A 142,778-nucleotide genomic window follows, 5' to 3' on the forward strand; every position below is an offset into this window, starting at 1 on the left:
TCTAATGTGTCTAATAGTGTCTAATGTGTCTAATAGTGTCTAATAGAGTACAATGTGTCTAATAGTGTCTAATAGTGTCTAATAGTGCCCAATGTGTCTAATAGTGTCTAATAGTGTCTAATAGTGTCCAATGTGTCTAATAGTGTCTAATAGTGTCCAATGTGTCTCATAGTGTCTAATAGTGTCTAATGTGTCTAATAGTGTCTAATAGTGTCTAATGTGTCTAATAGTGTCTAATAGTGTCTAATGTGTCTAATAGTGTCTAATGTGTCTAATAGTGTCCAATGTGTTTAATAGTGTCTAATAGTGTCTAATGTGTCTAATAGTGTCCAATGTGTCTAATAGTGTCTAATAGTGTCTAACACTGTATAAAAGTGTCTAATAGTGTCCAATGTGTCTAATAGTGTCTAATAGTGTCCAATGTGTCTCATAGTGTCTAATAGTGTCTAATGTGTCTAATAGTGTCTAATAGTGTTTAATGTGTCTAATAGTGTCTAATAGTGTCCAATGTGTCTAATAGTGTCTAATGTGTCTAATAGTGTCTGATGTGTCTAATAGTGTCTAATGTGTCTAATAGTGTATAATAGTGTCTCATAGTGTCTAATGTGTCTAATAGTGTCTAAGTGTCTAATAGTGTCTAATAGTGTCCAATGTGTCTAATGTGTCCAATGTGTCTAATAGTGTTCAATGTGTCTAATAGTGTCTAATAGTGTCTAACAGTGTCTAATAGTGTCTAATAGAGTCCAATGTGTCTAATAGTGTCTAATGTGTCTAATGTGTCAAATAGTGTCTAATAGTGTCGAATAGTGTCTAATAGTGTCTCATAGTGTCTAATGTGTCTAATAGTGTCTAATAGTGTCTAATAGTGTCCAATGTGTCTAATAGTGTCTAATAGTGTCTAATCGTTTCGATTTAAAGCTTTCGTGACTGCAATGATTAATCTTCTTTGGTTCTTTCGGTAACGTCACGTAGAATGAGAATAAAATAATAAATTGATAAAATAAAATAACACAATAATATTCTCACGACGTTTCGGCCACAACACAAGCGGCCTTCATCAGGTGAAGGGACGAGACTGTGTGGTAGGACAGCGCTGGAGTGAAAGAGCCACGTTCAGATCACGGCCTTTAAGCTTAGAGTCGCGGCATCTCTTCAGAAAGGTGAGAGACTCGATTAGTTGAGCCTTCTTATCCCGAAGTCTGTTGAATGATCTTAAGGATGTGTGGAATCCCTCCCCGTAGAGGCGGTTAAATTTCGATTTAAAGCTTTCGTGACTGCAATGATTCATCTTCTTTGGTTCTTTCGGTAAAGTCACGTAGAATGAGAATAAAATAATAAATTGATAAAATAAAATAACACAATAATATTCTCACGACGTTTCGGCCACAACACAAGCAGCCTTCATCAGGTGAAGGGACGAGACTGTGTGGTAGGACAGCGCTGGAGTGAAAGAGCCACGTTCAGATCACGGCCTTTAAGCTTAGAGTCGCGGAATCTCTTCAGAAAGGTGAGAGACTCGATTAGTTGAGCCTTCTTATCCCGAAGTCTGTTGAATGATCTTAAGGATGTGTGGAATCCCTCCCCGTAGAGGCGGTTAAATTTCGATTTAAAGCTTTCGTGACTGCAATGATTCATCTTCTTTGGTTCTTTCGGTAAAGTCACGTAGAATGAGAATAAAATAATAAATTGATCAAATAAAATAACACAATAATATTCTCACGACGTTTCGGCCACAACACAAGCGGCCTTCATCAGGTGAAGGGACGAGACTGTCTGGTAGGACAGCGCTGGAGTGAAAGAGCCACGTTCAGATCACGGCCTTTAAGCTTAGAGTCGCGGAATCTCTTCAGAAAGGTGAGAGACTCGATTAGTTGAGCCTTCTTATCCCGAAGTCTGTTGAATGATCTTAAGGATGTGTGGAATCCCTCCCCGTAGAGGCGGTTAAATTTCGATTTAAAGCTTTCGTGACTGCAATGATTCATCTTCTTTGGTTCTTTCGGTAAAGTCACGTAGAATGAGAATAAAATAATAAATTGATCAAATAAAATAACACAATAATATTCTCACGACGTTTCGGCCACAACACAAGCGGCCTTCATCAGGTGAAGGGACGAGACTGTGTGGTAGGACAGCGCTGGAGTGAAAGAGCCACGTTCAGATCACGGCCTTTAAGCTTAGAGTCGCGGAATCTCTTCAGAAAGGTGAGAGACTCGATTAGTTGAGCCTTCTTATCCCGAAGTCTGTTGAATGATCTTAAGGATGTGTGGAATCCCTCCCCGTAGAGGCGGTTAAATTTCGATTTAAAGCTTTCGTGACTGCAATGATTCATCTTCTTTGGTTCTTTCGGTAAAGTCACGTAGAATGAGAATAAAATAATAAATTGATAAAATAAAATAACACAATAATATTCTCACGACGTTTCGGCCACAACACAAGCGGCCTTCATCAGGTGAAGGGACGAGACTGTGTGGTAGGACAGCGCTGGAGTGAAAGAGCCACGTTCAGATCATAGCCTTTAAGCTTAGAGTCGCGGCATCTCTTCAGAAAGGTGAGAGACTCGATTAGTTGAGCCTTCTTATCCCGAAGTCTGTTGAATGATCTTAAGGATGTGTGGAATCCCTCCCCGTAGAGGCGGTTAAATTTCGATTTAAAGCTTTCGTGACTGCAATGATTCATCTTCTTTGGTTCTTTCAGTAAAGTCACGTAGAATGAGAATAAAATAATAAATTGATAAAATAAAATTACACAATAATATTCTCACGACGTTTCGGCCACAACACAAGCGGCCTTCATCAGGTGAAGGGACGAGACTGTCTGGTAGGACAGCGCTGGAGTGAAAGAGCCACGTTCAGATCACGGCCTTTAAGCTTAGAGTCGCGGCATCTCTTCATAAAGGTGAGAGACTCGATTAGTTGAGCCTTCTTATCCCGAAGTCTGTTGAATGATCTTAAGGATGTGTGGAATCCCTCCCCGTAGAGGCGGTTAAATTTCGATTTAAAGCTTTCGTGACTGCAATGATTAATCTTCTTTGGTTCTTTCGGTAAAGTCACGTAGAATGAGAATAAAATAATAAATTGATAAAATAAAATAACACAATAATATTCTCACGACGTTTCGGCCACAACACAAGCGGCCTTCATCAGGTGAAGGGACGAGACTGTCTGGTAGGACAGCGCTGGAGTGAAAGAGCCACGTTCAGATCACGGCCTTTAAGCTTAGAGTCGCGGCATCTCTTCAGAAAGGTGAGAGACTCGATTAGTTGAGCCTTCTTATCCCGAAGTCTGTTGAATGATCTTAAGGATGTGTGGAATCCCTCCCCGTAGAGGCGGTTAAATTTCGATTTAAAGCTTTCGTGTCTGCAATGATTCATCTTCTTTGGTTCTTTCGGTAAAGTCACGTAGAATGACAATAAAATAATAAATTGATAAAATAAAATAACACAATAATATTCTCACGACGTTTCGGCCACAACACAAGCGGCCTTCATCAGGTGAAGGGACGAGACTGTCTGGTAGGACAGCGCTGGAGTGAAAGAGCCACGTTCAGATCACGGCCTTTAAGCTTAGAGTCGCGGCATCTCTTCAGAAAGGTGAGAGACTCGATTAGTTGAGCCTTCTTATCCCGAAGTCTGTTGAATGATCTTAAGGATGTGTGGAATCCCTCCCCGTAGAGGCGGTTAAATTTCGATTTAAAGCTTTCGTGACTGCAATGATTCATCTTCTTTGGTTCTTTCGGTAAAGTCACGTAGAATGAGAATAAAATAATAAATTGATAAAATAAAATAACACAATAATATTCTCACGACGTTTCGGCCACAACACAAGCGGCCTTCATCAGGTGAAGGGACGAGACTGTGTGGTAGGACAGCGCTGGAGTGAAAGAGCCACGTTCAGATCATAGCCTTTAAGCTTAGAGTCGCGGCATCTCTTCAGAAAGGTGAGAGACTCGATTAGTTGAGCCTTCTTATCCCGAAGTCTGTTGAATGATTTTAAGGATGTGTGGAATCCCTCCCCGTAGAGGCGGTTAAATTTCGATTTAAAGCTTTCGTGACTGCAATGATTCATCTTCTTTGGTTCTTTCAGTAAAGTCACGTAGAATGAGAATAAAATAATAAATTGATAAAATAAAATTACACAATAATATTCTCACGACGTTTCGGCCACAACACAAGCGGCCTTCATCAGGTGAAGGGACGAGACTGTGTGGTAGGACAGCGCTGGAGTGAAAGAGCCACGTTCAGATCACGGCCTTTAAGCTTAGAGTCGCGGCATCTCTTCAGAAAGGTGAGAGACTCGATTAGTTGAGCCTTCTTATCCCGAAGTCTGTTGAATGATCTTAAGGATGTGTGGAATCCCTCCCCGTAGAGGCGGTTAAATTTCGATTTAAAGCTTTCGTGACTGCAATGATTCATCTTCTTTGGTTCTTTCAGTAAAGTCACGTAGAATGAGAATAAAATAATAAATTGATAAAATAAAATTACACAATAATATTCTCACGACGTTTCGGCCACAACACAAGCGGCCTTCATCAGGTGAAGGGACGAGACTGTCTGGTAGGACAGCGCTGGAGTGAAAGAGCCACGTTCAGATCACGGCCTTTAAGCTTAGAGTCGCGGCATCTCTTCATAAAGGTGAGAGACTCGATTAGTTGAGCCTTCTTATCCCGAAGTCTGTTGAATGATCTTAAGGATGTGTGGAATCCCTCCCCGTAGAGGCGGTTAAATTTCGATTTAAAGCTTTCGTGACTGCAATGATTAATCTTCTTTGGTTCTTTCGGTAAAGTCACGTAGAATGAGAATAAAATAATAAATTGATAAAATAAAATAACACAATAATATTCTCACGACGTTTCGGCCACAACACAAGCGGCCTTCATCAGGTGAAGGGACGAGACTGTCTGGTAGGACAGCGCTGGAGTGAAAGAGCCACGTTCAGATCACGGCCTTTAAGCTTAGAGTCGCGGCATCTCTTCAGAAAGGTGAGAGACTCGATTAGTTGAGCCTTCTTATCCCGAAGTCTGTTGAATGATCTTAAGGATGTGTGGAATCCCTCCCCGTAGAGGCGGTTAAATTTCGATTTAAAGCTTTCGTGTCTGCAATGATTCATCTTCTTTGGTTCTTTCGGTAAAGTCACGTAGAATGACAATAAAATAATAAATTGATAAAATAAAATAACACAATAATATTCTCACGACGTTTCGGCCACAACACAAGCGGCCTTCATCAGGTGAAGGGACGAGACTGTCTGGTAGGACAGCGCTGGAGTGAAAGAGCCACGTTCAGATCACGGCCTTTAAGCTTAGAGTCGCGGCATCTCTTCAGAAAGGTGAGAGACTCGATTAGTTGAGCCTTCTTATCCCGAAGTCTGTTGAATGATCTTAAGGATGTGTGGAATCCCTCCCCGTAGAGGCGGTTAAATTTCGATTTAAAGCTTTCGTGACTGCAATGATTCATCTTCTTTGGTTCTTTCGGTAAAGTCACGTAGAATGAGAATAAAATAATAAATTGATAAAATAAAATAACACAATAATATTCTCACGACGTTTCGGCCACAACACAAGCGGCCTTCATCAGGTGAAGGGACGAGACTGTGTGGTAGGACAGCGCTGGAGTGAAAGAGCCACGTTCAGATCATAGCCTTTAAGCTTAGAGTCGCGGCATCTCTTCAGAAAGGTGAGAGACTCGATTAGTTGAGCCTTCTTATCCCGAAGTCTGTTGAATGATTTTAAGGATGTGTGGAATCCCTCCCCGTAGAGGCGGTTAAATTTCGATTTAAAGCTTTCGTGACTGCAATGATTCATCTTCTTTGGTTCTTTCAGTAAAGTCACGTAGAATGAGAATAAAATAATAAATTGATAAAATAAAATTACACAATAATATTCTCACGACGTTTCGGCCACAACACAAGCGGCCTTCATCAGGTGAAGGGACGAGACTGTGTGGTAGGACAGCGCTGGAGTGAAAGAGCCACGTTCAGATCACGGCCTTTAAGCTTAGAGTCGCGGCATCTCTTCAGAAAGGTGAGAGACTCGATTAGTTGAGCCTTCTTATCCCGAAGTCTGTTGAATGATCTTAAGGATGTGTGGAATCCCTCCCCGTAGAGGCGGTTAAATTTCGATTTAAAGCTTTCGTGACTGCAATGATTCATCTTCTTTGGTTCTTTCGGTAAAGTCACGTAGAATGAGAATAAAATAATAAATTGATAAAATAAAATAACACAATAATATTCTCACGACGTTTCGGCCACAACACAAGTGGCCTTCATCAGGTGAAGGGACGAGACTGTCTGGTAGGACAGCGCTGGAGTGAAAGAGCCACGTTCAGATCACGGCCTTTAAGCTTAGAGTCGCGGCATCTCTTCAGAAAGGTGAGAGACTCGATTAGTTGAGCCTTCTTATCCCGAAGTCTGTTGAATGATCTTAAGGATGTGTGGAATCCCTCCCCGTAGAGGCAGTTAAATTTCGATTTAAAGCTTTCGTGACTGCAATGATTCATCTTCTTTGGTTCTTTCGGTAAAGTCACGTAGAATGACAATAAAATAATAAATTGATAAAATAAAATAACACAATAATATTCTCACGACGTTTCGGCCACAACACAAGCGGCCTTCATCAGGTGAAGGGACGAGACTGTGTGGTAGGACAGCGCTGGAGTGAAAGAGCCACGTTCAGATCATAGCCTTTAAGCTAAGAGTCGCAGCATCTCTTCAGAAAGGTGAGAGACTCGATTAGTTGAGCCTTCTTATCCCGAAGTCTGTTGAATGATCTTAAGGATGTGTGGAATCCCTCCCCGTAGAGGCGGTTAAATTTCGATTTAAAGCTTTCGTTACTGCAATGATTCATCTTCTTTGGTTCTTTCAGTAAAGTCACGTAGAATGAGAATAAAATAATAAATTGATAAAATAAAATAACACAATAATATTCTCACGACGTTTCGGCCACAACACAAGCGGCCTTCATCAGGTGAAGGGACGAGACTGTCTGGTAGGACAGCGCTGGAGTGAAAGAGCCACGTTCAGATCACGGCCTTTAAGCTTAGAGTCGCGGAATCTCTTCAGAAAGGTGAGAGACTCGATTAGTTGAGCCTTCTTATCCCGAAGTCTGTTGAATGATCTTAAGGATGTGTGGAATCCTTCCCCGTAGAGGCGGTTAAATTTCGATTTAAAGCTTTCGTGACTGCAATGATTAATCTTCTTTGGTTCTTTCGGTAAAGTCACGTAGAATGAGAATAAAATAATAAATTGATAAAATAAAATAACACAATAATATTCTCACGACGTTTCGGCCACAACACAAGCGGCCTTCATCAGGTGAAGGGACGAGACTGTGTGGTAGGACAGCGCTGGAGTGAAAGAGCCACGTTCAGATCACGGCCTTTAAGCTTAGAGTCGTGGCATCTCTTCAGAAAGGTGAGAGACTCGATTAGTTGAGCCTTCTTATCCCGAAGTCTGTTGAATGATCTTAAGGATGTGTGGAATCCCTCCCCGTAGAGGCGGTTAAATTTCGATTTAAAGCTTTCGTGACTGCAATGATTCATCTTCTTTGGTTCTTTCGGTAAAGTCACGTAGAATGAGAATAAAATAATAAATTAATCAAATAAAATAACACAATAATATTCTCACGACGTTTTGGCCACAACACAAGCGGCCTTCATCAGGTGAAGGGACGAGACTGTCTGGTAGGACAGCGCTGGAGTGAAAGAGCTACGTTCAGATCACGGCCTTTAAGCTTAGAGTCGCGGCATCTCTTCAGAAAGGTGAGAGACTCGATTAGTTGAGCCTTCTTATCCCGAAGTCTGTTGAATGATCTTAAGGATGTGTGGAATCCCTCCCCGTAGAGGCGGTTAAATTTCGATTTAAAGCTTTCGTGACTGCAATGATTCATCTTCTTTTGTTCTTTCGGTAAAGTCACGTAGAATGAGAATAAAATAATACATTGATAAAATAAAATAACACAATAATATTCTCACGACGTTTCGGCCACAACACAAGCGGCCTTCATCAGGTGAAGGGACGAGACTGTGTGGTAGGACAGCGCTGGAGTGAAAGAGCCACGTTCAGATCACGGCCTTTAAGCTTAGAGTCGCGGCATCTCTTCAGAAAGGTGAGAGACTCGATTAGTTGAGCCTTCTTATCCCGAAGTCTGTTGAATGATCTTAAGGATGTGTGGAATCCCTCCCCGTAGAGGCGGTTAAATTTCGATTTAAAGCTTTCGTGACTGCAATGATTCATCTTCTTTGGTTCTTTCGGTAAAGTCACGTAGAATGAGAATAAAATAATAAATTGATCAAATAAAATAACACAATAATATTCTCACGACGTTTCGGCCACAACACAAGCGGCCTTCATCAGGTGAAGGGACGAGACTGTGTGGTAGGACAGCGCTGGAGTGAAAGAGCCACGTTCAGATCACGGCCTTTAAGCTTAGAGTCGCGGCATCTCTTCAGAAAGGTGAGAGACTCGATTAGTTGAGCCTTCTTATCCCGAAGTCTGTTGAATGATCTTAAGGATGTGTGGAATCCCTCCCCGTAGAGGCGGTTAAATTTCGATTTAAAGCTTTCGTGACTGCAATGATTCATCTTCTTTGGTTCTTTCGGTAAAGTCACGTAGAATGAGAATAAAATAATAAATTGATAAAATAAAATAACACAATAATATTCTCACGACGTTTCGGCCACAACACAAGCGGCCTTCATCAGGTGAAGGGACGAGACTGTGTGGTAGGACAGCGCTGGAGTGAAAGAGCCACGTTCAGATCATAGCCTTTAAGCTTAGAGTCGCGGCATCTCTTCAGAAAGGTGAGAGACTCGATTAGTTGAGCCTTCTTATCCCGAAGTCTGTTGAATGATTTTAAGGATGTGTGGAATCCCTCCCCGTAGAGGCGGTTAAATTTCGATTTAAAGCTTTCGTGACTGCAATGATTCATCTTCTTTGGTTCTTTCAGTAAAGTCACGTAGAATGAGAATAAAATAATAAATTGATAAAATAAAATTACACAATAATATTCTCACGACGTTTCGGCCACAACACAAGCGGCCTTCATCAGGTGAAGGGACGAGACTGTCTGGTAGGACAGCGCTGGAGTGAAAGAGCCACGTTCAGATCACGGCCTTTAAGCTTAGAGTCGCGGCATCTCTTCAGAAAGGTGAGAGACTCGATTAGTTGAGCCTTCTTATCCCGAAGTCTGTTGAATGATCTTAAGGATGTGTGGAATCCCTCCCCGTAGAGGCGGTTAAATTTCGATTTAAAGCTTTCGTGACTGCAATGATTCATCTTCTTTGGTTCTTTCGGTAAAGTCACGTAGAATGAGAATAAAATAATAAATTGATAAAATAAAATAACACAATAATATTCTCACGACGTTTCGGCCACAACACAAGCGGCCTTCATCAGGTGAAGGGACGAGACTGTCTGGTAGGACAGCGCTGGAGTGAAAGAGCCACGTTCAGATCACGGCCTTTAAGCTTAGAGTCGCGGCATCTCTTCAGAAAGGTGAGAGACTCGATTAGTTGAGCCTTCTTATCCCGAAGTCTGTTGAATGATCTTAAGGATGTGTGGAATCCCTCCCCGTAGAGGCAGTTAAATTTCGATTTAAAGCTTTCGTGACTGCAATGATTCATCTTCTTTGGTTCTTTCGGTAAAGTCACGTAGAATGACAATAAAATAATAAATTGATAAAATAAAATAACACAATAATATTCTCACGACGTTTCGGCCACAACACAAGCGGCCTTCATCAGGTGAAGGGACGAGACTGTGTGGTAGGACAGCGCTGGAGTGAAAGAGCCACGTTCAGATCATAGCCTTTAAGCTAAGAGTCGCAGCATCTCTTCAGAAAGGTGAGAGACTCGATTAGTTGAGCCTTCTTATCCCGAAGTCTGTTGAATGATCTTAAGGATGTGTGGAATCCCTCCCCGTAGAGGCGGTTAAATTTCGATTTAAAGCTTTCGTTACTGCAATGATTCATCTTCTTTGGTTATTTCAGTAAAGTCACGTAGAATGAGAATAAAATAATAAATTGATAAAATAAAATAACACAATAATATTCTCACGACGTTTCGGCCACAACACAAGCGGCCTTCATCAGGTGAAGGGACGAGACTGTCTGGTAGGACAGCGCTGGAGTGAAAGAGCCACGTTCAGATCACGGCCTTTAAGCTTAGAGTCGCGGAATCTCTTCAGAAAGGTGAGAGACTCGATTAGTTGAGCCTTCTTATCCCGAAGTCTGTTGAATGATCTTAAGGATGTGTGGAATCCTTCCCCGTAGAGGCGGTTAAATTTCGATTTAAAGCTTTCGTGACTGCAATGATTAATCTTCTTTGGTTCTTTCGGTAAAGTCACGTAGAATGAGAATAAAATAATAAATTGATAAAATAAAATAACACAATAATATTCTCACGACGTTTCGGCCACAACACAAGCGGCCTTCATCAGGTGAAGGGACGAGACTGTGTGGTAGGACAGCGCTGGAGTGAAAGAGCCACGTTCAGATCACGGCCTTTAAGCTTAGAGTCGTGGCATCTCTTCAGAAAGGTGAGAGACTCGATTAGTTGAGCCTTCTTATCCCGAAGTCTGTTGAATGATCTTAAGGATGTGTGGAATCCCTCCCCGTAGAGGCGGTTAAATTTCGATTTAAAGCTTTCGTGACTGCAATGATTCATCTTCTTTGGTTCTTTCGGTAAAGTCACGTAGAATGAGAATAAAATAATAAATTGATAAAATAAAATAACACAATAATATTCTCACGACGTTTCGGCCACAACACAAGCGGCCTTCATCAGGTGAAGGGACGAGACTGTCTGGTAGGACAGCGCTGGAGTGAAAGAGCTACGTTCAGATCACGGCCTTTAAGCTTAGAGTCGCGGCATCTCTTCAGAAAGGTGAGAGACTCGATTAGTTGAGCCTTCTTATCCCGAAGTCTGTTGAATGATCTTAAGGATGTGTGGAATCCCTCCCCGTAGAGGCGGTTAAATTTCGATTTAAAGCTTTCGTGACTGCAATGATTCATCTTCTTTTGTTCTTTCGGTAAAGTCACGTAGAATGAGAATAAAATAATACATTGATAAAATAAAATAACACAATAATATTCTCACGACGTTTCGGCCACAACACAAGCGGCCTTCATCAGGTGAAGGGACGAGACTGTGTGGTAGGACAGCGCTGGAGTGAAAGAGCCACGTTCAGATCACGGCCTTTAAGCTTAGAGTCGCGGCATCTCTTCAGAAAGGTGAGAGACTCGATTAGTTGAGCCTTCTTATCCCGAAGTCTGTTGAATGATCTTAAGGATGTGTGGAATCCCTCCCCGTAGAGGCGGTTAAATTTCGATTTAAAGCTTTCGTGACTGCAATGATTCATCTTCTTTGGTTCTTTCGGTAAAGTCACGTAGAATGAGAATAAAATAATAAATTGATCAAATAAAATAACACAATAATATTCTCACGACGTTTCGGCCACAACACAAGCGGCCTTCATCAGGTGAAGGGACGAGACTGTGTGGTAGGACAGCGCTGGAGTGAAAGAGCCACGTTCAGATCACGGCCTTTAAGCTTAGAGTCGCGGCATCTCTTCAGAAAGGTGAGAGACTCGATTAGTTGAGCCTTCTTATCCCGAAGTCTGTTGAATGATCTTAAGGATGTGTGGAATCCCTCCCCGTAGAGGCGGTTAAATTTCGATTTAAAGCTTTCGTGACTGCAATGATTCATCTTCTTTGGTTCTTTCGGTAAAGTCACGTAGAATGAGAATAAAATAATAAATTGATAAAATAAAATAACACAATAATATTCTCACGACGTTTCGGCCACAACACAAGCGGCCTTCATCAGGTGAAGGGACGAGACTGTGTGGTAGGACAGCGCTGGAGTGAAAGAGCCACGTTCAGATCATAGCCTTTAAGCTTAGAGTCGCGGCATCTCTTCAGAAAGGTGAGAGACTCGATTAGTTGAGCCTTCTTATCCCGAAGTCTGTTGAATGATTTTAAGGATGTGTGGAATCCCTCCCCGTAGAGGCGGTTAAATTTCGATTTAAAGCTTTCGTGACTGCAATGATTCATCTTCTTTGGTTCTTTCAGTAAAGTCACGTAGAATGAGAATAAAATAATAAATTGATAAAATAAAATTACACAATAATATTCTCACGACGTTTCGGCCACAACACAAGCGGCCTTCATCAGGTGAAGGGACGAGAATGTCTGTTAGGACAGCGCTGGAGTGAAAGAACCACGTTCAGATCACGGCCTTTAAGCTTAGAGTCGCGGAATCTCTTCAGAAAGGTGAGAGACTCGATTAGTTGAGCCTTCTTATCCCGAAGTCTGTTGAATGATCTTAAGGATGTGTGGAATCCCTCCCCGTAGAGGCGGTTAAATTTCGATTTAAAGCTTTTGTGACTGCAATGATTCATCTTCTTTGGTTCTTTCGGTAAAGTCACGTAGAATGAGAATAAAATAATAAATTGATAAAATAAAATAACACAATAATATTCTCACGACGTTTCGGCCACAACACAAGCGGCCTTCATCAGGTGAAGGGACGAGACTGTCTGGTAGGACAGCGCTGGAGTGAAAGAGCCACGTTCAGATCACGGCCTTTAAGCTTAGAGTCGCGGAATCTCTTCAGAAAGGTGAGAGACTCGATTAGTTGAGCCTTCTTATCCCGAAGTCTGTTGAATGATCTTAAGGATGTGTGGAATCCTTCCCCGTAGAGGCGGTTAAATTTCGATTTAAAGCTTTCGTGACTGCAATGATTCATCTTCTTTGGTTCTTTCGGTAAAGTCACGTAGAATGAGAATAAAATAATAAATTGATAAAATAAAATAACACAATAATATTCTCACGACGTTTCGGCCACAACACAAGCGGCCTTCATCAGGTGAAGGGACGAGACTGTGTGGTAGGACAGCGCTGGAGTGAAAGAGCCACGTTCAGATCATAGCCTTTAAGCTTAGAGTCGCGGCATCTCTTCAGAAAGGTGAGAGACTCGATTAGTTGAGCCTTCTTATCCCGAAGTCTGTTGAATGATCTTAAGGATGTGTGGAATCCCTCCCCGTAGAGGCGGTTAAATTTCGATTTAAAGCTTTCGTGACTGCAATGATTCATCTTCTTTGGTTCTTTCAGTAAAGTCACGTAGAATGAAAATAAAATAATAAATTGATAAAATAAAATTACACAATAATATTCTCACGACGTTTCGGCCACAACACAAGCGGCCTTCATCAGGTGAAGGGACGAGACTGTCTGGTAGGACAGCGCTGGAGTGAAAGAGCCACGTTCAGATCACGGCCTTTAAGCTTAGAGTCGCGGCATCTCTTCAGAAAGGTGAGAGACTCGATTAGTTGAGCCTTCTTATCCCGAAGTCTGTTGAATGATCTTAAGGATGTGTGGAATCCCTCCCCGTAGAGGCGGTTAAATTTCGATTTAAAGCTTTCGTGACTGCAATGATTCATCTTCTTTGGTTCTTTCAGTAAAGTCACGTAGAATGAGAATAAAATAATAAATTGATAAAATAAAATTACACAATAATATTCTCACGACGTTTCGGCCACAACACAAGCGGCCTTCATCAGGTGAAGGGACGAGACTGTCTGGTAGGACAGCGCTGGAGTGAAAGAGCCACGTTCAGATCACGGCCTTTAAGCTTAGAGTCGCGGCATCTCTTCAGAAAGGTGAGAGACTCGATTAGTTGAGCCTTCTTATCCCGAAGTCTGTTGAATGATCTTAAGGATGTGTGGAATCCCTCCCCGTAGAGGCGGTTAAATTTCGATTTAAAGCTTTCGTGACTGCAATGATTCATCTTCTTTGTTTCTTTCGGTAAAGTCACGTAGAATGAGAATAAAATAATAAATTGATAAAATAAAATAACACAATAATATTCTCACGACGTTTCGACCACAACACAAGCGGCCTTCATCAGGTGAAGGGATGAGACTGTGTGGTAGGACAGCGCTGGAGTGAAAGAGCCACGTTCAGATCACGGCCTTTAAGCTTAGAGTCGCGGCATCTCTTCAGAAAGGTGAGAGACTCGATTAGTTGAGCCTTCTTATCCCGAAGTCTGTTGAATGATCTTAAAGATGTGTGGAATCCCTCCCCGTAGAGGTGGTTAAATTTCGATTTAAAGCTTTCGTGACTGCAATGATTCATCTTCTTTGGTTCTTTCAGTAAAGTCACATAGAATGAGAATAAAATAATAAATTGATAAAATAAAATAACACAATAATATTCTCACGACGTTTCGGCCACAACACAAGCGGCCTTCATCAGGTGAAGGGACGAGACTGTCTGGTAGGACAGCGCTGGAGTGAAAGAACCACGTTCAGATCACGGCCTTTAAGCTTAGAGTCGCGGAATCTCTTCAGAAAGGTGAGAGACTCGATTAGTTGAGCCTTCTTATCCCGAAGTCTGTTGAATGATCTTAAGGATGTGTGGAATCCCTCCCCGTAGAGGCGGTTAAATTTCGATTTATAGCTTTCGTGACTGCAATGATTCATCTTCTTTGGTTCTTTCGGTAAAGTCACCTAGAATGAGAATAAAATAATAAATTGATAAAATAAAATAACACAATAATATTCTCACGACGTTTCGGCCACAACACAAGCGGCCTTCATCAGGTGAAGGGACGAGACTGTCTGGTAGGACAGCGCTGGAGTGAAAGAGCCACGTTCAGATCACGGCCTTTAAGCTTAGAGTCGCGGAATCTCTTCAGAAAGGTGAGAGACTCGATTAGTTGAGCCTTCTTATCCCGAAGTCTGTTGAATGATCTTAAGGATGTGTGGAATCCTTCCCCGTAGAGGCGGTTAAATTTCGATTTAAAGCTTTCGTGACTGCAATGATTCATCTTCTTTGGTTCTTTCGGTAAAGTCACGTAGAATGAGAATAAAATAATAAATTGATAAAATAAAATAACACAATAATATTCTCACGACGTTTCGGCCACAACACAAGCGGCCTTCATCAGGTGAAGGGACGAGACTGTGTGGTAGGACAGCGCTGGAGTGAAAGAGCCACGTTCAGATCATAGCCTTTAAGCTTAGAGTCGCGGCATCTCTTCAGAAAGGTGAGAGACTCGATTAGTTGAGCCTTCTTATCCCGAAGTCTGTTGAATGATCTTAAGGATGTGTGGAATCCCTCCCCGTAGAGGCGGTTAAATTTCGATTTAAAGCTTTCGTGACTGCAATGATTCATCTTCTTTGGTTCTTTCGGTAAAGTCACGTAGAATGAAAATAAAATAATAAATTGATAAAATAAAATTACACAATAATATTCTCACGACGTTTCGGCCACAACACAAGCGGCCTTCATCAGGTGAAGGGACGAGACTGTCTGGTAGGACAGCGCTGGAGTGAAAGAGCCACGTTCAGATCACGGCCTTTAAGCTTAGAGTCGCGGCATCTCTTCAGAAAGGTGAGAGACTCGATTAGTTGAGCCTTCTTATCCCGAAGTCTGTTGAATGATCTTAAGGATGTGTGGAATCCCTCCCCGTAGAGGCGGTTAAATTTCGATTTAAAGCTTTCGTGACTGCAATGATTAATCTTCTTTGGTTCTTTCAGTAAAGTCACGTAGAATGAGAATAAAATAATAAATTGATAAAATAAAATTACACAATAATATTCTCACGACGTTTGGGCCACAACACAAGCGGCCTTCATCAGGTGAAGGGACGAGACTGTCTGGTAGGACAGCGCTGGAGTGAAAGAGCCACGTTCAGATCACGGCCTTTAAGCTTAGAGTCGCGGCATCTCTTCAGAAAGGTGAGAGACTCGATTAGTTGAGCCTTCTTATCCCGAAGTCTGTTGAATGATCTTAAGGATGTGTGGAATCCCTCCCCGTAGAGGCGGTTAAATTTCGATTTAAAGCTTTCGTGACTGCAATGATTCATCTTCTTTGTTTCTTTCGGTAAAGTCACGTAGAATGAGAATAAAATAATAAATTGATAAAATAAAATAACACAATAATATTCTCACGACGTTTCGACCACAACACAAGCGGCCTTCATCAGGTGAAGGGATGAGACTGTGTGGTAGGACAGCGCTGGAGTGAAAGAGCCACGTTCAGATCACGGCCTTTAAGCTTAGAGTCGCGGCATCTCTTCAGAAAGGTGAGAGACTCGATTAGTTGAGCCTTCTTATCCCGAAGTCTGTTGAATGATCTTAAAGATGTGTGGAATCCCTCCCCGTAGAGGTGGTTAAATTTCGATTTAAAGCTTTCGTGACTGCAATGATTCATCTTCTTTGGTTCTTTCAGTAAAGTCACATAGAATGAGAATAAAATAATAAATTGATAAAATAAAATAACACAATAATATTCTCACGACGTTTCGGCCACAACACAAGCGGCCTTCATCAGGTGAAGGGACGAGACTGTCTGGTAGGACAGCGCTGGAGTGAAAGAGCCACGTTCAGATCACGGCCTTTAAGCTTAGAGTCGCGGCATCTCTTCAGAAAGGTGAGAGACTCGATTAGTTGAGCCTTCTTATCCCGAAGTCTGTTGAATGATCTTAAGGATGTGTGGAATCCTTCCCCGTAAAGGCAGTTAAATTTCGATTTAAAGCTTTCGTGACTGCAATGATTCATCTTCTTTGGTTCTTTCGGTAAAGTCACGTAGAATGAGAATAAAATAATAAATTGATAAAATAAAATAACACAATAATATTCTCACGACGTTTCGACCACAACACAAGCGGCCTTCATCAGGTGAAGGGACGAGACTGTGTGGTAGGACAGCGCTGGAGTGAAAGAGCCACGTTCAGATCACGGCCTTTAAGCTTAGAGTCGCGGCATCTCTTCAGAAAGGTGAGAGACTCGATTAGTTGAGCCTTCTTATCCCGAAGTCTGTTGAATGATCTTAAAGATGTGTGGAATCCCTCCCCGTAGAGGCGGTTAAATTTCGATTTAAAGCTTTCGTGACTGCAATGATTCATCTTCTTTGGTTCTTTCAGTAAAGTCACGTAGAATGAGAATAAAATAATAAATTGATAAAATAAAATAACACAATAATATTCTCACGACGTTTCGGCCACAACACAAGCGGCCTTCATCAGGTGAAGGGACGAGACTGTCTGGTAGGACAGCGCTGGAGTTAAAGAGCCACGTTCAGATCACGGCCTTTAAGCTTAGAGTCGCGGCATCTCTTCAGAAAGGTGAGAGACTCGATTAGTTGAGCCTTCTTATCCCGAAGTCTGTTGAATGATCTTAAGGATGTGTGGAATCCCTCCCCGTAGAGGCGGTTAAATTTCGATTTAAAGCTTTCGTGACTGCAATGATTCATCTTCTTTGGTTCTTTCGGTAAAGTCACGTAGAATGAGAATAAAATAATAAATTGATCAAATAAAATAACACAATAATATTCTCACGACGTTTCGGCCACAACACAAGCGGCCTTCATCAGGTGAAGGGACGAGACTGTGTGGTAGGACAGCGCTGGAGTGAAAGAGCCACGTTCAGATCATAGCCTTTAAGCTTAGAGTCGCGGCATCTCTTCAGAAAGGTGAGAGACTCGATTAGTTGAGCCTTCTTATCCCGAAGTCTGTTGAATGATCTTAAGGATGTGTGGAATCCCTCCCCGTAGAGGCGGTTAAATTTCGATTTAAAGCTTTCGTGACTGCAATGATTCATCTTCTTTGGTTCTTTCAGTAAAGTCATGTAGAATGAGAATAAAATAATAAATTGATAAAATAAAATAACACAATAATATTCTCACGACGTTTCGACCACAACACAAGCGGCCTTCATCAGGTGAAGGGACGAGACTGTGTGGTAGGACAGCGCTGGAGTGAAAGAGCCACGTTCAGATCACGGCCTTTAAGCTTAGAGTCGCGGCATCTCTTCAGAAAGGTGAGAGACTCGATTAGTTGAGCCTTCTTATCCCGAAGTCTGTTGAATGATCTTAAAGATGTGTGGAATCCCTCCCCGTAGAGGCGGTTAAATTTCGATTTAAAGCTTTCGTGACTGCAATGATTCATCTTCTTTGGTTCTTTCAGTAAAGTCACGTAGAATGAGAATAAAATAATAAATTGATAAAATAAAATAACACAATAATATTCTCACGACGTTTCGGCCACAACACAAGCGGCCTTCATCAGGTGAAGGGACGAGACTGTCTGGTAGGACAGCGCTGGAGTGAAAGAGCCACGTTCAGATCACGGCCTTTAAGCTTAGAGTCGCGGCATCTCTTCAGAAAGGTGAGAGACTCGATTAGTTGAGCCTTCTTATCCCGAAGTCTGTTGAATGATCTTAAGGATGTGTGGAATCCCTCCCCGTAGAGGCGGTTAAATTTCGATTAAAAGCTTTCGTGACTGCAATGATTCATCTTCTTTGGTTCTTTCGGTAAAGTCACGTAGAATGAGAATAAAATAATAAATTGATAAAATAAAATAACACAATAATATTCTCACGATGTTTCGGCCACAACACAAGCGGCCTTCATCAGGTGAAGGGACGAGACTGTGTGGTAGGACAGCGCTGGAGTGAAAGAGCCACGTTCAGATCACGGCCTTTAAGCTTAGAGTCGTGGCATCTCTTCAGAAAGGTGAGAGACTCGATTAGTTGAGCCTTCTTATCCCGAAGTCTGTTGAATGATCTTAAGGATGTGTGGAATCCCTCCCCGTAGAGGCGGTTAAATTTCGATTTTAAGCTTTCGTGACTGCAATGATTCATCTTCTTTGGTTCTTTCAGTAAAGTCACGTAGAATGAGAATAAAATAATAAATTGATAAAATAAAATAACACAATAATATTCTCACGACGTTTCGGCCACAACACAAGCGGCCTTCATCAGGTGAAGGGACGAGACTGTCTGGTAGGACAGCGCTGGAGTTAAAGAGCCACGTTCAGATCACGGCCTTTAAGCTTAGAGTCGCGGCATCTCTTCAGAAAGGTGAGAGACTCGATTAGTTGAGCCTTCTTATCCCGAAGTCTGTTGAATGATCTTAAGGATGTGTGGAATCCCTCCCCGTAGAGGCGGTTAAATTTCGATTTAAAGCTTTCGTGACTGCAATGATTAATCTTCTTTGGTTCTTTCAGTAAAGTCATGTAGAATGAGAATAAAATAATAAATTGATAAAATAAAATAACACAATAATATTCTCACGACGTTTCGGCCACAACACAAGCGGCCTTCATCAGGTGAAGGGACGAGACTGTCTGGTAGGACAGCGCTGGAGTGAAAGAGCCACGTTCAGATCACGGCCTTTAAGCTTAGAGTCGCGGCATCTCTTCAGAAAGGTGAGAGACTCGATTAGTTGAGCCTTCTTATCCCGAAGTCTGTTGAATGATCTTAAGGATTTGTGGAATCCCTCCCCGTAGAGGCGGTTAAATTTCGATTTAAAGCTTTCGTGACTGCAATGATTAATCTTCTCTGGTTCTTTCGGTAAAGTCACGTAGAATGAGAATAAAATAATAAATTGATAAAATAAAATAACACAATAATATTCTCACGACGTTTCGGCCACAACACAAGCGGCCTTCATCAGGTGAAGGGACGAGACTGTCTGGTAGGACAGCGCTGGAGTGAAAGAGCTACGTTCAGATCACGGCCTTTAAGCTTAGAGTCGCGGCATCTCTTCAGAAAGGTGAGAGACTCGATTAGTTGAGCCTTCTTATCCCGAAGTCTGTTGAATGATCTTAAGGATGTGTGGAATCCCTCCCTGTAGAGGCGGTTAAATTTCGATTTAAAGCTTTCGTGACTGCAATGATTCATCTTCTTTGGTTCTTTCGGTAAAGTCACGAAACGTCGTGAGAATATTATTGGGTTATTTTATTTTATCAATTTATTATTTTATTCTCATTCTACGTGACTTTACCGAAAGAACCAAAAAAGTGTCTAATAGTGTCCAATGTGTCTTATATTGTCAAATGTGTCTAATGCGTCTAATAATGTCTAATAGTGTCTAATGTGTCTAATAGTGTCCAATGTGCCTAATAGTGTCTAATAGTGTCTAATAGTGTCCAAAGTGTCTAATAGTGTCTAATAGTGTCTAATAGTGTCCAATGTTTCTCATAGTGTCTAATGTGTCTAATGCGTCTAATAGTGTCTAATAGTGTCTAATGTGTCTAATAGTGTCCAATGTGGCTAATAGTGTCTAATAGTGTCTCAGTGTCTAATAGTGTCTAATAGTGTATCATAGTGTCTAATAGTGTCTAATAGTGTCTAATGTGTCTAATGTGTCTAATAGTGTCTAATAGGGTATACTGTGTCTAATGTGCCTAATAGTGTCTAATAGTGTCTAATAGTGTCTAATGTGTCTAATAGTGTCTAATAGTGTCTAATAGTGTCCAATGTGTGTAATAGTGTCTAATAGTGTCCAATGTGTCTCATAGTGTCTAATAGTGTCTAATAGTGTCTAATAGGGTCCAATGTGTGTAATAGTGTCTCATAGTGTCTAATGTGTCTAATAGTGTCCAATGTGTCTAATAGTGTCTAATAGTGTCCAATGTGTCTCATAGTGTCTAATAGTGTCTAATAGTGTCCAATGTGTCTAATAGTGTCTAATAGTGTCTAATGTGTCTAATAGTGTCTAATGTGTCTAATAGTGTCTAATAGTGTCCAATGTGTCTAAAAGTGTCTAATATGTATAATCGTGTCTAATAGTGTCTAATATTGTCCAATGTGTCTAATAGTGTCAAATAGTGTCCAATGTGTCTCATAGTGTCTAATAGTGTCCAATGTGTCTAATGTGTCTCATAGTGTCTAATAGTGTCTAATAGTGTCTAATGTGTCTAATAGTGTCTAATGTGTCTAATAGTGTCTAATAGTTTCCAATAGTGTCTAATGTGTCTAATAGTGTCTAATGTGTCTAATAGTGTCTAATAGTGTCTAATGTGTATAATAGTGTCTAATAGTGTCTAATATGTCTAATAGTGTCTAATCGTGTCCAATGTGTCTAATAGTGTCTAATACTGTCCAATGTATCTCATAGTGTCTAATAGTGTACAATGTGTCTAATAGTGTCTAATGCGTGGAGAGTGTCTGATAAGGGTCAATCCGGTGAGTGGTGTCTGGTAAGGGTCGGGTGAGTGGTGTCTGGTGAGGGTCAGGTGAGTGGTGTCTGGTGAGGGTCAGGTGAGTGGTGCTTGGTGAGGGTCAGGTGAGTGGTATCTGGTGAGGGTCAGGTGAGTGGTGTCTGGTTAGGGTCAGGTGAGGTGATGTCAGGTGAGGGTCAGGTGCGTGGTGTCTGGTTAGGGTCAGGTGAGTGGTGCTTGGTGAGGGTCGGGTGAGTGGTATCTGGTGAGGGTCAGGTGAGTGGTGTCTGGTGAGGGTCAGGTGAGTGGTGTCTGGTGAGGGTCAGGTGAGGTGCTGTCAGGTGAGGGTCAGGTGCGTGGTGTCCGGTGAGGGTCAGGTGAGGTGCTGTCAGGTGTGTGTTGGTTAGTGCTTAGTCTGGTTAGTGCCATGCCAGGTTCAAGGTGAGTAGTCAGTGTCTGGTGGCTGGGAGTGTCAGGTGAACATCTGATGAGTGTGTCACGTGTCTGATCGATGGCATAAGGTGAGTAGTGCGAGTGGTCAGGTGTGTGTGGTGCATGGTTAGTGGTGAGCAGGGCCCGGTGCGTTGAAGTGTCTGGTGAGTGCTGTCACGTGGGTGGTGTCAGGTGAGCGACCTCACCCAGGGATTTCGTGGTACAAGCAAGACCTGTTTAAGATTAACATCTGCTTCAATACTCACACCTATTTTGAGTCTGACAAAAATAACATTGGGATCATAGGTCCTTTTGAAATGAATTTGCCCATTTTTGTTCAGTTATGTCCTTGCGATTACCACTTCTTTGAGTGAACTTTTGAATCTGTGCCGTGCCAATACAGTTCCGCCTATGGCATTCATCATTGTCCATGCAAGCTTTTTCAATTAATTTTCATGTCAACATTGCAAAGGGCTGTGGTGGTACTGCCACCTTTGCCCAAGCGCAGATAATTGTTTAGGAAATTCCCCCCATTCAAATTTAGTTTTCTAACTCCCAAGTGACATGACACTAGAGAAGCTATGGACACGAAATCAGAGACGTTGCATGCAGGGATAAATGTAGGCGAATGGCGGCTCTCGTGACACGAAAGAAGAGATACAGATGAGATAGATTTACTTCAAGGATGTAGTTGACGAGATAAACGATGGAGTTAGGAGAGATAAGAGTGATGCAGGCATGATCGGGTTCTGAATTCGAGATATTTGAAGCTCCCCGATTTGTTGTGATTCTGGGCCCTCCTTGATTTGATTTGGCACTGGACATCAGTTTTCTTATGCCTAGCGCCACCATTACAATTGGAACCTTGATCACTTTTGTGGTGCCACGGTGGCTATGGGATGTTAACTACCTCGCCAGATATACAGGAAGACGTTGGTTCGATCCCGACCCTGACGACGCCTGCTGTATATTTGGAGTTTGCGTGTCTCTCTCATCATCATCACGGTGGCTAGATGTTAACTACCGCGCTAGGTATACAGGAAGACGTTGGTTCGATCCCGACCCTGACGACGCCTGCTGTATATTTGGAGTTTGCGTGTCTCTGTCTCTCTCATCATCATCACAGTGGCGAGGAGATGTTAACTACCTTGCCTGGTATACAGGAGGTCGTGGGTTCCATCCCGACACTGACGCCTGCTGCTGTATATTTGGAGTTTGCGTGTCTCTCTCATCATCACGGTGGCTAGATGTTGACTACCTCGCCTGGTATACAGGAGGTCGTGGGTTCGATCCCGACCCTGACGACGCCTGCTGCTGCTGTGTAGTTGGAGTTTGGGGCGTCTCTCTCCCCGTGGTCGCGTGGATTTATCTCCGGGTCCTCCGATTTTTTCCCCTCCACATTTAGAATGAACATCACGGCGTTGAGAGTATTTGGCATGCGGTCCATTCCCACTAGGTTGAGCTATCGTTCGTGACGGCCCAGGTCACGATCTGAAGAAAAAGGCCTGCACAGCGCAGCGGGGCCTTACCTGTCAAGGTAAAACAGTTTGGTAAAAAACAAACAACTAATGACGTTGCTGTTGTTGCCGTGGGTGTTGCAGCAAGCGCGGAAATTCCGTGCGCACAACGATGTTGTTATTGCTTGCTAGGCGCCCTCTGTTGGACGAGACTTGGTGGTGATCTTTTCGGGGTTGTGCGAGACGCGTCCCAAACGCGAAACGCACGAAGCCGGCAAAACGAAAGCACACGGACGTCATGGACTCGTTCGCCGTCACTTCTGCGAAAGCCGAAACCACTCCGATGCGTTACTCACCAGCACCTCCCTGAGACCAGCTGATGCCCCCCCCACACACACCATATATACACGAAGCACCGAGGGTTTGGCTAAGTCATTGACAATACTTTCCTTCTGCGTTAGACGCCTATTCGTGACAAGCAACTACAGCAGTACCTTTGGATGTACTCTACTCAAACAAGGTAGGATGCTGCAATGAATGAATAGTACTCGATGTGTGTGTGTAATTGTTCAGGATGTCAAATTGGGGTGTCTTGTTTGAAAACGCAATTGATCGTTAGCGTGTTTAAAAATGAATTCCCGAGTAAATATACCGTAGAGCTTCGCTGTCAAGTGCACATATTGTTTCTGTCATTGTTCTTGCCAAAGTCAGGGTTCACTGTTTTGATGAGCAACGCGTCCATGTCCGCGATCGGTCCGAAGGTGTGCATTCCACGTTACCACGGCAAGGCCCAGTCGGTCCAAAGAACATTCACCACACCCTGTTGGCTTCTGACAAGGCGGTACTTGTTTAATTAACACCGGCGATGAAAAGACTTAAGATGGACTGCTTAAACTGCGAAGCACCAGTTGAGAATGTTTCTTAGAATAAAGAATAATAATAATGATTAAACAGGGCAGGTCGATACACAGCACCAACCGAGTTGGCGAGCGGTGACGAGAGCCGTGTGGGCTCGTGGTTAAAGTCCGTGGATTTATTCCAGCAATTATTTTCGTCTAAGTCATTAAAGATGTCAAGAAAAAAAATTTAGTCGGCTCCTTCGTTATTAAATGTTGGTGTGAAGTGATCGTAACTTCCCGGCCCGGCAATCTGTGATGTGGAAATGCACGCATATCCAATTTGCCGCTGTTACTCTTCAGTAAACTGATGTAAACTGCTGTCTCATAGAACGCAATCTAACTCTGCGTCTTCATGCACACGAGTTCATTTTATTTCGGCAGAGGCATGGATTATGGGTGGGTGGTGTGGGGTGGAAGGTCCGAGTCGACTCCGCCTCAAATGAGTACCTGGTGCGGTGTGTAAACATCGCAACTGGGGAGAGAAAGGCGGCCAGGCGTGGTGCTGGCCACCCACCCTCTCGCGTGCCGTGCTGGCCTGCATAGGTGCGACTCGCTAACAGCACTTGCCCCTACAGTCTGTTAAGGCTATGCGGGGGTATCTTTGTCTTGGTCATTGTCACGTTCAACAATTTTCGTCCACTCAATCACCATCGAGTAGAATGGGGAAAAAAAACCAAAACTGCTTTGTTGACAAATGTAAAAAAAAACACTAACATTGGTGGCACTGTCAGCTGTGAGCATGTAAAATAAACAACTGTCCTTGATGCGTTGCAATCATCGCAATGGCTCAAGTGTGTCAAGACCACATCATTGATTGGCTGGTTGCGTCTTAAAGAGTTGGTTGTTTTTTTTTGTGGACGATTCTTGAACTTACAACACGGAATGCATTTGAAATTCATCGATTACAGAACAATAAAAATGTTTTGGGGTCTCCCCCCCCCCCCAAGGTTCTAACTTGCGCGCTCGGTGTTTTTTGCACACTCAGAGGGGCTGCTGGCAAACGTGAAGACGGAGGAAAGGAGCCAAAGTCAACAACAACAATGGCCAATCGGTAAGTGCATACTGCCCGCATCAAATGGTTCGCTCCCGTGCGTTAAGCTGCGTGTGGGTCGACGTTCTTATCGTCGACGTTGTCAGCGACGTTGTTAGCATCGTTTTTTTCTTTCGATGCATCATCTGCACGACCAAGAAGAATTCTTAACCCGGAGTTAGGAGCAATCATCTCGTACGATGTGTTATTTTTTTACGTCCGCAAAAGCAAATTCGGCGTTACATTTTTTTTGTCGCGTCAACAACAACACTGGTATGGAATCGGCATGCAAAAAAAATATTGTAATGCAATATTTCAACAATTGGCAAATACGAAAATATATCAAGATTTTTAATGTCATTTGTGCTGTTGTTTAATGTGGTGTTTATATTTCATACATTTTGCAGGCAGACGAAGAAAACAAGCGCCTTAATTTGCATCAAAGATTTTAAGGAGTATTTCCGCCGGACCTACACAGGCCTGTTTGTAGAGATGGCGCTCTATGGAAAAGAATCAATTCAACAGGGAAAACTCGAGGGCAGTGATGTTCACAAGTGCCTTGACGAGGTAAGCATCAACGTATTTCGCTTTTTTTCCTAATTGAGAAGCATTTAACACACCTTACTAAAGCAATGTTGGCGAACTTCTGTAAATGCCTCTGTATGGTAAATGCCGTCGTTTTTAAAGACGTCACCGCAGAGAACTGTAGCGACACGACTGCACTCTACGATAGCCGGGTACCAATCTGTGCCACACTCCCTCCCGCACGACCAACAGATGAATGTAAAATGTAAAACCGCATGTACTGTATTTTTCACAGGTTCGGCACTCAATTCTATTCCTTGGACAAATCAACAAACCCCGCATCAACCCTGAAGAGATGCCTATTCTTGAGAAATTCAGAAGCTCGTCAGCAAACCCAGATGCATTCAAAACCCACGTGCCAAGGACAACACCATACTCGATTCTGCTAGAGATGGTGAGTGTGTATACAATTATCTTGTAAAGCTAAAGGTTCTGAAGAGCTGTTGGCAGCACGAGGTGAATGGGTTTCAGAAGATACCACGAAAAGTTTTCCTATCGAAGCATTCACACATATTAAACCTCTGAGCTAACATTAACTGGTTATTTGTTGTACATTGTTCTGAAACTAAACTTGTGGTAACGTTATCAACTCTCTCATCCCTCTCATAATATGTTTTGAACACAGGTCGTGCGTGCTGAAGGTCCTGGAAACAGCGATGCCATCAAGAAGACTCTGGAGGGCCTTGCTGAAAGAATTCTGAAGCCTTATTCCCCAACGCAGCCAAAACTGCCTTTTTTTGCCACTGTAGTATCACAAAGTTGTTTCTGTGATGAAGAGCAAGGTGACGACATTATAAATGCCCCAGCGATGCCTTTCTGGGGCGCCTCCTTGAGCTGTTCAGGAAAAGAAGCGTCAGAAATAATGTTGGCCCTCAACTGCCTGTTTAACTGGCATCCACTCGTAGCACAAGCTGTCACATTCGCCCAAAACAACCCAGATGCAAGTGGCATTTTAAAATTCCCTCCGACGGTGATCTCCAAGGCCTACAAGCACAACGACTTGAATCTGAAACTCGACGAGTGCCCACCGTGTTCTAGATGCGTGACACTCTTCACGAGTTGCACATTCATGCCTTGTCCGGAGAAAATGCCCATAGCAAAATGGAAGTTTGGCAATTGTGCAGAAAATGAAGCAATTAGCAATCTTTTGAAAAGCATTCGACGTGTTACTTCCAGAGTGAAAGCACATTGCTTTCAGGGCACCAATTGCTGGGGCAAAATGCGGATGGAGAGAATTCATGAAGTAAATAAATATTTGAGTAAAAGAAACTGGTCAGGTGAACTGCTGGCATACATTCCGTCTGGCCCACACAGATCTAAAGTTGAATCAACGTTTAGCTAGTTCAAACAACTATGAATTAGACAGTTATCACTCGCATGCCTAACCCTGGGTTCAAGCGCACTTTATTAGACCATTCTGAAGTCCCCTAAATTTGGATGGAAAAACTAAAAAGAAAAATTAACAAAGGTAGAGAATGTGCATTTGCCGCTACTGCCCGGTGATAGTACTGCAGTCTGTAATCCTCTCTTCCTGGAAGAAACATCAAGGCCTCTTCTGGGGTGATGGCCAAGAGAGCGGACCTGCTGGATGATATCTGAAACTGAATTCTGATAAGTTGAAATCATCACACTCGGGAACCTACCATCAGCTCGCCAGGGTCAACTAAGAGTCCATTCCCCTGAACGACTGCGGCATCCCAGTGTCGTATAAAGTAACGCGTCCCCCGCATCCTTGCCAACCTTCGCCACTCACGTCAGGCGCTCAAACGGACGGCGCTTCCATCAGCTTCGACAATTGTGCAGTCCGTGACGCATGGGCCATTGAGACAGCCAGGGTGGTCGTCCACGAGTTCACCGCGCGGAGTAATGCAACGGAAGTTTCGGCTGCGCCACCCCTGTGCATCTGTGTCCGCTCCAGTGTCGAATGCCGTGGCAGGCCTGAGAGTTTAGCCGCAAAATTTGTAATGCGATCGTGACCTCGATACGAGAAGAGCTACAAGCGCAGTCAAACACGGGATTGTTGACAAACTCTGCCTATGTATCTACAAGAGTCCTGCACCATTCCACTCCATCCTATCCAGCCAAGCAATGTGTACCATCATCAAGCAACCCCAACTGACGCCGTTTCACCTGCGTGCAAACCTTGCGCGCTACGGCCAGTGCAGCTTCTGGGTCTCCGGCCTAAAGACCCAGAACCAGTTACCGGTTGATGTTCGCGACCTATAATTGAGCCTGAGCAAGTTTTGCAAAGAACTTAACGGTGTTTTTACGAAGAGATTACTAGGTGTGGTTCGTGCACTCTCGTGATGGAATGGACTCATATGCGCGGTAACAAAAGTTCAGATGTACTAATTCGTGGCATGGCATGGGAACTCTTGACTGTTGCGGGTGCATTGGAGGCAGCTACTTCTCATGCTCCTGCTGCCAAAACCAACCACCTGCAACTTCTGGCACATCAATGGAGCCATAACGAATCTGCATTTTTAAAAGGCCTGGACAGATGGATTCAAAATTGCTGCAGAGTATTGCCCAAGTTAAACGTGTGCTGCTGGACAGCCATGGCGCTGGCAACCCTGTGACCTCAAAGACACTGCCCCTGGGTGGAAGTTTGCATCAAAGTTCCACCACGGGGGGAAGTCTCACACGCTGGTGGCCCCAGATGTTTGCTTTATGTTGCACTTGTATTCAGTATTCATAATTTATCCAAAAAGTGTATTTTATTGCAGTAGAATCATAACATAAAACCTACCATTGTGTTCATAGCATTAACTCTGACACTGGTGCCTTAAACAATCTACATTCGTATCAATTCTAGCAGGTACTGTATTTGGTTAACGGTTTAAAGCAGGGGTCCCCAACCCCCGGGCCACGTACCGGTACCGGTCCTTGGCCTGTTAGGAACCGGACCGTGGCCTGTTAGGAACTGGGCCGCACAGCAGGAGATGAGCGGTGAGTCCGCGCGTGGCCCGCCCCATTATTTAATTATTTACCACTTCCATCCGCGCCTCATTCCCGCACTGCGCACTTGTCTCAGTCACAGTGTTGGTAAGCCCACAAGCTCTAACCCCTAGTAGCCAAAATGAGTAAAAAACAAACGTCGCTGGAGAGCTTCTTTGAAAAGGGGGAAAGACCCAATGATGAACCCATCCCCCCCCCTCCACCGGTCCGTGAAAAAAATTGTCTTCCACGCGAAACCGGTCCCTGGTGCCAAAAAGGTTGGGGGCCGCTGGTTTATAGGATGCTCAACATAGCGATGGCATTGAGTAAAGACGTTGTTTTAATCGTGCTGAAAACATGTTTTAAAGACAAAAACCATGAGAAAAAAGCATGCTGAAAATAAGTGTAGCATTGACAATGTTTTACAAAGGCGGTTCACAATGTTTTAACCCTCGTATATTTTGTATATTTGACATTTATGAAAGTGGAATGTTACGTGCTATTTTAATAAAATGTCATTGCTTTACACGTGTCTTTTTTTGTTGTTGTTACTTTACACGTGACATTTTATCAGGGCAAGTACTTCTCCAAGTCTGGTGGCTTAATTCAAATTGAAATTTTAAGTCGGCGTAGCTCATTAACCATCTAGGATAGAGACAAAAATAGCTACCCCTCCGCTTTGTGGCAAGTCAACAGTGATTGTGCTTTGGGTGCAATCCTTGCACCCACCAGCTGAACGTGGAGTCGCTACTACCGCCTCGGAGCCACCAATTGAGATGAGCAACACCCAACGCGTGTTTGAGCAACGACGCTTTCACTCGAATGCCAAGATTAACGATGGCGATGTCTGTGGCGTAGATTCCCCGCAAAGCTATGTCGGACCACCGACAACACTGAGCTCGGCGAAGATCACCAAGGGTTAATAAAAGGAAACTCCGAATCACTTTGGACAATCCCTCGCATCGTTTACTTCCCCACACGCTTATAGAGCCTTGCCTAGTTCAAGAAACGTATTAACGCTTTACCATTGCACACTTTAATAGTGCTGTTTGTTGCTGGCCAATGGTGTTTTGCGCCACTGATCAGTAACTGTGATAACAATACATCTCCTTATAAATCAGGCCTTCAGGAAATTAAGTTTTCCAACACCACCAGTCTCTCGGCCCAACGATCCGGAAACCACCTCCACATGAACCGATTTCATTGCTCCATCTCTGCGGTGGACGTGTTCTCAGGTACGATTTTCTCCTTGGACTTCCAGTTTGTTAGGTTCGGCCTCCGTCCGTCATCCCTTTTAGAGACATGTCCTTCCCAAGGCCACGTGCATCGAATGCCGTAGTGTGTTGTTATACGACTAATATGTATACATTGTTTACATTGCATGTTTGACAAGCAGTTCTTACACCTTGCAGATTAGGATGGCGCCACTAATTTTATGTTAAGCGTGACAGAGGCTTACTGAAGTGACTTTAGACCACTAGGTCTGAATTGTTTATTCAAGGACCATTCCCCAATACGTATGCAGAACTTCTTTCGCACCGTACGTAGCCAACCGCACTAATCAGAGGTGTGCAAATTACCGACAAAATAACTTCCAGAAAAAATATTTATTTGCCCTCATTACATGACTCCAACGATACTGTCGTGGTGTAATGGCTAGCATGCAATACTTGTAATCCACATTTGTTTTTCCAGCTCGTTCTCCCAGCACAGCAGATCAAACAATGGGCAAGTTTATTCAATTCCGCCACCGTTGTCCACCTAGCAGTATGGATGCGTACATCACAGTCGATTGGCGGGTCGCACGTGGTCGGGCATAGTGTAGAGACGTCCACTTTTTCCAAGACGTCTGGGGCCTGCGTGGAAGAGTAGGCCTAACATACCCTATAAAGGGCCTCTCTTGAGCTCCCTCCAGTCGAGGCCCTTCATTCAGGGTGGCGAGGTGTTAACTACCTTGCCCGGAATACAGGTCCTCAGTTCGATCACGACCCTGACGCCTGTATATTTGGAGTTTGCATGTTCTACCCGTGGTCACGTGGATTTTTCTCCGAGTTCTCCAGTTTTTCCCTCCACATTTAGAAACATGCATTTAGAGTATTTGGCTGCTATAAATGTGCACAGAACAAGCCACTCAATTGAGCGATCATTTGTGGCTTCTGAAAAAAAAAACAAAGCTAGCTCAGTAGGCCTTACCTGCTAAAATAAAACTAGTTTAGTTTGTAAGTTTTAAATTCAGCAGTGGCGTAAGCAACCAATTGCAGCGGCTGCAACCTTTAACCATTTAATCCTTGACACGACTCCCAAAATTGGAAATGCTGGGTTGTACATAACCGGGTGGAAAGGAATCGACGATGGGCAAGGGCTCATTGTTTCGTGCCCTCTTGTCCAGGTGTCCAACTTTCCGGCTGGAAGCCACCGCCGTCCCGTCCTGTAGTCGCCGCTTTACCCCCTCCGCCGGTGTCCGCCCCCTCACCCGGGAGCCACGATCCTGGATGGAACTTGCCGGCAGTGCCGCCGGGCTCGGGCGACGGGCCTAGCGGCGCGCCGTGGGTCAGCGCGGCGTGGCCCGGAGCTCGCGTGGCCGCACGCGCCACCAGTCCCTCCTCGTAGGCGCGCTGCTGGGCCTCCTCATCCTTGATCTCGCTCAGGCGGCCCCGCTCGGCCACCAGGTGGCTCGTTGCCTCCCGGCGAGACACCTCCTGCGGGTGCAGCGGCGACGGCAACAAGGCACAGGCCGTGTCAAGAGATGGCGAGCCGCTGAGTCTACGAGTGCCTCGGCTCTGGGTTTCAGCCACTTTTAATCGATCCGGGTTTTTGAAGCGTAGTGCGTTGATGGTGTCAGCCTGCTGACTCACTCAATCATTAAAGTTACCTCGCCTCTAAAGGCAATCAATTGTGATAAACAAAAGTAAAACTACATGAGGGTAGAAGGGGGTGGCGGTAGCGGTGGCGGTCAGGGCAGAGGAGAGAGCGAAACGGGAGGAAGAAAAGAGAGCAACACTGCGGTCAGAACGAAGCAACTAGGGGGCTCAGCACAACGAGCCCCAGGGAGAGCTGGAGAAACAACCAGGACAGTACCAATGTGTCCTAGCGCATCCTAGAGAGGTGGGGGGGGGGGGGGGCAAAGCTCTTCGAGTCCCAGGTCATTCACAGGGGGCTGGGGCCCATTCATTCACAAGTTCCAGGTTGCTATCAGTGGCTATAACCATACACCTCTAGTCCACAGTGCTGAGAGGTGAAATCGAGGTAAATGGTAATCCCCTATTATCACCGTTTTCACGATGTAATCAGATTACCACATGTAACCATTAACTACCTTCAGGGTCATTGCAGAGGGAATAACTACAGTGTTCTGTCGCAGATTTCATATCAAGTGAAACCTCAACCTACCTACGTGACTTTACCGAAAGAACCAGAGAGTATGGATTCCTGCAGTCACGAAAGCTTCAAATCTAGATTGAAATCTCAATGTAACGTTATTCAGGGCGACTGGGAAAATTGAACGTTGACATTCACGAAATCATTGAGGCAGGAAATCACATTTCCTGGAGGCTCATGATGTTCAACATCAGTGTACTGAGCAGGCAATGCATTGCAACAAACCGAGTGAGACAATGAAAAATGTACATCAAGAAGTGGTAACCAAAATGTGGAATACAGTGGGGAAATGTTAGAGATACGGTGAGGACGATCGTCACAGGCTGGACTGGAACATCTCACTCGTTAAACAGAAAGGCTCGTGTGCCCCGATGACATCATTCACCTGTGAATGTTCTCCAATCCATGTGTTCCCTTTTCCATTTCTCAGTGATATTCCAAGCATGCATCATTCTCAGTACTTTTTTTTTAAGATGTTAGAAATAATTGTACTTTGCAAGTTACTCATCTCCGACCATTCCAATGTGGAATGTCCACCCACTGGCCTAATGAAAACCATCATGGCCAATGCAATGCTCCAACGCTGTCCTCTGGACAATCCTATCCCTTCACCTGATGAAGGCCACTTGTGTTGTGGCCGAAACGTCGTGATTTTTGTTATTTTATTTTTACCTACGTGACTTTACCGAATAGAACCAAAGAGTATGAATGCAATGCTCGTTTGAGGAAGGCGACGCGTTTGCAAATGCTGGACTGTGAAGAAATGTCAGCAATTTGGGATCTAGAAATCATCGGGGGCCAATGTCGTTTTTGCTACTGCCGCGATCTTTCCACCGGATGAGAGTGTGAAAACGCCCATCACCCCCCGTGCGGTGCTGCTCCATCACCAGGCTGTGCCTTGTCACTCACCTCTATGGTCGGGGCACCATCCCTCTTTCCCTGCATCCACGCTGCACAAACAAACACAACCATCGACGTCAACTGGGCAAGCATCAATTGGACTGTTCTGTACGCCGCAAGGAACGAAGCCGTTCCTTTGATAGTCTACACGTTACTCCAGTTATCAGGTCACGCTTCACCCATGCTGGTCAGTGCTGGATGGTGAAGGCAGCGAGCACAGGGAGTTGGAAGCACAGAGCACAGCGGCGCAATGGATTTTGCTGCACTCCTCCCTTGCTGCCAACCACCTAGCCTTTGACCAAATCACCCAGAATGCACCCAATCTAGGAAGTCAACCATTTCCCGTTCCGAGACGTCTGCAAGTTGCAGGCTGGGTTGTCCCGTTTAACGCTGAATCTCGGATTGACAAAAGGGCTGTAGAGGTACATGATTGGATTTTCTAGATGCAGGTTCAATGGATGCATTCAGAGCTACTGAATGAACAACCGATGAAAGTTATTTGGGGGGATTATGCCCGGCTATGTTGTGTACCCTCACGATAAATGTTCATAAGGGGATGCCCTCCATGCAGTGATATTTGTAATATCTATTATAATTGGTATTCATGCCATTCATATAGCGCAGGGCTATCACGAAGGCCGTGTTTTACAGACGCATCTAGTATACCAGTAGAGGCTATGATTGATATCCGTAATGCCAACTGGGTAATTTGTAGGTAATTGATGCGTTTTTTTGTCCGGTTAATACACCGCAGCAATAACCAGGGTGAACTGCCGGTTTCGAACCGTGAACCTCTGCAACAAGCGGCGAGCACGCTACCGCTGGGCCATGTCGCTGCCCGGATGACCACTGCTGCTTTTACGTTAGGCACGTTGGTGTGCTTTTTGGATAGGTCCTACACCCACCCTGCCACTCCATGGGGATGTTGTCGCCGTCGTAGTCGGCCGTGCTGGACTTCGACGCCTCCACCAAACGGCGCGGACGCACAGTGCGACCTGGCCGGGGGCAACACGGGATCGGCAAGCGTGGGTGGCTTAAGAGGGCTCATACTTTGTGGCTGTGTAAGAGACAATGAGCTGCCACCACCGAGATCCCAGGTTGAAAATCTGGCTTTTAGTCGCCCATGGTTAAGCTCGGTCTTCAAGAGTAGCGAGTTGTCATTTCAGCCACATCAACAACGGCTGCACAAAAAAAGACAAATTATCAGGTCAGAGGTCGTTTTTTTTCTATTAAATATTTGATCTCATTTACAGAAATAAAAAAATGACAAGAGTTCAAATGACCAGTTTGTCCAATTTGGACACAGATGCAGTAAAATCAGAATCTTTATGTATCCTGGAGGAATCCCGACGAACTATGAAGCCCTTTTTCACAGATGTCCAGTAGGGGTGGCTCAGCGAGTAACTACAACAAACAGTACAAAAACAAAACGAGTGCAAAACAGAGAAAAGGTAAGCAAGTCCCAAAAAAAAATGTACAAATGTAAACAAAGTAAATACGCACAAACTGCACAAGTGCACACACTCCTGCCGATTTGTCAAAACAAAATGCAAAGCTTGGGCAAGGAGACAAAACAACAACCACACCAAGGCAACAACACCACCCCAGCAAGACAGATGTCGCATTTATCTGGACCAATGCCAACCATTTCTTACGCCGTGTGGTCCTATATTGTGATATTTGTCCAGGCGTGCGTTCGTGTGCGCGTGTGTGTGTGTGCGCGAGATGAAGGTTCCGCCGTTTGAACTGCGGCGTCGCACCCACCAGCCCACGTGCGCTGCTCGGGCACCAGGTAATACTTGTTGCCCAGGTAGTCGGTGCCAATGTGCACTCGCAGCATGCCCAGCTTGCTGCGCAGGAACGTCACCACGCGACTCATCCCAGCTGCGGGAACACCGATACAAAGACACCACCCCCCCCCCCCCCCCCCGTGTGATCAAACCGACGTTTTAATCGGCACGTTAAAATTTGGTTCCGCGCAAACATTTCGGTCAAGTTTTTGCCGAGAATTCAAGCGTTGGTTTGACCGCCATGCGACGGGCATCATTGCAAAAGCGGGTGACAAACTGCTGCCCTCCATTTTGTGGAGCAGAGGTCACTTGAAAGGCATATTGAAGGTAGCTCTGTGATATCTGCTTACGTGAACTGTACCCTTACAAAAAGGGAGGCACTACTTTACAAGGGATACCTCGTCTCACTACATGACACCGATAGCAGAACCGGTAGAGCACTGGGTTAGGGAAAGGACTAAACACTCTCAAAGTCAGTCTGACAAGCTGGGATCACCATTTGCAGTTTAATTGCTTGAGAAGTCATTGAATAGTCAGGATGGACTGAATTACTGCAATCCTAGTGTCCATTTGTGTATGTACAATACAAAGTTGCCACAGACTATTGAAGCAAGTGCTGTTAGCGCGCACCTATGAAGGCTGGCGTGGCACACGAGAGGTTGCGTGGCCAGCACTACGCCCGGCCAGCTTTGTCGCCCTATTGACAATGTCTACACACAGCACCAGGTATTCATTTGAGGCTGAGTCGACGTAGGAGAGGCCGGTTCTGGTTCAGATATTCGTCGCTTGTTTTGGTCATGAGCAGGAATCGAACTCGGGTCGCTGGGTTCATTGGGCAGTGCACTCACCGCGACACTACCACTGCCCACAATGAGCGTCACAAACTGATTTTTATTTCTTCCCGAAAAACTCATTCATTTTCCTTTGCTTACCCCAACTCCCCTTCCCACCTTCATTCCTCACCGTTGACACCATCATCCCCTCTTCCCAACGTCCCTACCCTTTCATCACACTCACTTATCATCATCATAAACCACTCACTGTCACTTTTATCATTCTCATGGATGCACCACCACCCTTATCATCAACTCATCTCATAACACCGCTTCAATGTAAATTTTAAACTTCCCTATTCCGTGCTTTCCTTAAGGCGCTTTATGAATTAAAATAAGATACAAACGGGGCTTAATTCCTCGCAGAATATTTTCCGGGTCGTTGCCTTAGGAATTCGGATTGGCAATTGGGTTTTTAGAGTGTAGGGGTAAGGTTTAATTAAGGTCAGCAAAATATCCAAGTCCTTGCTTTAATGATTGGCAATTGGGTTTTTAGAGTGTAGGGGTAAGGTTTAATTAAGGTCAGCAAAATATCCAAGTCCTTGCTTTAATGAGCACGCTTCTAAGAGAACGGTAGTCTCGAACATGAACTATAAACTATTTTTTTTTATTTTACCAGGTAAGGCTCCATCCACACCGAGCTGTCTAGCTCTTTCACGGGTACCACAAATGCTAGCGCGACTAAGTGCCTTCATCACGTGGCAATGCGTAGCGGCCAAATGCTCCAAAACGTGTGACGCGTCGATTCTAAATGTGGAGGGGAAAAGCCGGAGGACGCGGAGAAAAATCCACCGCAAACTCTAAATCAGAGGTCTGCAACCTGTCAGCCCATACGGTTCACCTGTATTCTTGTACAGGGAAATTTATTTTTCAGGTCCACACGGCATACAGCCGTTTCAATGCGGGCAAATTTTTTGTTGTTGTCTTGTGTGTTTCTCTCCCTTGGGATGGGACTTTGTAGGATGAACGTTGAGATTTAGGTCACGGGTGACCAATAAGGTTTGAATTGGTCTGTAATAAGGTAGGGCACTGATAAGGGGTTGACGGCTATGGGAGCCGCATGCGGCTCTTTAATTATTGCTTCGTGACGTTATTTATTCAGGACCACCGTCTCGTATTTGACTACATTGCGGCTCTTGAAATAGAGGGAGTTTTTTTTAAACCGAATTTGAACAAAAAATTGCCTCTCCTTGTAATTTTTGGTTGCCGACCGCTGCTCCAAATATACAGCAATAGCAGGCGTCAAGGTGGAGATCGAACCCACGACCTCCTGCACACCAGGCGAGGGAGTTAACATCTCCTAGCCACCGTGATTATGATGAGAGGGAGACACGCAAACTCCAAATATACAGCAGCAGGTGTCAGGGTTGGGATCGAACCCACGACTCTCCTGTACACCAGGCGAGGTCGTTAACATCTCATAGCCACTGTGATGATGACAGAGAGACACGCAAACTCCAAATATACAGCAGCAGGTGTCATGGTTGGGATCGAACCCACGACCTTCTGCACACCAGGCGAGGTAGTTAACATCTCCTAGTCACTGTGATAATGATGAAAGAGAGACACGCAAACTCCAAATATACAGCAGCAGGTGTCAGGGTTGGGATCGAACCCACGACCTCCTGCACACCAGGCGAGGTAGTTAACATCTCCTAGCCACTGTGATGATGACAGAGACACGCAAACTCCAAATATACAGCAGCAGGTGTCAGGGTTGGGATCGAACCCACGACCTCCTGGACCCCAGGCGCGGTAGTTAACATCTCCTAGCCACTGTGAATATGATGACAGAAAGACACGCAAACTCCAAATATACAGTAGCAGGCGTCAGGGTTGGGATCGAACCCACGACCTCCTGCACACCAGGCGAGGTAGTTAACATCTCCTAGCCACCGTGATGATGAGAAAGACACGCAAACTCCAAATATACAGCAGCAGGTGTCAGGGTTGGGATCGAACCCACGACCTCCTGCACACCAGGCGAGGTAGTTAACATCTTCTAGCCACTGTGATAATGATGACATAGAGACACGCAAACTCCAAATATACAGCAGCAGGTGTCAGGGTTGGGATCGAACCCACGACCTCCTGCACACCAGGCGAGGTAGTTAACATCTCCTAACCACTCAGGCCCCACGCCCCTGCTGCACGGAAAAAAAACGCACGAAAGCAAACCGAGAGCCACAGACAGCAGTGACCTTGCAGACTGTGACATTCAAACTTGTTTAGTTATCAGTCAATAGCCCTTTAAACAAAACGTGGGTAAAAGCGGTATGTAAAGAACGCGTGGTATGAACTCTAGACAAATACGGTAAAATTATACTGCGTAATACACGCGGTATATAATACACAGTATACAATACACAAGGTAAATAACACACAAGGTATACAATACACAAGGTAAATAACACACAAGGTATACAATACACAAGGTAAATAATACACAAGGTATACAATACACAAGGTAAATAATACACAAGGTATATAATACACAAGGTATACAATACACAAGGTAAATAATACACAAGGTATACAATACACAAGGTAAATAATACACAAGGTATATAATACACAAGGTATACAATACACAAGGTATACAATACACAAGGTAAATAATACACATAGTATACAATACACAAGGTAAATAATACACATAGTATACAATACAAAAGGTAAATAATACATAGTATACAATACACAAGGTAAATAATACATAGTATAAAATACACAAGGTAAATAATACATAGTATACAATACACAAGGTAAATAATACATAGTATACAATACACAAGGTAAATAATACACGCGTCTGCTAAGGGGCATGCTGCCATTAGGGGCTCCCCTAGGCTAAACACTGCGTCGAGTAATATACATTCAATCATTGTTATAATTATTATCGTGTGATGATGATGATGATAATTGCTTTACTAACAATGTAACATTACAGCCACCGTTAGGCCTGAGAGGGTTAACGTCTCATTTGAGCCAGGCTCAGGCACGTTCAGATGTCTTGGCGTTTAAACAGAAAACACCATCGTAACATTCTTCAGCAACAGACCCTAATCCGTAACGCCGATGAACGTCGCGGGCGACTACGTGTTACTTACTTTGTCCCACTAATTGACTTATAAAGACAAACACAAACCCAGAACGCCGAGTCAATCTCCCACAACGCACGCGGCTTTCGGAATCCGCAAGCGACGCGATTGCATTTCATAGACCGCATAGAACGCGCGGCCGCGTCACGCGACGCCGCGGTAGCCAATCGCGACGTCGCGTGACGGAGAAGTTGGGGTAGGGGTCACGCCGCCTATGCGCTGTAGGGAATGTAATCGCCGGGGCGCACGTGTTTCGGGGTGAGAGTTGACCGAGTGGAGGCGTGCGTCTTCAGGTCGCGGCGCTGCTGAAACATTTCAACTTGTGCAGACGTCGTCGTCTGCAAGAGCCCCGTGTCAGCCCACCGTTAGAACTGAGGTGCCGTGCGTGTTACTTGACCTGACCGTACGTCACCGCGCCGGTCGTGCACTGCCTTCCGTACAGTACGCCTGTTGAACTTCTTTCGCACCGTACCAGTCGGGGGTTGCGGCCGAAAACACTCGCGATATTTCTCACGAGGACTCGAGTGCAACGCGTGGAAACGTGCTCGCCTCCGGACAAATATGCGCGTACCTCCCGACTCGGGCGCGGTTCGGCTACGTACGGTGCGAAAGAAGTTTGACACGCAATGGCCCACAATGTCTCTGAAGCTAAAAAGCAGGGCTGGAGTGAGCTTGGTTCGTGATTCCCACACTACCCCACGCCCCCGTGCCGTGCGTGGTCGGCGCTAGAGGCGGTGGGCAGCGGACAAGGTGCATTGTTGTGCTGTACTTCCATGCTCCCCCCGCCTTCACCAATCGCGGTGTGGTGAAGTATGGTCACGCATCTCCCCGTGACCTGAAGAGGGCCCTCATCCAGCAGTGGATTGACAAAGGGTGGGGGTGGGTAGGGGGTAGTTCAGATGTAATGCGCCACTGATGTTAGCCGTGCAAATTGTGGGGGCTGAAGCAAAACAAAGAGTCATCAAGTTCGGAAAATGTATACAGTGCATACTCATGGGTTATGGAACACTCCAACATGTTATAAGGTGGTATGGAAGCCTGCGTTTGGATATTTGCAATTATTTTATTGCTCTGGTTTGGGTCTCCCAAGCTCTGGGCAATGCTTTGATCAAATGTTTCCAGTTATCAGGGCAAATCCCTAATAGCAACGCCACACTATGCTAATGATTTGATCACATTGGAGGATCAAAATCGTTGAAGTCCCTCCACGGTTACAGACAGAAGACAGATGCAGCTCATGCATAAACGCGTTCAGTCTTAGTTCAGAATCAGAAAATTAATACGAGAAGAATCCGATGGGCTATGAAGCTCTTTTTCACAAATGTCCCGTAGACGTCCAGTAGATCGCACCACCAGATTGTGATGCATCGCGTTGTAACCGCCCGATCCGCCTTAGAGCTCACGGCGACCGGCGATGATGACCCCGGGCTTCGCGCGGCACCGCCGAGTTTGGCCATCGGCAGCAGCGGTGGCGGCCGTGCGCGGGTGGAGCGGCTCGCAGCTCCACAGGACCCCGGCGGACGATCGTAACGGACGGGACGGACGGTCGGCCTGGATGGACGACGGACGCCGGAACGGGCGCGGGGACTCCTCCTCCTCCGTGTTCGCGCTGTCGTCCGGCGGATGCCGGGCCGGCGTTGCGGTGCTCAGGGTGTCGGGCCCGCACGCCGCGGCCGCCCTGCTGCGCATGACGGGCGCGAGGGCCCTGCCGCGTCCGCGTCACGCCGCCCTGCGCCGCATCGTTAACCCGCTGTCCGGGGAGGCCCTCGACAGGGGCCTGGTGCTCTGGTTTCCAGGTGATCGGCCCCTCTGAGCTTTGCCAACGTTGCTGTTTGTGTGTACCGTTTGTGTGGGGAGCGGCAGTGCGGCTGGCGGTTAGCGCGCCGCGCTACGAACCCGGCTAACCGAGTTCGATACCTGCTCACGACCACCAACACCGCTGACGATTATCTGAACCGGTCCTGGGCCTCCCCAAGGTCGACTCGGCCTCAAATGAGTACCTGGTGCAGTGTGTCAACATCACCACTGGGGAGACAAAGGCGGTCGGGGCGTGGTGCTGGCCACCCAACCCCTCCTGTGCCATGCCGGCCATAATAGGTGCTGGTCGCTAACAGCACTTGCCCCAACAGTTTTTTAAAGGCTATACAGTGATCTTTGTCCTGCATGTTGAACTTATTTCGCGCCGTACATAGCCCACCGTGCCAATCGGAGGTGCGGGTACACACGTGAACCTAGAGCCTCAGCTCAGCGCTTTACCCCCTGAGCCAAAAGGGTGGTCACAACGTCCTGGTTTTTTTTTTCTTTCATTTATGGACTTGTGGATTTTTTGTTGCAGGACCCAACAGTTTCACCGGCGAGGACTCGTGCGAGTTCCAGGTCCACGGAGGACCTGCGGTGGTGAGCGCTGTCCTTCGAGCTCTAGGTATTCACGCGCTCGGTCGCGCCCGCTCCATTCGTTTGCCTCTTCGCTCGCTGTAAAGGGACGAGCGTCGTCGAGTTGATTTGCTTAACGAGGTGAGAACTCGAGAGACCGGGACGAGTCATGTTTGAGAAGGGAGACCCTGGCTCACAAAAAAAAAGTTAAAAGTACAGCGATGATGCAGATAAACATCAGATATATTGCACAAACGTTTATCGTTGTTTAATGACAACTTCCCTGTAGCGTAAGTTCAGGCAGAATATTTTTAGAGGGATCGTCGTATGATTACAATTGGAGTTACAGAAAATTCTAACAGTTATAGGGTGCATGGGAAAAAATGTAAATGGATACAATATTCACCATCTTACATTGGCTCATGACGGTAATAATTTTTTAAAGGTAATGTGTGTGCGTTTGTGCATGTGCTTGCACGTGTGTGTACATATATGTGCACATGTGTGCATTTGTGTGCTCAGCCACACAACGACAACGATCCCCCCCGTGTAGCTTTTAACAGGCTGCTGGGGCAAGTGCTGTTAGCGAGCAGCACCTATGAAGGCTGACACGGCACACGAGGGGGTGGATGGCCAACACCCATGCCCGACCATCTTTCTGTGCCGATGTTTACTCATTTGAGGCTGAGTCGACCTCCCACTCTGTATAACACCGCTGCAGAATCAGGATCAGAAGATGTATTAATACTGGGGGTATCTGATGAGCTACGAAGCTCTTCACAGATGCCCAACCTAGCGATCTTCTCCATCCTCGTTCCATAGCCGGCCAGCCTCGTCGGTCACTGCCTGTACATTACCAGCCAATAAAAACCCCACAAGCTGCCAGTCGTCTCAACGTGCACCTAGCCTGGCACAAGCACTTGGGCGATGTTACCGGCATTTCATAACGAATGGTGGCTCTTGCTGTCTTTGTTGTGTGCATGTGTGCCTGCACCCTGAGTTCGATTCCCGCTCACAGCTAACATCAGCAACTCATATCCGAACCAGTCCTGGTCCTTCGCAAGGCCTGAAATGAGCACCTGGCATTGTGCGTGAACATTGCCACTGGGCAGACAAATGCGGTCGGCCTTGGTCCAGGCCACACGACGCCCTCGTGCGCCTTTCTGGCTTTCATAGGTGCTCGCAAACGGCACTTTCCTCAAGAGCCTGCAAAGGCTATACGGCGGGATCTTTGTGTTAACGCGTACGCGCTTCAACCGCCGCGGTGAGCAGGAGAGATCGAGGGCCTGCGCCCGGCCGAGGCTGGAGACTTCACGAAGCGCGCGTTCCAGAATGGGCGCCTGGAGCTCACGGAGGTGGAGGGCCTGGGAGACTTGATCCACGCCGAGACCGAGGCCCAGAGGCGGCAGGCCCTGCGGCAGATGGAGGGAGATCTGGGCCGCCTCTACTCGGCCTGGAGTGACCGCCTCAAGCAGGTTGACGCTAGCGCGCTCCCGGCAACTTGCGCGCTCCTTTTTCAGAAGTTTTCAGACGTTGTATTTACCGAGTTGAAGCCCGTTGAACTAAGAAGCTATTTTTTTCAAGGGCAACGTATGTATGTACGTTGAACTTCTTTCGCGCTGTACGTAGCGAACCGTGATAATTGGAGGTACGGGGGAAGGACAACAAGCCAAACACAATAAACGGTTTTAAAGAAGCGAGTTTTCAATCTAGATGATTTAAAAGTGCATAGCTTCCAGTGGCTTCCTAATATCGGAAGAGCGTTCCAGACGGCCGCAGAAGCGCATCCGAAAGCTCACAATGCCGTGACCTGCTGGCGCCGTGGTGGTTACAAAACAATGCATTTGTTCACGTGATCAAAGTAAGGTTAAACATGTGAACTACATCTGTCTTGTCTGTAACCGAGGAGGCACTAATGCTTGTAAAGGTGATCCAATGTGAACAAAGCTTTTAATCCGTAATCCTGACCGCAACCCTTTTCCTTCATAGTTGAAGAAAACAAACCTCTGTATGTGTCAGGAGCAGCCCTTTGTCCATGCACTTCTCGATTGAAGGCTTCCTCATGCTGCTCCCAGTCATGGGGAGTGTTTGACCATACTTCACCAGATGCTGGTCAGCGTGGGTTGGAGAGGCGGGGATGTCCAAAACTTCTTCAGGTATCACTCGCCACGGATGTTAGCCGTCGCCGGAATGCAGACTTGGGTGGCAGGATTCACAGTACAGTGTGCCGCTGCACCCCATAGCCTCAACAGTTCACTAAAGCACTCAAGGCAGCCACACATGCATCTTTTTTATTAATCTCTTTGTCTTTTTCCACAATTTTATCCCGATTTTGCGATCGGGGGTCACATAATGGGATGGAAGTATCCATCTGGATCTTTCCAGATCTTTCCAGATCTTTCCAGATGGATACTTCACTGAAATCCCTTCAACTGACCTCTGGTCAGCAAAGTACGGGGGTAGCCTTGTCCCAACCGCCCTACCACAGAGAGTAAATGTTCGTCGCACAACAGCCAAAACTAATATTTGTATTTATCAGAGCTGGAGTTTAGCTAAATTAAGTGAGAGAACCACATTTAACTTGATGGCTTTTTGGCACACTCCTTGGTGATCGTTCTGAACCCATCGACTCACTGCACTTGCGAAGCCGGTTTAATCACAGGTGACTGTTACCTGGATATGAACTCAGGATCTCAAATGGTGTCTGGTCGGCGCTTTGACCACTAAGCCACGGGCCACGAAATGCACTCATCATCATCCCCTATCAATCCGGTTTGTTTTGATGATAATGACCAGGCGCCCAATTATTTAACCGTGGCTGTTCTTACATTATAATTGACTCAATCCCAGGAGGGTCCTGTGTTAATGTTCGCGTTGTTGCCCTGGCCAACGTCCTTCGACGCATTCACCCGCGTAAACCATCGTAACCGCGGTCGGTGCCAATGCGTTGCCCGTGTCGCCGGCAGTGTCTCGCCCACGTGGAGGCCTACATTGACTTCAGCGAAGACGACAACATTGAGGACGGGGTTCTGCAGCGCGGTGAGAGGACGTTCACGGGCCCGTCTCTCCCAAGTCACTCTCCACGGGTTCACTGCATCAATCGTGTCGCCTGCGTGGGTTACTCTGTACGAGGCCGCCGCAACGGTCGCATCTCACTTATGGAGGAGGGCAGGTGACTGAGACAGGCAACGGAGGGGACATTTTGGCGACCAAGGGAAGGACCTCGGATGTCGGGTTGTTGACTTTTCAACATCTGAGAGGTGGTTATCTGCAACGGGGTCAGAGGGCATTTGGGAACCTCCATGCACTCACTGCACCGGTCATTTCACTTCACCCGTGGAGAAGGGGAAGTCACCAAGACAGGAAATGGAGTGGTACCCAGAGCTCATTGACCTGAAGCTGACGCTTACTACTTGATTAAACAAATGATTATTAAAAAAAACGGTACAATCACACAAACAGCATGGGTTACTAGCAGGCAGTTTACAATACATGCAGAACCGGGGCAGAGCATACAAACTCCACGCAGAAAGGCGCCCGAGTCGGGAATCGAACCCAGGCCCTTCTTGCTGTGAGGCTACGAGTTGTGCCACTGCGCCACCTCCCTGTTGTTGTTAACGCCATCGCCGTCGTTGTCGTGTCTGGCAGTGGAGGCTGAGGTGCTGCGGCTGAGCGCCGAGGTCTCCGCTCACCTGCGCGACGGGCGGCAGGGCGAGCGGCTGCGCAGCGGCCTGCAGGTGGTGATTGCGGGGCCCACCAACGCCGGCAAGAGCAGCCTCCTCAACGCGCTGTGTACGTCACCTCTGTGTGCGTTACCTCTGAGTACGTCACCTCTGCGTGCGTGCGTGAGGTAGTGTAGACACACCCATGTGTGCCGTGCCGGACTTCATAGGTGCTTGCTAACAGCACTTGCCCCAGCAGTCTCTTGCAGGCCATACGGGAGATCTTTGTTTTTGTAGTGATTAGCGCACTGCGCTATGAACCCGGCCACCCACTCACGGCCAACACCAGTGACGATTTTCCGAATCGGTCCTGGGCCTCTCCTAGGTCGACGAGTACCTGGTGCAGTGTGTAAACATCGCCACTGGGGAGACAAAGGCGGCCGGGTGTGGTGCCGGCCACCCACCCCTCCGTGTGCCATACCAACCTTCATAGGTGCTACTCGCAAACAACTCTTGCCCCGACAGTCTGTTAAGGCTATACGGGGGATCTTTCTCTTTGTTTGTATTTGTGTGTGTGTGCATATTTGGGGTCGCGGCACCGCAGGCCAGCGCCCGGCCGCCATCGTGTCTCCGATAGCGGGGACGACGCGCGACGTGGTGGAGACGGCGCTGGACCTGGCCGGCTACCCCATCGTGCTGAGCGACACGGCCGGCCTGCGGCCCTCGCTCGACCCCGTGGAGCAAGAGGGCATCCGCCGAGCACGGCAGAGGTGACGAGGACTCCGGGGACGAGCGGGGAGACGCGCGGGGACGAGCGGGGCGGCACGCGGAGAGACGCAAGAAGACTAGTGTAGCCGTGCGCTCATGATATGAACCGTAACTTGAAAGTCTTTTTTTTTCTTCGCCACCCTCCACCAAACGGCTGCAGCGGAAACGAATCAACGGGTGTCCCTCGTTTGCGCCGCTAATCCCGGTTGCTCGCGAACGACCCCCCACCCCCCAGGCTGCGGCAGGCGGACATCGCGGTGGTGGTGCTGGACGCGACGGAGGTGGCGCGCGGCTCGCGCGACCTCGAGGCCACGCTGCTCGCCCGCGCGCAGTCGATCCTCGACGACGGGGACTTCGCGACCCCCGCGACCCCCGCGCTTGTCCCGCTCCCGCCGGAGGAAGGGGGCCAAGCGTCGGAGCACAGGGAGTGCATCGTGGTGCTGAACAAGGTGGATCTCCTGCAGCGGGACGCGGCAGAGGCGAGGATAGGGCAGCGCGCGATGCCGGGAGTGTGCGCCGTGTCCTGCCAGACGGAGGAGGGGCTCGACGAGTTCCTCCGGCTGCTCAAGGAGAAAGTGGAGAAAATGTACGGCACGGACCGGCGATTTACATCTCCCTCGCTCTCCCTCTATCTCTCTGTCTCCCATGGTTACCGTTGCAATTCATTCCATGAAATATACAGGGTGCTTCAAAAAATGTTTGAACACTCATATGGGACTATCGTTTTTAATGGAAAAAGAACGGATAGTACACTGTAACATGATAACAAATGCATGGTAATAGCTTCAAAAAGTAAAAGAGTCTCCACTTGTTCACCATCATTGTCAACAGATGCTTCCCTCATTGTATCCCCATTGATCCTGTCGGGGTTGTGTCATTAGACAACGATGCCGCATGCAACGGTTAGCGCACTTGCGCTCCGACTCCGGCAACCCGAGTTCAATTCCCGCTCATGGCCGTTACCAGAGACGATTTTATCTGAATGGCTCCTGGGCCTCCTCTAGGTTGACTCTGCCTCAAATGAATACCTAGTGCCGTGTGTAGTGCTGGCCACCCACCCCCTCTTGTGCCGTGCCGACCTTCATAGGTGCTCACTAACAGCACTTGCCCCAACAGTCTGCAAGGCAATGCGGGGGGATATTTGCCCTTCTTTTGTCTTTGGTGACAATGAAGGTGGTGGTCACGGTAGTGGTAATGGTGACGGTGGCGATGACGGTAGTGGTGGTGGTGGTGATGGTGATGGTTGTGGCGATGACTCTGGTGACGGTGGCGCTGACGGTGGCGGTGATCGTGGTGACCGGGCGGGTGGCTGGGGCGCGACAGGTGCGGCGACCCCCTGTCCGGCAACGCCAGCCTCACGCAGGCCCGACACCGCACGCTGCTGGGCGGCTGCGCCGCCGCACTGAGCGACTTCCTGGCGACGTCGGGGCCCGCGATGGATGCGGTGCTGGGAGCCGAGCACCTGCGCTCCGCCATGCGGCAGCTCGGACGCATCACCGGCCGCGTCGGTGCCGAGGACATCCTCGACGTCATCTTCCGGGACTTCTGCATCGGGAAGTGAGTGGCGGGGGGGGTGGGGCGGGTGGCGGGTCGTGGGTCTGCCGCCATCTCGGTGATCGTTCCGCCGCCGATTGTTTGGGAAGTTGGCGGCGGGGACGGTTCGTGCGGCTGCTGCCGTCGACTCGGGAGGCCCTGGGAGCCGATGGTTATTGGCGAAGTTGGGGAAGCGAACGGCAAGGAGAAATCCGCGTTGCGCGATCGGTTTGGCGGGGGAAAAAAAACGACGCAGCCTGCGACGATCGTGGAGATTCTGTGGCCCCATCTCGCAGGTATCAGCGGGAAATGCCTGTCCGCGAAAAAGAAAACAAAAATTAAGCTCAAGAGTCTTGAGTGTCACCTTCATTTTGTATTCCTCTGCATGCCCAAAGCAAGGAACATTCAACGGGCTAATGATGCGCAGCGCGCTGTGGAAGAGTGCAGTTGCGACAAGAAGTGAAGATGCAACGTGGGATTATCTCCACGTCACTCGTAGGTGGCAGATTCTAGTAGAACGTCCGGGTGCGGCTGCGGAGTGTTTCGTGACTGTGCTGTGTACCACGAGTTGAACTTCACTGCTGGAGAAGCTCCCAGCGCTTGGGGCGAAACGCCGGACATGGCGCCTAACAGCCCGCCGTGCTGCCGGAAAAATATTCGGGGAGCTAAACATCTCTGGGTGGCCAATTAGAATAAAAGCCTGACCAGATGAAATGTTTGTAGCAGCTGCTGTTATTGCTCTCCACGGCTGAGCAGCAGAATACCAATGCCAAGGAAAATTCGCTTTAAAAGCCAAATTTTACATATTTCCTGTACACGAACATATTCGGTTTTCGAAAATGTTTTGTAGCGGTTGCGTTTAAATTTTCAAATCGGAAAGTAGTCGGGTTTTATCCCTTGCGCGTATCTGAAACTGGCGCCCGGTACCTCTCACTCTGCCACCGCTGGGTTTTATTTAGTTTCCTGCGTTAGAGAAATCGTCGCCAAAACGCAAACACGCGCGAACAAGTAGCGTGGAATTTTTTATTTTCTTGAAAATTTTACTTTAAAAATATCACGAGCAGTACATCTAAACCCTCAGCCAATGCAGCCCCTTCCAAGTGAGCCACGCCCCCCCCATCGCTCGCAGCTCTCCCATTGGCCACGGCTCCTCCGCCACCGGCTCTCTGCTGCCCCCCTGTGCCGTGGAGCCGTGGACCGGGAGGAGTGTGGTGGGGGGGGCAGCAACGGAGCTCCCGGGGTGAGCAGTCAGCAGAGAGGTGGCGTGAGTTTAAACTATTAAACTATATTCATTTTACCAGCTGAAGGGCCCCCCTGTGTAGCTCTTCAGAAGCGACCTGGCTATCACGAGTGATAGCTGAACCCAAAGCGTGCTTACCATCATCACGTGGAAGTCTATCGCAGCCGCACACTCTAAATGCGTGATGTTGATTCTAAATGTGGAGGGGAGAAAACCGGAGGACCCGGAGAAAAATCCACGTGACCATGGGGGAGAGCAACACGCAAACTGCAAATATACAGCAGGCGTCAGGGGCGGGATCGAACCCACGACCTCCTGTGTACCAGGCAATGTCGTTCACATCTCGCCACCGTGATTGCATTGTTAAACTAAACTATCTTTCTTTTGCCAGGTAAGGCCTACTGAGCTCTATAGCTCCTTTCTCAGAAGCGACCCGGCCACAAATGATAGCTCAACGAAGTGGCTTATCATCATGTGGAACTTTATAGTAGACATACACTCGAAAAGCGTGATGTCGATTCTGAATATGGAGGGGAGAAAACCGGAGGACCCGGAGAAAAATCCATGCGACCACGAGGGAGAGCAACACCCAAACTGCAAATATACAGCAGGCGTCAGGGTCGGGGTCGAACCCACGACCTGCTGTGTGCCAGGCGAGGGAGTTAACATCTCGCCACCATGGCAGCAATTTCAGGGAGGGCGGTGGATGAGCACGCGAGTGTCCAGTTGGGGGAGCTATGCGCCAGGGTTGGGTGTCTTGACGCGTTGAGTCCTGGGTGGATGGGTGGTGGTAGCCAGGAGCCGCGTGCCCTTGGCTCTTGCCTTGACTTTCATGAGTGGACGGAGACGCCGGCTCGTTGCTCATTGCAGATGTGCGTTTGCACGGTGCTGAAGGGTTCTTCCGTAGAAGTAAATAAAATCACCCGGGTTATGAATCGTGAAGGTGTCTCGGGGACGGCTGTGTTCATTCGTCGTGACAGACAAGCGGTAGACCAAGACTCTCACTCGTTGCTGTGCCTCTTATAAGTGCTCCACATGTCCCTCTGAGGGTGTAAATGATACAATGACACCCCCTCAGTCTTCGTTAACAGCAGACACAAAATAGCCGTGAAAGTCCAATTGTAACATTTCCACCAACTTCACAAATTAAACGATGCAACAGGATACATTGGTTCCCATGTTCTGTACCACATGCCGACAGATGAACAATGATGTGAGGAGCTCGGTAATCCGGGCGAGCCTTAGAGTGGAGCCGCTGCTCCTCCGGATCGAGAGGAGCCGGTCGAGGTGGTTCGGGCACCCGGTGAGGATGCCCCCCGGGAGACTCCCCCTGGAACTCTACCGGGCAGCAGCAGCAGCAGCAGCATGGCACACTGGGGCCGGCCCAGGACCACACTGCTGGCGGTGGGACGATGTCGCTCGGCTGGCCTGGGAATTCCCCAGGAAGAGCTAGAGTCTGTGTTTAGTAGTGTAGTCGTGTAGTGTAGTCGTGTAGTAGTGTAGTAGTGTATAGTAGTGTATAGTGTAGTAGTGTGTATAGTGCAGTAGTGTATAGTGTAGTGTATAGTAGTGTATAGTGTAGTGTATAGTAGTGTATAGTGTAGTAGTGTGTATAGTGTAGTAGTGTGTATAGTGCAGTAGTGTATAGTGTAGTGTATAGTAGAGTATAGTGTAGTAGTGTATGGTGTAGTGTATAGTAGTATAGTGTAGTAGTGTAGTGTATAGTAGTATATTGTAGTAGTGTAGTGTATACTAGTGTAGTAGTGTATAGTGTAGTAGTGTATAGTAGTGTAGTGTAGTAGTGTATGTTATAGTGTAGTAGTGGAGTGTGTAGTAGTATAGTGTAGTAGTGTAGAGTATAATAGTGTAGTGTAGTAGTGTATAATAGTGTAGTGTAGTAGTGTATAATAGTGTAGTGTAGTAGTGTATAGTGTAGTGTATAGTAGAGTATAGTGTAGTAGTGTATAGTGTAGTAGTGTATGGTGTAGTGTATAGTAGTATAGTGTAGTGTATAGTAGTATAGTGTAGTAGTGTAGTGTATAGTAGTATATTGTAGTAGTGTAGTGTATAATAGAGTCGTGTAGTAGTGTATAGTGTAGTAGTGTATAGTAGTGTATGTTATAGTGTAGCAGTGTAGTGTATAGTAGTATAGTGTAGTAGTGTAGAGTATAATAGTGTAGTGTAGTAGTGTATAGTGTAGTAGTGTATAGTAGTGTAGTGTATAGTGGTGTATAGTGTAGTAGTGTATGGTGTAGTGTATTGTAGTATAGTGTAGTGTATAATAGTGTAGTAGTGTAGTGTATAATAGTGTAGTGTAGTAGTGTATAGTGTAGTAGTGTATAGTAGTGTAGTGTATAGTGGTGTATAGTGTAGTAGTGTATGGTGTAGTGCATTGTAGTATAGTGTAGTAGTGTAGTGTATAATAGTGTAGTGTAGTAGTGTAGTGTATAATAGTGTAGTGTAGTAGTGTATAGTGTAGTGTATAGTGTAGTAGTGTATGGTGTAGTGTATAGTAGTATAGTGTAGTAGTGTAGTGTATAATAGTGTAGTGTAGTAGTGTAGTGTATAATAGTGTAGTGTAGTAGTGTATAGTGTAGTGTATAGTAGTGTATAGTGTAGTAGTGTATGGTGTAGTGTATAGTAGTATAGTGTAGTAGTGTAGTGTATAGTAGTATAGTGTAGTAGTGTATAGTAGTATATTGTAGTAGTGTAGTGTATAATAGTGTAGTGTATAGTGTAGTAGTGTATAGTAGTGTAGTGTATAGTAGTGTATGTTATAGTGTAGCAGTGTAGTGTATAGTAGTATAGTGTAGTAGTGTAGAGTATAATAGTGTAGTGTAGTAGTGTAGCAGTGTATAGTGTAGTAGTGTATAGTAGTGTAGTGTATAGTAGTGTATGTTATAGTGTAGCAGTGTAGTGTATTGTAGTATAGTGTAGTAGTGTAGTGTATATTAGTGTAGTGTAGTAGTGTAGTGTATAATAGTGTAGTGTAGTAGTGTATAGTGTAGTAGTGTATAGTAGTGTAGTGTATAGTGTAGTAGTGTATGGTGTAGTGCATTGTAGTATTGTTTAGTAGTGTAGTGTATAATAGTGTAGTGTATAATAGTGTAGTGTAGTAGTGTATAGTGTAGTGTATGGTAGTGTATAGTGTAGTAGTGTATGGTGTAGTGTAGTAGTGTAGTGTATAATAGTGTAGTAGTGTAAAGTGTAGTGTATAGTAGTGTAGTGTATAGTGTAGTAGTGTATGGTGTAGTGTATAGTAGTATAGTGTAGTAGTGTAGTGTAGTAGTGTATAGTAGTATAGTGTAGTAGTGTAGTGTATAATAGTGTAGTGTAGTAGTGTATAGTGTAGTAGTGTAAAGTGTAGTGTATAGTAGTGTAGTGTATAGTAGTGTATAGTGTAGTAGTGTATGGTGTAGTGTAGTAGTGTATAGTGTAGTAGTGTATGGTGTAATGTATAGTAGTATAGTGTAGTAGTGTATGGTGTAGTGTATAGTAGTATAGTGTAGTAGTGTATAGTAGTGTAGTGTATAGTAGTGTATAGTGTAGTAGTGTATGGTGTAGTGTATAGTAGTATAGTGTAGTAGCGTGGTGTATAGTAGTATAGTGTAGTAGTTTAGTGTATAATGGTGTAGTAGTGTATAATAGTGTAGTGTAGTAGTGTATAGTGTAGTAGTGTAAAGTATAGTGTATAGTAGTGTATAGTGTAGTAGTGTATGGTGTAGTGTAGTAGTGTATAGTGTAGTAGTGTATGGTGTAATGTATAGTAGTAAAGTGTAGTAGTGTATGGTGTAGTGTATAGTAGTATAGTGTAGTAGTGTAGTGTAGTAGTGTATAGTAGTGTAGTGTATATTAGTGTAGTAGTGTATGGTGTAGTGTATAGTAGTATATTCTAGATTTAAAGCTTTCGTGACTGCTAGGATCCATACTCTTTGGTTCTATTGGGTAAAGTCACGTAGGTAAAAAATAAAATAACAAAAATCACGACGTTTCGGCCACAACACAAGCGGCCTTCCAGCGCTGTCCTCCAGACAGTCTCGTCCCTTCACCTGATGAAAGCCGCTTGTGTTGTGGCCAAAACGTCGTGATTTTTTGTTATTTTATTTTCACCTACGTGACTTTACCCAATAGAACCAAAGAGTATAGTAGTATAGTGTAGTAGTGCAGTGTATAGTAGTATAGTGTAGTAGTGTAGTGTATAATAGTGTAGTAGTGTAGTGTATAGTGTAGTAGTGTATGGTGTAGTGTATAGTAGTATAGTGTAGTAGTGTAGTGTATAATAGTGTAGTAGTGTAGTGTATAGTGTAGTAGTGTATGGTGTAGTGTATAGTAGTATAGTGTAGTAGTGTAGTGTATAGTAGTGTAGAGTGTAGTAGTGTATGGTGTAGTGTATAGTAGTATAGTGTAGTAGTGTAGTGTATAATAGTGTAGTGTAGTAGTGCATAGTGTAGTAGTGAATAGTAGTGTAGTGTATAGTAGTGTATAGTGTAGTAGTGTATGGTGTAGTGTATAGTAGTATAGTGTATAGTAGTATAGTGTAGTGTATAATAGTGTAGTAGTGTAGTGTATAGTGTATGGTGTAGTGTATAGTAGTATGGTGTAGTAGTGTAGTGTATAATAGTGTAGTAGTGTAGTGTATAGTGTATGGTGTAGTGTATAGTAGTATAGTGTAGTAGTGTAGTGTATAATAGTGTAGTGTAGTAGTGCTAGTCTGTCGCCAGGGACCGCCCTACTTAACATGCGACCTCCACGACCTACACCAGGTGGAGCAGATTAAGAAATGAATGAACGAACGAATTCGATAGGCATAAATGTATTTAACAGCCTACATTTCACAGCCTACATGTAAGATAAAAAATGTAGACACGAATGTGAATGAGTGTCCCAATAAATGCTCGCACATTGGAAAATGAACTATCAGGTCAACCTCATGGTACTATGTATATGTTTGAAAAACATGAAACATGTTTTTACCTATGGTTTGAGAAAACGAAAATGTATGAACAATTCAGTACTTGTGAATCGTCAGTTTAACGTATTTTTTCACGACCAATATCCATAATACATGTTTTTTGGGTTATGACACCTCAATATGTGTCGTTAAACCCGCCACCACCGGACAAACCTGGCTATCCGCTGATGAAGCTAGTTGTGATTACTGGCGAAACGTGGTACTCAGATTGTAAATGTTGTGGCTTTGCTTTCGAACACACCGGTGTGCTGCTGTACTAGTGACGAATTGGCCACGTTCTGTTTACATGACAACCCTTACTAGTTGGCTGTGTCGGGTGGTGGCGGGTTTAACGACACGTTTATATATGTTTACGCGATCTAACCCAAAAAAAAACCTGTATTACGTGTGAATGGTGTTGGCCAAAATATTGTCACTGTACTCAGGACAGTACTCATGGCCTCGGCAGAAGGGCTGTCGCGTGGCTCAGCGGCAACGTCGGGCTGACGTCCACTCACAATATAGGGACTCCTCCACTTACGAACATTCCACTTACAAAGTTTCAGAGATACGAAAAAACCTGTTCGTCGTAAGGTCAACCGCCGCGCAATAGATGGTGGTGGTGGCGGCATCTACACCTGCAGAACACGAAGAACCAGTGGCATCTACATCTGCAGAACGTGAGGAACCAGTGGCATCTACATGTAGAACGCGAAGAACCAGTGGCATCGACATCTACACATTATGCAACTTTTAAAGCCATTCCCCGTGTTTATTGTAGACGCCGTACAACATGTTTGGAATCGACAGGAGTAAAGTTGGACTTACGAACAGAGCTCTGGAACCTAACTCGTTCGTAAGTAGAGGAGTCCCTGTAGAACATCGACATACAACATGTATGTATTTAATTACGCTCTAAATGTGTAATCGTCACGTGTAAAAGCATTGGCTACATCAAACAAGCCTGGTGGTCCGTCTTGTTTTTTTCCACAAAGTGTCTCTTATAATCCCTAGAGTACGGTATTATTTAATAATAAAATATAATGTTGCGGTCGTCAATATTAAACTTTGAAAAACTGTGAACAATGCGAGACAGATTACTCGGCAATGAAAGTGAGATACCCCGTGTTCATTTGAAACGTGCCCACATTAACATCCAAATACAATGTCCACGCACACTTATTGTTTACCTGCGTTCACATCCATAACCATATTTACTCTCCCTTCCGATGCTTTCACGTTGACTATTTAACGAAGTCGCATTGAATTCGGTCACGTCCTGCTTATTTAACTCATTTGTAATTAATGCCATGTAATAAAAAGAACTAAAGAAAATGTTTTTTTTATTTTATCAGGTAAGGCCCTACTGAGTTATATCGCTCTTTTTCAGAAGTGACCTGGCCACAAATGATGGCTCAACGATGTGGCTTATCACGTGGACATTTATATCAGCCAAATACTCTAAACGCGTGTTGTTGATTACAATTGTGGAGGGAAAACCCGGAGGACCCGGATAAAAATTAATGCGACCACGGGGAGAAAGAAAGACGCAAACTCCAAATATACAGCAGGCAGTCAGGGTCGGGATCAAACCCACGACCTCCTGTATACCAGGCGAGGGTGTTAACATCTCCCCACCGCTGCGCCTCTGCTCATGTTCAATGGACATGGACTCATTAAAACGCATTGATCCTAACACGTGATATGGCCATCAACACATTTTTTAGCAACGATTATATATTTACCATTACCAGATCATCCGTGATGCGCCCGATCTCGTCAGATCTCAGAAACTCAGCAGACGTTGATCCTTTATTGTGCTCGGATGGGTGATCGCCACCAGCAGTGGGCGTTGTGGGCAGTAGAGGGCAGTGCATGCAGTACGGTCAACTAACCCTCATTCACTCCAAAAAAAAAACCTCTTATGGATAACTCTCACTTGCCCACATCGCCAACCGTGTTCATCGGAGGTGCGGGCGAAGAACAACAAACTAAACGCAAGAAACAAGCAGTTTAAAAGAAATCCGTCTGTCAATCCAGATGATGATTTTAAAGTGACACAGCTCCCGGTCGCTTCCTAATATCGGGAGGGAAGAGCGTTCCAGACGGCCGCAGCTTGAAAGCGCCGCGCGACGACGATGCGGTGACCGTCTTTGTTCGATGGCCAAGCCCAGGGCTCGGCAACCTTGCGGTTCTTTGGCTGCCTCTCTTGCGGGCAGCCGTTTAAAAAAAAGTACGTGATAATGTCAAACGTGAACGTAACGTGAAGATCGTTATTTAAATACGAGCCTTTTGCCCGACCAAGGACGGGCGTATTGCGGCGAATGTGAAACTTGCAGGCGAAAAGCGGACCGTGACGTTGATATTCATTGCATCAATTCGTGTGCGTTTTGTAAGGGCGTGGTGACACAGACCTATTTAATTTTAAGGTTATAATCCCTTGTTCATGATGACGTCCTTTTTACTTGAATGTCTCAGCAGCGTTACGGAGATCACGTGACGTGAGGGTTCTGCCTTTGTAGTGAGGGTTGTCAGTTGACGCAGAGAAGGGGGGGGGGAGGAGCCTCGGCCCTCCATGTGGAGTGACGTCAGCCGCTAATTATTCATGGAGGGGTGTCCATTTGGAGGACGTCACCAGTTCATGATTATTAATGAGGGGGGGCTGTTCGACGTGTAGTGACCTCACGCGCGGGACACACAGACATTCTTGGCTCATTATTAAAGTAGATAACAGGGAATGGGGTCACTGTGGACTGACTGTGTTGGTGGTGACAGCAAAATGCACAACAGTCAACCCGTATTGTTAAAGAGTACTAAGGTGGAACATGACGAAATGGACGCAGTTGATTCCATCACCCTATTTGTTTATTAAGTCAGAATGTATGTTGTTGTTGTCATCTGCTGTATACCCGCTGTGTTTGTGTATGAGCAGCTTTGCGACGTGTGATGTGGCTCTCCAAAGGCAAAAAAACCAAATGCCTCTTCTTCTTCCTCCTCTTCTGCTACCTTGAAAAGCTGCCGACCGACCCCCCCCCCCCTGACCTAGCCAACATCCACCGCCGCCGCTGCTGTTGCTGCGAGGAATGACGGCCGGGGGAGGGGGGGCTCGCGTGACGGCAACGGAGCTCGCGAAGCGTGGGGGGGCCCCTCGCTGTGCCGTGCCCCCCCCCCGCTCCCCACGACGCGTGTCACAAGAAGGTCACGGCACATCCATCGATGGCTGCACGGGAATCACATTCGCGAGCCTCCCTGCCAGTAGGCCTTGGTAAGGTCAAAGGTTAAAACAGCGAGCCTACCTTTACCCTACCTTTTACCCTTACCCCATACAAATTATCCGATTACAGGGTAATTACTGGGTTGCTACTACACATGAACAAGGTTTGTAACAGGTAAATGCTAGGTAGAGCGCTTTATTCATACAGGACACTTTCGATGATTCCAATTTTAAACGGAGGCCACAGACTGCGCCACGGAGGTATTTACCGTATTTACCGTGCTCTTTGGTATTTACCGGCTAATTCTTCCGCGCTACCTTTACCCTGCCCGTTACCTTACCCCTTGGCATGTTGACGCCTTTACCCTTTTACCCGGTAAAAAGGGTAAATGAGGTTACCTTGCCGAGATTTGAAGCTTTTGTGACTGCAAGGATTCATACTCTTTGGTTTGCAAGTCGCTCAATGACGCCCTCTTGCGATTCGGAGCTGCGCGTGTGAATGGCTGGGTCGCTGATTGTGTTATGGGGAGCGGTGGTGCAGCGGTTAGCGCTGCGAAACCTGCCACCCGGGTTCGAGTCCCGCTCACGGCCAACACCGGCGACGATTATCTGAGCTGGTCCTGGGTCTCCTCTAGGTCGACTCAGCCTCAAATGAGTACCTGGTGCGTTGTGTAAACATCGCCACCTGGGAGACAAAGGCGGTCGAGCGTGGTGCTGGCAACCCACCCCCTCGTGTACCGTTCCGGCCTTCATAGGTGCTCGCTAACAGCACTTGCCCCAACAGTCTGTTCAGGCTACACGGGGGATCTTTGTCTTTGTTGATTATACGAATTGTTCGCTGCTGCCGATGATGCGTAGGCATTGGGTGCGCGGGCACGGTTCACGACAAACTCAGAAAGCTTTCGTCGTGAAAACGGTGTGGCCGTAAAAAGACAATATATAAGAGGCGACGTTTCGGGCAATGGCCCTACTTGTATCAATACCACGCCCATCACAATAACTACATTATCATCAGGATTGTGATATCATCATCATTAAAAAAACATACACACTACCAACACAGTATCTCACGAAGACAAGACAAAGATCCTCCGAATAGCCTTTGCAAGTGCTGTTAGCGAGGAGCAGCACCTATGAAGGCCGGAACGGCACAAGAGAGAGGGGGGGGGGGGGTGGCCAACACCACGCCCGACCGCCTTTGTATCCCCAGCGGACCATGTTTACACACCGCACCAGGCACTCATTTGTTTTGACTGAGTCGACCTACGGGGAGGCCCAGGACCAGTTTCAAAAAGAATCGTCGCTGGAAGCGGGAGTCGAACTCGGCTCTTCCCTCCGTGGCATCGCCTCGAGCGAACGCCTTTGCGGGTGAATCCGAGGCGAACATCCATTTCGCTTGTTAACCAAGGCCGTAATTATAATACATATTGGGGGGGGGGGACACATCCCCCCCCTAATATTCAAATATGCTCAAAATGCCCACCCCCCCCCAATATGTTGCTATAAAATAGATTTCTGTTTGTATGATTGTGGTTATGGTTGTACTTTATTAATCCCTAATCTCTGCCATTACATGCAATGAAACAATAAAAGGTAAAAAATAAAAAAACAGAGCAATGTAATACAATAACACTATTAGACATTGTAAAAAAAAATAGATTTGGTCCCCCCCTCCCAATGTTGACTCCATTGCTACGGCCTTGTTGTTAACACGGCAACAGACATCATCGACAACAACATCGACAACAACAACGACGACCACGGTCATCAAACAATCGGCAACTCCAACGACCCAAGAGACAACAACGATCGCCACGTACAGCCCTGAGCAGACTGTTGGGGCAAGTGTGGTTCGCGTGCACCTGTGCAGGACGGTGGCCGCACGCGAGGTGGTGGGTGGTCAGCACCACCAGCACCACCACCACCCCCGGCCGCCTTTGTCTTCCCAGTGACGATGTTTACACGCCGCGCCAGTTATTCATTCGAGGCTGAGTCGACCTAGGGGGGAGGAGGGCGGGGGTGGGGGAGTCCCTGGACCAGTTTCCATAAATCTTCACTGCTGTTGCCCGTGATACGGAAATCGAACCCGGGTAGCCAGGTTCGGAGCGCAGCGCGCTAACCGCTGCGCCACCGCTCCTACACCCCCCCCTACCCCTTCTCTCCCCCCTCCTCCCCTGACCACTCACTCCTCCTACCAAGCCCCCCCCCCCCCCACTCCATCACCACCACCACCGCCACCTCGAGCCAGCTCGCGGCTCAGCGCAGAGCTTTCTCTCTTTGCTCAGCCAACCCTGAATGTCTCAACACTCGTTAATATCGTTAAACCTCAACATTTTACGCGCATTTCTAGCGCATTGTTGTTTTAAGCGGGGGGCGGTGTTTTCTTTTCTTAATCTCCAAAAGCTAATTAAACAGTATTACTATTTCTTCCGATGATAAATAATAATAATAACAACAACAACAATTATTATTTAATTTCATATTTTTAATAGGAAAAAAAATTGAGAGAGAGAGAACCACCAAGCTTCAAGGGAGGGGGGTGGTTGCTCCCATTCCATTGGGGATCACTCTAGCGGCGGTGCCGCGCTGTGCGCAATGCGTCCCAAAGCATTAAATTCTCCGCCACGCTCCCACCGGGTGAGTGGAGGCGAGAGAACGCGGGTGGACCTCACCATGGCACGTATGGCCGGCCCTCTCCTGGGAGGGACACTCCTGGGCCTGTCCGCCTCGCTCTCCGCAGCCCTCAACCTTGCCCTGCTCTTCCAACTGCAAGGGGCATTTCGGCAGCAGAGGTGCGACGAGCAACATCAGCACGCGACTGAAAAACAGCAGCAGCAGCAACAGCAGCAGCAGCCGCCGCCGCATCATCAACAGCAGCAGCAGCAGCACCCACCTCAAACGCCTCAACAACAGCAGTTCCAAGATCTGCTGCACCATCACGAGCAGCTGCAGCAGCAGCATCAATACACGGAGCAGCAGTTGCAGTACCCGGGGTTCCAACCGCAGCAGCAGTTGCAGCAGCAGCAGCAGCAGCCGCAGCCGCAGCAGCAGACGGATGAGAGTGGTAATGCTGCAGGTGCCGCTGCTGCTATCATGAGAACGTCGGCCATGTGTCTTGCCGCTGTGGCGCTGAGTCTGAACCTGTGCTGCGCTTCCATCTGTGTCATCCACGCACTGCTGGCTTCCAGAATGGTGCACGCTCACAGGTGAGTCGGTCTCAGTCGCTCCTCGAATTGCGTTCTCGTTCTGCTCGTCGTCGTCGTCGTCGTCGCGATTATTTCACCGAGGAAGGTGACGCAAAGCACACGTACGAAATTCTGTAACGCCGCGTTCCATAAGCTTGGGGAGTATTTGATTTAGACATTCCGTGCATGCGTGATGACAATGAAGAATAGCGTACTCTTTTGGTTTTTTTTCGGTAAAGTCACGTAGGTAAAATAAAATAAAACAACTAAATTAAATCACGACGTTTCGGAGGCAACACAAGCTTCCGTCTTCAGGTGGAACAGTCACAGCAGAATGGCTGTACCAAGTCACTTGGTACTTTACCGAAAAAAAACAAAGAGCATGAATCCTCGCAGTCACGAAAGCTTCAAATCTAGAATAAGAATAGCGGCAGCGCCTCTGCTAGGCGCACAGGAAAGCATGCAGGGTGTCCAGAGGGCAAGACGGTTAGCGGCTCGGTAGGAGATGGGCGGAGGCGTGGGGGTTCCGGGGAATTATTTGGGTCAATTCGGCCGATTTTCTATCGGGCGAGTCCCCAGTAGCAACGCAACTTTATTGGAAAGTTTCGTTCACAATGCGCCGTGTTTATGAGAGCTTTCGTGACCACCCCCCCCACATCCTCCCGTTACAGACTGCTGGTGCAGTCACGCTTTACATGTAGATGTGGCCCTTGTACTGTACTTCTATGCTTCTACGTCTGGTGCCACCGTCTCCCGTGACTTAGTCAACAACGGCCGTTTGCCACCAAAGCGGTGGTGATGTCACCACGGCGCTTGTGCCAGACTAGGTGCACCTCGAAGCCACGTGACGTGTCGAAGACGAGCATTCGATACTTCACGCGGCCTCCACTGCATGACCAATCGTGGTGAGGTATGGTCAAATATAACCACCAAGGCTAGCGAGGTGATGGCCCAGTAAAGCAGTGTCTGCATGAAACAAAAACCCACCCATCACATTAAAACAGATTAGTTTTTACTTCATTTGGCTAAATTCAGATTTGGAGAGGGGAAAAAAATCAGGTTGACTGTCATGCGACGGAAATTTCTCTGTGCTTGGGTGTGGGAAAGTGCAGCGCCCCTAGTGTGGAATAGAGGTCACGTGAGTGGATTTCAGAAGTAGCTTTGAATGTAACCCGCGATCCACTGGACTGCAGGCGCAGCGTGCTGACCATGCCGCAACATCCCGGCAGCTTCAAGTCAGAAGCGCCAGCATTCACAATGACCGAGCGGGCAATTCAGGAGACCTTTAATACATCACCAGCAGTGTTATATCCACTGCTGGATGAAGCCCCCCCCCCCCTAATCTGCCGCTATCGCTGCCCGTATCGTCTTGGGGCTGGCATTCCGTTGTTGGTCTCGACCACAGGCCGTCACGCCTTGTGTTCTGCCCAAGCCTACTCTTCTTAAAAGCCAATACGACGTCTCAGCGTTTGTTCTCTGACCAATGCGCTCCGATTTCCGTCTTTCAGTGTCATTCCAACCGTGTGGGCGCCACACAGGCGAGATGTTAACAACCTCGCCTGGTATACCGGAGATCGTGGGTTCAATTCCGAGCCTGACGTCTGCTGCTGTTTGTTATATTTGGAGTTTGCGGCGTTTCTCACCCCGTGGTCGAGGGGATTCTTCTTCGAGTCCTCTCGCTTTTCCCTCCTCCACATTTAGAATCAACATCACGTGTTTACAAAGTATTTGGCTGCTATAAATGCCAACGTCACGAAGTCACTTCGTTGACCTATCATTTGTGGCCAGATCGCTTCTGAAAAAAAGCTATACATAGTTCGGTGTGCCTCTCCAGGCTCCTTGCGCATTTTTAAAATCTATTGTCCAATGCACTTTGCTCTGTGTCCATGTTTCCGATCCATTTGTCGTCGCAGGTAATACACACTGACTGAAAACTTGCCTTGATTTTTCTCTATTTGGGCACTCTTTCATAAAATAGAGCGGATGAAATATCGTTCCATATGTGGGGCGCATCAGAGACCAAAGCTCTGATTAGCGGTGTTGGCTCCGTACGCATTAGGCAGCCAATGGAGCTATGCCTTTTTAAATCGTCTAGATTGAAAACTAATTTCTTTCGAACTGCTCTTTCGTTTGTTGTCCTTCCCCCCCCCGCCGCATCTCCGATTAGCGCGGTTGGCTACTACGCACGGTGCGAAAGAAGTTGAACACGCATAACAAAGCTAAATTCACCTGCATGGCTCTGCCGAAGACGTCACGGCACCGACTTAGGGGCCTGCATGAGAAAGCTCTTTCAGGCGAGAGCTGAGCTATTGTTAACCTATGCTGAACTTCTTTCGCACCGTACGTAGCCAACCGTGCCAATCGGAGGCGCGGGAATACAGCTCGCGGTGCTGCGTGTAATCTCCGGCTAATCGTTGCACTAAATTGTTTTTTTTTAATTTGCTCGCCTTTTCAGAATTCTTCTCGATTTGCTGACAAACCAAATCAATAATGCATGGTTGCCCACGCGGCAAACTTCATTTGATTTTGCTGTGTCGTGTGGTGGAGGGGCTATCGTTAAACAATTTACACTCCAGCTGCACGATCTAATCCAACCGAAACTAATTATGAATCACGTTGCATGAAACAAAAATACTTTTCAACACAAGAGCAGCGCTTTTTTGTGTGGGTGGGGGAGTGTGGGTGGGCAGGATTGCATTGGCATGAATGTAAATGTTGTGCATTTGCTCTCCGCCACATCCGGGTGTGCTGTATTGGTAACGAATTGTCATGTTCTGTTTACGTGACAAACCTTACTAAGTGGCTGTGTCGGCTGGTGGCGGGTTTAGTGACACATTTATTTACGCGATCTGACCCAAAACACCTCTATTATGGGATGAGTTTGCTTGCTTGCGAGGTTAGCAAACAAATAAACAACAAAAAATCCCACTCGGTGTTAATGTGCGTCATTCTCTAGTTTGTCAGACGCACATTTCTCCGCGTATTTCGCAGCAAAAGTTGTGGGTGCACTTTGTAATAATCCACAGAGTGCATTGCCTTCCAGAAGATGCGGTTTTTTTTTATCCCGGCAATTCAGAATCGTCACCCGGAAGACGGTCAAACCATAGTGATATGGTACCACCACCAGCCGTTCAAAATAATCTTCCAACAGACGTCTCTTGCCCATTTTCAAGCAGCGCCTTCTTCTGGGAGATGGCTCTTCATCGTTACCGTATTCTCCCGATTGATCACGCACTTTGTTTTGCTTTGTTCAAAATGACCCCAATGTTCGGCATGCGTCTTCCTTGCCACATCACTTTATCATCCAGGGAATGCGGTAAAGTGATTTGAATCTCAGTTTAACACGTAGGCTTTCGCGACCAATATCATCTATGATATAGGTGTGTGTTTGGGTTAGATCACGTAAATATAAATGTGTCGTTAAACCCGCCACCACCCAACACAGCCAATTAGTAAGGTTTGTCACGTAAACCTTACTATATTAATTTGATTTTCCTTTAACACTAGGACCCTGATCCAACAGACAGGTCCCTTGCATTGACAGTACCGTACTGTTCATGTATGTGTGTATGTATGTTGAACTTCTTTCGCACCGTCCCGAGCCAAAGGCTTGACTCGGTTTGCTGTACATTTTCCTGCGGTGGCAGTGAAAGGGCCCGTAATGGGGAGATGGAGCCTGCCGCAATTTGTGCTCTGCGCGCGCGTGGCAATTGGCACCCCCCGCATGGCGCATCCGCGATATTTTTCGGAGCCTGCCCTTGCGTTCTACGATCGTGGTGACGATGGTGATTTTTTTTATTGAGCCGCCCTCCCTCACGCCGGGACGCATCCGGACGCTCGAAACGCGACGAGCGAACTTGCACTGCGTCTCACCTCCACGGAATTCGGAACGGGGTCCCCCCCCCCAGCGACAGCTGTCCCTGTGCGGCACAAGGCGGATCGGGCACCTGTTTTGGAAGGGAGCATTAGTCTGCCAGCAGACCATGACCCCCATGATCGTCTCTAGAACGTATAAGAACCGCCATCGCCACCGTCATCTTCATCATCATCATCGTTACCAATGTTGACGAGTCCAAAATGAAGCTACGCCACTACCGCCACAATCTCCTCCATGTTCGTCATTATTGTGCCACAGCCACAATAATAATAATATTCAAACCACTCCCACAGTTTCTTGCAACATCCATCATTATCTTCATAACCATCATCCGTATCTCCAGATTCATTATCTACAGCACGTATATAAGTTATTGAAGTTTCTTTCCGATTTTAAAAGCCATTGTGTCTCCCCACTAAAATTAACATGAGGCAATGCATTCGTGGTCCTGAGTCAGTGTTGGAAATTCCACATTCCCATGGCTCAGGCCAGTTTCCTTATAGGACCACCATTTTCGACTCGCTGCAAAGTTGACCTCGCATTATGTGACCCCGGGTGGACGAAGAGTTGCACACCTTCCGCTAGGATTGGCATGACGAGTGTTCGCCACGTGTCGGTCAATCCCAACATTTTCCTTTTTCATATTTAAGTAAAAAAACACAAATTTGACGTCATGTTTCTCTTTTTTATTGTGCGCAGTCATTGATGACCATCGCCTCACTACCCTTGAGAACCCCGTTTACTCACGGGCGACCCTGTTGTCCCCTTGTCCACCCTGCCACCTCCTCTGTAATGAACTTTCACGCTTTGCCAGAGCATCGGAGTTTCTAAGCCAGGCAATGGCCTTAATTATATTAACTGATAATATAGGCGTATGATCATATATATTATATTTAGATTTGCTGAACCTCAAGACTTCTTCACCAGGAGGGCCCTGCATTTAAGATGTCTGGCTAATTATCTTCGTGCAATTCGTGTTTGGGTCCGTCTTCTGAATGTTTTTTTTTTCTCCCGATTGTGCCGTCGGAATGATGTATCTGCTTGGCGAATCCGTTCGGATCTCTCACCGAGCCGTGCAAACCTTTGTGTTGGCGGGCGCCCCACGGAAGTGGGTGTCCCAGAGCTACCACTGAGACCCCTTCAATTGATATCTGGTCTACACAGTAGAAAGATAGAACATTCCCAACTGCTCTGCTACGAATAGTGTAGAGCCTGTCACGTGACAGACAGCTGGCATATGCTTTGTAATTTTCCGAGCTGGAATTTGTTGCTAAATTAAAGTGCAGAACCAAATTTAACGTATTGGAGTTTTGTTTGTGCAGTCATTGGTGACCAGGCTGAGACCATCGACTCGATATTCCGAACTCGAACCCAGCTCTGCGCATTTCCACGTGAGGTGAAAAGTTTAGTTGCCAGGGAAACCCCATGGTGCAAAATATGGATGTGTCTTTTGATTTAAAGCTTTCGTGACTGCAGGGATTCATATTCTTGGTTCTTTCGGTAAAGTCACGTAGAAAGGAAACAATAAAATAATAAAAATATAAAACAATAAAATTCTCACGACGTTTCGACTGCAACACAAGCAATCATCATAAGGTGTGAAAACCACAGCAAGAAAATATGAAAATTTTTCACACCTGATGATGATTGCTTGTGTTGCAGTCGAAACGTCGTGAGAATTGTATTGTTTTATATTTTTATTATTTTATTGTTTCCCTTCTACGTGGTGACTTTACCGAAAGAACCAAGAATATGGATGCGTCGTTAAAGACATTCTAATTTGAACACTCCCTGTGTCTCTTTATTTTGACTCCATTGAGAATGCCTCAGTGCTCATTGGACTTGGAAGACATGCAGTGTACTAACTGCGACCTCACAAACAACACATAGAAACACAAAGATCCCCCGTATAGCCTTAACAGACTCTAGAGGCAATTGCTGTTAGCGAGTACCTATGAAGGTCGGTACGGCACACGAGGGGGTGGGTGACCAGCACCACACCGGGCCGCACCAGGTACTCATTTGAGGCTGAGTCGACTAAGGGAGGACAATGACCGGTTCTGATAATCGTCACTGGTGTTGGCCGTGAGCGGGAATCAAACCCGGGTCGTCAGGTTCGTCGCGCAGCGCGCTAACCGCTACACCACCGCTCCCACACAGACACACACGCGCGGGGGAGACAAAGGCGGTCGGGCGTGGTGCTGGCCACCCACCCCCTCGTGTACCGTTCGGGCCTTCATAGGTGCTCGCTAACAGCACTTGCCCCTACAGTCTGTTAAGGCTATACGGGGGATTTTTGTGTCTGTGTGTGTCTATTTAGGCTGGCCTGCTTACGATCCATCCTGGGTTTAACCAGGCTGGATTGTGTGAGGAGCTCACAAATCCTAGAAAGATTTGGAGAAAGTCCCATCGGTGAGCTCCTCCGGCAGGCAAGGCTGCGTTGGCTGGGTCATGTAGCCCGCATGCCCAGCCACCGCATGCCGAAACAGCTTTTGTTCGGCCGGATCGAGGGGGCTAAACGGGCGCGGCACGGGCTAGAGAAGAGATGGAGTGATGTGGTACAGGAGGACGTGGAGCTGAGTGGACTTGCCGATGACTGGTACCAGCGGTGTCAAGATCGGCCTCTGTGGAGGAGGCTCGTGAAGGACGCTGCTGGGCAGTTGGAGGCAGTCGCCCTCCAACAAAACGGAGGGCGGAGGAGCGACGCTCAGTCATCTTGGTCATCTCAGTCAGTCGACCCGTGGCACCTGCTGGGTCTGCCCCGTGACCTCCTGCCACTTCACGTGGCCTCAAGGTGCACATAGCCTGGCACAAGCGTCGTTGGTGACGCCACAGCCACTTAGTGGCGAATGGCGGTTGTTGTTGTTACGTGCTGTTGGTGGGGAGTAACGCGGTGTGTGTTGTGGGTGAGACCGCGCGTGGACCTTCGGACGGTCGAGCGTCCCTGTGCGGCGCGGGCTCTGTGAGAGAAGGAGGAGGAGGGAGCGAGCGAGGGAGGGAGGGAGCGAGGGAGGGGAGCGAGGGAGGGGAGGGAGGGAGGTTTGGGGCGCGCGCGTGGCTCCGGGGTGCTTCCCGCTAAGTCTCGACGTGAGCAGCATCGCGAGTGGCCCCGACCTCCTCTTCCCCATGCGGCACCGCCGCATTAGGAACGCAGGCACGCAGCAGGACAAAGATGATGAAGGCACAGGTCGCCCGGGTAGCCTTGTAGCAGACTTTTGGGGCAATTTGCACCTGTGAAGCCCGGCACGCCCGACCGCCTTTGTATCCCCCAGTGACGACGTTGAGTCGACCGAGGGGGCGTCCAGGACCGGATCAGATAATCCGTCACCGGTGTTGGCCGTGAGCAGGGAACCGAACTCGGGTCGCCGGGTTTTGTAGCGCGGAACACGAAGACAAAGACGCGCATGCGTCTCACGCGCGCATTCATTCGCTCGCACAAACGTGCACATCGTCATTCATTCATTTGCGCGCGCACACATACAAAAAAAAACAAAGATTCACCGTATAGCCTGAACAGACTGTTGGGGTAAGTGCTGTTAGCGAGCACCTATGAAGGCCGGCACGGCACACGTGGGGGTGGGTGGCCAGCACCACGCCCGACCGCCTTTGTCTCCCCAGTGGCGATGTTCACACATCGCATCAGGTACTCATTTGAAGCTTGAGTCGACCTAGGGGAGGCCCAGGACCGGTTCATATAATCGTCACTGGGTGTTAGCCGTAGAGCGGGAATGGAACTCGGGTCGCCAGGTTCGTAGCGCAGCGCGCTAACCGCTCCACCACCGCTCCACACACGAGCACAAAGACACACGCACGCGCGCGCTCATTCATTCAATCACTGGCACACGCGTGCGTTCATTCACTCGAACGCACACACATTTGTAGAATCATACACGTGCACGCCTGTTCGTTCACACGCGCACACACACGTACAGAATCAGATCCACGCGCGCAAGCATTCTTACACTCCCGTGCAAATATATGCACGCATTCTTAGAATCACACGCGCATTCACGAATTGATTCATTCACCCACATGCAAGCACGTACATTTATACAATGGTACACACACACTTTCATGCACGCGCACACACACGCACGAACACATCCATTGATTTGCATTCACACGCGCACGTTCATTATTCACTCATGCATGCACATAAACAAATATGCTAACATAAAATAACTCATTCATACACTCGTGTCAATGCATTCACATATATACACGCACATAAAAAGACGAAGATACCCCGTATAGTCTTTAAACGTATTTTGCGGGCAAGTGTTGAAGCGTTGTCTGTGAGCATCTATGAAGGCCGACACGGTCACCTTTGTCTCCCGAGTGCTGATGATTACACACCGCACCAGGCACTCATTTGAGGCTGAGCCGATCTAGGGAAGGCCCAGGACCGGTTCAGATAATCGTCGCCGGGTTCGTAGCGCAGCGCACGAACCGTTACACTACCGCTCCCCACTAACACACAGGACAAATATAAAGATCCCCCATATAGCCTTAACAGACTGTAGGGGCAAGTCCTGTTAGCGAGCACACACACACAGACACACAGACACACACACAGACACACAACAACCGCCATTCGCCACTAAGTGGAGGTGACGTCACCACGACGCTTGTGCCACGCCATGTGCACCTTGAGGCCACGTGAAGTGAAGTGTCGAACGCCCGCTGGCAGGAGGTCACGGGGCAGACCCAGCAGGTGCTACGGGTCGACTGACTAAGATGACTGAGATGACTGGCTGATGCACCACCTGTGCCCCCTACTGTGCCAACCTGCTGTGCTTTAGCCACCCGGCGCTCCGCTCGCTGTTGTGAGCGTCGCTCCTCCGCCCTCCGTTGTTATTGGAGGGCGACTGCCTCCAACTGCCCAGTAGCGTCCTTCACGAGCCTCCTCCACAGAGACCGATCTTGACACCGCTGGTACCAGTCATCGGCAAGTCCACTCAGCTCCACGTCCTCCTGTACCACATCACTCCATCTCTTCTCTAGCCCGTGCCGCGCCCGTTTAGCCCCCTCGATCCGGCCGAACAAAAGCTGTTTTGGCATGCGGTGGCTGGGCATGCGGGCTACATGACCCAGCCAACGCAGCCTTGCCTGCCGGAGGAGCTCACCGATGGGACCTTGCCCAGATCTTTCAAGGATTTGTGAGCTCCTCACACAATCCAGCTTGGTTAAACCCAGGATGGATCGTAGGCAGGCCAGCCTAAATGTTTCTAACCGGCGAAGATGCTCCACCAAGGGGGTCCACGCTTTGCAAGCGTAGAGAAGGGAGGGAATGACCATGGCCGAGAAGACCTGAAGCTTAGTGCGGAGCGACAGACCAGGTAGCTTCCACACAGCGTTACGAAACCGATTAAAAGATATTGCCGCTCGACTGATTCGGAGTGAGACCTCTGCTGTTAAACTGGAGCCGGTCATAAGCACACTGCCCAGGTATGGGAAACTCTCCACTCTCTCCACAACTGCCCCATCACCGATTGGGATTTGTGGGGGTGGAGTGTCCGATGGTACAAAATAGCCAGGCAGGTGCTTAGTTTTGGTGGGGCTGATGGTAAGGCCCCATCTCTTAGTGGCACGCTTCAGTCTCAGCAACAGCGTCTCCAACTCCTCTGGATGAGTAGCTATTTTTTTTCACGAAACTACAGACACACACACACATTCACTCGTTGGTGCGACATCAACAGCGTAAATTTCATCATCATTATCATCATAACCCTTCCTGGGAAGATAACACGAGTTCCCACTTTATGCATCTACTGCTATCCTACGGACAGACTTGCCTCTACCAACGGAGATAAGCACTGCCCCAAAAAATGCGTCGTTGTACTGTTGTACTTCTATGCTCCCAACGTCTACGAGCAGAGGAGCACTGACGGGTGCCCACCGAACCTGCACTGTTTCCTGCCCTGTGACCTGTGACACCACCTCCCGACCTCATGGTAGGAGCACAGCCATTCGTAGCCTATGGTCTTATGGCCGCTGCTGTAGTGGTGGCGTCGTGGTTAGCAGCCCTACTGCACTATTAAACCGCCACAGTACTGTGCGTTGAACTTCCTTCGCACCGTACGTAGCCAACGGCGCTAATCGGTGGCGCGGGGGAAAGACAACAAACTAAACGCAAAAAATAGTTTTCAATAAATGACTTTTCAGTTTAGGTGATTTAAAATTTGCACAGCTCCAGTGTGAATTTTGACGTACAACTTTCGTGACTGCAGGGATTCATATTCTATGGTTCTTTCGGTATAGAAAAAATTACAATGCAATAATAAAAATAAAGTGAATAAAAAATATCACGACGTTTCGATCGCCACACAAACGGTCGTTGCGATCGAAACGTCGTGAAATTTTTATTCACTTTATTTTAATTTTATTGTTATTTCGTGATATTTGTATTCACTTTATTTTTATTATTTTATTGTTATTTTTTCTATCTACGTGACTTGACCGAAAGAACCATAGAATATGAGCTCCAGTGTGCTTCCTAATATCGGAAGGAAGAACGTTCCAGACAGCCGCATTATCGCATCTGAAAGCGCGCGATGCGGTGACCGTCTTTGTCCGATGGCTAGCAGACAAAAGCCGCTGCTGCGATGATGACCAAGGCAGTTCGCGTAGTGGTGGTTTATGCGCCTTGACGAGATCAGCAGCAAGGTAATTGTGGTTCACTCGTGGCGAGCGCTCTGTGTGTGTCTAACGAGTGCGACCTTTTCATGCATTCGTTCGGCAACCGGAAGCCAACGCAGCTCGGCGAGCACCGGACTCATCTCGCAGTTAGGGGCCGTCCATAAATGACGTCACGCACCTAGGGGTAGGGGTCAGACATTTGTGACGATGTGTGACGAGGGGGGGGGGTTTGAGAAATGTGACGTCACATCAAAATGCGCAACTTTAAATAAATATAGAATTAAATTTTGATTTAAAGCTTTCGTGACTGCAGTAATTCATATTCTTAGTTTTTTCGGTAAAGTCACGTTGAAGAGAAACAACAAAATAATAAAATATATATAAAACAATAAAAAAATTCTCACGACGTTTCGACCATAACTCAAGATGACCGTTTGAGTTATGGTCGAAACGTCGTGAGAATTTTTTTATTATATATATATTATTATTTTGTTGTTTATCTTCAACGTTACTTTACCGAAAAAACTAAGAATAAATATAGAATTGTTATAACACTCCTACAACATCAGAGTGCAGCGTCACATTAAATACGCACTACAATGACAATAGTTTAAAGCGATTTGAAGCATGTGTTTTATTTTTGGGTGGGGAGGGGGGGCAGAGCTTTGTGACGTCATATTTGAGGGGGGGTTTGACTCTTTGTGACGCCGTGTGACGAGGGGGGGGGGGGGTCAAACATCGTCCAAATCGCGTGACGTCATTTATGGACGGCCCCTAACCCCGTCACAACACGTGCCAGAGAATGTTGTGCACACTGCAGCTTGGTTATGCTTTTTTTTTGCTTTTTCCAGACGTTCCGTAGAGTAGTGAGTTACAATAATCGCGGCTTGTCGATACGCTACGCTACGCGCAAAGTGGCGACTGATATCTGAGGCGGTGGGGGTCTGCTCCCCCGTCCCTTCGCCAAGCAGCACAGACAAGCGTGGAGAAGTATGGTCAAAAAAGTCCGTCATGGGGGGAGAACTTTCATCTCAGCAGCGGATTGATACAGGAGCTGTAAATGATTCTAACTAAATATAAAATCGTAATTCGATACGGTGATGTATAACGGCAATCGCCTCTCATCCAACACTGTGGAGGCAAGGGTTGGTGGATCGCGCAAATGCTGCGCAACTCTTTTTCCCCATGGGCGTCGAGGAGGCGCTGTACCGTGGCTCGCCGGGAGAGTTTGTGTGGGATAGCGTGTTTCCCCCTCGCACGCGTGGGTTTTTTCTTCAAGGTGCTCCGGTTTCCTCCCTCATTGATTGGCCAATCGCACCGTAATATTTAGAGAGGACCGCAGAGCTCGGGAAATTGTTGGCACCGGATCATCGGCTGGCTGGTGCCTTCCCGTTTGCGCCATCTGAGTCGTTTTGTGTCTACGAGAGTGAGCGAATGCCGTGGTGGCGGCGGCGCGGTACAAGTACGAGGTGATTATGAATAATATCTCATCAGGTTTAAGGAGCTAAACGCCGGATTGAGCCTGGCTGGTGCTTGGATGCCCGACCACGGGGCATACACAACAACTGCTCAATTTATCTCGGGGTCCCACGGTGGTTAGGTAGATGTTATCTCCCTCACCCGGTATGGAGGTCGTGGGTTCGATCCCGACCCCCTACCCCGACACCTGCTGTTTGAGTTTCCATGTCCTCCCCGTGGTCGCGTGGATTTTTACTCCCGGTCCTCCGGTTTTTCCCTCCACATTTATAATCAATATTTCCACGTCATAATGATAAGCCACTTCGTTGAGCCATCATTTGTGATTAGCAGGTCGCTTCTGAAAAAGAGCTAGACAGCTCAGCGGGCCTTATCTGGTAAAATAAATATCTCAAAAAAATCTCCATATACTTAAACCCCCCTCCCTGGCCTTCACACCTGATTGGCTCACAAGACGACATCACATCAATCCCCCGTCTATGTCTATTTAAGACCGAAACAGCATGAGGATTTCTCCACAATCCTGGCTGTCGCCTGATGATGCCGGTTGTTAATTACCGGTTAAACGTCACGGTACTGGAATTGTAAATGCTGCAGTGTTGTTTACTCTCCATCACACCGTTGTGCCGTACTAGTAACGAATTGGCCACGTTTTGTTTACGTGACAAACCTCACTAATTGGCTGTGTCGGGTGGTGGCGGGTTTAACGACATTGATATTAACGCGATCTAACCCCCCCCCAAAAAAGCCTCCGTTATCAAAGTGAGATTTGCGAGGTCATATCGCGCAACCCTAGCTGGCAGTGTGCCCACTCACAGCACCTGCCCCCCAAGAGTCTATTCGTCTATGGCAGGCGGGGGGGGGCAGGCGGGAGGGGGGTGGACGTGGGGGTCTTAGCGTCTGAATGGGAAACGTCTGAGCAGCTGCCCGGCTCTCTACACACTGAGCGCTTTGTTCCGATCTGTCTGCTCCGTGGTCGTCGCACTGCCAGACGACACAGACTCGGCAGACAATGTCTCCCATTCCTAGCTGTGTGGGGGGTGGGGGGGGGGGTGGGAGTCGTGGGAGTGCGAGGAGGTTTTGTAGGGCGTGAGCGCCGGAGGCTGGTTCGCGTTGTAAGGCATTAAAGAGGCGAACCCATTGTTGGTTTGAGCTTTGGGTTGGGGCTGGGTGTGTGTGTGTGTCACTGCTGCTGTGGGTTTGGTGGAGGATTCAATAGAATCATCTCGTGATCAATCATGCAGGAATGCGGCTGTGTGCGAGCGAAGCGGTCAGCGTACTGCTTCACGAACCCGGCGAGCCGGGTTCGAGTCCCGCTCACGGCCAACACCAGTGACGATTTTTTGAACCGGCCTTGGGCCTCCCCTAGGTGGACTCAGCCTAAATTGAGTATATCGCCACTCGGGAGAAAAAGGTGACCGGGCGTGGTGCTGGCCACCCACCCTCTCGTGTGCTTGTGCCGGCCTTCATATACGTGCTCCCTAACAGCAGCACTTGCCCCAACAGTCTGTTAAGGCTATACGTTGAAGCTTTGTCTTTTGTCTTTTTGCGTATCTGTTTGTGCACGTGCCAAAATATTTGAAATGGCAAATGAAGGAACTTGGAGAGGTTGTGTCTTTCCGGGACTCATAATGGCCTTGTCAAAGTAATCGCAGAAACCCTCACCAGAAGCTGGGACCAGGCATCTGCCACTTGATGGGTTTCATCCTTGTAAATGAGGGTCTCACTCTTCAAATCCTAAATTAAATCATTGGCAACGAACTTTTATACTGGCAACGAACTTTTATACTTCAATGATGTTGTCAGACATTTAAGTGTCATATCAGAACAGTGGCAGATGAGCGATTCACCGCTTGTTATAGAATGGCCTGTGGAAGGAGATATTACAGAACTATACAGACTAAACTATTTTTTATTTTATCAGGTAACGCCCACTTAGCTACACAGCTCTTTTTCAGAAGCGACCTGGCCACAAATGATAGCTCAACGAAGTGGCTTATCATCACGCGGACATTCATAGCAGCCAAATACTCTAAACGCCGTGATGTTGATTCTAAATGAAGGAGGGAAAAAGCGAAGGACCTGGAGAGAAATCCACGCGACCACGGTGAGAAGATGCAAACTCCAAATAAGCAGGCGTCAGGGTCGAGATTTAACGCACGACCTCCTGTATAGGAGGCGAGGGTGTCAACATCTCCGAACCACCGTGGCGCACATAATAATCTCGCTACCTGATAAGTGGGAGGGGCTATATCAGAAGTGGGCGGGGCTACCCGATAAGTGGGTGGGGCTATCTAAATATGGTCTGGACGATGTAGATGTAGGAAGGAGTTCATATTCTTGGTTCTTTCGGTAAAGTCACGTAGAAGGGAAACAATAAAATAATAAAAAATATAAAACAATCAAATTCTCACGACGTTTCGACTGCAACACAAGCAATCATCATCAGGTGTGAAAACTACAGCAATAATGTTTTTTTCAAGTTTTCTTGCTGTGGTTTTCACACCTGATGATGATTGCTTGTGTTGCAGTCGAAACGTCGTGAGAATTGTATTGTTTTATATTTTTGATATTTTATTGTTTCCCTTCTACGTGACTTTACCGAAAGAACGAAAAATATGAATCCCTGCAGTCACGAAAGCTTTAAATCAAAATTTGTAGGCGGAGTTGACTGAGTAGTGGGCGGGGCTATGTAGAAGTAGGTGGGGCTGACCGAGTGAGCGTGGCTACCTGAGACATGGGCGGGGCTACCCGATAAGTGGGTGGGGCTATGTAAATTTTGCCTGAACTATGTAAAGTAGGCGGGGCTGCCTGTGTAGTGGGTGGGGCTATGTAGATGTAGGTGGGGCTGACTGAGGGACAGGGCTACCAGGTCCACAGCATGTCCCGTTTGAGCCTCCCAGGTAACAGCGGCTTGAACGGCCGTCGGCCACCGTTACTCCTCGCCACTGTCGTTCCCTGCGTGTGTGTTGAACTTCTTTCGCACCGTACGTAGCCAAACGCGCTAATCGGAGGTGCGGGGGAAGGACAACAGACTGAACGCACAAAAAGCAGTTTATAGAGAGTTTTCAATCTAGACGATTTAAAAGTGTCATAGCTCCTGGTGGCTTCCTAGCACAGGAAGGAAGACCGTTCCAGACGGCCGCAGAAAGCGCATCTGTAAGCGCCGTGCAATGCGGGTGACCGTCTTTGTTCGATCGCCAGGATGACAACCGGAGTTTTGCGTGATGATGGTTCATGCACCTTGACGTCATGGCTGAGGTGATGCAGCGCTGTTCTGCGACACGTCTCTTTCAGGGCTCAGCGGTTTGTGGAGAGCACTCAGAAAGCTCGCTTGGTAACCATGGCTCTCTTCTGCCTCGCTCTGCTCTCCTTCACCGCAGGTAAAAATTCACCATAATTCGTCACGATTAGCCCAAAAAGCCTCGAATTTTCTTGAAGCCGTGCTTGTCGGCGTCACTTCGCCGGACGCGCATGTTCACCCGCGGCGAATCGCGGCACGATGTCGCCGCGCCCCGGCAGCTACCGCTGCGTGGGGGGGCCCAGTGACACGAGGTCAAGCGTTTGGCGCGTTCGCCACGTCTCGTTTGTTGTCCTTCCCCTCCCCCCCACCCCTCGTAGCTCCGATTAGCACGGTTGGCTTACGCACGGCGCCAAATAAGTTCAACGTACAAACGTACGCACGTACGCTTCGGAGGTTCGCGGATCGAGCAACCCGGTCCACACCGCCGGTGTTTTAGTCGTTAAGCACGTGGCCCTTCAAGGTCCCCGTGGGTATGTTCGAAGACAGCGTAGGCCACATCACGGTCCACGTTTTATAAGAGCTACGTGCCAAATAATCTCGAATGGAACAACCAAAATAAAGCACGGCGACGTTGTCCTCCTCCTGCTGCTGCCGGACTTAGCGAACCCCTCTTTAAAAAAACACAAAACATGAGCCTTGAGACTCTCGATGAGGCTTCCTTTTGAGTAAATGAACATCATCAGTCAATCAATTAACCACCCTGGAAGATGATGTCACGGAATAATTTATGGCATAGGCAGTGACACATGGGGGGCCGGGGGGGACAGAAGGGCTATTACTGCCCCAATTAGCAGACAGCAGGTGGCAAACAATAGACATCAGCCCCCCACCCACTACCCCAACCCCACTCCCCAAAAGAAAAATCCCAGAGGACAGTGGAGTAGAAGCCGCCTGACCTAATTTTAATGGCGGTATTAAGACGTGTCTGCATTGAACTTCTTTCGTGCCGTATGCAGCCAACCGTGCTAATTGGAGATGCAGGCATGGGATGCTGCTTCTGCTGCTGCGGCGTAATGGTTAGAATTTCTGGACTTGCAATCCAGAGTGTCACCGGTTTGTAATCCTCTTGTGGCAGTTAAAACGGTGCTGCAAGTTCCTTACATCCCACTCCTACTCCCTCCCACGCCTCCCCACCATTGCATCTGTCCGTCCAGCACCCTAAATAGGTACAGCGCCATTGGTTAGTCGATCGCCGGGATTCTCGTGTGGTGGGTTAAAGTTTGGGTACTCCCACCGCTTCCGAGACGTTTGGCTAGCCTGGAAGAGTAGGCCAAAATACCTTCTGGAGAGCTCTCTCTACTTGCGAGGGCCTTCCGCCAGCAGCGGCGTGAGCGAGCTGTTGCCGGGTCGCACTTTTACCTCGACTGAACTCACTGCCTCAAGTTAAGAAACTTTGCGATGTTGTCCCCCTGTGCCACAACAGCTCTGTCCCTGCACGCCTTCTTGGTTCTGGACGTCCCGGCCTTCCTGGCGTGCGCCGGCGCGCTGGGCTGTGGCGTTTTACTCTCTGCCTCGGGCCTAGTACACGGCCTCGCCGCAGCCCGCCGCTCGGCCCAGCTTCCCGCCCGGGTCCCCCGTGCCCCGGCCACCCTCATGCCCCCTCCGCCGCTCCCGCCGCCCCAGCAGCAGCACCACCAGCACCAGCAGCATCACCACCCGCAGCAGCACCAGCAACAGCAGCAGCAGCAACAGCCACCGGGCTCGGGCCTGCAGGCCGAAGCCTCGGCTTGCAGGCCCGAGCCTCGGGCCCGGGCGCTCAGCTTCTGGAACCAGGTGGCGCTGAGCGAGCACGGGCGGTCGGACGACAACGGCGACGATTTCACGCTGGCGGCGAACGACTGCGCCGCGGCGGGGTCCGGGGGGGCGGCCGGCGAGGAGTTGTGCACCCTGAGCGCGTCGCTGCCACACCCGCGCCACCACCAGCGGGTGCCGCCGCACAACGGGCGCGAGAGGTTCGTCGACGTCCCCGCGGAGTCGTGCGGCAGCCGTCGCAAAACCGCCTCCATGTCCGACATCGTAGCCGAATCGCGAAGGCAACAGCCGCACCAGCAGCAGCCTCACCAGCAGCAACAGCAGCAGCACCAACAGCAGAAGCAGCAGCAGCACCAGCAGCAGCACCACCACCACCATCAGCAGCAACAGCCGCCGCCGCAGCAGCATCAGCAGCAGCAACAGCGTCATCACATGGATCCGCTCTCATTGCTCAGCAGCAAGATGGCGGCTGCTGGTGGCGGTTGCTCGGGTACCGCGACGATGGGATCACGTGACCGGCAAGGAGCCAATCAGCATGGGCCGGTGTCTGGAGACGCCCGGCCGTGGAACGGCGTGACTCGTGAACTCAAGGCGGCGCAGGCTCGATGGAGGCTCACCGATATCAGCAACACGACGCTGGTGTGAGCCGTGGGCGAAGGCTTTGCGATCGCGGGCACACACACACTTAGCGATTTTTTTTTTTATGAGCGACCTGGCTTTGCGATGGTGCAAAGTTGTCAGGATGCGGCAAAGTATGTGTAAGCGACATCACAGAGGTATTTGCAAACATTGTTTGCAAAGTCTTCTCACTCGTTCCGTTGTCGACCGGCCCGGCAGGTTACTCGAAAGGTCAAGAAGGAGTTGACGTGGAGTTGTTGACAAAACGTAACTTTTCTTCCAACTCGCTCGGTCTGCTTCGATCATTTCCCACCACCCAGGGCAGCCACCTCCACAACTAATGCTGAGCGACACAAAGTACGGTTGCCACCTCTTGAGATACACAAAGAAAAACAGGATATGCCATGGGAAGAATAGCATACAATACCAAGAGGGGAGAAGGCCATGTAAAATTATGGTCTTGAGTAGTGTATCATTACATATTATAATTATTATTATGCAACTGGCAAAAACTCGGACTTTTAATGTCCTGCGATCCCGCAAAACCAGGAGAGGTGGCAACCGTAGACGTGAGTGACCACAGGGCGTCAACACCGGTGTCCAGGTTGTACGTAGTGAACGACCATAGAAGGACGCTGATGTCGCGTCGCATATTCGCTTACGGTGTCGCAACGGCACAAGTGCGTGTGCGCGCGTGTGCACTGTGTATCTTTAACCGGGTCAGGCGGGTGTCAACCCAGTAGGCAAGCGGGGCGAGCCCACAGGGTTGGTTGGTAAGCCCTCGCCTTGCCGACCGCCGTTTCTGCGACGTCGGCTGAGGTGTGCGGTCGATGTCGGCTTCGTTTTGACCGCCGGAAGGTCGCGGCAGGGTCAGGCGTCGACAGTCGCCGATAATGGCCTCGGCCAACGTTGCCCACTTCTATCCCCTGCTGCCGCCGCCATCGCCGTTCTTGGGACAAGGACCAAGTGAGGCGTGTCCCGTTCGCGTCACCCGACCGAGATCCCCCAAGACGGGATGCGAGTGCCTCCCTCGTGTTGGCTGAGTGGGCAGTCGAAGTCGTGGTGTTGTTTTGGCGCGACGGGACAAAAAGTCGCTCGGGGGAAAGAAAGAAATAAAACAAATCGCTAAGTGTGTTATGCGTCGGTAAAGGCAGGCGCAACCCCAAAACGAGCGCTCCCAGCATAGCGTGGACGATCGTCGCAACGTCCATTCCCCGTCGATCGGTGCAGGGGTGAAGGTAAAACTTCTGTCAAGGAGACTTCACGTCCTCGGGGTTGTACCGCTCGGCACGACGTCTGACGTTCCGCTCCACGTGCAAGGGAGCTTCTTCGGAAGCCGAATTGTTTCCTGAACACACAACCATTTTTCCTGCCAAATTATATACTCCAGTCTATCGTGCCAACATACGACGCATCTGTAGCCCCTTTTTACATGCTTAAATATGAATGCAAACGGAATTATTATCAGGCCTTTGCGAATTTACTTCTGGATCGAAGGCCTACCCCATGCCAGGTTTGTCAAAGGGGTTGTTGGACCATACTTCACCACGATGGTCAGTTCGTTTTGGTAAAGGTGGCAACCAGTACTACTGGTTCATTGACGTTAACCGTGGCTGAGAAATCGATCTTGGGGCCACCAAGTTTATAGCATAGTGCATTAGCCACTGCCAAGAGTTCAATCTCTGAGGACTCAAAAATATTTGGTGTGAATGCCAAGCAAGAAACAGGGCACAGCATGGATAAGAGTCGATGGAGCGGACGTCAGAAGTAGTTCTGTGAAGTCTCCTTCCGCGGGGCATTCTTCATCACGGGGGGTGATGTTTTAAACACCGCTCTCCGTCAAAAGTGCTCCAAATCGATCCTCGTCACAAGACGCGATTCCGACGGCGTCATTGGAATAACATTTTTGACACGATTGGCGATGATTCAAATCCCCCCACCGAACGGACCCAAAACGGGCCGTTGGGTAGCATCCCTTGGCGTCACGCGCGCTTGCTGGTTCGCTTCTTTGGGTTGTGCCTTCGTTAAAGCGATGGCGTGAGTAAGACGGAGACTATAGCAATTGTCAAAAAAACTATACAAATTACGTATATATCAAGTTCCGGTAGGTATACTCGTAGCATCGTTCACTTCGATGGAGACTGACGTGAATAAGGCAGCCTTCAAACTGCCGGAGGCAGCTCATCGTGACGTGTCCTCATATTTTCCAGACTCCCCCCCCCGTTCTCTTCTAACCGGTCGTGCGTTCGTGTGTTGTAAGATTCTCATATTTCTCGAAGGAGGGGGGGGGGCATCATTCGTCTGGAGCTGAAGGCGACGGGAACGAATTACAGAGAGGCGCGGACAGAGACAGAAGACTCGGGAAGGCAAAAGAGACAAGTATGGAGAGGCATTGGAGAGAGACAGACACATATCGAGACAAACACAGAGGGCAACAGACACGAAGACTTGCAGACAAGTGGACACGGAGAGACAAGGTGGCTACGCAGAGACAAGAAGAGCAAGAGGCAAGCGGAGGTAGAGAAACAGAGACGCAGTCAAGCTGTAGAAATGGAGATGCAGCGAGAGACATGGAGAGGGACGGTAACAGTACCTAGCTTCACCGTTAGTTCAATGGAACTCCTAATTATCTGCCGTCAGATTGTCTGCCACAACCGTTAGCCATGGCGCAGAATTGATCGGAAAACACTCATTTTGTTTGGGCCTCAATAACTCCTATTATCAATCATTTGGAGGAAAACTCGGAAGCAACCGCGCCCTCTACTGCAGCTCATTTGCAGGCGGCTGCTGCTGGTGTGGCACGGGGACAGCTGCCACTGGGGGCCCCCTCGGTATAGACTGCAGCAGGGCGTTGGAAAGCTTGAGGTGGGAAGTGATGTGAAGGCGAGTTGTACCTCCGATTTCCCGTACCTCCGATGAGCACGGTACGCAAAGTAGGGAGCGAAAGAAGTTCGACATGAGTACGTACCGAAACAGCAGGGCTTTCTACACAACTCCGGCTATCTCCTGATGAGGCTGGTTGTAATCACCAGCGAAAACGTTGTACACAAATCGTAAATGTTGTGAGGTTACTTTACAACACAGCGGTGTGCTGTACTAGTAACTAATTGGCACGTTTTGTTTACGTGACAAACCTTACTAATTGGCTGTGTCGGGTGGTGGCGGGTTTAACGACACATTTATATTTACACGATCTAACACACGATCTAACCCAAAAAAACCCTTTATTATGCATAATATCGGTCGTTACAGCCTACGTGTTAAACATACGTCCTTTTATCCATGTATTAGAAGAGTCGGTGTGGCAACTTCGTCATCACCATCATCACCATCACCCCATTGTCCGTGATTATTCATGGATAACCACGCAGACGAGGAGTTACTTTTATGGCTTTTTGTGGAAATATATGATTTTGTCAATGGCAACCCCCACCCACATCGACGCGGATAATAGGATTTTTGCTCGTCTGTTGTAGGGGCGGCCGTATCCAAGCTCAAAGATTTTTGTTGGGGGTTCGGGAGGGGGGGTAATGGAGATGGGGTGGGGGAGCAGGAGGGGAGGCACCTGACTGGGTCTAAGTACAGCATTTGTTGCCACTTTTGTCTGCGTGAATCCTGTGTTTGGCGGTGATGGTAGTGGTGGTGGAGATGTGCGGTTTATAGGTAGCGCAGTATTAACCCTTTCCCGTGCCGATGATGTCCGTGTACGTCATTAGAACGGAATCGGAATTTAAAAAAAATAACTCTATCGGTATCGAGGCTCCCACAAGGCCATGGGAGAGGCTGTGTGGCACAGTTTGGCGCTAGCTATCGTAGAGTGTGGTCGTGTCGCTACAGTTCTCTGCGGTGAGTACAATGTCTTTAAAAACAGTGGTGCTACTACGCCTCTCTAAATGAAATGTGCGCTGAACCGCTTGCGTGTTTTCGAGATTCAGCGGTGAATGGGACAACCACCCTGCAACTTGCAGTTGTCTGGCAACGGGAAAGGGTTAAGTAGCCAGCAGATTGCTGACTGCAAATCACCTGTGCTGACTTATTGAGTAAGCAATCGCTCCCCCGTACACTATGACGAGGTATACCTGTAAGAATTTCTCCCCTACCCTGAGAATTGTCACGATTCTGTTTTTTTAATTTTTACTCGGAGGTGCTTTGTAGCATCCCCTTTAAGTGGCTGCAAAGGCCACGTGAACTACGCAAGATGGTCGAGAGCGGCGAAGATAATGGATGCACACGGGGACGGCACAGTGTGTCATCGTAAACATGCGCACGGGTGCACCGTGAGTGTAAGATTCTGCAGTTATGGATGAACCGATGGCATCAATGCACCCGCTCCGCTGGCTTGAGGTGTGGGGCCATGCGCGTCCGTGGCCCAGAAATGCTTTCGGGCCGGGCGCACAACACCTGAGCGATCGGTTGCATGCAGCTGAATCACTTACACGTTGAAAGCGATCTGCTCAGAGATTTGTCGCAACGTCTTTCACCACGTGACACATTTTCAAACTGTGATTGGTTACGGTCCTGATGTGGGTGGGTGGTGGGAGGGGGGAGCTAAGGAAAAAAATGGCGGAGCGTAGCTGTAAAGCGCGTGGCCAGACGTGTCCTGACCGCACAACTACCTGCTCGGGTGCGGACAAAGCAGTCGCAGGCAATGTTTGAGGTTAATCACCAGAGTGATCTGGTTGTGCGCAACTTTATTGCTCAGGTGTGAAAGCCGGATTTTTCGAAGCGGGGTTGTTGGATCGCGGTTGAGAGTTATCGCGTGGAACAACGTCCAAAAGCAGGACACCCCGCCCCGGGGCGAATGCAGAACGACCAACAGGAGGCTGCTGACCTGCGTCCAAATTGATTGGCCCCCTCTTGTACGCATGGCCGTTGGCCCGGCAACTTCGTCACCTCCGGTGTTCCTCCCCGCCACGTGCAAACATGCAGAGGCGCATCCGTAGAACGTCGCAATGTAGCGGGAACCGTCGCGTGAAAAAGATGAGTCTTGAGACTCGGTTGAGGTTCCCTTGCGTAACCGGTCTAGAGATAGATCGATGCGGGCGAACCCTTTTGGAAGAGATGCCTCGGGCGAGAGCATAACACACGTGCTCCTTTATTGTTGTTGTTGTAACGTAGTCACAGGTAACTTGCGAAATTCGGTACGAGGGCTATTTCACTGTTCATGCAATGGCCTAACCCTTGCAAATTATATCACAGGGTCTCTCACCACGGACCGCGGCCGGGCTTGGGCAAGGCAGTCTGTTTTGCAGAAGTTTAGCGCGTGGGCTGTAGTGGGAATCAAACTGCAAACCTCAAAGGGCACTGGCTCGGTGGCAAGCCAAGCGGATAGCCAGATCGTCGATGCACTCGACACGTCTTATGCTCCAAGAGAGCGATCGTCGTGGGACGATATCAAAGTTTGACGGTTACTCCGAAAACTCAAGTATTGCTTATTGTTGCTTGAGTTAAAAAAAAAATGTCGTGTGGCACACGCAAACACACACACGCGCAACGCACATACGCGCAACGCACACACACGCAACACACACACACGCAACACACACACACGCAACACACACACGCAAACACACACACACGCAACACACGCGCGGCCGATCGGAGAGGACGCGTGTGGTGGGGTAAAGTGTGGGCACTCTCACAGTTTTCAAAGACGTCTGGAGAAAGTCCCGACTAGACGATGTAGTCCCTTCCGCCAGCAGCAGCAGCAGCGTGATATAGGACATTTTCAGGGCTGCACTTTTACCGTCTGCAAGATGTGAATCCGAGATCTGCAGGGACATTTCACCTTTTCAAAATATTTTATTCTTGTTTCACTCAGGACACCGCCTGAATGTGAAATTGTAAGTTGTTGCTCTGCGTCTACATCAAGCCGTACAAAAAGAAAAGCAGCAGTATGGAAGCAGTTCAAATGTGGCGTGCAGTGGTGATATCTAATAATAATCTGGATTTATTTTTGTTGGAAATTCCATAGCATCTACAAGCACCTTGCACAACATCTCATCTCAACACAGTTATTTCTTCTAATTTTCCCAGACAAGGCCCACAATGCGCTATACAGTTATTTTTTTTCCAGAAGCGATCTGGCCATAAATGAAAGCTCAACGAAGTGGCTCGTCACGTGGAAATTTATAGAAGCCAAATACTCTCAACACACGTTAATTCTAAATGTGGAGGGAAAAACACGGAGGAACCGGAGAACAATCCACGCGACCACGGGGATTGAGGGAGACACGCAAACTCCAAATTTCCAGCAGGCGTCTGGGTCGGGATCGAACCCACGACCTCCTGTATACCAGGCGAGGTAATTCACATCTCGCTTCGATAGGGGGAGGGACCTCCCTTAGTGGCAGCTGTCTCTGTGCAGTACAAGGCGGCGACTCAGCACCGCACCGGCTCCTAAGTTTGCCTTTCATCTGCCACTTTTCGGGAGGGGGGGGGCGGGAGCGATGATTGCCACCGCTGCTGCTGCTGCAGTTTAACTCTCAAGTTATTTTTCAACACCCGTGGGTGAAAATGTTCTCCTTCACCCCTGCCCCCTTATAGGCGGCCAATTTGATGAATTGTCGCGATGTGAGGTGGGGGAGGGGGGGGGCCGCGATTCAACGCTGACCCTCGTCGCGCGGCGTGCCCACCGCGGTGTGCCCACCGCGGTGTGCCCACCGCTACGGTCGATTGATGCGTCGGCTATGACATAGCGTGGCTATTGTGAGCGCGCACGTGATTCCTCGCGTCGCATGAAACGGACCGATGTGGGGGAGTGCGGCGGAGTCTCGTATCCGAAGGCGGTGGTCTTCACTCATGTTCAGAGGTGGGGTGTGGGTAGGAGGTTGGGGGTGGGTGGGCGGGCGGGCGGGCCCAATTTGGCCGATGAGACATCGTCAGCGTGAGGGCCGTCACGCGTTTGAAACCATTGCTGGGTTTGACATCAGCACGATGATGGCGGGGAGGGGGGGGGTCTTAACATGTTGTGGATTGTTGGAGGCCGCACGGTCACGGGGCCACACTAAATGCCCCGCGGGGCCTTGCAACGAAGAACCCTGGGCTGTGGAAATGTACCTACGTCACGGGGGGGGGGGGGGGGGGGGTGGGTCATTACTATGAGCTACAATATTTGAAACTTTGGAGATTATCTCAGAACTCGTAACGCTAAGCCTATGCGATTAGTGGCCCTGATGGTCAATTTTTGCCACCACAGCTACATTATTGCCCTTCTTGAATATTATAAATCTAAGCAGGATTTTATTTTGCACTTGTACAGTAAAGCCTGTTTTTTTTGTCAATCCACTGCTGGATGAGGACCCCCCCCCCCCCACCTTGAGGGCCATGAGGTATTTTTAGACCATACTTCACCTCGCTGGTCGGTCAGTGCGGGTTTTTGATGGTTGGGGTAGTGGACGGAGTGTGGGGACATCACGGTATTTCTGCTACACTGCCCTCTACACCCCCACCGCGCCCACGACACTTGTCTGGAATGCCCAGCGGTCACCCGCGGATTTCCCAGCCTCAAACCTTGCTTGGCTTGTGGCATCATGGGGGCTCGTGCCGATGCCATTTCGACCACAGGCAACACGTGCCACTCGAGGTCTCGCGTCTGCGATTCAATGCATCTACCGCGAGCTTTGTTGGTGCATCGTAACGAAATTGATGACTGCACGCCCTATTGGCAGGCCAGAGCCATTCTAACGGCGGTGAGGGGGGGGGGGGGTAGGAAATAAATCCACATTCCTATGACAGCATCAGTCCATCCAAAAGGAGCGTCTCTGTACCACACGACGTTGAACAGGGAGTAGATATTATTTTGTTCGTTTGGAGGAGGAGGAGCTCTTGTACTAACGGTAATAGCTAGGTAACAAGATCGAGCGGTGTTAGCGACGACTAACATCGGGTACTACGTTCGTAGATTGCCGTGGGTCTTTTAATCGATTAGTGCCACAAGGTTCGTCAACGGGATAAATCGCGCGCGAGTCGTCAATGTCCGCGTCACGTTTTGCGCGTTTTCTTTGTGCGTCGCGGTGCGCTGACGAGCTCCACGTTTCATGATTTTGTGCTAAAAAAAGAGAAAAAGGCCCTCTGAGGTGCTTGAGAGTAGAGATTTTGTTTCGTTTTTTTTTGTCTTTTGGTTTATCATTAAACGTTAACTGTTCCATTTCTATGGCCTGTCCGAAATGTGTGATTGTTATTGCCTGGTTTCCATATACATATGTACATGTGTAACATATAAACACAAACAGGTGTTTGTGAGCACCTATTAAGGACATCGAATCGGATGACGTGGCTCACGAAACGGCTGAGTCTCTGGGCAGTGTTGAGTCTATGGGCAGTGCTGAGTCTATGGGCAGTGCTGAGTCTATGGGCAGTGTTGAGTCTATGGGCAGTGTTGAGTCTATGGACAAGTTTGAGTCTATGGTGCAGTGTTGAGTCTATGGGCAGTGTTGAGTCTATGGGCAGTGCTGAGTCTATGGGCAGTGCTGAGTCTATGGGCAGTGCTGAGTCTATGGGCAGTGCTGAGTCTATGGGCAGTGCTGAGTCTATGGACAAGTTTGAGTCTATGGTGCAGTGTTGAGTCTATGGGCAGTGTTGAGTCTATTGGCAGTGCTGAGTCTATGGTGCAGTGTTGAGTCTATGGGCAGTGCTGAGTCTATGGGCAGTGCTGAGTCTATGGGCAGTGCTGAGTCTATGGGCAGTGTTGAATCTATGGGCATTGGTGAGTCTATGGGCAATGCTGAGTCTATGGGCAGTGCTGAGTCTATGGGCAGTGCTGAGTCTATGGGCAGTGCTGAGTCTATGGGCAGTGTGGAGTCTATGGGCAGTGTTGAGTCTATGGGCAGTGCTGAGTCTATGGGCAGTGCTGAGTCTATGGGCAGTGTTGAGTCTATGGGCAGTGTTGAGTCTATGGGCAGTGTTGAGTCTATGGGAAGTGTTGAGTCTATGGGCAGTGTTGAGTCTATGGGCAGTGCTGAGTCTATGGGCATTGGTGAGTCTATGGGCAAATGCTGAGTCTATGGGCAGTGCTGAGTCTATGGGCAGTGCTGAGTCTATGGGCAGTGCTGAGTCTATGGGCAGTGCTGAGTCTATGGGCAGTGCTGAGTCTATGGGCAGTGTTGAGTCTATGGGCAGTGTTGAGTCTATGGGAAGTGTTGAGTCAATGGGCAGTGTTGAGTCTATGGGCAGTGCTGAGTCTATGGGCAGTGCTGAGTCTATGGGCAGTGTTGAGTCTATGGGCAGTGTTGAGTCTATGGGCAGTGTTGAGTCTATGGGTAGTGCTGAGTCTATGGGCAGTGCTGAGTCTATGGCCAGTGCTGAGTCTATGGGCAGTGCTGAGTCTATGGGCAGTGCTGAGTCTATAGGCAGTGCTGAGTCTATGGGCAGTGCTGAGTCTATGGGCAGTGCTGAGTCTATGGGCAGTGTTGAGTCTATGGGCAGTGTTGAGTCTATGGGCAGTGTTGAGTCTATGGGCAGTGCTGAGTCTATGGGCAGTGCTGAGTCTATGGGCAGTGCTGAGTCTATGGGCAGTGTTGAGTCTATGGGCAGTGTTGAGTCTATGGGCAGTGTTGAGTCTATGGGAAGTGTTGAGTCTATGGGCAGTGTTGAGTCTATGGGCAGTGCTGAGTCTATGGGCAGTGCTGAGTCTATGGGGCAGTGCTGAGTCTATGGGCAGTGCTGAGTCTATGGGCAGTGCTGAGTCTATGGGCAGTGCTGAGTCTATGGGCAGTGCTGAGTCTATGGGGCAGTGCTGAGTCTATGGGCAGTGCTGAGTCTATGGGCAGTGCTGAGTCTATGGGAAGTGTTGAGTCTATGGGCAGTGCTGAGTCTATGGGTAGTGTTTAGTCTATGGGCAGTGCTGAGTCTATGGGCAGTGCTGAGTCTATGGGCAGTGTTGAGTCTTTCAGGACTGCTTCGTGAAGTAATTTATTAAGGACCCACCGTATTGTATTCACGTGGCATTGGGGCCCTTGAAATATGAAAGTATATATATATTTTTAACCAAATTCGAAAAAAATTGATCCTCTTAGTGTGTTGGTTGCAGGCCCCTGCTCTAGCGGACGACCTTCCGCCAGCAGTAGCGTGAGCAGGCAATTGCACGGCTCCGCCTTTACATTATTATTGTCGTTTAGGACCCAAGTTGGCCCGGGTGTCTCTGGTCGGACCGCTGAGCTTTGCACTGCCGAAAATCTGAGTTCGAATCCAGGTTTTTCAGCCGCATGTGGTTGAACCAGGTTCTCAAGTGCCGTGGAGCTGATGGTCTCATCCTGGTCACCATTTACTGCACAGCACACCGACCAAAATATAATAAAATTTGGTTCTGCAGTTAACTTGGCTAAATTCCAGCTCTGACAATTAAAAATATCGTTTGGAACCGTCGTGTGACGGACATTACTCTCATATGCAGGGCGGGTGGGATAAATCCATACCTGGCCGCCTTTGTCTCCCCAGTGTTGAAGTCTATGCACCACACCAGGTACTCATTTGGGGCTGAGTTGCCCTGTGGGAGGCCCAGGACAATTTCAGATACTGTATACGCCACTGCTGTCAGTCATGGCTGGGAATTGAACCCAGATCAGTGAGTTCGTAGTGAAGTGTGCTAATCACTATTCACTCTCCCACCGCTCTACATATCGATGGGATCATAACACATACATATCCATACACACATATAATTTAATCAGTTTATTGTAAGATTGTAATTTAAAAAGGTCATAGGTTTACAATACACCCAGCAATTATAAAGTATCAAATACAAACAGTATAAAACATTTATACACCAAATGTTTAATATTGTACACACAATAGGTGGCCCACCGGTTCAGCAGGATCGTAATGGCCGTGTCCTTGAGATTTGGGATCTAATCCCGGTTTCAACCGCCCGTGAGTAAACCGGCTGCTCAAGAGCACTGCGTTGAGAATCTGAAGTTGCGGTCACCAATGACTGCACACAAAAAAACCGTCAAAAAAATTAATTCCCCTGCACCCAGGCCTGAGAGTCAAAAATAAAAACAGACAGCCGATCGCTGGCACTCTGCGAAAGACGATTTACACAGCACGAAGGAGCGGCGCCGAACGTTTGGTTGAGAGACGCCTATCGAAGCGACTGCAACTGAAGTGGCTCTCATCGGCGTGGGTCTGTGGCATCATCGTCATCACCATCTTCTTCTTCGTATTCCGGAGTCTGATCCCTAATGTGAATTGAGGCTCTGTCGACTGTAAGAGTTCCAGGAGGACGTTTCTTCTGCTTCAACCCCACCACACCGTCACTGGGCCTTGCTGCTGCACGTGTCCCTAGCTGCACGTGTCCCTAGCTGCACGTGTCCCAAGCTGCACGTGTCCCTAGCTGCACGTGCCCCTAGCTGCACGTACCCCTAGCTGCACGTGTCCCTAGCTGCACGTGCCCCTAGCTGCACGTGCCCCTAGCTGCACGTGTCCCTAGCTGCACGTGTCCCTAGCTGCACGTGCCCCTAGCTGCACGTGTCCCTAGCTCCACGGTTCCTTTCTGCACAGAGTCCTTGCTGCATGGGTTCCGGACACAGGGCCAAGGTCTCTGTGCGGCCAACCTCCACCCGTCAGGGTCTTCACGACCACACAAACTGCAGTCGTGGCACCGTAGAAACAATGTAAACTGAACTATAAACATTTGTTTTGAATTTTACCAGGTAAGGCCCACTGCGCTACAGAGCTATTTTTCCGAAGCGACCTGGCCACATATGATAGACCAACAAAGTGGCTTATCAGGTGGAAATTCGGAGCAGACATATACTCTAAAACCCGTGTTGATTCTAAACATGGAGTATTGTTGATGCCTGTCCACTGACTCAGTTCGGCGGATGGCTACGGAAACTCCACATGGCCACCGAGGACGCTACCACATGGCTCAGTTATTGTGTACTTGCTGAATGAATTCGTGAGCTGTTGAGTGAGTGGATGAATCGGTTGGGTGGGTGAGTTAGTGGGTGAGTGAGTGGGTGTGGGGAGCAGTAGTGTAGCGGTTAGCGCGCTGCGCTACGAGCCCGGCGACCACGAGTTAGATTCCCGCTCACGGCCAACACCGGTGACGAATATCTGGACTGGTCCCTTGGCCCTCCCAAGGTCGACCCAGCCGCAAATGAGTCCCTGATGCGGTGTGTATAAACATCGCCCCTGGAGCGACAAAGGCGGCCGGGCGTTATGCTGGCCACCCACCCATTGTGTACCATTCCGGCCTTCATAGGCGCTCGCTAAAAGCACTTGCCCCAACAGTCTGTTTTAGGCGATACGGGAGATATTTGTCTTTGAGTGAGTTGGTTGGTGGGTGAGTGGGCGAGTGAGTTGGGGTGCAAATTGTGGCTCACTACAATCGATGGGGCATATTGTTTAAAATTGCCTGCTGTCTCAGAATCAGAATATTTATTTAGACTGGAGGAATCCGAGGAGCTATGTGGCTCTTTTTTTACACAAATGTCCAATTTGAACGGAGGTCTATGGGTACGACACGTGGCCACCGTGGATGTTATGGCTCGCTGAATGAATGAGCAGCACCAAGCAGAACGGACCGGCCTCTCCCCGTCAGCATTGGATAGAGATCCCCTCGGTTGGTGGCCCCGAAGCAGCGGTGCAGATTCCACATTCTGTTAGCAGGCGGCCAGAACCCGCGGTCGTGAGTTGAGAGGTCTAACCTCGGTGCCAACTGAACGTTGAACTTCTCTTGCACCGTGTGCCTAGCCGACCGTGCTAATCGGCGAGTAGTATAAGATTATAAGAACCCCTGAAAAAGGTCACGATTGGAGTTGCACCGAGAGACAGAACGAGGAACGGCATGGATGCGAAAACACAAAAGCGAGTGCTCGATGTAGAAACCTGTGCTCAGAGTATTTGGCTGCTACTATAAATGTCCACATTGTAATCCACGTCGATGGGCTGTCGTTTGTGATGATCAGTTTGCTTCTGGAAAAGAGCTACGTCGCTCAGTAGGGCCTTACCTGGTGAAGAAAAAAATAGTTTCATAGTGAGTAAAAAAAAGGTTATAATCAATGTGGACTAACGCGAGTGGTCGTCGTCGCTGAAAGAGACGATTGCTGGTGGCGGTCAAGATCAAATTCGGAATGGCAACCAACGAAGGTAACCTGCACAAGAGCAGGGCCGCGCGGAGATGGAGTGATAATTAAAAAATATATTTTGTGTGCAGCTACTGGACTCGATGGTTACATTGCAGAACTGTGTGAGATCGTGATAAATTGGGGAGGCCTTCATCCAGCAGTGGATAGATCGTGGCTGGTGATTGATGATAACGACAATGACGATAAAGGCTGTGTTCAAATCGTAACACTTGCTTGCACTCGAGCACCTGCTTTAATTAGTGGCGGTGGCTGAAACCTCGACTCGAACACAGGGTATTGGCCTTGCCGGCTCAATATCCTGGACTCGAACACAGGGTATTGGCCTTGCCGGCTCAATATCCTGGACTCGAACACAGGGTATTGGCCTTGCCGGCTCAATATTCTGGACTCGAACACAGGGTATTGGCCATGCCGGCTCAATATCCTGGACTCGAACATAGGGTATTGGCCTTGCCGGCTCAATATCCTGGAATCGAACACAGGGTATTGGCCTTGCCGGCTCAATATCCTGGACTCGAACACAGGATATTGGCCTTGCCGGCTCAATATCCTGGACTCGAACATAGGGTATTGGCCTTGCCGGCTCAATATCCTGGACTTGAACACAGGATATTGGCTGCCAAAGTTCAATATCCTGGACTCGAATACAGGGTATTGGTAATACCGTCTCGATATCCTGGACTCGAACCCAGGGTATTGGCAGTGTCGGCTGAACGCTCCGACGCGGCCATTACAAGTCTCCCTTAGAGGGAGAGAGAGCGAGAGAGAGAGAGCAAGCGGGCTGGCTGAAAACATTTGCAAGGGGTTTAGAGTTCAGATCCTGGTAGGGGGTCGTCTCAGCTCATTATCCTCATTTACCGTCATCACCATCAATCATCATAAACATCCACAGTCGTTATCACCACCCCCTCCGTGGTCATTAAATAAGAAAAATGTATTCGTGTAATTGACTTAAACAATAGCGTAGGGCTGGCGGACTTTTTCTACGAGCCCAGCGGCAATGAGTTGGACTTTTTATTTTACAAGGTAAGGGCCCAACTCAGCTGTGTAGCTGTTTTTTTTTTCAGGAGCGACCCTGGCGATCACAAATGATGGCTCAACAGAGCGGTTTATCGAATGGAAAGTTACAGCAGTCAAATACTCTAAACGCCATGCTGTTGATTCTAAATGTGGAGGGGGAAAACCCGGAGGACCCAGAGAAAAACCCGGAGGGCCCGGAGAAAAATCCACACGACCTCAGGGAGAGAGAGAGACGTGAAAACTGTAAATATACAACAGGCGCGTCAAGGATCGGGATCGAACCCACGACCTCCTGTTCACCACTGCGGCACCCCCGCGTCACTTCCATGGCTAACATCAGTGGCGGAGTGATATCTGAACTGGCCGTGGTGGGCACCCACCCCCTTCACCAACCCCGTACTGACCAGCGTGGTGAAGTATGGTCAAACGACTCCCATAACCGACACCCATGGGGACACCTTCACCCCAATAGTGGATTACGCACGGGCCTATGAAGTGCAAATTATAATTCACAGATTATAGTTCACAAATTGTAATTCACAAATCATAATTTACAGATTAAATGATACTTTACAACTTAAATGATACTTAAAAAATTCTAATTCACCAATTTTAATTCGCACATTATAATTTACACCAAGTCTCAAGGCTCTGTTTCAGGAGTCACCTCCGCTCTCTGGTTTCCGCTCCTCACTCAAAACTCACTTCTTTTCCCTTGCTCACCCCACGACCACCTCCTTAATCTCCCCCCTCATAATCACCGACAGGTTACTGTTCCCTCTTTATATTCATGGCCATGACTCATTCCTCCCATTCATACCAATCCATTCATCATCATTTGCCGTCATCAATTTCACTTTCACTGAATTCACGCATCACCACAGATTCACCCCCACCGCTTCCTGTCATCTCTTTCATTCACCTCATCTCTCCGCGCGTCGACCATCAACTCATTCCCCTGCGAGCCCGTCACTCGCTCCACCCGCCGACCGTCAACTCATTCCCCCTGCGAGCCCCCTTCTTCACACCTGGTGGAAGTCCCGGAAGCAGCCGAAGCGGCACAGCGGCACGTCGCAGATTCCGCAGCCGAACGACGTCTGCACCTGGCGCCCGGCGCGCGTCTTGCGGCCGTGCCGGGAGCACAGGCGACACACCTTCTTGCCGCGGGCGGTGCGGACCAGCTGGTGCGCTGACATGTTCTCGGCGCTCACGTAGGACACCACCTGGCGTGAGCGCTTGCCCTTGTGGTGCCCCATGCGTCGGTGACCTCCACGCAGCTGCTCCGCCAGGTCGACGCGGAACTGTGGCGGGGGGTGAACGGCAGGGAGGGGGGGGGGCGGGTCAGTCGATCGGTCAAGTCAGCGGCGGTTTAATTGATTACTTTTCATATTTAGTGACCTGCTTGCCATTTTTCTCAATGTTTTTTTTTTAAACTCCCATCGGTTTTTCGTTGTCGTTGTTGTTGTTGCATTGTCTGCCGTTGTCACTTGCTCATGTGGCCGGCGTGAGCTTACGCGTGATGAATGGGACGTGTAAATCGTGCACTACGCTACGCGTTTGCCGTACACTGCTGCGGGGAGAGTAGACGCTCATGGTCTCTGGAGCTGTTGTCTATTTAGCCGACCGGTCCCCACCTCGTGACGATTCACGTGACAGGGCGCGCCGGCTATGCTGACCCGTCCCACACTGGACATCATCGGCGGATTCCTCCCGTCTAAATAAAGATTCTCATTCTGAGATTATTAATTAGTTAAGCAAATGACTTGTGACTCGCCGCTCACTCTCAAAGAGGAACCGCAGAGCGGGCCGGAAGGCAGCGGCCAGGGCGGTGAACCGGCAATACCAAACAGCTGCCCAAGCTCTGCGGTCCTCTGTATATTTTAAATGTTTTCAGCCGATCAATGAGCGTGCATGTGGGGGGAAATCGGAGCGGCTGGAGAAAAGGAACGTGTGCGAGGGGGCAACGCTCTATCCCGTCCAGATGGAACAGGTGGAGTCCACGTTTGCTGTACCGCGACGCAGGGTTATTACACCCCGATGCTCACGGGCAGGGAGTTTCACAACTTCTGTTTGAGCCACCAACCCTCGCCTCCCCAGGGAGGGTTTAAAGGTCACGTGCATAGCCACCACCGCTCGGCTAGTTGCTGCGCACAGGCACAAAGTACCAAATTGCCAAGCGGCCAGCAACAAAAAAGAGGTCACAAACTAAAGTATTTCACCAGGTAAGGCCCCACTGAGCGCCTATGTAGCTCTTTTTAAGAAGCGACCTGGCACTCACAAATGACAGCTCAACGAAGTGGCTTATCACGTGGAAATTTATAGCAGTCAAATACTCTTAAGCGCGTGATGTTGGTTCCAAATGTGGAGGGAAAAACCCGGAGGACCCGGGGAAAATTCCATGCGACGTGAAAGCCTACTACCACGTGGTGTTATAAAGCCTACTACCACGTGGTGTTATAAAGCCTACTACCACGTGGTGTTATAAAGCCTACTACCACGTGGTGTTATAAAGCCTACTACCACGTGGTGTTATAAAGCCTACTACCACGTGGTGTTATAAAGCCCACTACCACGTGGTGTTATAAATCCTACTACCACGTGGTGTTATAAAGCCTACTACCACGTGGTGTTATAAAGCCTACTACCACGTGGTGTTATAAAGCCTACTACCACTTGGTGTTATAAAGCCTACTACCACGTGGTGATATAAAGCCTACTACCACGTGGTGTTATAAAGCCTACTACCACGTGGTGTTATAAAGCCTACTACCACGTGGTGTTATAAAGCCTACTACCACGTGGTGTTATAAAGCCTACTACCACGTGGTGTTTTAAAGCCTAATACCACGTGGTGTTATAAAGCCTACTACCACGTGGTGTTATAAAGCCTACTACCACGTGGTGTTATAAAGCCTACGTGTTAAGGCCTAAGCGGTGTTAAACACCTGGAAGTGGTCCATAATATAGCTGTGTTGTTAAACCCGCCACCACCCGACACAGCCAACGAGTAAGGTTTGCCACCTAAACAAAACATGCCAATTCGTTACTAGTACAGCACACCGGTGGGTTGGAGAGTAAAACCCACACCATTTACAATTCCAGTCACCGTGACGTTTTCGCCAGTAATTACAACTCGCATCACCAGGGATGTGGAGAAACCCTCCTGCTTCCGTCTTACTAAGTGGCCACGTCGGGTGGCGGCAGGATTTGACGACACATTTACACTTCACGCGGTCTAACCCCCCGCAACTGCCACACGTCAAAGTGACCTGGAAGTGGTCGTAATTCTTGGGCATGGGAGGTTCGTGCGGGGACTCGCGGTAGAGCAGCCAGGCGTTGACGATGCTCAGGTTGAGCAGGAACCACACGATGTAGCGCCACCACTTCTTGGAGGCGCGCCCCACCGCGTAGTAGCTCCGGTACTGGTCCGAGCGGTCGACGCCGCCCATGAACCTATTGTAGTGCACCACGGGCGCCGGCTTGATGGGACCCTCGTCCACGGGGCGCACCATGCGAGGGTCCTGGTTGGTGGAGAGCGTCGCCACCACGCGCTTGTCACGCCACACCGACAGCACGAGGCCGCCCTTCTGGAAGAACGCGAAGTCGCCGCGGTGGCGGAGGAGCGACGCGACCTCCCGGGCGGGCGGCGGCAGGCCCCGGCGGCTCAGGCTGACGGTGCCGCAGGCGTAGGTGCCGCAGCGGGAGCGCAGGTCCTCGAGCAGCGCCGGCGAGGAGAAGTAGCGGTCGAAGTAGAGGTGGTGGTTGCGGTGCCAGTAGGAGCGGGTGAGGCTCATAACGACGCGGTAGCCCAGGCCGCCGGACTCCGCCGGCGCGGGGGTGGCGACGGCGGCGAGCCTCGTGGTGCGAAGAGCCGCGTTGCTGGTGCTGTGAGCAGCGCTATCGGTGACGCTGTGAGCAAGACTATTGGTGACGCTGTGAGCAAGACTATCGGTGACGCTATGAGCAGTACTATTGGTGACGCTGTGGGCAGTACTATTGGTGATGCTATGAGCAGCACTATTGGTGATGCTATGAGCAGCACTATTGGTGACGCTATGAGCAGCACTATCGGTGACGCTATGAGCTGTACTACTTGTGACGCTGTGCGCAGTACGATCAGTACAATTCCCGACAGCTGGAGCAGCACTACTGCCGGCTCTACGAGAAGTGCAACCGCCGACGCAGCGAGCGGCGACACTGACGATGCTAAGGGGAACAGGGTTGTCCACGCTATGGGGAACAGGGTTGACGACGCTATGGGGAACAGGGTTGTCCACGCTATGGGGAACAGGGTTGACGACGCTATGGGGAACAGGGTTGTCCACGCTATGGGGAACAGGGTTGTCCACGCTATGGGGAACAGGGTTGTCCACGCTATGGGGAACAGGGTTGACGACGCTATGGGGAACAGGGTTGTCCACGCTATGGGGAACAGGGTTGTCCACGCTATAGGGAACAGGGTTGACGACGCTAAGGGGAACAGGGTTGTCCACGCTATGGGGAACAGGGTTGACGACGCTAAGGGGAACAGGGTTGCCCACGCTATGGGGAACAGGGTTGACGACGCTATGGGGAACAGGGTTGTCCATGCTAAGGGGAACAGGGTTGACGACGCTATGGGGAACAGGGTTGACGACGCTATGGGGAACAGGGTTGTCCATGCTAAGGGGAACAGGGTTGTCCACGCTCCGAGCGGCGACACCGGACGGGATGCCGCCAGCGGTGACGCTCGCACCGGCGGCAAGACGGCGAGCGCCGCCGGACAAAGCGACGCGACCGTCAAGGCTGCCGCCACCAGCGCCGCAATCGTCCGCTGCTTCATCAGCACCGCCGGCAGCGTCATCGGCACCAGCGGGGCCACCGCTAAGGCCACCATGGGCGGCATCACCGATGTTACCACAACCACCATAAGCATCACCGATGCCACCACAACCACCATCATAAGCACCACCGATGCCACCACAACCACCATAAGCACCACCGATACCACCACCACAACCACCATGATAAGCATCACCGATACCACCACCACAACCACCATGATAAGCACCACCGATGCCACCACCACAACCACCATGATAAGCACCACCGATGCCACCACCAAACCCACCACTATCATGAGCCCCACCGATGCCACCACCACCACCACCAACACGACCAGTCAGAGTCCCACCACCACCAACTGCACGTGTGGCACCCGTAGCATTGGCAGCGGCACCGCGGGCAAAAGCAGTCACAGTGCCACCTCCGAGGGCGGCAGCACGCGCAGCGCTGCTGTCGGCACCAGCAGCACCAGTTGCCTGGTGAGCAGCACTGGCAGGGACGCCGGCAGCCCCAGCGCTGTGAGCACCGCCCGCACGATGAGCACCGCCAGCACGTGCAGCGCTGGCAGCACCAGCCGCTCCGCCGCTAACAGCGCCAGCTCCGCCACGACCGTCGGCACTGCCACCGCAAGCACCAGCGCCACCAGCTCTACCACGACCACCATAAGCTGCAGCAGCACCACCAGTCCGAACACTATTGGCACCACTAGCACCACAACTGCCACCACCACCACCGCCGCCGCCGCTATCCGTATCACCATGAGCACCGTCACTACCATGAGCCCTGCCACCATAAGCACCAGCGCTTCTAGCACCACCACCAGCAGCAGCCCTACCACCGTTGGCACCACTAGCACCATCACAAGCGCCACCGCTCGCCATATCACCACAAGCGCCACCACCACCACCGCCACCGCTCGCCATATCACCACAAGCGCCACCACCACCACCACCGCTCGCCATATCACCACAAGCGCCACCACCACCGCTCGCCATATCACCACAAGCGCCACCACCACCACCACCGCTCGCCATATCACCACAAGCGCCACCACCACCGCTCGCCATATCACCACAAGCGCCACCACCACCACCGCTCGCCATATCACCACAAGCGCCACCACCACCACCACCACCACCGCTCGCCATATCACCACAAGCGCCACCACCACCACCACCGCTCGCCATATCACCACAAGCGCCACCACCACCGCCACCGCTCGCCATATCACCACAAGCGCCACCGCCACCACCACCACCACCACCGCTCGCCATATCACCACAAGCGCCACCACCACCACCACCGCCACCGCCGTCACCGGCGGCAGCCGCAGTCGTGGCGGCGCCGTAGGCTGAGCGCCCGGTGTAGATGTCGAAGTTGAGGCAGTAGCCGGTCTGCGCCTCGCACAGCTCCCACACCTTGACGCCCCACTTGGTGGGCTTGGCGGGCATGTGCTGCTTGAAGAAGAGGCGCCCCTTGAAGGGGATCATGCCCTCGTCCACGCTGAGCTCGCGCCGCGGGGAGTAGTGGCGCGAGAAGTTGGCGCGCACCTCCTCCACCACGTTGCGCACCTGGGGGGGCGCCGCCCGGCGGAGGGGTCGTCACGGCGTGCACGGGTGTCAAGCAGCAGCAGCAGCAGCAGGAGAGGCAGCAGCAGCAGAGGTATCAGCAGCAGCAGGAGAGGGCAGCAGAGGAAGCAGGACAAGCAGCAGAAGAAGAAGCCGCAGAAGAAGCAGCGGAGGCAGCAGAGGGAGCAGCAGAAGCAGGAGAAGCAGCAGAAGAAGCAGCAGCAGAATAATCGACAGCAGAAGCAGGAGAAGCAAAAGCAGCAGGAGAAGCAGCAGGAGAAGTAGCAGGAGAAGCAGCAGGGAAGCAACAGGAGAAGCAGCAGGAGAAGCAGCAGAATAATCGACAGCAGAAGCAGGAGAAGCAAAAGCAACAGGAGAAGCAGCAGGAGAAGCAACAGGAGAAGCAGCAGGAGAAGCAACAGGAGAAGCAGCAGGAGAAGCAACAGGAGAAGCAACAGGAGAAGCAGCAGGAGAAGCAACAGGAAAAGTAGCAGGAGATGCAGCAGGAGAAGCAACAGGAGAAGCAACAGGAGAAGCAGCAGGAGAAGCAGCAGGAAAAGCAGCAGGAGATGCAGCAGGAGAAGCAACAGGAGAAGCAGCAGGAGAAGCAACAGGAGAAGCAACAGGAGAAGCAGCAGGAGAAGCAACAGGAGAAGCAGCAGGAGAAGCAACAGGAGAAGCAGCAGGAGATGCAGCAGGAGAAGCAGCAGGAGAAGCAACAGGAGAAGTAGCAGGAGAAGCAACAGGAGAAGCAGGAGAAGCAACAGGAGAAGCAACAGGAGAAGCAACAGGAGAAGCAACAGGAGAAGCAGCAGGAGAAGCAACAGGAGAAGCAGCAGGAGAAGCAACAGGAGAAGCAGCAGGAAAGCAGCAGGAGAAGCAACAGGAGAAGCAGCAGCAGAAGCAGCAGAATAATCAACAGCAGAAGCAGCAGCAGATGCAGCAGGAGAAGCAGAAGCAGCAGGAGACGCAGCAGCATCATCATACATGTTTAAAATGCATACGATGGGAACGCAAACGAAAGCAACCATCTCCTCTTCCTGACTACATCCACGACGCGTTCCCCCCACTCTCTGTTCCTTTGAAGAACCTCCAAGTTGCTTAACTCTATCGTGCCATCATAAACCTTCCAGCAGCAACACATTCCACGAATACACCTTGTAACCCACACACGTGTGTCTCGGAACACACACACGTGGGCCTTGTAACAAAAACAACGATCCTCCCTATAGCCTTCACAGACTATTGGGGCAAATGCTGTTAGCGAACACCTACGAAGGCACACACAGACACGTGTAGCAGACACACACAGAGACGTGTAACACACACACACACACGCAGCACACACACACACACGTAGAGCACACACACGCACACACCACCACTAGCATGAGCCCTGCCACCATAAGCACCAGTGCCACAAGCACTACCACCACCATGAGCAGCACGACCACCAAGCCTAACCACCTTTGGCACCACCAGCACCACTATCACCGCCAGCCATATCACCACACGCCCCACCGCGCTCACCTTGTAGATGGGGTCGTATCCCCGCTGGCCACGGGCAGGCGTCCCCACGTTGTTGCGCGCGTGCAGGTACTGGCTGACCTTGGAGTAACGCGTGTGGGTCATGGTGCCGGACACCCACTCGCAGCGCAGCGCCGGGTTGCCCGACCAGTAGCACCAAACGCGCGGCAGGTCCTTGATGCCCATCATGATGGCCACGGCGAAGAAGGCCTTCATCTCGCGAGACGTCGTGGGCGACCAGAGCGGGTCAGCTTTGCCGCTCTCGGCGATTTTCTGCTCGGCGTAGCGATTGGTTTCCTGTGCGTGGGTGGCGACAGTCGTCCGTTCGCTCGGTCATTCGGTTGACCGGCGACCCTGACGATAACGACGACCGTGATGATGGTGGTTTTTTCATTTCCGTTTTTAATTTATTAGGTAGAACCCTGTGAGCCATGCGGCTCTTGACTCGGGTGGAACCGCAACAAAACAAGAACATGAACAAGAAACATCTTAAAGTGACTACACGCAACAGAAAAATCCTGGAAAAACAGCAAAGTCTTCCAGAAAAAACACCGCATTTCAACGCTGTGTGCAAAAATCCCAGTGGGATGCAAGTCAAACAATAACAACCATAGGACAATGTAGATTGAAGTTATCAGGCTAACTCTGTACTACAACAAACAAACATGGCTAAACCAAAACGTTTTCAAAATCACCAAAATAAAGCTATAAAAACAATGTAACAGTGATCAGTGGTGCTCGGAAAGCCCAAATGGAGTTCACGTGAAGTCACGACCGTCTGAAAGTATGGAAAACCCGAACGCAGAACAGCTTTGACCTTCCGCGGAGCGTATGGGACGCAACCCCAGACAACATCTGCCGCACAAAACCGTGGCAGCAGCGGCAGCCGACAATGCGGATTCTCGATGATGCACAAATTGGGACATTCAAAACTCTCTGTTGTGCGGTGGCCGTGGGTCACCCAGGACAGACCACGGGAGGTAAAACGACTCGATGTCCGGTTCACAAACACGAAAGGGGCGTCCATGCAGAGGCAGTCCACTCCGCTACTCCCGACGCAATGAAGTGGCTCAGCCGACCCGATGTGAAATTAAAGCTGTCGCTCTACACCAGCGTCAGCCATACGAAGGAGAATACTCGGTTAATCCGTAACTTGGTCGGGAAGTCGCTCATTCACTCAGTTGCTCAGTGGCTCATTCACTCAGTCGCACGCTCAATCAGTCACTCAGTTACTTATTCAATCAGTCACCAATTCAGTCACTCAGTCGCTTCGTCACTCAGTTAATGATTCAGTCACGCAGTTACGTATTCACTCAGTCAGTGGCCCATTCACTCAGTCACTAAGTTACTTATTCAATCAGTCACCAATTCAGTCACTCAGTCGCTTCGTCACTCAGTTATAATTCAGTCACGCAGTTACGTATTCACTCAGTCAGTCAGTGGCCCATTCACTCACTCGCTCATTTACTGTCACCTAACTTGTCACAGCCACTCTAAATCCAAATGTCGTCTTCCAGGTTAGGTCCGCACATCGGGCACAATCGATCCGCGGATAAAAAGGGAATCGCGTGGCAAAAGCATCAGGAGTGTGCAGGACCGCTCCAGATGTCACCCGCCACTTGTGTGCGAGCCATGGCGAGGAAGCGAACTCGGTGCAGAAAGTGAAAGGTGTTCGACGCGGTTACGTTGGCTGTGGTCGGATATCGAACTGACTGTGAAAAAAGAAATGGTAAGGAAAGCGTTGTGGGTGTGGTTTTTTTTATATCTGGGCTGTCATTCAGGCTTCGAGCTTGGCCAACACACACAAACAAACACACCAACAGAAAGGAAAGGTTTTGATTTGAAGCTTTCGTGACTGCAGGGATTCATATTCTTGGTTCTTTTGGTAAAGTCACGTAGAAGGGAAACAATTAAATAATAAAAATATAAACACAATTCTCACGACGTTTCGACTGCAACACAAGCAATCATCATCAGGTGTGAAAAACACAGCAAGAAAATAAAAAAATATATTGCTGTGTTTTTCACACCTGATGATGATTGCTTGTGTTGCGGTCGAAACGTCGTGAGAATTTAATTGTTTAACATATTTTTTATTATTTAATTGTTTCCCTTCTACGTGACTTTACCGAAAGAACCAAGGCATAGGAAGGAAAGGGCTTTAGGAGTTTCCCGCCCGACCTTTGTGACGACGTCGAACAGACGATCTGGCCAGAAGAGCATGAAGTAGTCAAGCACGGAGGCGTCGAGCGGGAGGCCGTGACTGGGACCGGCGCTCTCCGTGAACGGCGCCACCGCCACGTCACGGAGCTCGCGGCTCCACGAAGGGGCCTCCGGATGAGGCTTGCGCGAGGCCTCCTCCGCACCACCGTCATCGCCGCCGCCGCCGTCGTCGTCATCGCAGCCGTCGTCGTCGTCGTCGTCATCGGCGTCGTCGTCGTCGCTGTCGCACGCATCCTGCTCCATCGGCCTGGCCCATCGCAAAGACAGGCGTGGTGAATGTTAGGATGGTGATGATGGTAGAGATGCTGCTGCTGCTGCTGAGGGTTCTGATGTGAGGATGGTGATGGTGATGACGACGGTAAAGATGCTGCTGCTGCTGCTGCTGAGGTTTCTGATCAAATGATGTTGATGAAAGGGTCAAACCTATTCTTATTTTTTCACACTTGATGTTGATGCTTGCTACTGCTGATGGTGCTGTCGCTGACTTTGAAGCTATGGTTGATACAATCGTCGGGAATGTTGATGTCGCTGACAATTACGTTTTTGCTCGTGCCAATGGGTGTAACAACAAGGCAGCCCCAATGATGGTGACGTCACAGTCGTGCCGTCAATGACAACGTGACACTTTCCGATTACGAATCACATCACAGTCAAGCTAGCAACTTTGGAGTGGTCCCAGATGATGGTGGTGATTATGGTGGTGCTGCTGCTTCAGCTGCTGCCCAGCCACGGATTTAAACTCCGACAATTCCGCGAACGAAGGCTTCCTTACCACCAGTGCCCTTGCTCCTGCACGCCCACCATGGGCTCCTCCTCGTCCTGCGGCGCCCCTCCTCGCACGACGTCGTCCACATCCACGTCGCTCTCGTCTTCGCCCTCGCCGCTAACCCGGGGCCCCCCGCTGCCGATCGCAGGGGGCCCCCCTCGCGCAGCGCTCCCCGCCGACGGCTCGGGCTCGCGTCGCGCTCCCGCTGTGGACAAGGAGCTCGCGCCGCCGTAGTAGCCCGCGTCATCCGCGCTGAGATCCATGGCTCGCTGCTAGAGACGCGTCGACGATCAGCGGCGTGACGAGCATGGTGGGGGGGGGCCTTACTTCCCCCCCCCCCCACTGCACCCTCACCCCCTGGTGGTCAAAGCTACGAGTTGCCCGGGCCTCCCACTCACCCCCCCCCCCACCTTGATAGCTACCATGAGATTTGTTTTCAACAACAGTGTCGAAGAACAACACGAACAACTCATTTAAAAAGGAGCGCCCCTACAGCGTTAAGTGTTCGAGACCGTGAGCGCAGCGACGATGCGATTCGGCAAAGCGGAGCCGCGATATAGAACAGCCTCTAGGTGCGACCGTGCGAGACAAATCACAATATTGGGTGACCCCCCCACCTGAACCCATTGCCGCAGCCCCCCTGAGCTGATGACGTCGTTAACTATGCCACTGATTGACGATGATACCTGTACAGCAGTGACGTGCGGTGAGGTCAATGGCTGGGGAGGCACTGGCTAGTGTCAGAGCCAGATTCACACACTGCGGGGGGCGTGGGCTCGCGGAGGGGTCGTGGCCTCACTGAGGGGGCGTGTCCTCACTGAGGAGGGCGTGTTAGACACGTCCCCCTCAGTGAGGCAGATGTGATAGCTGCCTCCCCTGGTGCTTTTTCATTGCAGTTTCATGACGAGATCAGCGAGCCTAAATATCTTTATACACATACGTGAAACAAGTTACCTGGAGTATGGAAGGCGAGGACATTAAATGAAGGGGTCTACAAACATTATATTGGTGATACACAGAGAGATAGTAACAGGTACGCGCTTATTGCCAACGCTCCATCCAGTTACTGAGGGATTGCACAATCAGAGGGGAGGCTGAGCTCGTCGCTGCCTCACCTCTCGTCTCTCGCTGTATTTGCAGCGGAGGTCCGCAAATTTGGCGATTTTGATTATAAAAATGATTGGAATCGTACAGAAATGACATTTATAACACAGATCAGTGGAAAAATCTAAATATTTATTTTATTTGATTATTCTTTTTTTTTACTTTTCGTAACAGCTATTTTCATTGGAGTATGACAGGTGAGGCTCTGCCTCCCCTGTCTCGCCTGACCGCACGTCCCTGCTGTACAGCTATTGTGTATATGATTGTGTCTTGTATAGCAAAGTACAATATTTACACATTTTATTGTGCGTGTTCGATATTGCTGTTATTGTTACCACGAAGAGCCTGCATGCAACTGCACTGATTTTGAAATGTATTTATGCTTTTCAAAGATATAATAACGAACGATAGGAATTGTCTGGCTCAATAAGCTTCGGAAAATAACAATGCACCCTAATAAGAGTAAATGGGGGCCTTAAGTATTAAGACTGAACTATTAGTATCCTAATAAAATCTTAATCTGGCCCTATGAGCCTCAAAAATTAACTATGAATGTCTACACAAATGTTCATGGATGACCCTGGCATTTAACATCGGGCTACTCAGGTGCAACGGCTTCGCTGATCACAATACTGCTGACGAGACCCAGCGAAGTTAAAACTGGTCCACCTTTTGCTTGTGAAATATTGTGTAAAATATGCGGTACAGTCATGCATTGCCGATTAATTAACATTATATTTTATTTAGATAGCAAAGACGCCGATGATCGATGCATTTAAATTATTACTTTATTGTCATTAAATATGTACTGGAATGATAATTGAAATATGGATTGTTGCGTGTAATTATTACAGTAAGTATAAATATTTAATCCTTTCACGTGTCAGTCACCACAGTTATTTCTGCAGGATGGAAGATTGTGAACATCGTGTTACATTCAAAACGTGCTCGCTCAATCTCCTGATCACAGCCCTGAAACAGTGGTGGAAATTCCACATTGCCCTGACAGGGGCAAGTCCATCCACATAATTCGCACATTTGAATTATCCGGGAGTGGTACTGAATTTATCGACCCTTGATGGGATGGATGGTAATCTGAGCTTACCCCTGATCCCAGGATTTGAACTTGTGACCTTGAAATTGTGAAACGCGATTTAATAAACCTATACTAATGTTCAAAATGGGAGCTTAAATTGTATGTTTAACATTTTTTAACGAAGAGAAATATAATCGCAAAATTAAACTACTCCTTTGAGCACTATTTCGTAATTAATACGTTTAAGTATAAATTATTGTACATTGTATAACCTGACGGTGGTGGTAGTGGTTGTGTGATAGGGGTGGCGACAGTGGTTATGATGACATGGTTGGTGGTGGTGCTGCTGGTGCTAATGATGGTTCTGGCGATTGTGGTGGTGGTCGTGTTTATGGTGATATGGCTGGTGGTGGTGGTGGTGCTAACGATGGTTCTGGTGATTGTGGTGGTGGTATTTATGGTGGTAAGTGTGAGGGTTGGTCCATTTCCATCGTCAGTCTCCACTCCACCAAAGCCGGTTCGTGTCGCAGTGAACTGATTTAGAATGATTTAGAATGATGAATCGTTCACACTACGCGTTGCTACAACTCAAACACAACACAGATATTATTCCAGAGTTAACAATAATACTGCAAATGCCATCACAGCAAGCGGCAATGATAGCAACACCAAATAACGCTGCAATTAGAACACAAACATTAAACTGACTCTGCACTACGTTACAGTAGGCTCAGTTGCTATGGAGACCACTGCCATGGAGACGAGAGGGCGTGAGTTGCCATGGCAACAAGATAAGCAATGGCAGTGACTAATGATCAGCGAGATGTCTTGTGTACAGACACACTGGCTTAGATTATGGCCAAAACACCCCCAATCTACATAACTTTGAGCTCCACTCTGTTTTAAATCAATCAAATGCCTTCCCCTTCATAGGTAAAGGCTATGACTCCCCATGTCAGCCATCAGTTTCATGGGTTAATGCTGCCTCTTTAGTCTGGGGAGAGACAGAGAGAGGGCATTGAGAAAGAGAGAGAGGCAGATATGTCAATGCAAATTATATGCATTAATTATAATGTATACAGATTACATGCAATGCCTGTATGTGTGTGTGTTAGACCTGTGTGGAGCGTACGGCTGTGTATGTCCGTGTCTATTTGCACGTGTGTCTGTGTGTACATGTGATGTGTGTACGTGTGTGTGTGTGAGCTGGAGTGTAGCGGTCAGCGCCTCTCCACTACGAACCCTATTCCCGCTCACGGCCAACATCGGTGACGAGTATCTGAACCGGTCCTGGGCCTCCCCCTGGGTCTACTCAGCCTCAAATTAGTACCTGGTGCAGCGGGTGAACATTGGCACTGGGAGAGACAAAGGCTGCGCTGGGCATGGTGCGGAACATTCCACCCAGCTGGCATGCGATTCTGGCCTTAATAGGTGCTCGCTAACAGAACCCTGTGTAGGCTTTTTTTTCTGCGTAGCGTGGTGTCTGATTATTTTCGAGCTGTGGATTTTCACAGGGCCAATTTCGGATCGTTTAGTTCCTGCAAGAAGACACTAAATAAAATGTCTTCGTGCGAACAAAAATTGGCGTTACTCAATGCCACGTGACATGCTTTAGAATCTATCCCACAAAGTTTATCCGGTACCATCATCCGATCATTTCTAGGCAGACAACATTTTCCCAAAAATTGTTTTGAATAACCCAAGTATTTGTAACACATCCCAAGCCTTCATCTATCAATGTCTGCCCATGTGTGCATCTCTGTGAATTCGTGTGAACGTGTCTCTGTCAATGTGCGCAATCAATCGTGTACATCTATGCATGTGTTTGCATGTGTCTGCATGTGTTTGTATGTATGTAAGGACGCGACTGAGCAGTTGGAGGCAGTCGCCCCTCTAGCAACAACGGAGGGGCAGAGGAGCGACGCTCACAACAACGAGCGGAGCGCTGGGCGGCTAAAATCCAGCAAGTTGGCACAGTTGGGGCGGGGGGAGAGGTGGTGCATCTACTGGTCATCTCAGTCAGCCAACCCATGGCACCTGCTGGGTCTGTCCCGAGACCGTCGACACTTCAAGTAGCCTCAACGTACACCTAGCCTGGCACAGGCGCCGTGGCAACGTCACCACTACTTTGTGGCGAATGGCACTGGGTATTGGTATTGGTGTGATTGTAGGTGTTACAGTGTGCCTAAACAGCTTTTGTTCGGCCGGATCGAGGGGGCTAAGCGGGCGCGGCACGGGCTAGAGAAGAGATGGAGTGATGTGGTACAGGAGGACGTGGAGCTGAGTGGACTTGCCGATGACTGGTACCAGCGGTGTCAAGATCGGCCTCTGTGGAGGAGGCTCGTGAAGGACGCTACTGGGCAGTTGGAGGCAGTCGCCCTCCAACAACAACGGAGGGCGGAGGAGCGACGCTCACAACAACGAGCGGAGCGCCGGGTGGCTAAAGCACAGCAGGTTGGCACAGTAGGGGGCACAGGTGGTGCATCAGCCAGTCATCTCGGTCATCTCAGTCAGTCGACCCGTGGCACCTGCTGGGTCTGCCCCGTGACCTCCTGGCAGCGGGCGTTCGACACTTCACTTCACGTGGCCTCAAGGTGCACATAGCCTGGCACAAGCGTCGTGGTGAGGTCACCGCCACTTAGTGGCGAATAGCGGTTGTTGTTGTGTGTATGGGGGCGGTAGTGTAGTGGTTAGCGCGCTGCGCTATGAACCCAACAACTCCAGTTTGATTACACTATGTAACACAATTTTTTCTTCCTGGGTAGTAAGTGTTATTTTGTGATTGCGTATGCTTCAAAAGTACAGAAAATGGCTATTATTCTTCACAAACTTTGCTTTTGTGACCAGGACAGTGATATTTTGAAATGTACCTATTTTCAATGAGAAAACGGGCGAATTTGTGTCTTTTTGTTCACATACAGTGAGGGAAAAAAGTATTTTATCCCCTGCTGATGTTGTACGTTTGCCCACTGACAAAGAAATGATCAGTCTATAATTATAATGGTAGGTTTATTTGAACAGTGAGAGACAGAATAACAACAAAAAATTCCAGAAAAACGCATGTCAAAAACGTTATAAATTGATTTGCATTTTAATGAGGGAAATAAGTATTTGACCCCCTCTCAATCAGAAAGATTTCTGGCTCCCAGGTGTCTTTTATACAGGTAACGAGCTGAGATTAGGAGCACACTCTTAAAGGGAGTGCTCCTATTCTCAGCTTGTTACCTGTATAAAAGGCACCTGTCCTCAGAAGCAATCAATCAATCAAATTCCAAACTCTCCACCATGGCCAAGACCAAAGAGCTCTCCAAGGATGTCAGGGACAAGATTGTAGACCTACACAAGGCTGGAATGGGCTACAAGACCATTGCCAAGCAGCTTGGTGAGAAGGTGACAACAGTTGGTGCGATTATTCGCAAATGAAAGAAACACAAAATAACTGTCAATCTCCCTCGGCCTGGGGCTCCATACAAGATCTCATCTTGTGGAGTTGCAATGATCATGAGAACGCTGAGGAATCAGCCCAGAACTACACGGGAGGATCTTGTCAATGATCTCAAGGCAGCTGGGACCATAGTCACCAAGAAAACAATTGGTAACACACTACGCCGTGAAGGACTGAAATTCTGCAGCGCCGCAAGGTCCCCTGCTCAAGAAAGCACATATACATGCCCGTCTGAAGTTTGCCAATGAACACCTGAATGATTCAGAGGACAACTGGGTGAAAGTGTTGTGGTCAGATGAGACCATAATGAAGGTCTTTGGCATCAACTCAACTCGCCGTGTTTGGAGGAGGAGGAATGCTGCCTATGACCCCAAGAACACCATCCCCACCGTCAAACATGGAGGTAGAAATATTATGCTTTGGGGGTGTTTTTCTGCTAAGGGGACAGGACAACTTCACCGCATCAAAGGGACGATGGACGGGGCCATGTTATATCAAATCTTGGGTGAGAACCTCCTTCTCTCAGCCAGGGCATTGAAAATGGGTCGTGGATGGGTATTCCAGCATGACAATGACCCAAAACACACGGCCAAGGCAACAAAGGAGTGGCTCAAGAAGAAGCACATTAAGGTCCTGGAGTGGCCTAGCCAGTCTCCAGACCTTAATCCCATAGAAAATATATGGAGGGAGCTGAAGGTTCGAGTTGCCAAATGTCAGCCTCGAAACCTTAATGACTTGGAGAAGATCTGCAAAGAGGAGTGGGACAAAATCCCTCCTGAGATGTGTGCAAACCTGGTGGCCAACTACAAGAAACGTCTGACCTATGTGATTGCCAACAAGGGTTTTGCCATCAAGTACTAAGTCATGTTTTGCAGAGGGGTCAAATACTTATTTCCCTCATTAAAATGCACATCAATTTATAACATTTTTGACATGCGTTTTTCAGGATTTTTTGTTGTTATTCTGTCTCTCAATGTTCAAATAAACCTACCATTAAAATTATAGACTGATAATTTCTTTGTCAGTGGGCAAACGTACAAAATCAGCAGGGGATCAAATACTTTTTTCCCTCACTGTATGAATCAAAATCAACATGTATTTATCCCAACGTAATACAAAAATGACTACAAAAGATGTAGACACCAAGGCGCATGACCACAGGTGGGACTGGCCACAGCGGACCGAGTTCTCTGTGGGGAGGACCAACGTCAAGTGGGAACAAACAAACCAAATTGTTACACAGTGTTACCGCTCACGGTCAACACCAGTGACGATTATCTGAACCGGTCCTGGGCCTCCTCCCCTAGGTCGACTCAGCCTCAAAATGAGTACCCGCTGCGATGCGCAGACATCGCCACGAGGGGAGACAAAGGCGGCCGGGCATGGTGCTGGCCACTCGCCCCCTCGTCTGCCGTGCCGGCCTTCATAGGTGCTCGCTGACGGCACTTGCCCCAACAGTCTGTTACAGGCTATACGGGAGATTGTTGTCTTTGCCTTATGTATGTTAGCATGTCTGTGACTCGTATATCTTGTGTGTATTGTGTAGTGCTGTGTATTTGTCTACATCTGTGATTGTGTCTTTGTGCACATTTATGTCTGTGTGTGTATGTTTCAGGAAAGGGAGGTAGGTACTGCACGGATTCCATATTCCCTTGCGCCTCTTTCACAGCAGAGGTGTAAGCATGGCCTACATCTCAGCGTTTTTGCCCTGGTCAAGGCCGATGATACCACCTAGAGGGGAGGTTGTCTTTGGGGTCTTCAATCCTCTCTGCTCATGATCATCATTACAGGCGAACTCCTCTTATCCACGGCCTGATTATGCGCGATTCCTATTATCATGGCAGCTGGAGGGTCCGCAAAAATTCGTATTATCGGCGGATCTGCGGTCTTCCTGTTATCCGCGATCTTACCCATATTGTATCGCGAAGCGGCTTTCTCATCGCCATATTTCCACGCATAAGAGGAGTCGGCACTGCAAATTCATCCTATTATCCGCAGGGGTTATCGACGATATTCCACCCCACGGATAATAGGAGCAAAGTCCCGCATAACCCCCTGGATAATAGGATCCGCGATATCGGTCGCCCCTTAACACCGCGGATTCGAGGAGTTCTGTATTTCATGCATAAATATATATTTAAAATCTAATGAATATATGACGAGAGGCTGATCAAAATGCCTGGATGCAGTCGAGTGATGGCTCCCTACTGTTCAACCATGTTGATGCATCGCTGATGACCTGGCAATCGCTGCGAAATGTATATACGCGTGTCGAACTTCTTTCGCACCATACGTCGCCAACCGTGCTGACCGGAGGTGCGGGGAAGGACACACAAACTAAGCACAAAAAGCAGTTCTCAAGCGAGCGGCTCTGATAAGTAGCCTGCCGAAGCAAGAGCTGCCCCCCAAACTCAGAGACGAGGGCCTTTACCACGAGAACCACCAACAGAGGAACCTTATGGCGGGACCCCGGGGTCCCATAAGCCCCCGGGCTCTCGAATAAACTGCGTTGCGACGTCATTTTATGTCTGTTGAAGGCGAATGGTGCGGCAATCGACTCCTCTCGACGAGCTCTACACGATGCGCTAATCAAAGTTTCAAAGTTTTGTTTCCTCTGCGCATTTGCTCTCGCTGCTGCGCTTGGACGCGACAACGGAACGATCCTCGCCAGGTGGATCGCGGCGTTTATGTGCGCGGTGGAACGGAGTCGCCAAGAATATTTTACTTAATTACGTCTTGACTTAAAGCTTTCGTGACTGCAGGAATTCATATTCTTTGGGTCTTTGGGTAAAGTCACGTAGATAGGTTGAAATAAAATAACAAAAAAACTACGACGTTTCGAACACAACACAGGACCTTTAAACCTTTAAAACAGTCTGCCTCAGCAGCTTTCCTCTTTTCTCCTCCTGATGACGAACGCTTGTGTTGTGATAGAAACGTCGTAGTTTTTTTTTGTTATTTTCTTTCAACCTATCTACGTGACTTTACCGAAAGACCCAAATAATACTTAATTACGATTTTGTCTTCCGTTGATTGGGGACCCCGGTGTCCCGAATGAGGTTCATTTAATACCAACGCGAAGCACTCTGCATGGGTACTTAGCCCGTTGTTGATTCAACACAATTGTGATGTGCCACGGCGGTAGTTGGGAAGTTGTGCCGACAGGCATCACCAGTCAGGTGGAAATGTAAAGGCGCAGCACCAAAGGATTGCACTCGCTCACGCCACCGGCTGACGGATCGGGTTCCCCAGAGAGCAGTGACGTGCGGTGAGGTCAATGGCTTGGGAGGCACTGGCTTGTGTCAGAGCCAGATTCACACACTGAGGGGGGCGTGGCCTCACTGAGGGGGCGTGTCCTCACTGAGGGGGGGGGGGCGTGTTAGACACGCCCCCCCCCCCCCTCAGTGAGGCAGATGTGATAGCTGCCTCCCCTGGTGCTTTTATATTGCAGTTTCATGACGAGACCAGCGAGCCTAAATATCTTTATACACATACGTGAAATAAGTTACCTGGAGTATGGAAGGCGAGGACATGAAACGAAGGGGTCTACAAACATTACATTGGTGACATACTGAGATAGTAACAGGCACGCGATTATTTCCCGCGCTCCATCCAGTTACTGAGGGGTTGCGCAATCAGAGGGGAGGCTGAGCTCGTCGCTGCCTCACCTCTCGTCTCTCGCTGTATTTGCAGCGGAGCTCCGCAAAATTTGGCGATTTTGACGATAAAATGATTGGAATCGTACAGAAATGACATTTATAACACAGATCAGTGGAAAAATCTTAATTTTCAGTTGATTATTTTTTACTTTTCGTAACAGCTATTTTCATTGGAGTATGACAGGTGAGGCTCTGCCTCCCCTGCCTCCCTTGACGTGCGCACGTCCCTGCCAGAGAGGGGCGGCACGAGTACCCACACTTCACCCCACCACAAGGTCGACTTTACTGGGGTGGAGCAAAGTATATACTGCTGGGTGGAACAATGCACGTGCTTTGTCATTTCAACTGCCGTGCCCGGAGATCGAATCGGCGACCTCTGTGGACTGCAACTCCAGTGTTGCCACCATTACACAACATATATTATTATTATGGAAAAAAAGTATATATGTTTAAATATTTCTGTTTTCGAAGTTGTGTGTTTTCACTTGTGTGTGGGCTGTTTTTCATGCGCGTGTGAGGAAGCCAGAGTGCCTGGAGTCATCTCACAAACACTCGGGGATAGCGCTTAAAGCTCCGCACAGACGGATACAAGAATCCATCGCCCGCAGGCCAAACCTGACAACCCGTGGTTTTCATTGCCAAGGGGGCCTTGCCCATACAACTACTGACCGGCCTCCGACCTACTCAGCTTCACAGGATCTGCTCCACGGGCAGCTCAGCAATCCATTTGCTGTACTGCCACCTAGTGGCGCCACCACTGCCCAACAGTTCCAGATGACAGCGCGTTCCCATCTCTTCATGATCCACCAACCCCCAACTACAAATCGCCGATCTACAATGTGCATTAACACATGTAAATGCAAAGGCGCAGCCCTGCAATTGCTTGCTCATGCCACTAGAGGGGGCTCCTGGGAGCGAGCTTCTCTAGAGGGTGTTTTTTTGGCCTACTCTTCCACGTTGGCTGGCCGTCTAGGCATGCAATGTCTGGGAAGCTCTCATGACACACGCGTGCATCGCCACAGCAAAGCAACAAGCACATTTGCTTACCTTGAGCATCAGCGAGGGTTGTGGCCATTATGAGTTAGAAATCTGCGCAGCCGGCACGTACCGTATTCATCCTAAACGAGGGCTTGCTTGCCAATCAAGACACACGCGCACGCGTAGTGACGAGCTGCAATGATGGCTTGATATACAGACCACTAACCACACGACCAATAACCCCCCCCCTCCACCTAATACCGTTCAATACACAGCACAAATCGCGCTGTGTTCTCCGCTTGCCGAATTATCCCGACGCCTCGAGGCGCCTATTATTCGCCTGTAACATTTATGTGTGGAAACGGTAGCGTTGAGAATTTAGAGAAGTAGCTATAATGCATATGCCGGTGTCAGGAGTGAGAGCACAATGCAGTGCCGTGTGTGTGTCTTGGTTAACACGATGGCTCCTGCTAAACACGATGCACAGGGAGCGGCGGCGCCACTGAAAATAAAGACCACGAGCCTCTGAAATCGCCACCAGAGGGCGGCAGGTGCCACGACTACAATATTTCGATTTAAAGCTTTCGTGACTGCAAGGATTCATCTTCTTTGGTTCTTTCGGTAAAGTCACGTAGAATGAGAATAAAATAATAAGTTAATAAAATAACACAATAAAATTCTCACGACGTTTCGGCCACAACACAAGTGGCCTTCATCTCGTCCCTTCACCTGATGAAGGACACTTGTGTTGTGGCCGAAACGTCGTGATAATTTTATTGTGCTATTTTATTAATTTATTATTTTATTCTCATTCTACGTGACTTTACCGAAAGAACCAAAGAAGACTACAATATTATGTGTGTGTGTTGAACTTCTTTCGCACCGTACATAGCCAACCGTTCTAACCGGTAGGTGGCATAGTTCCATAGTTCCATTTTAGTTCCATTTATTTGGTATAGCCCTGTGAGCCATTCGGCTCTTGAATCGGGTGCAACCGCAACAAACAAAACACAAAAACATGAACAAGAAAACATCTTAAAGTGACTATGTGACTGTGCAAACAGAAAATCCAGGAAAAAAACATCAAAATATTCCTCTGTCTGCACACGCAACTTTGCACGATTTTACCAAAGAACTCTGTGGCCCTAAGCTTTTTAATTAAAACAAATATCGAATAGGCAACGTTTCGGGCAATGCTCCTTTGTACCACCGATTTGTGTGCTGATTTATGTTCTCTGAAAAAGGAGCCATTGCCTGAAACTGCAAATAATTTTCCCTCTCAAGGCCGCAGTTTTTGTGTAGTTAATTGTGCTTGTACACCACCTGCCGACAGACGAGCAAGCAGCATCATCACCACCACCGTCAAATAATTTGTCTTGACATGGACAAGAAAAATTTTGATTTAAAGCTTGCATGACTGCAGGGATTCATATTACTGGTTATTTCGGTAAAGTCACGTAGAAGGGAAACAATACAATAATAAAAATATAAAACAATAAAATTATCACGACGTTTCGACTGCAACACAAGCAATCATCATCAGGTGTGAAAACCACAACTAGAACATTTTTTCTAATTTTTTAACATTTTCTAGTTTTTACACCTGATGATGATTGCTTGTGTTGCAGTCGAAACGTCGTGAGAATTTTATTGTTTTATATTTTGATTATTTTATTGTTTTCCTTCTACGTGGGCTATAGGGTGCCCCTGAAGAGGGTGACCTATACCAGTTAGGGGTCGCCCATAAATGACGTCGCGCGATTTTGGACGTTTTTTGATCCCCCCCCCCCCCCACTTCGTCACACGGCGTCACAAAAAGTCAGACACCCCCCCCCCCTCAAATATGACGTCACAAAACTCTGCCCCCCCCCTAAAATCGCTTTAAACTATTGTCATTGTAGTGCGTATTTAATGTGGCGCTGCACTCTGATGTTGTAGGAGTGTTATAACAATTCTATATTTATTGAAAGTTGCGCATTTTGATGTGACGTCACATTTCTCAACCCCCCCCCCTCGTCACACATCGTCACAAATGTCTGACCCCCCCCCCACCCCTAGGTGCGTGACGTCATTTATGGACGGCCCCTTAGGTGCCAATTATAATAATTAGTTTTTGACATAGTGCCACATGCGCAGAAGCGTCTCAGGTGGCCATAACCACCACTCATCTGTTGTGGTGGCCTTAGGGGCCGTCCATAAATGACGTCACGCACCTAGAGGTGGAAGGGGGTCAGACATTTGTGACGATGTGTGACGAGGGCTCGGGGTTTGAGAAATGTGACGTCACGTCAAAATGGGCAACTTTAAATAAATATAGACAACACGTTCTACTTAATTAAATAGACTTTTCAATAAATGTTTTCTCCTACAACATCAGAGTGCAGCGCCACATTAAATACGCACTACAATGACAATAGTTTAAAGCGATTTGAAGCATGTGTTTTTTTTGGGGGGGGAGGGGCAGAGCTTTGTGACGTCATATTTTAGGGAGGTTTGACATTTTGTGACGACGTGTGACGAGTGGGGGGGGGGGGGGTCAAAAATCGTCCAAAATCGCGTGACGTCATTTATGTACGGCCCCTTAATAGGTGCTCGCTGACAGCACTTGCCCCAATAGCCTGTGTCGGCTGCACGGGTGATCCTTATACTGTACTTGTGTATGCTGTATGCATTGGTGGCGAGCGCTACGAACCTGGCCACCCGAGTTCGATTCCTGCTCAACGGCCAACACCCAGTGACGATTATCTGAATCGGTCCTGGGCCTCCCCCAGGTCGACTCAGCCTCAAATGAGTACCTGGTGCCGTGTGTAAACATCGCCACTGGGGAGACAAAGGCGGCCGGGCGTGCAGTGCCGGCCTTCATAGGTGCTACTCGTGAACAGCACCTTGCCCCGACAGTCTGTTAAAGACTACACGGGGTAATCTTTGTCTTCTTGTTATTGTTGTTGTTGGTGGTTGTGTTGGTGGTTGTTAATTGAGACGACGGTGTTGGCCACCCACCCCCTCGCGTGCCGTGCCGGCCTTTATAGATGCTCGCTAAAACACATGCCCCTACGGTCTGTTACGGGCTACACGGGGGATTTTTTTGCATGTTGGTGGCAGCGTGGTGCGGTGGAAAGACGTGTGCCTCACAGCCAACAATAAAATGTCCCTGGCTCGATTCCTAACACGTGCACCTTTGTGTGTGGAGTTCGTATGATCTTCCCCTGTTCTGCACGGTTTCTTCGGTTTCCTCTCATAGATAACACAAAAAACCCATACACTGTAAATATTTGCAAGATCCTCGTGATAAAAGGATTCTTTGGACTGGGGAAAATAAGTAGAACAATGTAATTGCAATCAAGGGTGCATTTCAGAATATGGGGGGGGGGGGGGGGATGCTGGCCTTAACAGGTGGTAGATGACACCACTCACCCTGCCAGTCTGCAAAGGCTACACGGGGAATCATGTTTTAAATGTTTATAACGGTAACGTTCTTAGTGAAATGGCACGAGAACATCGCAAATCCGAAAAAAAAATCCTAAGTCTTATCCAAACCTCTCCCAACCTATCACCTTATCTGCAAGGATTAGCCTCCCACAGGCTTGTTGACTTACGTCTTTAATTTCTGCAGATGCATCACGAAGTTAATTCGCCTTAATTCTTCGCCGGCAAAGTCATGGCAACAAGTGGGAGGTGATTACGCAGACATGAAGGTGACAGGGTACCCGGGGAGGGATTTTTGAGGGGTTTTGGGTACAAGGGGAAGTGGTGGGGCAAGGCCTCAAGTAAACCAAATCAGAGGATAGGCGCCCCAAGTTTGGTATCCTCCCCCCGGCGCCTTCGATGAGCACGGGTTTGGCTACGTACAGGTGCGAAAGAAGTTCAACGTTCAATATATACGTACATACATGACCAAATACGGGCGCAACAACAACACAAATATGTTCGAATTCATGTACTTATATATAAAAAAACGATCAGCTCGTCGTTCTATTATCTTTACTAAGCGAAATGTAATTGTAATGAATTTGTTCACGGATACATTTCACACAGCAGTGATATCATTAAGTAATGAAGTTTTGTCCAGTAGATAACGTTTGTGGTCATGTGATGCAGGTTAAGAGGAGCATGGTTGGGCAGAGTGAATCTATTTTATTGTATCGTGTGAATTTAATGTTTTATCTGGATAGAGTCCCTTGAGATGGGACATGTCGTTTTAGAGGATGTATTTGGCTGGTAGAAATTTCCACTACGATAAGCGACTTCATTGAGCTATCATTTGTGACCAGTTCGCTTCTAAAAAAGAGTTATATATTTTGATTTAAAGCTTTCGTGACTGCAGGGATTCATATTCTTGGTTCCTTTGGTAAAGTCACGTAGAAGGGAAACTAAATAATACAAACATAAAACAATAAAATTCTCACCATGTTTCGACTGCAACACAAGCAATCATCATCAGGTGTGAAAACCACACCAAGAAAATTTGAAAAAAGTGGCGTTTTTTTAACGTTAGCACCACGGAGAGCGATTTGGCAGTTATTCAGATAGACGAGTCCATCTATGTTCGGAAAAGAGGAGGGGGGAGACGAAAATAATGGATGCCGTATGAAAGCCACCGTAAGCGTGAACAATCAATTAAGACCCGAAATGGTTGATCAAATCCTTCCAATGATTGCTAAGCCAGAATCCATCTTCTCGGTTGAAATTGTCTGTGTTTGTATATGTGGAAAGCCTCATGAATGAATCTCTCATGGTAGCCAGATGGCTTGCAGAGAACCTCTGTCTTGGAGAAGTCAATGTCACGTGAGCTGAGCCTACTGAATTATAACAGTGATCTGTCACGGCCGAGGTGTTGGTCCTACCGTGTTTTAGGTCTGCTTTGTGTTCACGGATGCGGTCCGAGACATGTCGTTTGGTTTCTCCAATGTAACTACTAGTACAGAGGCAACTTAGTTTGTAGACGCCAGGGTACTGTATGTCCGGAATCACATCTTTTACAGACGGAACCAGATCACGGATTTTATGTAATGTGTTGAATTGGACCTGGATCTTGTGTTCATTCAAGATTTTGGAGATCTTTTTTGTGATCCCCACAATGTAGGGTAAAGTAATGGTTTTGAATGGCTCCTCAAAAGGGTCCTTCTTCATGGTTGGAGTGATAGCTTTGTGGATTGTGTAGTCGGAGTAACCATTAGCCTTAAGAGCTTGGTGTACGTGCTTGAGTTCACTGGCTATGTGTTCCTGGTCGGATATGCATTGGGCTCTATGGTGCAGAGTCTTGGAATTCTTATGGGATGGATGGTGGTGGGAATCCGGTTTCAGGTAAGCATCCGTATGGGTAGCTTTCCTGTAGACAGAGTGGCTCATTGAACCATCAGGTCTCTTTTTTATTAGGACATCCAAAAAAGGTAGCTTGCCATCTTTTTCGACTTCCATGGTAAATCTGATGGTTGGGTGTATGGAATTGCTATTATGCAGATTTCCCTCATCAAGACTCTGCACCATAGAGCCAATGCATATCCGACCAGGAACACATAGCCAGTGAACTCAAGCACGTACACCAAGCTCTTAAGGCTAATGGTTACTCCGACTACACAATCCGCAAAGCTATCACTCCAACCATGAAGAAGGACCCTCTTGAGGAGCCATTCAAAACCATCACTTTACCCTACATTGCGGGGATCACAAAAAACATCTCCAAAATCTTGAATAAACACAAGATCCAGGTCCGATTCAACACATTACATAAAATCCGTGATCTGGTTCCGTCTGTAAAATATGTGATTCCAGACATACAGTACCCTGGCGTCTACAAACTAAGTTGCCTCTGTGGTAGTAGTTACATTGGAGAAACCAAATGACATGTCTCGGACCGCATTCGTGAACATAAAGCAGACCTAAAACACGGTAGGACCAACACCTCAGCCGTGACAGATCACTGTTATAATTCAGTAGGCTCACATGACATTGACTTCTCCAAGACAGAGGTTCTCTGCAAGCTATCTGGCTATCATGAGAGATTCGTTCATGAGGCTATCCACATATACAAACACAGAGACAATTTCAACTGAGAAGATGGATTCTGGCTTAGCAATCATTGGAAGCATTGGATAAACCATTTCGGGTCTTAATTGATTGTTCATGCTTACGGTGGCTTTCAGACCGCATCCATTATTTTCGTCTCCCCCCTCCTGTTTTCTGAACATAGAAGGATTCGTCCATCTGAATAACTGCCAAATCGCTCTCCGTGGTGCTAACGTTAAAATAACCGCCACTTTTTTTCACATTTTCTTGCTGTGGTTTTCACACCTGATGATGATTGCTTGTGTTGCAGTCGAAACGTCGTGAGAATTATATTGTTTTATATTTTTATTATTTTATTGTTTCCCTTCTACGTGATTTTACCGAATGAACCAAGAATAAGAATTATATAGTTCAGTGGGCTTTACCTAGTAAAATAAAAAAAAATGTTTAGTTTCGGTTTAAATAGTTTGCAAGTGTGTCCAATGGTGTCAAGTAACACGTACATAGCAAACATTTAACTGCGCGTATACAAACATAAACTTTAACTAATTGTTAATTTTATCAGGCAAAGCCCACTTAGCTATTTAGCTCTTTTTTCAAAAACGAACTGGCCACAAACGATAGCTCAACGAAGCAGCTTATCATGTTGACATTTATAGCAGCCAAAAACTCTAACCACGTGAGGACCAGGAGAAAAATCCACGCGACTATGGATAGAGAGACACGCAAACTCAAAATATACAGCAGCAGGCGTCAGGGTCAGAATCGAACCCACGACCTCCATGCATAGCAGGCGAGGTAGTTAACATCTCACCACCCTGGCGCCCCTACAAATGTACTGTGCACGTACAACCCTTGTTGTCAATCCACTGCTGGATGAGGGCCTCCTCCCCACAACTGTGCGAGTCGTGGGGGTTATTTGACCATACTTCACCACGCTGGCCAGCATGGGTTAACTGAAAGGGGGGAAGCCAGGACCGGTTCAGATATCACTCGCCACTGACATTAGCCGTGGCTATGAATCGAACTCAGGTCGCTGGGTTAACCACCGCGCTTCCATTCTCCTTCAACGTGGCCTCCAGTGGCAGCAAAAATCAGATGCACTCATTATCTGCAACACATACAAAACGACAATATTGATTCTTATGCATGCAATTTGATGAATGTATCATGCGCTTAGGGAATTGGTATGACTATACGAAGCAATGCATTATTACGACACACACGTTTCAAGCTTCTCCAAAGTCATCATTATTCTCAGCCGTGTTCGATCCACTGCTTGATTCAGGCCTCTCCAAATGAAAGTTTAATGCTGCAACCTCCACATAAATACATTCCCTTCACCGACCCCGTACCTAAATATTCTCAATTCCTTTCGAGACCGTATTAAATTTGGGGATCAAATTTGTGAAGAGAAAATTCAGGAAATAAATCAACACGAACCCGGGTATCGATTCCAGAAAGAGTTGCGAGCTTGCGAGGCTGTGATGGTTGTTGTGATCAGTACAATCAGTGCAATCAGTGAAATCAGTGTAATCAGTGCAATCAGTGTAATACATACAATCAGTGTAATCAGTGCAATCAGTGCAACCAGTGCAATCAGTGATTGTTTTAATCAGTGAAAGCGTTGCGCGGGTGTGAGGCTGTGGTTGTTGTAATCAGTGCAAAATGCTTTGTGGTTTCATGAGGCCATTAGGGAGTTAGTGTGTGTGTAGTGTATAGTGTTTGCCTTTTTGCATTTAATAATAAATGTGTTAATCCACTCTGGACACATTGCCTGCACAAACGCAGCAGCAGTAAGCTGCTTGCTCCGTTTTTCTCGGGGCGTCAGCGTTTTCAGCTGAATAAGACTCAGCCCCCCTCCACCCTCCATCCCATCCCCCGCTGATCACGAGAGACAAAGATTCCTACCTCCCTTAATCCAACGATAACTTATCTCGATTGCCTATGTCAGCGAGCACCTATTAAGGCTGGTGCTGCACGGCTGGATTCAGTCTGAAGAGGCCTGGGGCTGTGTATAGTCTTTGTGGGAGGGCACTCTTTGTAGTTCATTACATTCATTCTAAGGGTGATTTTGAATGCATTCAATGTATTCATCTCACCTGGATCACTCTTTGATGGGATATCTCGTTTGCCTGGCTGTCCAGGGTGTGAATTTGACAGGAGCATAATAGCAACACACGTACTGACACGAATAAAGTTAAACACCTACACGTATAACAGCACAATGACAAGTAATAATAAATCAATATTTTTTTTGTTTCGATTTAAAGCTTTCGTGACTGCAAGGATTCATCTTCTTTGGTTCTTTCGGTAAAGTCACCACGTAGAATGAGAATAAAATAATAATAAATTGATAAAATAAAATAACACAATAAAATTCTCACGACGTTTCGGCCACAACACAAGCGGCCTTCATCAGGTGAAGGGACGAGACTGTCTGGAGGACAGCGCTGGAGCGAACACAGCCAAGCTCAGACCGCGACCTTTAAGCTGTGTGAGAAGAAACAGAGCGCATTGACAAAGGAATTAGCATAGAATTTAGCATTGAAATAGCTGAGTGACTAGCTTGTGAGTGGTCACAGAAATGGCTATGTTAAAGTGGATGTGTATGCTTTGACTTTAACATAGCCATTTCTGTGACCAGTCACAAGCTAATCACTCAGCTATTTCAATGCTATATTCTATGCTAATTCCTTTGTCAAGGCGCTCTGTTTTTTCTCACACAGCTTAAAGGTCGCGGTCTGAGCTTGGCTGTGTTCGCTCCAGCGCTGTCCTCCAGACAGTCTCGTCCCTTCACCTGATGAAGGCCGCTTGTGCTGTGGCCGAAACGTCGTGAGAATTTTATTGTGTTATTTTATTTGATCAATTTATTATTTTATTCTCATTCTACGTGACTTTACCGAAAGAACCAAAGAAGATGTGTAAGAAATGTTAAGAAATCTTTCAAAAGCATATTTACGTGGAGAGACGGCTATGTGCGGAAGACAGCATTTATCTGCTCATTAAATGTGTCATTAATATTCTCCACAACGACGCCAGTGATAATCTTCGGTTATATAAACGTACGTATATAAACTCGTGCGATTTACACGAGAAAAATAAGCAACTAAACAGTACAGGCTCCAAAATAGAATAAAAATAACTCGATCTGACTGAATTCATAACAACAAGGATCTAAGGAAGCTGGGTAAACATTCGCAAAGTCCGTCCCACTTGGGCGCCACGATGGCTAGGAGATGTTAACTACCTCGCTTGGTATACAGGAGGTCGTGGGTTCGATCCCGACCCTGACGCCTGCTGTATATTTGGAGCGTGCGTCTCGCTCTCTCATCATCATCACGGTGGCTAGGAGATGTTAACTACCTCGCCTGTTATACAGGAGGTCGTGGGTTCGATCCCGACCCTGACGCCTGCTGTATATTTGGAGCTTGCGTCTCGCTCTCTCATCATCATCACGGTGGCTAAGAGATGTTAACTTCCTCGACTGCTATACAGGAGGTCGTGGGTTCGACCCCGACCCTGACGCCTGCTGCTGCTGGATATTTGGCGTTTGCATGTATCTCTCCGTGTGGTCGTGTTGATTTTTCTCTGGGACCTCCGGGTTCCCCCCACCCCCCACACACATTTAGAGTATTTGGCTGATATACATTTACACTTGATGATAAGCCACTTCGTTGAGCTATCATTTGTGGTCAGGTCGCTTCTGAAAATTAGTGATATAGCTCAGTGGGGCCTTTCCTGGGAAAATAAAAAAATAGTTTCGAGGTAGTTTCTCTTTTTTTAGAATGGCGGGTGTCGTGAAGTATACTGACAACGTTGATAATTGGCTGAGTCTAACTGCTACCTACAATTGATCCGGTACCCCGGGGTACCAAATAATACAAAATGGTCGAGGCAATTAAATATTTTATTTCTGGGACACCATTTTTTTCCAGGGGTGTTACTTCACTCCGCGACTGGGGTCACCAATCAATCCGAAATCGGTGCCACACTCCGCGATGTCGAAACACAGCGAGGACCATTGCGCTGAAACCCTGAACGCTCGCGGCACGCACCGCAGCGGTGGTGCATCGTAGTGTACAGCTCGTCCAGACGAGTCGATTGCCGCATCGCCGACCATCGACAGACTTAAGACGAACTGCATCACGGATATTATGCGAGAGCCGGGGCACCGCCAATGAGGTTCGTTTGTACCGGCGACCTGCCTGCCGCCCGTGGGATGGATGCTGAAGGCCCTGCTCCACAGGGCCAAACGTTCGCTTTCGTTCCACGGTGACCAACAATGACGGAGTGAGTGGCTGCTGCTGCCAAGCCTACGGGACGCATCCCAGAGAGAGGTTCCACGCCGACCCCCGAGGAGATGGAGCGGTGACAACAATTCATTCTAGATTTGAAGTTTTCGTGACTGCAAGGATCCATTTTCTTTGGTTCTATTGGGTAAAGTCACGTAGGTATTTTATTTTATTTTTTACCTACGTGACTTTACCCAATAGAACCAAAGAGTATGGATCCTTGCAGTCACGAAAGCTTTACATCTAGAAAGGATCCATATTCTTTGGTTCTTTCGGTAAAGTCACGTAGGTGGAAAAAAATCAAAATAAATTAAATCACGACGTTTCGATTGCTTGTGTTGCAATTGAAACGTCGTGATTTAATTTTTTTATTTTTTATTTTTTCCACCTACGTGACTTTACCGAAAGAACCAAAGAATATGGACACAAATTCAGCTCGCGTTCTGGCACTCCGTGGGATGATCACATCGCGGGATTGTGAGGGATGGCGGCGGATTTGGGGAGGCCTTCGTCCAGCAGTGGATTGACCACGACAGACGACCACGGCGATGGTGATGATTACGCCGATCGTGCAATGACAAATCGCGCAACGTTGACTTGTGTTTCTACAGAGATGCACCGGAGCCGAACGATTAAGGGATTACAACTTATGATATTAGCAGGCGCCTAAGCCTTTTCCTTTTATAAACACAGAAACCCGCTGAATTGTCGTTCCTTAATTGTCTTACTTGCGCGTTTTATTCGGCGCTACTGCTGCCCTCAGCCAAAGGCGCAGCCCCGCAACCGCTTGCTCGTGCCACTGCTGACAGAAGGGCCTCCGCTAGAAGGTACTTGGCCTACTCTTCTATAATCGCCAGACGTCTTGGTTGGACGAGGAGAGAGTTGTCCGCACTCTATCCCCACCGCATGCGACCTGACTACGGACGAGCTGCGGCGTCCCCAATTTCAGTGCATTGCTGGGTGGACCGAAGCGTACTCTTTGGTTCTATTCGGTAAAGTCACGTAAAAGTATAAAACAAAAAATAAAAATAAAATAAAAAAGTACATTAAAAATATTTTTTTATTTTTTATTTTTTTGTTGTTTTATACTTTTACGTGACTTTTCCGAATAGAACCAAAGAGTATGGATCTTTGCAGTCACGAAAGCTTCAAATCTAGAATGGACCGAAGCGGTTCCGATGCGAGGAACACCCCCTTCCTTTCAACTGCCACGGTCGCAGATTGAACCGGTGACGTCTGGGTTCGCAAAGTCCCCGTGTGCGATCTACTACAAGTCCACCGGTGGCTCTTTAATCCAACACAAGGCGGCTCTTACCGAATGGGCATGACGTAGAACACACTATCACAGGAGCAAAGAATAATGGATTATAGTTGCATGCTACGTTGTATGCTATAGTTACTGCTATATACTCTTGGCTAAATGTTGTGGCTTGGCTCTCCAACACACCGGTGTTGCTGTACTAGTGACGAATTGGCACGTTCTGTTTATGTGACAACCCTTATTAATTGGCTGTGTCGGGTGGTGGCGGGTTTAACGACACTGATCTATTTACACGATCTAACCCAAAAAACCTCCATTATGAATACACTTGGCTCTTTTCAAACTCATGGGTACTTTGTGGCTCTTGATCTGTTACTACTAAATGAAACAACTTTTTAAATTTTATTTGACCAGGTAAGGCCCACTGGAGCTATGTACTGTAGCTCTTTTTCAGAAGCGAGCCTGGCCACAAATGAGAGCTCAAAAAGTGGCTTGTCACGTGGATTTTTTCGGCAGCCAAACGCTCTAAATGCGTGTTTCAAAATGTGGAGGGAAAAAATCGAAGGGGCCGGAGAAAATTCCACGCGACCACGGGGAGAGAGAGAGAGAGACACGCAAACTCCAAATATACAGCAGCAGGCGTCAGGGGCGGGATCGAACCCACGACCTCCTGAATACCAGGCGAGGTATTTAACATTCCGTCACGGTGGAGGAATGTTTACTACCTCGCCTGGTTCTTTGCAAACTAATGGGCACTCTGTATATATAGCTGCCACTGTATAGATGACGGTGTGTGGACATCGTTTGTCTGTGAGTGACTGCTCTTGTCTTCCTGTGCCTTGTCTGCACTACTCTCTCTTTGTTTTTAAACGATACTGCTCGGTGCTTTGTCGTTTTGATTGATGACGCATTTATATTTTATAGATATAGTTGGTCATTTTCATTGGAGATTTAAATTTGGTGTTTCCTGGGAAACGGTGTGTGTTTGCCACTGGCACTTTTGACGCTGAATCTTGCGCTTCTTTTTAATTCCTCAATTGGCTAAAACTAAAAAAAAGAAACATTTTATATTTAAAATAACGTGATTTCTTACCCATTTTAAATGTGTTCATTCGTTTGTATAATTCATCTATTTGTCTCTGATGTGTTACGTCTGTCACGGCAACGGTGTGGTTTCCATTGATGAAACCCGGCTTCAGAGCTTCTTAGCTCGCAGGGTACTTGAGGATGAACTCAACTGAAACGTTGTGGCCCTTGGTCTGTTCCCGTTTGGCCACCCCGACGGCAGTAACCCTGCCGTCCTACTCATTGCATGGCATTTATTCCAACAATTAACCAAATAAATGCCCTCTTTTTGTTGGAGTTGAATATTGGCTGAGTGTGCATTGCTCACACCTACACGTGTCAAAGACGAATGTCCACCGCATAGATTTTATATGTATTTATGTAAGTTGAACTTCAAGTATGTGAGATGAACAACAAGTCAATTAAAAGTGTGTTGTTGTTGTTTGGAAAAATGGAAGGAACAGGAAAGTGAGTGGAAGACCAAACAGGGAATGGCTTGACCACTACAGCACAAGAGATCGGTGCCAGATAGACGTCAAACAATAACAACCATATGACAATTAAGATTTAGGTTATCAGTCTAACTAGTATAACGTCATCATTTGATGATGATGCCACAATGATGTTGCCCTTTAGATAAGTGTAGAAGCTGATGAGCCCCAGTACATTGAGGGAGGCGTGAGAGCTTACAGCCACGCACGCGGGAGTTTTAATGCGGTAGCGCTAATCCCACTGTTACGTGGCATTGTGTTAATAAAACAAATTATGGTCGAGGTGGGCTGGGTAGCTCAGAGGTCAGAGTCACTGAGCCGGCACCGATGAGATTCTGAGGTTGAATGTGGGATTCAGCCGCCCGCTGCGATTAAACCGCGATCCTTAAGTGCAGCGAGTTGATGGTGAATAAAATATTGACATCTTGACATTCAGTTGTTGTAAACCTTGCACCAACAACAACAAAAACGATGCGGATCTGGGCACTGGTGATGTGCTAAAATTGCGCGGCGAATTTTCATAGCGATTGGTGTAGAGCAAGAGTTGTGCGACATATGGACCATGGGTGGGATATGGCCTCTGTGTTGTCTTTACCTCGATGATCTCGTTAAGGAGCACAAACCATCATCGCGCTCACTCCGGTGGTCGCCCTCGCAGCAGCCGCTTCTGGCTGCTGGCCATCAGATGCGCTGCTTCTGCGGCCGTCTGGAACGCTCTTCCTGCCGATATTAGGAAGCCACTGGGAGCTACGGCAGCACTTTTAAATAACTCAGACTGAAAACTCGATTCTTTAGAACTGTGTTTAGCTTATATTCTTGGTTCTTTCGGTAAAGTCACGTAGAAGGGAAATAGTAAAATAATAAAAATATAAAACAATGCAATTCCCACGACGTTTCGACTACAACACAAGCAATCATCATCAGGTGTGATCACCACAAGACATTTTTTTCAAATTTTCTTGCTGTGGTTTTAACACCTAATGATGATTGCTTGTGTTGCAGTCGAAACGTCGTGATAATTTTATTGTTTTATATATTTTTCATTTTATTGTTTCCCTTCTACGTGATGACTTTACTGAAAGAACCAAGAATATGAATCCCTGCAGTCACGAAAGCGTTAAATAAAAAAAAATTGTGTTTAGTTTGTTACCCTTCCCCCGCACCTCCGATTAGCACGGTTGGCTACGTACGGTGCGAAAGAAGTTCAACCCACATACGTACATCCGTGGCCCGTGCCTCATTTTAACACGGGCGGTGGGAACACGAGCTCTTCACTTCAATGTGGCCTGCCGCTACGAGCACTTTGGCCGCGCTGATCAGGCACTAGAGAGGGATATTATTCGACGTGGAAACAGCGCTGCGTTTCTGATAGCAATGTGCCCGGTCACTTTGCGTCGCGGCGAAGAGCTTCCGGGCGGCGACATGAGTGGCTGAGTTCTGCGTTGAATCTGCGGTTTCCAAAGTAGTTTGAGGGCCCCACGTGGCCTTCGGCAAGGGCAGGATCCCTAGCGCTTGCGTAGAGTTTTGACATTTTCATTAAAATTGTGATTATTAGCGCTCGGATGGACACATATGATGTTATCCGGCCAGAGCAAATCTTAGCCTATTAGCTCCCTCAAAAAGAAATGTCTGTACTTATTGTAAGCTACGCAGGGCCTAATGTGAATTAAAGAAAACAATTTAGCCGCTGTTTAAGAGGCAAAGCAGATGGCATGGAATTTGGGGGTGGGGAGAAGGGTGAGAGGCAGTGGCGTTAGCCATCGAGTGTGCAGGCAGTGCAACTGCACCAGCACTCCATGGGCTGGATGGGGCCCAGGCATTGGGCTACACAGAAGGGCGGGGCGGGGGGGGGGGCATCGAACAGAGGCCCCCACCAATTCATTCCTTGAAACTAAGGCCCCATGTCCAACTATGCTATGCCATTGGCGAAAGTCAAAATAAACGTCTCGCTCATAAGAGCATTGAGATGGTGGTGGTCACCTCTCCTCTTGTGAGCCCTGAGCCAGTGGTGGAAAATTCCTCATTCCTATGGTCAGGGCGTGTCCATCCATGAGACAGACCGGTGATAGGAATGAGTGAATGTAATGGGGAGATGCGCAGAGAGGGGTTGGTGGATCACCACTGCAATGGAACTGTCTGCATGTGTCAGACAACTGCAGGGGTAGGTTCAGTGTGTTAAACAAGTACAGAAAGGAGGTATTTGTGTCTTGTTATCTTCTCATGCACGTGAGTCTCCCCCCCCCCACCCGTCACTCCAGTTTCCTCCAACAAGAAGCAAAAATACAATTTTATAAATTATTATTCCCATTACAAGACAAAGATCCCCCGTATAGCCTTAACAGACTCGAGGAGCAAGTGCAGTTAGCACCACGCCGGACCGCCTTTGTCTCCCGAGTGGCGATGTTTACACACCGCACCAGGTACTCATTTGAGGCTGAGCCGACCTAGGGGGAGGCCCAGGACCGGTTCAGATTATCGTCACTGGTGGTGGCCGTGAGCGGGAATCGAACTCGGGTAGCCGGGTTCGTTGCGCAGCGCGCTAACCACTGCACCACCACTCCACACACACACATTACAAAGACAAAGATCCCCCGTATAGCCTTAACCGAATGTTGAGGCAAGTACTGTTAGCCAGTAACACTTATGAAAGCCGGCACGGCACACGAGGGGGTTGGTGGCCAGCAACACATCCGGCCGCCTTTGTCTCACGCACACTGATACACACATTACAAAAAAAGATTCCCCGTATAGCCTGAACAGACTGTAGGGGCAAGTGCAGTTAGCGAGCACCTATGAAGTCCGGCACGGCACACGAGGGGGTGGGTGGCCAACACCACGCCCGGCCGCCTTTGTCTTCCCAGTGACGATGCTTACACAGCGCACCAGGTACTCATTTGAGTCGACGTAGGGGAGGCCCAGGATCGGTTCAGATAATCGTCACTGGTGTTTGCCGTGAGCGGGAATCGAACTCGGGTCGCCAGGTTTGTAGCGCAGCACGCTAACCGCTACACTACCGCTACCCACTACACGCATTACACACACATATATATACATACACACTGTTACAGAGCCCACGAGCTTTTGCTCCACATCACCAATCCTCCCTCAATCCGTCTGTCCTCCTTCCCTCCCCTCCCTAAACTCCCTTGCCTGGTGTTGTCCCCACCCACCCACCCACCATATATCAATCTCCAAACATCAATGACTCAGTTGAACGCGGCTCAGAGAGAGGAGCCTTGCCGAGCCAAAGTCACGACTTGTTGCTGGAGTTGTGACACCTTCGGCGCTTGCAGCCCGCTTTATTATTTGAAAACATCGTGAAACCGCCTACCTCCCTTGGCGTCGCGTGGAGCTCGACGTTTCATTCAAGACATGGATTCAAACAGCGGCATTCACTCGGCGATTAATGGTAAGAATTTTTTTAAACTTCCCGTACACCTTAATTTTTGTATTATGATCTATCCTGGATGAAAATGGTTTTTTTTCCCTTCCCCTATAAATGTGATGTATTAAAAAATCTATATTTTTTTTAATTCTGGACATCTGTGAAAAAGAGCTTCATAGCTCATCGGATTCCTCCTGCAGTCTAAATAAAGATTCTGAATTCCCTTCCAATGAACGTGCAAAAAAAATATCACCTGGATTAGCTAATTGCGGCTATGAGAATTAAATATGTAATTATATCTTCTTGGTTCTTTCGGTAAAGGCACGTAGAAGGGAAATAATAAAACCGAAATTTAAATCGAAATGTAATTAGATGTTGAAATTGTTGAAATTCTTTGCGGGATATATCACCACAGGGAAGGTGACAATGGGCCAAGTGGCAATGCGCGTGCCACTTATTGCAGAGGCGCCACGGTGGCTAGGAGATGTTAACTCCCTCGCCCGGTTTACAGGAGGTCGTGGGTTACATCTCGACCCTGACGCTTGCTGCTGCTGTATATCTGGAGTTTTGCGGTGTCTCTCTCCCTGTGGTCGCGTGGATTTTTCTCCGGGTCGTCCGGTTTCTCTCTCCACATGTAGAATCGACATCACGCGTTTAAAAAATAATATTTAGCTGATCTACATTTCCACACGATCCGCCACTTCATTGAGCTATCATTTGTGATGGCCAGGTCGCTTCTGACAAAGAGCTATTCAGCTCAGTGGGCTTTACTTGGTAAAATAAAAATAGTTTAGCTTTGTTCGAGGATTATTCCTCAACATACCGAGGAGCAAAATAAATAACAAGTGGCCCATTAAACACGTGTATGCCGTGTGACGATTCAATTTGTTTGGCTGTGTCGGGTGGTTGAGGATTCTTCATGGCACAAACGCATAAATCAACATCATCATCATCTCTCCAGAGTTGCTACAATAAATATCAATCTGTAGAGTCAACAGTGATCATTCTATGGATGGACTTGTCGCTGCCATGGGAATGATGAATTTCCATCATTGGCATAGGCCAGCCGAAGGAGTTGAGCACCGTTCCATGCTCACTTGCTCACAAACACACTTTGGCTTAATTTACCCCAGAAACTAAACTCAATACTATCTTTTTTTTCAGGTAAGGCCCACTCTTTTTCAGAAGCGACCTGGCCACAAATGATATCTCAACGAAGTAGCCTATCACGTGTAAATATATGGCAGATAAATAATTCAAACGCGTGATGTTGATTCTAAATGCGGAGGGAAAAACCGGAGGATCTGAAGCAAAATCCACGCGCCCACGGGAAGCACATGCAAACTCTAAATATACAGCAGGTGTCAGGGACGGGATCAAACCTCCAACCTCCTGTATACCAGGCGAGGTAGTTGAAATCTCGTCACCAAAATGGTTTGCCGTAATAAGATGATGCTTTGGTCACATGACAACTTCTCTTTTACGATGATGCGGATCCTATAGTCCACGAGGTTCTAAAACCCTGATGATGCTTGCTGCAGTGGCAGCAGCAGCAGCCTATGTTGTTGTTGACGATGATGGTGTTGATACGAAAGTTGCTGCCACTGCTCTTCTGATTTCGCTATGGATAGTGATGCTGATTATTTGTAATTCAGCTGCTGATTTTGAAAACCGATAAATGGAGCTGCGGCAAAAAAAAAAACGCTACTGATGTTTCTAATGCAGTTAATAATAATCACACTGACAATCGTCATAAGAATACCACTGCTGCTGCTACGACAAATGAGGGTGCTGCTGGTGATGATGATCATCTCCGATTAGCACGTGTGGCTAACGTACGGCGAGAAAGAAGTTCAATATTCATAATAATTAATCTCATGCTGGATGTTGCTGCAGTTAATGATGGCGACAGTATTGGCAATCAAAACCGGACCTTAATTTGTCATAAATCTCTGGAGTCCCCAACCCGACACCAATCGCCTCCTCTCCCCCTGAACAATAACGGGGGGAATGGGGAAATAGTTTCAGGGGCTCAGCCCTGGACAGCTCCGTCTAAGATTAAGCCCTGTGGCCAGTTTCATGACACAATTTCAGTGAAAAATGTTCATTACATTTCGAACGTCCCAATATAGCATCCTGACACGTCCATTGTTAGTCGGGCAATATTCCGAAGGACGCTGTACTCGCTCTCGGGAAATGTTGATGTTCTTGTGTGGTGTTTTGGCTGTTGCTGCTGCTGCTGTGCTTACGCACCACGGATCCCTCGTGTAAGCCAGCCGGGCAACGGGTTAAACGGGATCATCCGTGTAAAAAAATAAAACTCAATATAGGACTACAGAGCTTGGGCAATATTGGCACCGGTATGTGATTTCCTCCACCTCTGAATAATTTCCCCCTCTCTCTGAGAGCGAACGAAAACCGCGCGCGCGTGTGCGCATTCCAAATTCTAAATAGTCATAATTACCATTATTATTATTATTATTGTCACTCGGGGTGGCTAACGCACACACACGCGCGCACACAAACCACCCCGCGTCTCACAGGCCAAGATTACTGCACTCGTCCCGCCGACCTGCACAGCCCCGGCCCTGCGCTAACCGCCGCCGCCGCCGCCTCCCAGGCTCGCCACGCCGGCGGCTGCGACGCGGGTGCAAGGCACTTCCCGGAGGGCCTGGCGCGCAAGACCGCGGCGAGCCTCCTGCTCACGTGCCTGGTGTGCGGCGATGTCAGCAGCGGCAAGCACTACGGCATCTACGCGTGCAACGGCTGCAGCGGCTTCTTCAAGCGCAGCGTCAGGCGCAAGCTCATTTACAGGTTCCGGCGGTGTCGCTCAAGAAACTATGAAGGGCTATTTTTTTTGTTATTTCAAAATTTTAATGGAATATATATTTTTTTACCCGGTAGAGTTGCGTTTTATTTTGTTACGGAAGCGACCTGGACATCACGAATGATAGCCCAACGAAAGGTGGCTTATAGTGTGGGGGAATTTATAGCAGCCAAATAAACGCGTGTTGTCAATTTTAAATGTGGACGGGGGGTGGGGGGGAATTGAGGACCCCGGAGAAAAATCCACGCGACCACGGGGAGAAGAGACATGCAAACTCCACATATACAGCGGTCAGGTCAGGGTCGAACCTACGACCTCCTGTATACCAAGCGAGGTAGTTAACATCTCGCCACCGTGATTGCAATGTTAAACTAAACTATCTTGGTTTTACCCGGTAAGGCCCACTGAGCTATTTGGCTACTTTTCAGAAGCGACCTGGCCACAAATGGAAGCTCAACGAAGTGGCTCATCATCGTGTGGAAATTTATTGCAGCCACACATTCTAAACGCGTGATGTTGATTCTAAATGTGGAGGGGAAAAACCGGAGGACCCTGAGTAAATTCCACGCGTCCACGAAGAGAGTAACATGCAAACTCCAAATATACAACAGGCGTCAGGGTCGGGATCGAATACACGAGCTCCTGTATACCAGGCGAAATAGTTAACATCTCCTAGCCACCGCGCTCGAAATGTTTGAGTCGCTCCTCGCAGATTCTCTGCTCAGATCGCTCTGTGCATTATGGGGACGTCACTCAGCCAAGAGGGGTCTGGGTTCGATTTCCCTAAGTAAGACGGCGACGTTCGTGTTGTGGAGTTTGTGAGTGCTCTCTCTCTCTGTCCTCCCAGCTGCTCTGAATGGGTTTCCTCCGGGTTCTCCGATTTCCTCCCATAGACAAACACCCTCCCCCCGCTATCAATCGTGTTGGCCAAACTTCCCAATGCAGCAGCCTCCTGATAAGAGTCAGCGGTTGCTTTTCTGGGTAAACATTTACTCTACTTATAATGATTATTGTTAATTCAATTGCCTTCTTTTAACTCTTTAATTATTTGATTGTCTTGCTTGGGCCAGAGGCCATTTCACGGGATCTCGGATGTAGCTCCGTGATATTCCGGTCGCGGGCCTCCGCTAGATCAACTCAGCCTTAAATGAGTACCTGGTGCGATGTGTAAAGATTGGCACTGGCGAGACAAAGGGTGGAGGCATCGGCACCGGGGAGACAAAGGCGGCCGGGCGTGGTGTTGGCCACCCACCCCACTCGCATGCCGTGCCGGCCTTCATAGGTGCTACTCACTAACGGCACTTGGCCCACACCTCTGGAACAACCTCCACGGATCAATCCGCATGCTCGACTCCATCCCGACAGTCAAGTCACAACTCAACTGCACAGCTCTTTGCAATCGCCTACAACGCATGTTGAAACTTGATTTGGAGCTTTCGTGACTGCAGCAATTACTCTTTGGTTCTTTCGGTAAAGTAACGTAGAAAGAAAATAAATTAAATAATAGCATACGACGTTTCTATTGCAACACAAGCAATCATCATCAGGTACAAATGAAAGCGAAAACAAGCCTAGTAAACTAACATAACATGTAGGGTGTTGACTGTTATGTTAGCCGACTCTCTGTGTTGTATTGCATTGTATTTCTAAGTGTACTAGGTTTGTTTTCTCTTTCATTTGTACCTGATGATGATTGCTTGTGTTGCAATCGAAACGTCGTATGCTATTATTTAATTTATTTTCTTTCTACGTGACTTTACCGAAAGAACCAAAGAGCAACGCACGTCGAACTTATTTCTCACCGTACAGAGTCAACCGCGCTAATCGGAGGTGCGGGCGAAGGAAAACAATGACTATTATTATTACAAGCATGTGTGTGTGCATGCATGTTTTGCCACAATGTATGTGTGGTTAAATGCGGACTTGATATCTTGCAAAATGTAACTATTTGGTGTTTGAACGTTTTAACACCTCTTGTTTTATTGCAAGAAAGGGTAAAAGCCATTTATTTTTCACCATTCAACTAACTCACAACCACAACTTTTAAACAATTATAGAAAATGTTTTTTTCTCATTGTACAGAATTGTCAATTTTTGTGGTCACCAGTATGAATGTGATAGCCCTTTGAGTGGCATATTTGTACAAGGAAGGCGCCATGCGTGCACAAACTAAAAACTATTGACTTGACGACAGTCTGCTGAAGACTACACGGTGGGGGAACCTTTATCTTTGTGTTGTGCAATGCAGGTGCCAGGCCAGCACAGGCCTGTGCACGGTGGACAAAGCTCACCGGAACCAGTGCCAGGCCTGTCGCCTGCGCAAGTGTCTCCACGCGGGCATGAACAAGGATGGTAAAGCGACACAGTTAACACGCAAGCACGCACACAGATCCCCCGTATAGCCTCAACAGACTGTTGGGGCAAGCGCTGTTAGCAAAGCAGCTGTGAAGGCCGGCACTGTGGGCACACGAGGGAGGGTGGCCAGCAACACGCCCAACAAAGACAAAGATCCCCCGTATAGCCTTTGCAGACTGTGGGGGCAAGCGCTGTTAGCGAGCAGCTGTGAAGGCCGGAACGGCACACGAAGTGGCGGGTGGCCAACACCACGCCCGACCGCCTTTGTCTCCCCAGCGGCGATGTTTACACACCGTACCAGGTACTCATTAGAGGCTCAGTCGACCGAGGGAAGGAGGCCCAGGGCCCGTTCAGATAATCGTCACCGGTGTTGGCCGAGAGTGGGGAATCGAACTCAGGTATCTGGGTTCGTAGCGCAGTGCGCTAACCGCTTCACCACCGCTCTCCACCACACCCAACACACACGCATCTCCGATTAGCACGGTTGGCTACGTACGGTGCGAAAAAAGTTCTCCACACATCTCTCCACATTTTCACGTGGGGACGACGACGGAACAGATTTAATTCGCTCAAGCGCAAACAAAAAAAATCCACAGCTTCCCGTCAAAACTCAAGTCCCTGTTTTTTTTGTTTGTATCGTTGTGTATCCCGACACCCTGGCGCAGCCGTTCAGAACGAACGGCAGCCACGTAGCACTGCCCAGGTCCGGCCCGGCGACCCCGAATTGGGCGCCAGGCTCATGCTTAGCAGACACATGGGCACCGGCTGCTGTAACGCCAACGGCGCTGGCATCAGCAGCGGGAGGAGCGGCGGCTTTGGTGGCAGCGGTGGCATCAGCAGTGGCAGCAGCGTTAGCTTTGGTGGCAGTGATCACATCAGCAGTGGCAGCAGCGGCGGCGTTGGCGGCAGCAGTGGCATCAGCAGTGGCAGCAGCGGCGGCGTTGGCGGCAGCGGTGGCATCAACAGTGAGAGGAGCGGCGGCTTTGGTGGCAGCGGTGGCATCAGCAGTGGCAGCAGCGGCGGCTTTGGTGGCAGCGGTGGCATCAGCAGTGGGAGGAGCGGTGGCTTTGGTGCCAGCGGTGGCATCAGCAGTGAGAGGAGCGGCGGCTTTGGTGGCAGCGGTGGCATCTGCAGTGGCAGCAGCGGCGGCTTTGGTGGCAGCGGTGGCAACGGCGGCGGCGGCGGCACAGTTCCGATGGCGTATGCTAAGCGAGAACCAGAGGAAGGTGGGTGAGAAAGGGTTGCTTCAAAATGTCACCGGGGTGGCTCAGTTGGTCAGCGGCACTCTCCCTGCCGTGTCGGGGAAGCCGCCCCTTGAAAATGAGAATTCTCCGTGGGCCTGAATTTTTGGTCCTTTAAAAACAAAAATGTCATCCCGTTTGCACTATCGGGGTCGTGTGGTTACGCGAAGCAATCGCTTGGATCTTATGCAGACATCTCTTCATGTTAGCGAACGGCCCACGGAAGCGGATATCACGGAACTTCTTCTGAGTCCCCTTCTTCAAGTGACCTCTGCCTACATCCCCACCCCTCCCCCGCCATCATTCCTTGCACGACAGTCAAACGGATGTTTTAAAATTTCAGTGCTGGAATTTAGCTCGATTGAGTGCGACCCCGAAATGTAATGCGACAGCGTTTCTGCGTACTCATTGGTGACCGGGCCGAGGCCACCATCAGCTCATTCACAACTTAACAACAAGGCTTATGAGGCAACTGCCGGGGATACGAACCCAGGCTCTCAGCCGTGCCAAGCTTGGCACTCAAATGCTCTGAGCCACCTGGCCACCTCTCTGCTCTTGCCTCTTTTTTTTCAACGATTTTACTTAACTTGACTCCTATGTTTGTCGTGGTCAAATGTTGTAATCAAAATTTTGTCTACTTCCTGTTGTCCAATCAATTCCAAATTTTGCACGCGTACTCAGATCCAGTGACTATGCATGCCTGTGTCAAAATCGGCATCATTTTGTGTGGACGGCTTATTAAATATTTATTTGGGTAGGTCAAAAACGCCGCGGTCCCTGAACTCTGGAATCGCCTCGCCCAAGAAGCAGGCGCCACGTGTCTCTTGTAATCAAGATGTTGTCCACTTCCCGTTGTACAATCGAGTCATTTACTTTTTAGTGCACTTTTAAATAAAACCGTTGTTTAAAAAACAAACTGTTTTTCAAGAGTTTATTTCCATATAAATCGCATTCAAGACCTCTCCAGACAGGCTCCCAGCACGTGCAGCGAAACGTCAGACAACACGCGGGTCGGGAAAACCTGACACCGCATTTGAAAGCTCTTCGGCACGACCGCGGTGAATACATGTTACTCGGTGCTTATCTCGTCACCTCGCAGATCTGTCCGACCGTCGACATTCACGTGCCTCCGGCGTTTCATTTGCAGACGAGGCTGTCGATGTGACAGGCGAGGACGAGACGGAGGAGGAGGATAGCGAGACCTCCACGCGGCACTATCGGGCTCTCGGGCCTGGCGGTTCGAGCCCGGGCCTCCCGCAGGCGCCGGCCTCGACGCTCCAGTCCCCGGGAGAGTCGCGTTCCCCGATCCGGGTTCGGGCCTCTCCCAAGTGCCTGCCCGTGGCCTCCGCGGAGGTCTCCGACACTCCCATGAGCCTCCTCTTCATGGCCATCAAGTGGGCGAAAAACCTGCCCGCTTTCTCGGCCCTGCCATTCCGGGACCAGGCAAGCGGCCGCACAAAAGAAGCGCCAATCATCAATGATGCCGGGGGCGGGGAATTCCGCGTCGCGCCAATCGAATGTCTGGACGGCGAAGACACGTGGATGGGGGAAAAGCTTCGATAGCCTCATTGGCAACGAGTTTACGCGCACCTCTGGGTGGGGTCACCGACGTGACCGAGATAAAAATATAAATGCGTCGTTAAACCCCGTCACCAATCCGACACGGCCGATTGATTAGTAAAAGGTTTGTCACGACTTTCAGCACGCCGGTTGCGCGTTGGCGAGAGTAATGCCATAGCGTTTTACAATTTCGAGTGCCGTGACGTTTCGCTGGGTATTGCAAAGCGCCTTCATCGGGCGATTCATTTAGAACGAGACATTTCGGTGCCCATAATTGTTTTGTTTTACCCAACGCTACCTTGACGCTCCACGTGTTCACAGCGCACACAAGTTCGATCCGGAGCGTCAGTGTCAATGACCAGTCAAGTTAACCTTCTTCGTGAGCTTCTCATTTCACCCACCCCCCCCCCCTATTTTGTTTCCGGGATCATCAATGACGCTCGCTCCGACACATGGCTTGCGCCGAAATAACCCATCCGTTATGATCCGATTTTTTTTGTTAAATGTAATTCCGAGTTGGCGTCACCGATAATCCGGATGAGGGAGCTATCAGACTCGCCGCGGCCTTCAGAGGCTCGGGCAACCCCCAATCCCAATCGCGCTTTCTGTGGGTGGTCTCACGCCCTTGGGGACAACGTCACGGGGTATTTAATTGTCGGATTTGCATCGCTTAGGCAAGGCCGTGCGGACATAGCGATAATGCCACAGGGTGCGTCCAGCGCTGTCCTCCAGACAGTCTCGTCCCTTCACCTGATGAAGGCCGCTTGTGTTGTGGCCGAAACGTCGTGAGAATATTATTGTGTTATTTTATTTTAACAATTTATTATTTTATTCTCATTCTACGTGACTTTACCGAAAGAACCAAAGAAGAGGGTGCGTCAATGTCACGCACTGGCGTTTGTCGTCGATGACGATGGGTGGGTGGGACCAAAAATAAGTAATGTTAAAAAAAACTTTTTTTTAAACACGCTTTAATGAAATGTACCGTACTGGTAATGGATGTACTGCACGACTCCAGGAAGTGGGCCCCAAAGCTTGACACAACGTAAGGGGCCCGTGGTGATTTACAGCCAACGTCAGTTGAGCGTGGACAATTAGACCCAAGCCGAAACATAATATATAAAAAATTATGTTGAATTTTTTTTTTAATGATAGAATCTAGTATTTTTCGATTTAAAGCTTTCGTGACTGCAAGGATTCATCTTCTTTGGTTCTTTCGGTAAAGTCACGTAGAATGAGAAATAAATAATAAATTAATAAAATAAAATAACACAATAAAATTCTCACGACGTTTCGGCCACAACACAAGTGGCCCTCATGAGAATTTTATTGTGTAATTTTATTTTATTAATTTATTATTTTATTCTCATTCTACGTGACTTTACCGATAGAACCAAAGAAGAAGAATATAGCATTGTCATCAGTATGACATAAGTATACCAAGTTTGCAGTCAATACCACATTGGGAAGTGGGTACACATTGAGTTGCAAGATTTGAGGATACAACAACAGAGTGAGTTTTAAAAAAAAGCGTGTAATAATAAAAAAACGGAAGGAAAATCCACGCACGTGCGGGGATTCTGTAATGATTTCCAAGACGCCTATTCCAAAATGAGATGAACGCTTGTTAACTGCTTCGACGTACGGACCCAAAAAAGACGCGGCACGTCGAAGAAGAACGCTGTAAGTTCGCCGTGAATCGTGCAGAGAGGCGTTGCGTGCTCTGAAATGACACTCGGGAACTATAATCGCAGTCGTGCAAAGGTCAGCTAGGACATTAAGGTACTGTATTTGGCTGCCATGAATGTACATTCGTGGAGAGATGAACACCAATAACGCTCAATCCATTTCCCATCGTGTCGTAGTGGCCTGGACCGGCCCTGTCTCCCCGTCCCGTCAACGTACACACAAAGACAAAGATCCCCCGTATAGCCTGAACAGACTGTTGGGGCAAGTGCTGTTAGCGAGCACCTATGAAGGCCGACACGGCACACGAGGGGGTGGGTGGCCAGCGCCACGCCCGGCCGCCTTTGTCTCCCCAGTGGCGATGTTTACGCACCGCACCAGGTACTCATTTGAGGTTGAGTCGACCTAGGGGAGGCCCAGGACCGGTTCAGATAATCGTCACTGGTGTTGGCCGTGAGCGGGAATCGAACCCGGCTGGCTGGGTTTGTAGGGCAGCGTAGCGCTAACCGCTACACTACCGCTCCCCACCACAACACCCACCATTCGCCACCAAGTGGCGGTGACGTCACAACGGCACCTGTGCCAGGCTAGGTACACCACTTTAAGGCCACGTGAAGTGTCGAACGCCCACTGGCAAATAGCTCACGGGACAGACCCAGCAGGTGCCATGGGTTGACTTGACTGAGATGACTGATCGATACACCAACCTGTGCCCACCTACACACACACGCACACGTACACACATACACGTACACACACACACGCCCCCGTACGCACACACTCGTACACACACACACGCACCCATACACACGTTCACACACACACACGTGCACACACACACACACACGTACACACATACACACGTACACACATACACGTGCACACACACACGTGCACACACACACGTACACACACACGTACACACACACACGCGCACACACACGTGCACACACACACGTGCACACACACACGCGCACACACACACGTGCACACACACACGTGCACACACACACGTACACACACACACGTGCACACACACACACACACGCGCGCGCACGTGCGCCAGGTGATCTTGCTAGAGGAGGCGTGGAGCGAACTCTTCCTGCTCTGCTCCGCTCAGTGGGCGCTGCACAGCGACGGTTCCCGCGCCTTCCAGGGAGCCGCCGCCGCCGCCGCCTCGCCCTGCCCTTGCCCCCTCGGAGCTGCCGGCAGCCCCGAGGGGTCGTGCCCTTTGCAGGCCGCCCACGGGGGTGCTGTCGACCTTCGCCTCCTGCGCGACATGACGGAACGCTTCCGCGACCTCACCGTGGACCCCACGGAGTTCGCGTGCCTCAAGGCGGTCGTCTTGTTCAAGCCAGGTCAGTGTCGAGGGGGTGGTTGCGGAACGTCACGTTTTTTGGGGGAGGGTCCACTGTAGGAAGCGCCACGGTAGCTCGGTAGATGTTAAGTACCCTCGGCTGATTACGCAGGAGGTCGCGAGTTCGATTTCGTGTCCCTAACGCCTGTTGTACGCAGGGACTCCCATACCCTGTCAACCCAGATGGTTTTACCACGTATTCTTGTGCAGGGAAATTGAGTTCTCAGGTCCGTACTGCGTGCAGCCATTTCAGTGCGGGCAAAATTTTGTTTTGTCTTATTTGTTTGTGTTTCTCCCTTGTGATGGGACTTCGTAGGATGAACGTTGAGATTTATAAGGGCACGGGGTGACCAATGACGTCTGAATTGATCTGTGATAAGATAGGCACTGATAAGGGGTTGACAGGTATGTGAACATTCGGCTTACGAACTTTCAGATATATGAACAAACCTGTTCGTATGTCCAGTTTCCTGTTGGAACCGATAGTCGTAAGTTCAAACGCTGTGCAATAGATGGCGGTGGTGGCATCGACATCTGCAGAACATGAAGAACCAGTGGCGTCTACATCTACAGGAGATTATACAACTTTTAAAGCCATTCCCAGTATTTAGTGTACATGCCGTACAACATGTTAGCGGAGTAAGATTGGAACCTAACTCATTCGTAAGTAGAGGAGTCCCTGTATGTGGAGTTTGCGTTACTCTCCCCGTGGTCGCGTGGATTTATCTCCGGGTCCCCCGGTGTTTCCCCTCCACATGTGGAATAAACATCGCGCGTTTAGAGTGTTTTGGCTACTTTACATTTCCATATGATAAGCCACTTCGTTCAGGTCGCTTGTGAAAAAGAGCTGAAAGCGCAGTGGGCTTTACCTGTATTCTTTGGATCTTTCGGTAAAGTCGCGTAGATAGGTTCAAAGAAAATAACAAAAACTACGACGTTTCGATCGCAACACAAGCGGTCGTCATCAGTAAAAACCTGTCCACGTGACTTTACCGAAAGACCCAAAGAATATGGATTCCTGCAGTTAATAAAATAGTTGAGTTTTTTATTTTGTAAAACATTTTGATAATCGACATCACGAGTTTAGAGTATCTGACTGCTATAAATGTCCATGTGACAAGCCACTTCGTTCAGCTATCGTTTGTGATAGACCTGTCGCTTCTGAAAAAAAGGAGCTGCATATAGCTCAGTGTGGCCTTACCTGGCAAAATAAAAAATATATATTCATAGTTAAAATAGTTGGGAGGGCTGCCATCTGCCCGGTTGGACCCCTCGGGCATTGTAATTGTTCAACGACCGATCTAAACAATAACCTAACACCACTCCAGCAAATTTATTGATGAACTTTGTATTTAAGTTTGGGAAGTATTTTCGAATTTCTCACGCCACGTTTTTACCTTTTCAGTTTTTTTCTCTATAAATAGTTTTTGCCTTAGCAATAACGAGCCTGTTGGCTGCCCTTCAAGTAACCATTTTTACACCCCTATCCTTCATTGATAAATGTTGCACTCCGATCGTGTTTTGTAGTATCGTTTGTTGTTGTAACGTTCCAACCCCGTGCCCCTTCTGGACATCTGTGAAAGGAGCTTCAAAGCTCATCGGATTCCTACTGCAGTAGAAATAAATACTCTGTTGGCGGAACCGAGGGGAATGTCTAATCGCTCGCTCGCGCGCGCGCGTCTTTGCATGCCTTTATCTCATCCGCAGAAGCCAGCGGCTTGAAGGACGGAGACCAAGTGGAGAGTTTACAGGACCAGTCTCAGGTGATGCTGAATCAGCATTGCCGAGCTCTGTACCCCAGTCAGCCGGCAAGGTACGACTCCAGCCTCTCGTGGCACTCGCACGGTGGGCGTACGCGCGTAGCCAACCGTGCCGATTGGAGGTGCGGGGGGATGGACAACGATCTGAGCGCAAAAAGAAGCGGTCCAAGAGAAATGAGTTTTCAATCTAGTCGACGACCAACTACTTTCTTGAGCTGCGCGGCTGAGCGGTAGGGTGATGCAGTAACGCTGGATGATTCTCGCCATCTCACCGTGCGTGTACGCAGGAGCAACGATCGTAACTTGCCACAAACTTCATCGTCACATTATTATTCATGGGGAATCCGTGTTCGCTTCACGCGGAACGCATCTATACCGCGTCAAACGAGGACCAAGCCGCGTTTAATCAATCAACGAACCGATGCATCGTCATGCAATCGGCGCCAACCACCCCCCAAAGTCGAAGGGCAGATCTAGACTGAGGTTTTTTTGGTAAACTGTGAAAGTTTTTGCCCATATTTTCCATTTAATGTTTTTTAAGCGCCTTTTTTTTTGTTTAAACAGAGGCATAATTATTCGATTTGCCCGTCCATCTATCCGTCTGTCCAACCAATACATTCTCAGAAATATTGAGAAATGAATTATAATTCATATTCCCTCTGTACGCGCACGGTAATTGAAACAGTGACATCTACGTTATTTTATTTGTGTGTTTTTTTATTCGTCTTTTTTTTCTTCCTCCAATTCGGTGCCCAACTTAAACCAGGCGCCCTTAGGCGCCCGCCCCGAAATCTGCCTGCGTGGCCGTGCCGTCGCTGGCGTCATGCCACCAATTGCGCTTCACGACACTTGCCCGCCCCCTACCCTATTGCGCTGGCAACGTGGCCCAGCTCACTCGGGAAACAACGCGCCGCCGCGTCCCAACAACCCACGTCAGTTTCATAGTTTCATTTATCAGGAGTAGCCCTGTGAGCCATGCGGCCCTTGACTCGGGTGCAACCGCAGCAAACAAAAACACGAGCAAAGGAACACCTCACGGTGACTACGCGCAACGGAAAAATCCAGGGGGGGAAAAAAAACCCCAGCAAAATATTCCGGAAAAAAACACCGTTACGTCAACGCTGCGTGCAAAAACGCAACACCCAGTGGGATGCAAGTCGCCTGTCCCTCTCTGCGCGCGTTGTCTGCGCGGGCAGGTTCGGCAAGCTCCTGCTGCTCATTCCCGCCCTCCGCTTGATCCACGCCGACCGCCTGGAGAAGATATTTTTCCAGCGAGCGCTGCACAGCGCCCCCATGGAGCGTCTCATCTGCGACATGTTTCGCGACTGACGAACTCCCCCCTCCTGACGCCGCCAAATCCAGCGGGAGGCGCG

At 48.4% G+C, this 142,778-nt stretch overlaps 7 protein-coding genes across 13 annotated transcripts in view; 4 read left to right on the forward strand and 3 right to left on the reverse strand.

The window, feature by feature from the left end:
* The first annotated feature begins 22,609 nt into the window (after positions 1-22,609).
* On the forward strand, positions 22,610-28,807 carry LOC142930523 (uncharacterized). Its single transcript, XM_076073061.1, has 5 exons — positions 22,610-23,350; positions 24,715-24,780; positions 25,167-25,326; positions 25,580-25,738; positions 25,970-28,807. The coding sequence occupies exons 1-5, from the start codon at positions 23,331-23,333 to the stop codon at positions 26,684-26,686; spliced, it is 1,122 nt and encodes a 373-aa protein (XP_075929176.1). The 5' UTR covers positions 22,610-23,330; the 3' UTR covers positions 26,687-28,807.
* A 1,066-nt stretch (positions 28,808-29,873) lies between these two features.
* NDUFAF2 (NADH:ubiquinone oxidoreductase complex assembly factor 2) lies at positions 29,874-38,409 on the reverse strand. 5 transcript variants are annotated; one of them, XM_076073063.1, is made up of 6 exons: positions 38,293-38,394; positions 34,980-35,046; positions 34,324-34,443; positions 33,465-33,554; positions 32,569-32,609; positions 29,874-30,980 (listed from the first exon to the last, which is right to left on the reverse strand). In XM_076073063.1, exons 3-6 carry the CDS (start codon positions 34,436-34,438, stop codon positions 30,645-30,647), a joined length of 582 nt encoding a protein of 193 aa, XP_075929178.1. In that variant the 5' UTR covers positions 34,439-34,443; positions 34,980-35,046; positions 38,293-38,394; the 3' UTR covers positions 29,874-30,644. The 5 variants fall into 5 exon arrangements, with proteins under 5 accessions (XP_075929178.1, XP_032824424.1, XP_032824423.1 ...); XM_032968533.2 differs by lacking the exon at positions 34,980-35,046 and having other exon boundaries at positions 38,331-38,409; XM_032968532.2 differs by lacking the exon at positions 34,980-35,046 and having other exon boundaries at positions 38,293-38,407.
* Positions 38,410-38,498: 89 nt separating this feature from the next.
* Positions 38,499-53,772, forward strand: GTPBP3 (GTP binding protein 3, mitochondrial). 3 transcript variants are annotated; one of them, XM_032968529.2, is made up of 10 exons: positions 38,499-38,686; positions 39,680-40,079; positions 40,619-40,705; positions 41,929-42,131; positions 43,623-43,695; positions 44,305-44,448; positions 44,923-45,088; positions 45,322-45,672; positions 46,410-46,643; positions 49,061-53,772. In XM_032968529.2, exons 2-10 carry the CDS (start codon positions 39,698-39,700, stop codon positions 49,062-49,064), a joined length of 1,644 nt encoding a protein of 547 aa, XP_032824420.1. In that variant the 5' UTR covers positions 38,499-38,686; positions 39,680-39,697; the 3' UTR covers positions 49,065-53,772. The 3 variants fall into 3 exon arrangements, with proteins under 3 accessions (XP_032824420.1, XP_032824419.1, XP_032824421.1); XM_032968528.2 differs by having other exon boundaries at positions 38,499-38,659; XM_032968530.1 differs by lacking the exon at positions 49,061-53,772 and having other exon boundaries at positions 38,499-38,659; positions 46,410-46,647.
* A 4,450-nt stretch (positions 53,773-58,222) lies between these two features.
* Positions 58,223-83,104, forward strand: TMEM221 (transmembrane protein 221). The gene is made up of 3 exons (XM_032968942.2): positions 58,223-59,230; positions 74,499-74,584; positions 75,929-83,104. Exons 1-3 carry the CDS (start codon positions 58,620-58,622, stop codon positions 76,900-76,902), a joined length of 1,671 nt encoding a protein of 556 aa, XP_032824833.1. The 5' UTR covers positions 58,223-58,619; the 3' UTR covers positions 76,903-83,104.
* Positions 83,105-87,533: 4,429 nt separating this feature from the next.
* LOC116950743 (uncharacterized) lies at positions 87,534-96,996 on the reverse strand. The gene is made up of 2 exons (XM_032968768.2): positions 94,256-96,996; positions 87,534-92,287 (listed from the first exon to the last, which is right to left on the reverse strand). Exons 1-2 carry the CDS (start codon positions 96,956-96,958, stop codon positions 92,009-92,011), a joined length of 2,982 nt encoding a protein of 993 aa, XP_032824659.2. The 5' UTR covers positions 96,959-96,996; the 3' UTR covers positions 87,534-92,008.
* Positions 96,960-112,815, reverse strand: LOC116950672 (uncharacterized). Its single transcript, XM_076072988.1, has 6 exons — positions 112,186-112,815; positions 101,901-102,166; positions 101,087-101,375; positions 98,909-99,202; positions 97,034-97,381; positions 96,960-96,989 (listed from the first exon to the last, which is right to left on the reverse strand). The coding sequence occupies exons 1-6, from the start codon at positions 112,192-112,194 to the stop codon at positions 96,960-96,962; spliced, it is 1,236 nt and encodes a 411-aa protein (XP_075929103.1). The 5' UTR covers positions 112,195-112,815.
* An 18,172-nt stretch (positions 112,816-130,987) lies between these two features.
* The window catches only part of NR2E3 (nuclear receptor subfamily 2 group E member 3), a gene marked incomplete at its 5' end in the record, with an annotated part of 13,399 nt that continues 1,608 nt past the window's right edge, over positions 130,988-142,778 (forward strand). The window contains 7 exons of the mRNA XM_076072989.1: positions 130,988-131,433; positions 133,695-133,842; positions 134,475-134,661; positions 136,190-136,485; positions 139,355-139,646; positions 141,353-141,458; positions 142,602-142,778. The exon at positions 142,602-142,778 is cut by the window's right edge and continues 1,608 nt beyond it. Coding sequence (XP_075929104.1) covers positions 130,988-131,433; positions 133,695-133,842; positions 134,475-134,661; positions 136,190-136,485; positions 139,355-139,646; positions 141,353-141,458; positions 142,602-142,734 — 1,608 coding nt within the window. The remainder of the gene's footprint in view (positions 131,434-133,694; positions 133,843-134,474; positions 134,662-136,189; positions 136,486-139,354; positions 139,647-141,352; positions 141,459-142,601) is intronic.

The sequence above is a fragment of the Petromyzon marinus genome, chromosome 40, assembly GCF_048934315.1.
Source record: "Petromyzon marinus isolate PM22_M1 ecotype Great Lakes invasive population chromosome 40, UKy_Petmar_22M1.pri1.0, whole genome shotgun sequence".
NCBI lineage: Eukaryota > Metazoa > Chordata > Hyperoartia > Petromyzontiformes > Petromyzontidae > Petromyzon > Petromyzon marinus.

Bases quoted from the DNA above. Each gene is read 5' to 3' on its own strand.
- LOC116950672 (XM_076072988.1), bottom strand. The intron at 101,376-101,900 runs GTAAGGAAGCCT...GCGATGGGCCAG, and splicing joins CAGGAGCAAGGGCACTGGTG to GCCGATGGAGCAGGATGCGT. The intron at 96,990-97,033 runs GCGAGCGGTGGC...TGATATGGCGAG, and splicing joins GTGGCGCTTGTGGTGATATG to CGGTGGTGGTGGTGGTGGCG.
- TMEM221 (XM_032968942.2), top strand. From the start codon at position 58,620: ATGCGTCCCAAAGCATTAAATTCTCCGCCACGCTCCCACCGGGTGAGT. The intron at 59,231-74,498 runs GTGAGTCGGTCT...CGTCTCTTTCAG, and splicing joins AGAATGGTGCACGCTCACAG to GGCTCAGCGGTTTGTGGAGA. The intron at 74,585-75,928 runs GTAAAAATTCAC...GTGCCACAACAG, and splicing joins TCTGCTCTCCTTCACCGCAG to CTCTGTCCCTGCACGCCTTC.
- LOC142930523 (XM_076073061.1), top strand. From the start codon at position 23,331: ATGTACTCTACTCAAACAAG. The intron at 25,327-25,579 runs GTAAGCATCAAC...TATTTTTCACAG, and splicing joins TTCACAAGTGCCTTGACGAG to GTTCGGCACTCAATTCTATT. The intron at 25,739-25,969 runs GTGAGTGTGTAT...TTTTGAACACAG, and splicing joins ACTCGATTCTGCTAGAGATG to GTCGTGCGTGCTGAAGGTCC.
- NDUFAF2 (XM_032968531.2), bottom strand. The intron at 32,610-33,464 runs GTGGGTGTAGGA...TTGTTTGTGCAG, and splicing joins CATCCCCATGGAGTGGCAGG to CGTGGATGCAGGGAAAGAGG. The intron at 30,981-32,568 runs GTGAGTGACAAG...CTGCACCCGCAG, and splicing joins ATGGTGCCCCGACCATAGAG to GAGGTGTCTCGCCGGGAGGC.
- GTPBP3 (XM_032968529.2), top strand. From the start codon at position 39,698: ATGATGACCCCGGGCTTCGCGCGGCACCGCCGAGTTTGGCCATCGGCA. The intron at 44,449-44,922 runs GTACGTCACCTC...GCGGCACCGCAG, and splicing joins CAGCCTCCTCAACGCGCTGT to GCCAGCGCCCGGCCGCCATC. The intron at 45,089-45,321 runs GTGACGAGGACT...CCCACCCCCCAG, and splicing joins ATCCGCCGAGCACGGCAGAG to GCTGCGGCAGGCGGACATCG.
- LOC116950743 (XM_032968768.2), bottom strand. From the start codon at position 96,958: ATGGCGAGCGGTGGTGGTGGTGGTGGTGGTGGCGCTTGTGGTGATATG. The intron at 92,288-94,255 runs GTCACTTTGACG...CCCCCGCCACAG, and splicing joins AGAATTACGACCACTTCCAG to TTCCGCGTCGACCTGGCGGA.